The 113643-nt window shown below is 39.0% G+C and overlaps 1 protein-coding gene across 2 annotated transcripts; it reads left to right on the top strand.

Moving 5' to 3' along the window:
- The first annotated feature begins 5572 nt into the window (after positions 1 to 5572).
- Positions 5573 to 112281, top strand: CFAP95 (cilia and flagella associated protein 95). Of its 2 annotated transcripts, XM_042243363.2 has the most exons (6): positions 5573 to 5760; positions 32605 to 32713; positions 46924 to 47042; positions 47610 to 47678; positions 79949 to 80006; positions 110138 to 112281. In XM_042243363.2, exons 1-6 carry the CDS (start codon positions 5609 to 5611, stop codon positions 110321 to 110323), a joined length of 693 nt encoding a protein of 230 aa, XP_042099297.1. In that variant the 5' UTR covers positions 5573 to 5608; the 3' UTR covers positions 110324 to 112281. The 2 variants fall into 2 exon arrangements, with proteins under 2 accessions (XP_042099297.1, XP_042099298.1); XM_042243364.2 differs by lacking the exon at positions 47610 to 47678.
- Positions 112282 to 113643: the final 1362 nt, after the last annotated feature.

Raw genomic sequence — 113643 nt, 5'->3', positions numbered from 1 at the left:
TAGTACTTCCAGCTTCCTGTGAAAAGAAACATTTCAACTCTTCCCCAACCTGAGCCATGCTCCAAATTTTAAGAAGTATACTAATTAGTCATAGAATAGCGGCAAAAAAGTAAACAAACCCTCTGTCTTGAAGATCCTTATGCATAAGTCCTTATTTTCTTTATTATTATCTTTTAATGTTATCTTACTTGATTTTAGCCCCCTTCTGGCAAACAGTCAGACAGGACTGAGTAAGGAACACTTTCACTTTTTGACTGTTTAGAAAATGATCCTTCTGAAATAGCCTGAGCCTCCCTACTTAAAGCAATCTAAACATCATGGTATAGAAAGAGATTTAATTAACAGAGGAAAGAGTGTCATAAGCCTGACATAAGCCAACTGAACACTGGAAACTCGAAATCATGCAACCCTGGGAAAGACCCTGCAGATTCAGAAAGTTTTTCAGTTTCTGCCCTAAGCTCCCCTTCTTTTCCCCAGACTGATGACTCAGAACCATCAGCTATGTGCTTGGCTTACTCAACATCTAGAAACTTTCTGCGTAGACTTGACCCTCTGGGAGAAGCCTTTTTGCAAGTTTCTTATCAGCCTGCTCATCGTGCAGCTGGAGGTGGGACTTATGAGGAACACAGGAAAATGTTTACCACCACCAGGAGCAGAAAGGAGCCCAAATCCGATTTCTTTCCTCTGAGCTTCTTCCCTGGGAGAAAATGTTCCTTCATCTAGATTAAAGACCACAGGGAACAAAGAAAGTCACAAAGATATTGAACTTAATTTCCAGTGCCACTTTTACATAAGAACTAGTAACTGGTAGCTAAATTATCTCATTCTTGCTGCTAATAAACAGTGAAGGTGCCAACACACCAAAGCAGCACAGAAGAAATGTGGAAGAAACTAAGGGTTTCGATCATTTGTGAAAATGGGTATTCAGTCTTTGAATAATTAAGGATATCCAACTTGTAGGATATTAAAGAAATCCCTAATCTACATTTATGTTAGAGTATGTCATTACTAACCCAGATTAAAGTTTTAACATGATATCTATGAGCAACTCTACTGAAGAATTTTACTTATTGGCTGGATTACATATCAAAATAAGGGAAATGCTGAATTACAGACTTTATTTTTTGAGGCTCCAAAATCACTGCAGATGGTGACTGCAGCCATGAAATTAAAAGATGCTCACTCCTTGGAAGAAAAGTTATGACCAACCTAGATAGCATATTCAAAAGCAGAGACATTACTTTGCCAACTAAGGTCCGTCTAGTTAAGGCTATGGTTTTTCCAGTAGTCATGTATGGATGTGAGAGTTGGACTGTGAAGAAGGCTGAGCACTGAAGAATTGATGCGTTTGAACTGTGGTGTTGGAGAAGACTCTTGAGAGTCCCTTGGACTGCAAGGAGATCCAATCAGTCCATTCTAAAGGAGATCAGCCCTGGGATTTCTTTGGAAGGAATGATGCTAAAGCTGAAACTCCAGTACTTTGGCCACCTCATGTGAAGAGTTGACTCATTGGAAAAGACTCTGATGCTGGGGAGGGATTGGGGGCAGGAGGAGAAGGGGATGACAGAGGATGAGATGGCTGGATGGCATCACTGACTCGATGGACGTGAGTCTGAGTGAACTCCGGGAGTTGGTGATGGACAGGGAGGCCTGGCGCGCTGCGATTCCTGGGGTCGCAAAGAGTCGGACACGGCTGAGTGACTGAACTGAACTGAACTGATACATTGAATATTTAATAAATTAATCCCCATGTTGACAGTAGGAGTTCCAGAAATAATGTCTGCTGTATGACAGGACTTAATCAATACTAGTTAATAATGACTTGAGAGCAGGTCAATGCCTGATATGTTTGCAATCCAAATTAGAAGCACTGAAGAATCATATTCAAGGTTAAATTCCTCTAAAAAGACTGCTGGTGGTTATGAATAGCTAAAGGAAAGGCAAGAAGATTGAAGCTTTCATTAGCATTACTCCTTTAAATATGAACTTATTCAAATAAATTTTGGCCCTGATTTCCAGGTCATACTATTTTCCTTTTATATTTTTCATGTAATTGAATTGTACCAGATTGTCTTGAGGGCTCAGCAGTAGTTTTTGACTCTAAAATCCATACCACTTCTCAGAGGAGGAGGAAGAAGAGGAGGAAACAGGGAGGGGAAGGTAGGAAGAGAGAAAGAAGAGGAAAGAAGGAAAGAAAATAAAGAGTGGTAATGGAAGAGGAAGAGATAAGGGGAGAAAAAGTGGGGAAAATGAAACGAAGGAGAGAAGGGAGAGAGAACAGGAGATACATAGGGGGGACAGCAGGAGCAGAGGGGACAGCAGGAACAGGGAGGACCAGGCACCCCTCATTCATTTTGATCCTAAATTTTTTATGCAAAATATTTGAAAGAGAGCCCCTAGATATGTATATGGTGGGTGACGGGAGTTCCTCATTTCTGGAGAACTAAAGAAATTCTATGCAATCCTTAATTAGGACATAAATACTTGTTTCAAACTTTTAAGTATTATACAATTTCAGTACAAGTTTTTTAATAGATTTAAACTAGACTCATCATGAAGATAGGAGAAGGCGATGGCAACCCACTCCAGTACTCTTGCCCGGAAAATCCCATGGACAGAGGAGCCTGGTGGGCTGCAGTCCATGCGGTCTCGAAGAGTCGGACACGACTGAGCGACTTCACTTTCACTTTTCACTTTCATGCATTGGAGAAGGAAATGGCAACCCACTCCAGTGTTGTTGCCTGGAGAATCCCAGGGACAGGGGAGCCTGGTGGGCTGCCATCTAGGGGGTCGCACAGAGTCAGACACAACTGAAGCGACTTCAGCAGCAGCAGCATGAAGATAGTACAAACTAATGTTCTTATGTAATTAATTTTTTTTTCTCTCAAATAATTGCATGACACTTGGTAGAAGAATTTTAATGATAGGAGAGGATAAGTTGATCATGACTTTGGAAGGTCCTGAGCAGGGGCTTTTCCAAGAATAGAGCAGACTGTTAAGACAGGAAAGGAGATGGTAAGGAGCTTAACCACCATGGTTATTTACATCTGGCTGGATTACATCTGTTTTAGGTTTGCTGTCCTGGTTGGGTCTCCTTGGGAACCTCTTTATTGATCTGATAAAGCTAATAAAGAAATACACTGGAGTAGGTTCAGATGAAGGGATTCCCACTTTGCAAGTTGGTCTGCCTGTATGTATCTTACAGAGAAGTACTGATTCAGCCACCTGAGCTGTAATTTTCTCACTCCAAGGATATTATGTTGAAAAGAGATTACTATATGAGAAGGCCTTCCATTAAGCCCTACACGTCATTGGTTTGATGAAGACTGAGGAAAACAAGAATAACTCAAGTATGCTGAAGATCAGTGATTTCATAGTTATAAAAAATAAAGCTTATTAATTATCTTGAAAAGATTCCATATGAACACAAACATACATTGGTAACAATATATAAAAATATCTGCCAACATTCTTCTGACTCAGGCTATTAAATTTCATATTAAAATATGATAAAAAGATATTTATTAAATAGACCTTATAGACAAAGCTTGAAAAATAGTGAAGTATACTTAGGAAACTCTACACAAAGAACAAGCAGTTTAGAGTATTTTTTCTAAAATGATAAGAACAAAGTTAGTATGTAGTTATAACATTAGTAATTTGAAATTTAATTGAGGACTGAGCATGTGTTAGGCACCGTTCCTTCTGCTTTCAATATATTTACCATCTTATGTAATTCACACAAAACCCCTCTGCAATAAATACTGTTCTATTACTGTAACTATTATTCTGTTTTGTAAGGATGGAATTAGCAACAGAAAATTCTATGGAATGTACTGCTGTATACAAAGAGAATAGATTATGCCTGAACTTGAGGGTATCAGAGAGTCAATCTCATACATCTCAACTTGGGATATTGAAAAGTATTTAGTAGACACAAGACAATAAAGTTTATAAAGTTGGTATAAAGGGAAAGAGTATAACAAAAAAGCAAATTCTTAGGCTTCAAAATGCTGTCTGTTTGGCTTAAAGAACTCTAAATGAATTATGTTTGTTTTGTTTGTTTTTGTAATATATTGCTAGTTGGTGTGTTAAAGAGCTTTTAAATCTCAGCAGCACAAGAAAAGAGACTTGGCTCTGGGCAGCTTCCATCTCTCAGTCAGATTGGCTAGAGAGACCTGACATCTTGGATATACTTATATTATGTTGCCACCACTTAAAACAAATACACTTTAAACAGAAGTAAAATAAAATAAACCAAATGATAATATGATTAGTATTTTTGGAGCAACAGCAATGTGCTGTGCTTTGATTGGACAGAATTGAGCTTAGCATGGATCTTGTTTACACTTCTGATTTTCTTTTCATTCCTTCAAGAAGTAAAGAGCTAAAATACCAATCAATGCTCTACTCTAGCACTAGGCAGGTGACAGTGGGCTATTTATTTGGTTCTAAGAAATGTGGTTTAACTGTGACTGTCAGTAAAATAGGGGCCTACACATACCACAGGTGCCCACACTGGGCACTGCAGGCCACAGAAAAGCACTTAGTAGTTGTGTGTATTCAAATTTGTGGAATCTAATCCAGAACACTATTAGGCATACCATGATAAATCTTTTGAGAACTAGAGAATCTATTTGTAATGTGAAATAGCTCTTGTGTTTTTAAGCTTGTGTAATGTGGTCTTACACAAGAAACTTCTGGAATGTATTGAAGCCTAAGGCTTTCTCAGAAAAGTTGTGCGGAAAAGACATATTTTATGGTTTGAGGGGTGTTCTCTAGCTCCTTTTAGTCAAATTTATGTAACTTGTAAGCAGAAGGTGTGGTGGCAACAGATGATGAATGGTAAAGAGAAACTTCCCCAAGGACAGCCAGAACAGACCGGCCTGGGGCTCAGGTCCACTTAGGCCTTAAGTGACCCAGCGCTCTTGCTTAACTCTGTGCGCTCAAAGGCGTAGGCTGTTAGGAGGGTGAAACTACATATCCCAGGATGCAGTTGTCCCTCCCAAGCTGTGGGTAGCCTGCTCACTCCTCTCACTGCACTCTGGGGAGTGCAGTTTATTCCTAATCAGTAATTGTGCACATTGTCTTGGAAACCAGGGCTGTTAAGTTAGAGGGATCGGCCTCTCGCAAAGAGTCGGACACGACTGAGCGACTTTCTTTTTGAGTGGAGAAGGCAATGGCACCCCACTCCAGTACTCTTGCCTGGAAAATCCCATGGACAGAGGAGCCTGGTGGGCTGCAGGCTGCAGTCCATGGGGTCGCGAAGAGTCGGACACGACTGAGCGACTTCACTTTCACTTTTCACTTTCATGCATTAGAGAAGGGAATGGCAACCCACTCCAGTGTTGTTGCCTGGAGAATCCCAGGGACGGGGGAGCCTGGTGGGCGGCCGTCTATGGGGTCGCACAGACCCGGACACGACTGACGAGACTTAGCAGCTGCAGCAGCCTCTCTATTGGCCCCGCCCTTCCATTGACCCCGCCCCTCCATTGACCCCGGCTCCAGGTTGCTTAGGAGATGAGAGACGCCGAATCTTGGACTGTGTCAGCTTACGGAACAGGATAGGTACAGAGAGAAATCCTTCGAGGTCTGTGTCAGGGCCGCCATGGATAGCTCTGACAGTTCCTGCCAGGAATGGTGCAGCCATGGACAATACTTGTTGGAACTCGGACCCACGGACTTAATGGAGCGCAAGGGCTCCCTAACCCTCCGCTCCCATCACAAGAAATACTCGAAGCCAGTATTGGTGCATTCCTGGTGAGCGAGCTCTCTTCGGGTTCCTAGGTGCTGGGAGATGGAGAAGAAGGGAAGGGATGGGGGACGGAGGAGGAAAGGAGAGTAAGAGACAGAGGACGAGGGTGAAGAGCATGAAATAAACAGGAAAGAATAAGAAAAGAGGAAAAGAAGAGCAGATAAAGAAAAACATCATTCAAGAGAGAGAAATCAGAAGAGAGAAAAGAAAGGGAAACAGATTTTCAAAGGAGAAATGGAGAGTGTAGGATTGAGAGTTTGGGCAGGGCAGACGAGAGGTAGAAGAGGCCTCCAAGAGCAGCTCCCTAGCACACACGGAGACCTGCTGCCACCAGACCCTGTCTGCCAGAGGTCACAAATCACCCACACAGAGAGTGGAGGTGGAGGGTATCTGCAGAGGCCAGGGAATCATGACAGAGTCTGTTAGGAGACCAAGGCACGGGAGGAGATGTCTGTTCAGAGGATGGCCTCAGGACTGCCATTTCTTGGGGGCAGTGAAACACAATGAATGATTTGAAAGAGGTCCCTAAAATATTCCCTGTGTCCCCCACTGGGTAAACCAGCAAACAGACTTTATTTGACATGCACTGTGTTTACATTTTTTCTTTTAAATTAATTCACCACATTTAAAACCAGAAGATTTCACATGGAAATAGAGGATTGTGTCTTCTTTTGAAAAGATGAAAGCCTTGGCAACAAAGAATTTTATTCTTTCTGGCAGCTATGAAGGTACTGGGGAGTTGAACACTGGCTACTGTTTAAGATGAGTCTACTCCTTTCTTTGGTAATTTTGACTTCTTGCCTGATCTCAGGAAACATTTACTTCCCTGCATTAAGTTTTGGGCTTGGAATTCATTTAGAGATTCTGCTGTTTATTAACTATGACAGTGCCCAGTAGCAAAACATGACACATATAATTGGGAGGAAAAAATGAGGCCTTTTAGAGCATTTAGAATTCTGTCCTTTGGGTCAATTTTCCTGGCTGTATTGTTGAGAATTATTGTTTCTGGATTATTTGGAATATTCTGGTAAAGAGGAAGATCTGAAGTGAAATTTCATATCTTGTCCTCTTTATACTTTCACTTTTGAAAGAAAATAATTTTGGCTCTAGCCCAGGGCTAAACTTTCCCTGATCCCTTCATTCATGTAATGTATGTGACTCCTGTTGTTTCTGTTTTGCAAATTTTTACAGCCTACTCCCTTTCCCATGAGCTTTCTCCCTTACTTTTACTTCTTATCCCTAAAACCAACTCTTTGCCTACTTTGAACTCACTATGACAGGTTATATTAATTTGAAATCAAAACCTACACTGGGAAGTAGAAAAATCCTCTTTAGCCTCATAGAAGTGTTACCCCACAGGCCTCAGGCAAAACACTTAACTCTTCCATGATTTTGTTACTCCATAAGGATTTAGGTCATAAAGTAAATCACTGCCAGAAATTGTTGTTAAGGAGAAAGGCATTTTTCAAGTGGACAGTGCTTCTGCTCCCTTCTGTACCTCTTTTGCTTTGAAGATTTTGCTTGTGGTCATCACAGACATCAGTAACAAAACACAGAAAAATATGTATGAGAAAGAGGATGAGGATCTTGGTGGGAGAAAAGGGTGGTGTAACTGAAAGTCATTCTGATCACTGCTGGAACTGTAGAGAGTTCTCATGTTGTTGGTTTTAGAAAGAAGGTTTGGGAGCAGGAAGAAATAAATTCAACCCAACAAATATTTTTATGTCATGGACTTTGCTATGTGTTGGAGATACAGAGATGGATAAAGTGGTTCAATGAGATAATTTATATAAAGCATTTAATACCATGCCTGTGCATATAAGGAGTCAATCATACATAGTAACTAATATTTATTTAGTATAATATAATGATTAAAAGCTTGGATTTTAGGTTTCAATACCAGTTCTGCACCTTGTGATATGGTAAGTGATATGACTGTTCTAGGCCTCTGTAAAATGGGGTTGATAGTATTATTATAAGATTAAACAAGGTATTATATGTGAAGCATCTTTTGACAGATAGCCTAGCAGGTAAACACAGTAAAGATTATACACATGTATTAGGACATGATCATTGACCTCAATGAATTTCATTGGCCAATAAAGTAGAATGTCAATAAATTCAGTATAATTTGATTTGTGCAAAATAGAGATGAGTGTAAGAGGCAAATGTAATAGGAGGGGGTGGTTAGTGTGCATATGGTTTTCTGAGCAAGGTTTAGAGGAAGAATAGGGGTTCTATAGGTACACAAAAGAGAATAGACAAGAGCAATGTAATAGGAAGAAGCAGTGTCAGAGGGAAATAGAAGAGGTTCTCTCTAGTTGGCAAATGCAGTTGATCTCATTCCTTGTAGATTCTGTATTTGCAAATTCCTTGCAAAAATTTATATGTAACCCCAGTCATTACTTGCAGTGCTTTCATGGTCATTTATGGACATGTGCTGAGAGGCAAAAAATTTGAATCATCCCACACACATAGTCTCAGTTGATGTCAGACACTCTGCCTTCTTGTTTTAGCTCCTCTTCCTGTAAACAAGTATTTTTTTCACAGTCTACTTAGTGCCATGTTTTTTGCATTTTTGTAAATTTTGTTGGTGATATTATTGTTCAGGTGGCCCCCAAACATAGTGCTGAAGTGCTGTCTAATGTTCCTAAGTGCAAGAAGGCTGTTATGTGCCTCATGAAGAGAGTATGTGTGTTATATAAACTTCATTCGGACTTGAGTTACAATGCTATTGGCTGTAATTTCAGTGTTAGTGAGTCAACAATATATATTAAACAAGATGTGTTTAAACCAGGGACACACATAAAACTGGGTCATGTATTGATTAGTTGATGAAAATGTGACCTGAGGCTCATGGGAACCTAATCCTCTGTTTCCCCTAGGAACAATGATTCAGTATATTCTAATTGTTTGTGACTTTTTAGAACATAACAGCCTCAAATAATGAGAATCAGTTGTCAAATCTGAGAAACATTCGCATTTCTCTGAGCTGGCTGTGCTGCTGGCATCCTTGTTTTCCTTCCATATCCATTCACCAAGATCTTTCCTAAAAAAAAATTATATAAAGTTCAAATTGTATAAATTTCTAGATGAATAAATGTCATTGACCATTTTGTTTTTATGTATTCTGGTCATCACTGTTTGCTTTCTTTTGACTTATTTTGTTATATATTAAAACTTTTATTGAATTTTTAAAAGACTTTTATTGAATTTTAACCTTATGTTAGTGATTAATTGATGAACACCTACTATCTAAAATACACCATTTGAGGGTACATCAATAGTGGTTCAGTGGTTAAGACTCCATGCTTCCGCTGCAGGGGCCACAGGTTTAATCCCTGGTCAGGGAGCTAAGATTCTTCATGTTTCATGGTGTGGCATAAAATAAAACGTAAAATAAAATAATCATTTGGTGGCCTCTCAGTTGAGTAGTTGATCAACTAAGGGACTGTGCCTATAGGTTTGCAAAATATAATCTAACTGGGAGAAATTCTGAGGTACCTCTCAATAAACATTTAAGTGATTCCTGTGTTCCTTTTTATGCAGAATGTAATGCAAGTCTGTTTGACTTCACTACACATTAAAAACAGTTGTGTATAATAGACATGATAAGCTGAAATACCCAGAATGGTTGTTAAAAGTGTTTCTGGTCCATTACTGGATAAGAAATTGTATAGGAGCCTTGTCTTCTTGCAGTTGGAGTGGTGAATAGAGAGGCATATCACTTGCATTATACCTTGATGCTTCTGAAGAGAAAGATTTTTTCTAGAAATTATCTTTATTCATTCCTGTAGCATTTATGGACCTATATCATCAGATGTTTCCATTGGAAATTATGAGTTGAGGGGAAGTTTCCTCTTGGGATATCTTCCCACTCATTGGAATAATTAAATACTAAGAACCAGGACAACTAGATTTGCCCTTAATAAATTCTCTAGTGCGAGGCTATTTCTTATTTATTTATTTATTATACTTATCTCTTTTTCCTTGGCCAAATTGACATATGGTAGTAAGTGATAGGAGAAGGCAATGGCAACCCACTCCAGTACTCTTGCCTGGGGAATTCCATGGCCAGAGGAGCCTGGTGGGCTACATTCCATGGGGTCCTGAAGAGTCAGTCGCGACTGAGCGACTTTGCTTTCACTTTTCACTTTCATGCATTAGAGAAGGAAATGGCAACCCACTCCAGTGTTCTTGCCTGGAGAATCCCGGGGACGGAGGAGCCTGGTGGGCTGCCATCTATGGGGTCGCATGGAGTTGGACAGGACTGACGCAATTTAGCAGCAGCAGCAGCAGTAAGTGATGAGCCAAAAAAATTCACTCAAGTCTCCATGGAGACAGTTCATGCTCTGGTCTCCATGGTGACATTTAAAGAGTTTTAAGGACTCACTCAGGTTAATTTTATATATTTGTAATTTCAATTGCTTCTCTCTCCTGCCTGAGTCCTAAATTAAAGGGTATTTTACTCTCCTGCCCCACCACCCCCATTATAGAAAGAAAACAGAAAGAGAAAGGGGAGAAAGTAAGAAAAATTAAAATGTGGTGATAATTGTAGGGTAGGGAATTTTATAGTTTTAAAATTTTTTACAGAAAACCATTTGGGCAGGGGAAAGAAATTAAAGAACTTTCTATGATGCTCTTCAGACTTATATTCTATTGTGCTGTTTGAACAAGGAGTTCATATGAATTCAAGGTACTTCACATTGAGAGGAGAATCTAGTTTCAAGGCACTAGGATGTCATTACTATGATAATTAGAAAATAGAGATAAATTTTCTAATGTGCTGTATGTTCGTCTTACATTTAATCAGCAGTTTTCTCGTGGACTAACTTGGAAGTCTTTAGAGTCCTTCGCACTGCTAAGGACCAAGCTAGAGTTAAACAGATCTTCTCTATCCATCAATCCCATCTTCTCACATCTCCAACACACACTCAGGATAAAAAGGCAAAGAAAATAAAGAAAGTTCTTTAGTAACCACATATTGCAGCCTGCCTCTGTTGAAATCCATAAATGCTTCCTCTTCCAGCAAGCCTCCATTCTTTTACTTTAACAACTTAGACCCTCAGTCAAAAGCTTTTAACTCTTCTTTTGTGCATTTTAAATGTTTGGTTATATGGAGAGGAAAGAGTTTTTTTGGTCAGTAATGAGAAGTGAGAAGAGCAAGCCTCAGGGTAAATTATAAGAACACAGTTGGTGCTCAAATAATGTTTATCAAAGAAATGAACAAATGAGCAGATAGAAAGGACACACACACAAACACAAAAGGCATTGCAAGCTGGGGGCCTCTATTTTATATTTTAAAAAGGCCCTAAGGTGAAGGACTATAGGATAATCCAAATCCATAATAAATCCAGAGCTGATTTTCACAATCTTGACCCTTAAAATTTTTTTAAATTAAATTATACATAGTTGATTTACAATATTGTGTTAATTTCTGCTGTACAGAAAAGTGACTCAGTTTTACATATATATTTTTTTCAAATTCTTTTCCATTATGATTTATTACATGATATTGAATATAGTTCCCTGTGCTATACAGTAGGACCTTGTTGGTAGTCTATCTTGTATATAATAGTTTGTATTTAGCTAATCCCAAGTTCCCAATCCTTCTTTCCCCCCAGCACCCTCCCCCTTGGCAACCACAAGTCTGTACTCTGTGAGTCTGTTTCATAGAAATGTTCATTTGTGTCCTATTTTAGATTCCATATACAAGTGATAGTATGTGGTTTTAATCTTTGTCTTCCTGACTTAATTGGTTTGGCATAATAAATCTCTAAGTCCATCTGTGTTTCTGCACGTGCACAGCTGTGATCCTGATACAGCAGGATGACACTGAAGCATGTTTGGTCACTTCTGTAGAGGTAAGATTAGAGGATTATAAAACATTAGGCTTTGATTAGAATGGTAAAGAATTTAAAAATGGGAGCTAAACATGTACTCTTCCTAGATGTAGTACACGAATTACCAGGAATGTATTATTAATGACAGGTACATGAATAACGGGTACTTAGGAAATTTTTAGTTAGTATAGGGACAAATGATAGTCACATTTTAAAGAGGCATTCTAATTTCTTAACTCATACTTAAAAAAGAATTTGGCTGCGCTGGGTCTTCATTGCAGGGTGCAGGCCTTCTCTTGTGGTGGTGCAAGGACATCTCTAGTTGCAATACATGGGCTTCTCTTGTAGGGCACAGATTCTAGAGTGCACAAGCTCAGTAGTTGTGCCTTAACTCGGGCTTTAAAAAACATTTCAAGTTATAATAGTGTGTGACTGTTTAAGATGATGTGATAGTATAGATGGGGAAACAGTGTCAGACTTTATTTTTTGGGGCTCCAAAATCACTGCAGATGGTGACTGCAGCCATGAAATTAAAAGACACTTACTCCTTGGAAGGAAAGTTATGACCAACCTAGATAGCATATTCAAAAGCAGAGATATTACTTTGCCAACAAAGGTCCATCTAGTCAAGGCTATGGTTTTTCCTGTGGTCATGTATGGATGTGAGAGTTGGACTATGAAGAAAGCCGAGTGCCGAAGAATTGATGCTTTTGAACTGTGGTGTTGGAGGAGCCTCTTGAGAGTCCCTTGGACTGCAAGGAGAGCCAACCAGTCCATTCTAAAGGAGATCAGTCCTGGGTGTTCTTTGGAAGGAATGATGCTAAAGCTGAAACTCCAATACTCTGGCCAACTCATGCAAAGAGTTAACTCATTGGAAAAGACTCTGATGCTGGGAGGGATTGGGGGCAGGAGGAGGAGGGGATGACAGAGGATGAGATGGCTGGATGGCATCACTGACTCGATGGACATGAGTCTGGGTGAACTCTGGGATTTGGTGATGGACAGGGAGGCCTGGCATGCTGCGATTCCTGGGGTCGCAAAGAGTCGGACACGACTGAACGACTGAACTGAACTGAACTGATAGTAGATCAATGACGTGGAAATATATTTACTATCTAGTCGGTAGCAGAATTAGAAATTTTCATGTAAACAGATACATATATAAAATTTGTTTTCTAAAACTGATCCTCAAGGTTTTTCAACTGTTGGTTACTAGTTGTTTTAGATTAAAATAGTCTCTTTCAGAACAGTGCCCAATCTTCTGAGTCCTACCTCCTCCACCCTCTCCTTTTCCTGGTGTGATCTGTGTGTGCATGAGGGACTGAAGTTATATGGTATTTTGGTGATGGGGTAGTGAGTCTCCCAGATCTACATGTGGGTCCTTGTTCTTGCTCACTTCATCCTTAATCCAACTTCTGTCCTAGCTATTGGTAAATTTTTGACTAATCCACTTGGTTCGTTGAAGACCGGAAGGGTCTGCTTACAGACTCATTTCCATTTTGGCTCTCCTTAGCACTATAGATCCCCATGTCAGCTCATCCTCCCCTGTCCCCTGACTTAGGTTGGCAGTAGCACTGTGGTAGGGGTACCTCATCCCAGAACATAGTGGTCCTGTAGCTGGCCCACTGACTCTCAAAGTTTAAGAAATTTAGCCCTTTTATTTCTTAACAGCTCCTCACTTTCAATAAAACCATCTGACCCAGGACTAAAGAGGGCTTCCCAGGTGGCTCAGTGGTAAAGAATCTGCCTGTCAAACAGGAGATGCAGGTTCGATCCCTGGGCTTGGAAAGTCCTCTGGAGAAGGGAATGGCAACCCACTCCAGTGTTCTTGCCTGGGAAAACCCATGTACAGAGGAGCCTGGCGGGCTATAGTCCATGGAGTCACAAAGAGCTGGACACAATTTTGTGACTAAACAGCTGCAGCAGCAGGACTAAAGGAATTTATTGTTATTCAGAAGTTAATCATCAACACTTTATTTTTCTTAATATCCGGAACAGTCGTAGATCTTCCCAGTGCAAATGTGGATGCCTCTGATTTATTAGAATAAAGACTAAAGAGTTAAGCAAAGAAAAATGTAAAGGGTAATATTTGAAAATATGATCTCATTTTAAGTAAAAAAAAGAAACAGCATGTAATAAATTCTTTTGTTAAAAATATATGTCTATATGCATTGGAAAGAGGCTGAAAGATATTTACTATGCAACACAAGATATTTTCTTACTGGATGGTGGATTTATGGATTATTTGTCCTTTTCTTTTTTCCTATTTGCCACTTTTACATTTTCCATAATGAATGTGTATTATTTTCATAGTAAGAATAAAGTAAAAGTACTTTAAAAAATTTGATATTGCTTTCTACAGCTTTTCCCTTGGAGCAAACATTCTCTAAATGATCAGAATTTAAACACAATACTTCATCTCTTTCATAGTCTGAGTCATTCTTCGTGGTTTATTATGGATCTTTTTAAAATATCTTTTTAATTGCCAGTTTATGTTGGATAAAAAGGATGATGCTATTCACATTCATTTAGTTTAACCACCCTTTCATTCTTGTCTGTGTTCTATAATGGTCGGTCCTACACGATGGTTATTTTTAATCTTAGTGCTACATTCTTATTCCTCAACATACGCACATGCCCACAAATGCTTTTGAATGTAGTAGTTTTGGGGAGGGAAACATCTTATTTTCTATTTTTCAGAATGATGCAGGGCATTGTGCATCTTTTTGTCCTGACTGTATTTTTCTTTCAGTGCTATTTTTCTCTTTGTGAAATCCCAACCAAATTCATTTTCTGAAAACCAGTGGTTATAAAATTGTACCTTGACCTTTGTGTGAGGTTTTGCTTAATTTACCTGATGGCCAAAATAAATCAGTTTTACTTGCAAGATGAACCCTTGACCTGTAGGGCAGATATTATAGGACAGGCATTTCCTCATATGGGTGTACTTGGATTAGAAAAGATCATTGCTGTATACAAGTACCTCTGCCGGAGCCAACTCCCTCCTGTTCTTGGGACCATCTCTCTCCTGGGCTACAGGAGTCACCAGAGCCTTGCATAATGCTACTGCACTCTTCTTCACAGAGAGTCACATGTGCTTTTTCACCAGCTTTCTTTCCCGTAATGATGGTCCTTTTCTAGGTAAGGATGTGTAGGGTGTGAGGGAGGAGGTAAGAAGAAGCTGGGGCTTAGTGATATTTTGATAAGGAGAGGTTCAATCTTATGGACCCCAGGATACCCAGGCTCAGGGCTCAAGGTTTTCAATAGGACTAGAATGAGTACTGTTTGATAAACTTCTCTAAGTTGGCCTGAGAAGCCACCTCATCAGTACTATTTTCTGTGTGTACTGATCAGACTGCAGTTGACAAATACTCAGCTTGCACTAGCGTAAGGAAGGAAAGAAATGAATTAGGTCATGGTATTCATAGAATGATTGATCACTAGATAAGAAGTGCAGGGATGCAGCTCAACCTCAGGAAAAACAGGTGGAAGGGATGCTACTGCCTCCAGGTCTTGCTTCACTTCTCCTCTCTCCTCCTCTTTGTTTACCCTCAGTTTATCACTGAAGACTATGGGAAACATGGCCGCTATGGTTCTGTAATTTATAACTTAGATCTTCAACCAACAAAAAAGTTGGTTTTAAGATAATTTAAGTTCTGAATTTTAAAATTTCAGGTCAGATGTCCATTACTGGGCCAAGTATCTATTTGGGGTCATCTGACTGGTCAAGGTTAGGTAGAAAATGGCAGCTCACCAATAGCCATAGGGCACAATGGACATTCCCAGGAGAAAGGAGTGCTAGGCTAACCCCATGGACTGTGGCCTACCAAGCTCCTCCGTCCCTGGTTTTCTCCAGAGAAAAATACTGAAGTAGGTAGCCATTCCCCTCTCCAGAGGATCTTCCCCCACACATCTGAGTTAAACCTGAGTCTCCTGCATTGCAAGCAGATTCTTTACTATCTGAGCCACCAGGGAAGCCCAATAATCCCATAGATATCTGCTATGTCCCATCCTATTTTGTAGATATTTATATGATATAATACTATATCCTATAGAAAGTTACTGTAGTGGAGAATGAATTCTAAATTCCAAATACCCAAATTTATAACACAGGTTTAAAATATAATCCATTAATATATTGATGTTAATGGAAGTGACGGGATTTCAGTTGAGCTATTTCAAATCCTAAAAAATGATGCTGTGGAAGTGCTGCACTCAATATGCCAACAACTTTGGAAAACTCAGCAGTGGCCACAGGACTGAAAAAGGTCAGTTTTCATTCAAATCCCAAAGAAAGGCAATGCCAAAGAATGTTCAAACTACCCCACAGTTGCACTCACACACTCTAGCAAAGAAACGCTAAAAAATTCTCCAAGCCAGGCTTCAACAGTACATGAATCATGAACTTCCAGATGTTCAAGCTGGATTTAGAGATGGCAGAGGAACCAGAGATCAAATTGCCAACATCCACTGGATCATCAAAAAAGCAAGAGAGTCCCAGAAAAGCACCTACTTCTGCTTTATTGACTATGCCAAAGCCTTTGACTGTGTGGATCACAACAAACTGTGGAAAATTCTTCAAGAGATGGGAATACCAGACCACCTGACCTTCCTCCTGAGAAATCTGTATGCAGGTCAAGAAGCATCAGTTAGAACTGGACATGGAACAACAGACTGGTTCCAGACTGGGAAAGGAATACAACAAGGCTGTATATTGTCACCCTGCTTATTTAACTTCTATGCAGAATACATCATGTGAAATGCTGGGCTGGATGAAGCACAAGCTGGAATCAAGATTGCTGGGAGAAATATCAATAACCTCAAATACACAGATGACACCATCCTTATGGCAGAAAGTGAAGAGGAACTAAAGAGCCTCTTGATGCAAGTGAAAGAGGAGAGTGAAAAAGTTGGCTGAAAGCTCAACATTCAGAAAACTAAGAGCATGGCATCCGGTCCTGTCGCTTTGTGGCAAATAGATGGAGAAACAATGGAAACAGTGACAGACTGTTCTTAGGGGCTGCAAAATCACTGCTGATGGTGACTGCAGCCATGAAATTAAAAGTGATTAATTAGTCAAAGCTATGGTTTTTCCAGTAGTCATGTATGGATGTGAAAGTTGGACAATAAAGCTGAGCGCTGAAGAATTGATGCTTTTGAACTACAGTGTTGGAGAAGACTCTTGAGAGTCCCTTGAAATACAAGGAGATCCAACCAGTCCATCCTAAAGGAAATCAGTCCTGAATATTCATTGGAAGGACTGATGCTGAAGCTGAAACTCCAATACTTTGGCCACGTGATCCGAAGAACTGACTCATTTGAAAAGACCCTGATGCTGGAAAATATTGAAGGCAGGAGGAGAAGGGGATGACAGAGAATGAGATGGTTGGATGGCATCACCGACTCAGTGGGCATGAGTGAGCAAGCTCTGGGTGTTGGTAATGGACAGGGAAGCCTGGCATGCTGCAGTCCATGGGGTCGCAGAGTTGGACGCAACTGATCAACTGAAATTAACTGATATACAAATGTACACATATTTTCAAATACTATAGGGGAAGGACAAGTAATTCCTTCACTTTGAAAACTAAAACTAATGGGCTATCTTTAGTTATCCATGTGAATCCTAGGAGTTAGGACAACCTGCTCTAGAAAACTTTCCCTGGTCCAATAGGCCTAAGTGCTCCTCTTAGATGTCTCCAGAGCACTCTGCTTACTCTAGTCCTAGCAAGTATTACAGTACATATTAATTGCCCAGCAAGACTCCTCTGAGGGTAATGTGATTTATTATAAGTCTTATTACTGTCTCACAGTAATCTTGACCTCCTAAGGGCAGGGAGAATGTCTTATTCAGTCAAATCTGAAACCCAGTTGATGCCATTCTTAAAAGATCTCTTTATTTGCTACTAAGTCACTTCAGTTGTGTCTAACTCTGTGCGACCCCCTAGATGGCAGCCCACCAGGCTCCTCCCTCCATGGGATTTTCCAGGCAAGAGTACTGGAGTGGGGTGCCATTGCTTTATTTAGAAAAAAACATTTTTTTTGAGGGGGTAGGGGTTATTTGGTATTTTGCTTTTTGTTTTCAAAAGCTCATTTCATGCTTCTGGGTCCTGGCTGAACAGCTCAGTGTTTTCCCAAGTGTTCTAAAAATTGTGACAAATGATTCATAAATTTTAAATTAAAAATATTCTTCCTACCACTCTCTATAAAAGGAAGATAAATTCTTTGCAATAAATAAATGAAATTATATTAATTCTTCCATTTGGTTGAATCTGGAACTATCTGATTGAGGATTTAACGTCTCAACAAATAAACATCATTTTTCTGTGAATAATTACCTTCGTTAATGCATCAAAACTTAGTGTGATCAAAATAAAATACTTAGTGTGACTAATATCACTTAAAATGTAATTGTATTTCAAAATTAAATATTATAAACAGTAATAGAAGATGTATCTATTAAAAGCAGCAATACTCAAATTTATTCAGAAATTTTTCAAAACACCACAAAATCTTTTGTTCACCAAATCGCTACACAAGATTTTTATTTTCTATCTGTGATACCTAAAGTCAATTTTTTAAAATAATTTTTTAAAGATTCAGTTTTTTTAAAATTTATCTTTGGCTCTGCTGGGTCTTTATTGCTTTATTGCTATGTGCAGGCTTACTCTACTCTTTGTTGAGATTCTCAAGCTTCTCATTGTACTGGTTCCTCTTGTTGTGAAGCATGGGCTTTAGGCACATGGGCTTCAGTAGTTGCAGCTCCTGGGCTCTAGTGAGCTGGCTCAGTAGTAGTGGCACACTGGCTTAGTTGCTTCACAGTGTGTGTGATCTTCCTGGACCACAGATCAAATCCATGTCACTTGCATTGGCAGGCAGATTCTTAACCACTGGACCACCAGGGAAGTCCCTAAGGTCAATTTTTGAAAACTGCATGTGTGGGTGCCAGTTGGGTGGGTGAGTGGGGAAGTTTCAAGTCAAAATAATAGCTAATGTAGGAAATCATTAATATATTCAGTTCTCTTCAGTTGCTCAGTCATGTCAGACTCTTTGCGACCCCATGGACTGCAGCACGCCAGGCCTCCCTGTCCATCACCAACTCCCGAGGCTTACCCAAACTCATGTGGATTGAGTCAGTGATGCCATCCAACCATCTCATCGTCTCTCGTCCCCTTCTCCTCCTGCCCTCAATCTCTCCCAGCATCAGGGTCTTTTCAAATGAGCCAGCTGTTCACATCAGGTGGCCAAAGTATTGGAATTTCAGCTTCAGCATCAGTCCTTCCAATGAATATTCAGGACTGATTTCCTTTAAGATGGACTGGTTGGATCTCCTTGTATTTCAAGGGGCTCTCAAGAGTCTTCTCTAACACCATAGTTCAAAAGCATCAATTCTTCAGTGCTCAGCTTTGTTGTCCAACTTTCACATCCATACATGACTACTGGAAAAACCATAGCTTTGACTAGACAGACCTTTGTTGGCAAAGTAATGTCTCTGCTTTTTAATATGCTGTCTATGTTGGTCATAGCTTTTCTTCCAAGGACCAAGCATCTTTTAACTTCATGGCTGCTGTCACCATCAGCAGTGATTTTGCAGCCCCTAAAAACAGTCTGTCACTGTTTCCATTGTTTCTCCATCTATTTGCCACGAAGTGACAGGACCGGATGCCAACTTTTTCACTCTCCTCTTTCACTTGCATCAAGAGGCTCTTTAGTTCCTCTTCACTTTCTGCCATAAGGGTGGTGTCATCTGTGTATTTGAGGTTATTGATATTTCTCCCAGCAATCTTGATTCCAGCTTGTGCTTCATCCAGCCCAGCATTTCACATGATGTATTCTGCATAGAAGTTAAATAAGCAGGGTGACAATATACAGCCTTGTTGTATTCCTTTCCCAGTCTGGAACCAGTCTGTTGTTCCATGTCCAGTTCTAACTGATGCTTCTTGACCTGCATACAGATTTCTCAGGAGGAAGGTCAGGTGGTCTGGTATTCCCATCTCTTGAAGAATTTTCCACAGTTTGTTGTGATCCACACAGTCAAAGGCTTTGGCATAGTCAATAAAGCAGAAGTAGGTGCTTTTCTGGGACTCTCTTGCTTTTTTGATGATCCAGTGGATGTTGGCAATTTGATCTCTGGTTCCTCTGCCATCTCTAAATCCAGCTTGAACATCTGGAAGTTCATGATTCATGTACTGTTGAAGCCTGGCTTGGAGAATTTTTGAGCGTTTCTTTGCTAGAGTGTGAGATGAGTGCAACTGTGTGGTAGTTTGAGCATTCTTTGGCATTGCCTTTCTTTGGGATTTGAATGAAAACTGAACTTTTTCAGTCCTGTGGCCACTGCTGAGTTTTCCAAAGTTGCTGGCATATTGACTGCAACACTTTAACATCATTATCTTTCATGATTTGAAGCAGTTAAATTGGAATTCCATCACCTCCACTAGCTGTGTTTGTAGCGATGCATCCTCAGGCCTGCTTGGCTTTGCCTTCCAGCATGTGTGGGTCTACATGAGTGACCACACCTTCATGGTTATCTGGGTCATGAAGATCTTTTTGTATAGTTCTTCTGTGTATTCTTGCCACCTCTTCTTAATATCTTCTGCTTCTGTTAGGTCCATACCATTTCTGTCCTTTATTGAGCCCATCTTTGCATGAAATGTTCCCTTGGTATCTCTAATTTTCTTGAAGAGATCTCTAGACTTTCCCATTCTGTTGTTTTCCTCTGTTTCTTTGCATTGGTTACTGAGGAAGGCTTTCTTATTTCTCCTTGCTATTCTTTGGACCTCTTCATTCAAATGGGTATATCTTTCCTTTTCTCCTTTGCTTTTCATGTCCCTTCTTTTCACAGCTATTTGTAAGGCCTCCTCAGACAGCTATTTTGCCTTTTGCATTTCTTTTTCTTGGGGATGGTCTTAATCCCTGCCTCCTGTACAATGTCAGGAACCTCTGTCCATAATTCTTCAGGCACTCTATCAAATCTAATCCTTTAAATCTATTTGTCACTTCCACTATATAATCATAAGGGATTTGATTTAGGTCATATGTGAATGATCTAGTGGTTTTCCCTACTTTCTTCTATTTAAGTCTGAACTTGAAAACAAGGAGTTCATGATCTGGGCCACAGTCAGCTCCCGGTCTTGTTTTTGCTGACTGTATAGAGCTTCTCCATCTTTCGCTGCAAAGAATATAATCAAGCTGATTTCAGCGTTGACCATCTGGTGATGTCCATGGGTAGAGTCTTCTCTTGTGTTGTTGGAAGAGGGTGTTTGCTATGACCAGTGTGTTCTCTTGGCAAATCTCTTTTAGCCTTTGCCCTGCTTCATTCTGTACTCCAAGTCCAAATTTGCCTGTGACTCCAGGTGTTTCTTGACTTCCTAGTTTTACATTCCAGTGATAACATACAGCTCCTAAAATCTCAGTGGTTTGACACATAAAGGTGTATTTCCTACTCACACAAAAGTTTCTTTAGGTTTCTGGTGAAGTTTCGGCATTCCTCCACAGAGATCCTCTGGGATTCAGGCTGACTGAGGTGCCATCATCTAGAAAGTCTTTTGCTTTGGCAGGGAAAAAAAGATTTGACAATTCTACGGGAGAAATTAAATGTATCAGTTCTGCTCATTTTTTTTTCAATTGGCCAGAGCTAGTCAAATGAACCTCACCAACTGCAAAGGAGCTGGGAATTTTAATTGCTTATACTTACAGTAAAAAGGAGAAATTGTATTGGCAGGCATAATATCTGTCACATATGGAAGACTTCCTTGTAAAACTCCCATCCTAGGTGGGCTCCAGGGCTAGACTTTAGTACCTCCAGCCCTGAAGCCATTGCCCCTGTGCATATAAGCAAATGCCCCAAGGGCATCAGCAGGTTTGGTGTTTTAAAATTCTATTTATCCCTTTGGTTACAGGCTTTCATCCAAAAATTGGCCTTTAAATTCCCCACTCTATTATCAGCTCTTACATACTTTCAATGTCTTGGAATTTAAAATACACACACACACACACACACACACACACACACACGTATATATATATTGATCTAGCATTTTCCATTGTTTTTGGTGAAAGAGTTTATCTGCAAAACTATGAGAATGTAGTCTGGCTGGTGCTCTGAGAGTTCTTGCTTCTCTGCAATCTCTCTACTGAGATTATCAGCTCTATCTCTGCTTCTTCTACTTGTCTTCAACTGGATCTTGGGCTGCTTAAAGTAGCCCTTATACATGATGTAATCTAGGGATTATAACTTTGCCATAAATTAGTTTTCTTTTAATTTTTCATTTCCTTTGCTGCTTTTGAATGATTTTTAGGAAGAAATGGAAAAAGTGTTCATTTGTGTAGCTAATGATGCTGTGAAAGTGCTGCAGTCAGTATGTCAGCAATTTTGGAAAACTCAGCAGTGGCCACAGGACGGGAAAAGGTCAGTTTTCATTCCAATCCCTAAGAAAGGCAATGCCAAAGAATGCTCAAACTACCACACAATTGCACTCATCTCACACGCTAGTAAAGTAATGCTCAAAATTCTCCAAGCCAAGCTTCAGCAATACGTGAACTGTGAACTTCCAGATGTTCAAGCTGGTTTTAGAAAAGGCAGAAGAACCAGAAATCAAATTGCCAACATTTGCTGGATCATGGAAAAGGCAAGAGAGTTCCAGAAAAACATCTATTTCTGCTTTATTGACTATGCCAAAGCTTTTGACTGTGTGGATCACAATAAACTGTGGAAAATTCTGAAAGAGATGGGAATACCAGACCACCTGACCTGCCTCTTGAGTAACGTGTATACAGGTCAGGAAGCAACAGTTAGAACTGGACATGAAACAACAGACTGGTTCCAAAATAGGAAAAGGAGTACGTCAAGGCTGTATATTGTCACCCTGCTTATTTAACTTCTATGCAGAGTACATCATGAGAAACGCTGGGCTGGAGGAAGCACAAGCTGGACTCAAGATTGCAGGGAGAAAGATCAATAACCTCAGATATGCAGATGACACCACCCTTATGGCAGAAAGTGAAGAAGAACTAAAGAGCCTCTTGATGAAAGTGAAAGAGGAGAGTGAAAAAGTTGGCTTAAAGCTCAACATTCAGAAAACGAAGATCATGGCATCTGGTCCCATCATTTCATGGGAAATAGATGGGGAAACAGTGGAAACAGTGGCTGACTTTATTTTTCTGGGCTCCAAAATCACTGCAGATGGTGACTGCAGCCATGAAATTAAAAGACGCTTACTTCTTGGAAGGAAAGTCATGATCAACCTAGACAGCATATTAAAAAGCAGAAACATTACTTTGCCAACAAAGGTCTGTCTAGTCAAAGCTATGGTTTTTCCAGTAGTCATGTATGGATGTGACAATTGGGCTATAAAGAAAGCTGAGTGCCAAAGAATTGATGCTTTTGAACTGTGAAGTTGGAGAAGACTCTTGAGAGTCCCTTGGACTACAAGGAGATCCAACCAGTCCATTCTAAAGAAGATCAGTCCTGGTGTTCATTGGAGGGACTGATGTTGAAGCTGAAACTCCAATACTTTGGCCACCTGATGCAGAGAGCTGACTCATTTGAAAAGACCTTGATGCTGGGAGAGATTGAGGGCAGGAGGAGAAGGGGATGACAGAAGATGAGATGGTTGGATGGCATCATCGACTCAATGGACATGGGTTTGAGTGGACTCCGGGAGTTGTTGATGGACAGGGAGATCTGGCGTGCTGTGGTTCATGGTGTTGCAAAGAGTTGGACATGACTGAGCGACTGAACTGAACTGTGTAGCTATGTTCATAATGAAAGACTGTTTTAGCTATAAATACTGTTTATGAAGAAAGGCTTTTTCATTTGTTTCAATATTAACAGAATGAATTGCTTTGAAATGAAAGAACCTTGTATTATCTACTCAATATACTTTGCTCATGGATTCGTAGAAAAATGCGTTAAAATGGTCCTTAAGCTCACATAATATAATCATTTCATGTTGCATGTTCATGCTCAGTCACTTCAGTTGTGTCAGACTTTGTGACCTTATGGACTGTAGCCCGCCAGTCTCCTCTATCCAAGGGATTCTCCCTGCCAGAATTATGGAGAGGGTTTCACGCTTGCCTCCACGGGCTCTTCCAAACCCAGATATTGAGCCATGTCTCTTGTGTCTCCTGCACTGGCGGGCAGATTCTTTACCACCAGCGTCATCTGGGAAATTCCATTTTATCCTACTATACAGTAATTAATTCAAGTTATCTAAGCCAGTAATTTTAAGACTGTAGGGATAGGAGTTTATGCAGGTAATCAAGCATTTGTTTCTAGTTTGCAGGGGCCAAATTAGTCTTCATGCCATTCATGCCAGTATACTATCAAAGTGTTCTTTGGATAACAGTAATTACCAATATATAACACACCTTATAGACTCGGTCTCTTTTTAGTCTTACTATTCTACCACCCTAAGTGTCTTTGGCCAGACAACATAAGCTGTTTCTGGAGGGGAGATGAAAGGAACCGTAAGAAGTATCTTTGAATCTGAAGATAATTGGGATTCAGTAGTCAAAAAACATTGGTTAACAAAATGTCCCAATCCTGATTTGACCAGGACAATGCTGGTTTTCACCACTCCCAGTGTACTTAGTACCTGATTTCCCTCTAACAGTGTCCCAGGTGGGATAATCAATTATAGTGTCACTCCATTTAATCCATGTTCCTCCAGCTCTTTTCAAAGTCATATTGAAGGAGGAAACAGAACAAGCTCCATCTTGAAAGCAGGACTCCATCTTGGGCTGGACTGTGGACTTTGAGCTATATGCTCAGTATCTATGGAAACAACATACCTACTGGAAAACCAGACCCCCTGAATGGAGGAGCTCTAGGGCTTGTACCTAGACTCTCCCTCGCCTAAAAGAATACCCTAATTATCTGTGTAACTGAATAGAATCATGAATTCTATTATGCTTATTGGGGTATGACCACAGGCCTGTTGATAATTGTCCACTGTTAACTACCTAGGCTTAAGACATATGAATCACAGGTTTAAGGCATACGAATCATAAATTAACTTTGATTGTATCTTTCTTTTCCCTTGTTTAGCCTAGTTTCAGAGAATTTGGGGAGGTGATTTTGAGCACCTTATATACACTTAGGGTATATAAGATTTTCACAAAAACTGTTCGGGATCCTTGGCTAAGTGGAGACTCTGTCTTGGGCCCGTCAGTGTAATAAACTTCACTCCACTATCTGCATTGTCCTTCTGAGTGAGTTTGTTTCCCAGAACGCGTGGCTACAAAAAATATGTTTGGCAGTTAATTATACTGACAACATTTAACATTTCAACTGTTAAGATAGACAGTCTCCCATGCTGTATTCCTTTTGTTTACTTCCTATCTTCTCCATGGGGCTTCCTGTTTCTAAAATTTCTTATAAAAATTTCACATTAATGATGGGTCTTATTTACATGCCATTCAATATACGCTGAGTGAGGAAAATGACCTCACTTATCTGTCTCCATCAAATATTTTTCTTTTTGGTGCAGTTTTTAGGTTTCAAATTCTGTGGCTTCATAGTTATAAATACACAAATCACACAGAGTATGAGACACATTGAAAAACAAAGTCTCTCTTCATAAGTCCTAAATGTCACCATTTCTCCCAAGGACATAAAATTTTCTTTATGACTCTTGCAAATATATCTAAAAGTCTTCATTTGTCAGTTTGAGAAATGTGTCACAACATAGCACTACCTTGGCATATAAATCACTTGCCTCTGAAATCTTTGAAGAGGATTGGCAAACATTTCTTTGTAGTCTGTGATTCTACTAGTTTTAATGCTTCTAATGTGCCAGGAAATATAGCTGAGTCTCTAGGGTAATTTTCTTGTAAAGTCCTAGATAGCAGTTGATTATAAAACCTAATAGAAAAGGTTGGCTCAGATTTACATCAGAAATACAATAGCTGACAGAGTAGTTGTGAACTACATTAATAGTTCTAAAATGTAAAATTAATATATTCTCCCATCTGGAGTCAACATTTTTAACATCTTTGAAATTCACGAAGAAAATGTGTTTCTTGTCAAGTAACCAGGAACCAGAATTCAGCTCGGATTTTCATTGTCAGATATTGTTCAGGTTCACACCCCCTTTGCAATCAGTGTTATGCATATGTATGCTGAGACTTTTCCCATTCAGCATGCAGATTTATAATTCCTCTGGAGACAAGTTTTTGTTGAAAAGAACTAGCATCTCTATATGCATAATCACTCCTTTTTTATGTGCATTTTTGTTGAGTGAGCTGGGATGCTCTTTATTTTTATGGACATGTTTGAAAGCCTTTGCATTCAGCATTTATATTAAGGTGACAGGAACAAAATGTAAGAAATTCAATTAATCAATCATTTAAGATTTAATGAGCATTTACAACATGTAAGTCTTCAGGCACTGAGATCACAAAAATGAGTTTAAAAAAAAAAAAAAGATCCCTGTGTCTAAGATGTTCTTAGTCTAATGAAAAGAAAGATTCATTAATGGATAATTGTTTCAAAACGTGAAAGGTGGAGAAGTGATAAAGATAATGGTCTGTTTGAAAAACCCCACTGCACTTCCCTCAGTTAGTCTTGAGACCACAGAAAGAAACCTTAGGGAGTAACTTGGTCTCCTCTCCTGCAAGAAGAATCCTGTGATCTAACCCAACCTTGTCCTTTTCTGAGAGCTGGACCACTATGGCTTAGGGCAGCCTGAGAGAATCTTCAGATCCTTGCCCCAAGTATGTTCTGGAGTTGAGTTTGTTTAGTCCTGTAACTCAGTTGGGAATTTATATGTGTTCAGTCGACTGGGGCTTACAGATTTGATTTGATGTGAAATCATCCAGCTCTTATGGTAGGAAATCCAAGCTCCCAAAGGACCCCCGAAACAAATCCAGAAAGTGTTTTTCTCAAAGTTTTACTTGGGACTATGTTAGACTGGAGGAGACAGGAAATACAGGATCTAGAGCATTCAGGTAATTGTAGAATTGGTAGTGGAATATTTTCTACAATGGAACCTACTTGTGCTATCTTTGCCTTACTAGATTCAATTGACCTTAATCCTCTCTGAATCAGTCCAAGTGGCATTTTTGACATTAGGGTCATCATTCCAAGCAAGCTCCTTTTTATACAGTTGGCAGCTCTGATCCTGTCTTGTCAGCCCTTTCCTCATTTGTGATTCTGTTCATATTCATACTGTTTCTCCCACAGTAGGGTAGAGAAAGCAAATTTCCTTTTCTGTAAATAAGGATGTCTTACATAAAGATTTCTCATATAAAAAAATAGCCACAGCTTAGCTTTGGGCTTGACAGAGCAGAAGCAAGGCTGACTGTCAAAGAGTATTCTGGCCCTGCTGGCAGGAGGTCAGGAGGTCCTAGAAGCGCTCCTCCCAGCAAGAATGTTAGTCTGTATCTGCACACCTGACATCAAAAGCGCAGCTCTTCCTTCAGTGAACAACACAGAATACCTGTATCAAGCTGCTTTAGCCTTGAACTGACTTCTGCTGTCAAATTCATGTCTGGAGAAAACTAACATCTGCAGATCCAGTCTGTAGACTATACCAGGGCTGGTCAATAATGACCTTTATACTAATCCAAGGTGATGTGCAAACTATAAAGACAATGTAGCAAGTTTTTCACATAGCTAAATTTATTCAATTTAAAGGATTTTAAGATTGATTTTATTTATCTTTGCTGTTGGAAGCCTTCTTATTAAAGGTGATGGATAGTTATTTTATTTTTAATGTTCCTGTTAAGAGAAAGTGTTGGCAATTTTTGTTGGTTTTACAAATTTGGGGGTAAAGATTTTCTGCTCCATGAAATGCTGAGGTTTGGGGACCACTGACCTTATGGCAGAAAGTGAAGAAGAACTAAAGAGCCTCTTGATGAAAGTGAAAGAGGAGAGTGAAAAGTTGACTTAAAACTCAACATTCAGAAAACTAAGATCATGGCATCTGGTCCCATCACTTCATGGCAAATAGATGGGGAAACAGTGGAAACAGTGACAGACTTTATTTTGGGAAGGGGGGTGCTCCAAAATCACTGCAGTTAGTGACTGCAGCCATGAAATTAAAAGACGCTTGCTCCTTGGAAGAAAAGCTATGACCAACATAGACAGCATATTAAAAAGCAGAGACATTACTTTGCCCACAAAGGTCTGTCTAGTCAAGGCTATGGTTTTCCAGTAGGCATGTATGGATGTAAGAGCTGGATTATAAAGAAGGCTGTGTACCAGAGAATTAACGCTTTTGAACTGTGGTATTAGAAAAGACTCTTGAGAGTCCCTTGGACTACAAGGAGATCCAACCAGTCCATCCTGAAGGAGATCATTCCTGGGTGTTCATTGGAGGGACTGATGTTGAAGCTGAAACTCCAATTAGCCGCCTGATGTGAAGAGCTGACTCATTTGAAAAGATCCTGATGCTGGGAAAGATTGAGGGCAGGAGGAGAGGGGATGACAGAGGATGAAATGGTTGGATGGCATCACCAACTCAATGGACATGAGTTTGAGTAAACTCTAGGAGTTGACTACAGATAGGGAGACCTGGCATTCTGCAGTCCATGGGGTTGCAAAGAGTTGGACATGACTGAGCAACTGAACTGACTGACCTAAGAATCTGGTATACAGTCATTCTCTAGCTCTTTCTCAACCTTGGTACTTTGACACTTTGGATCAGATAGTACTTTATTGTGTGGGTTGTCCTGTGCACCATAGGATATTTAGCGGAGCATTGCTAGCCTCTTTCCACTAAATGCCAATAGCAAACCACTCCACCCAGATGCAACAATTAAAAATGTCTCAGGTAGGTTTTAATGGTATAGGTGGGGACTATGATCAAAAAGTTTGAAAGTTACTGCTCTACAGACATTGTAAATTTTATTTCACTATATTCATTATTTTCTCATAAAGAATTTTTATTGCAATAAATGAGAAGTCATGGCAACCATAAATAAATTCAGGTAGCGGGTGAAATAAGGCTATATAAAATATATGTATACGTATAGACATATATATGTCTATGTATATAATACTTTGATTATGCATATTTATATGTATTACAAAGATGCTATAAAGCTTAATTGATATTGACAAAGTATTTAAAAATCCCCAACAAAGCATATTGTAGATAGATATAATGTTATTACCCATAATAACATTTGCATTTTTATGTCACTTTTCACTTGAGACTCTCATTCAATTGATTTGTGTCCTTAATGTATGATTCCCAGTTCATCTTGGGGAAACTGAGGTGCAAGTCAATGTTCAACTGACATGATAAAATCAGGAATAATTAGGCCTCCCTTATCCTTCATAATACCCTAATCATTTTTACTGTTATTATATGTGGCAAATAAGCCCCCATGTGTACATTTAGTATTATAATAAGTTTATTTTTATTGTTAATTTTACATTTTGCATATTTTATATTTTACATTTTTGAACACATATGTTTATTTTTGCTGGGTTGGCAGCATCTAGGAAATAGGGGCAGGTCTTCAGCTGTGCATCTCTCAGAACCTGCTGGCTCTGAGCACATCATTTGTGGGCAGCCAGAAGACTTTATGGAATGCCAATTGCATTCGCTTAGTTCTCCAAAGTTTCACTATAGATTGATGTTTTAATGCTGGGCTTTTGATTGTTGTCTGAGATTGTGGTAAGAAAAGGAATGTTTCTGTAATTTGGGTAATAATCTAGTTATAGTACAACTTAAAATACATGGTGGGATAATCAAGGCTGCATTCTGACTTTCATGGACACCATCTTTGCCTTCATGGGTCCCTTCCTCCATTAAAAAAGTTTTAAATGATAGTTTATGATTGCTTTGGTATAAAGATGTATAATTGTTCAAGCTTGATTATATTCTTTTTTACTGATTTAAAAGTGATTAAAACACTTTCCTCGGCCCCTAAAAGTTTCCCAGGCCCTGGACACTGGCCTGTGTGTGTGTGCTCAGTCACTCATTCATGTCCAACTCTCTGTAGCCCCATGGATTGTAGCCTGCCAGGCTTCTCTGTCTGTGGGGTTTTCCAGGCAAGAATATTGGAGTGGGTGGCCATTCCATACTCCAGAGGATCTTCCCAACCCAGGGATCCAATATTGCCTAAGATAGAGATGGACCCTGGAAATAATACATTGAAATATTACTTGGTGTTTTGGCCTTTCATTCCTGTGTTCCTAGGGAGGTATTCTGGTTTTATTGCCTCAGGGAAGAATGACCCAGCAGGCAACAAAAGAGCCAAATTCTTGGCTTTGAGGTTCAAAACCTTAGGTCTTGGGATAGCACTGTAGATTTGGAAGAATAAATGAAGATCTGAGCTATTCTGTCCCTTAGTAGATGAAGAGTTCATGCACCGAAGATGAAAGAGGCCAGAGAAATTGAGAATATGTGGATTTGTCTGGGATCCCAAACTTGGATTAAAACTTTGGAAATCCTAGAGTAGATGGGACCTATCACTACCTAATATTTTACTCCCAGAGTAATGTTTCCAGACCTGTTGATGTGTGGGGCTCTGATGTGTCTCCCAAGCCCAGTGTGGTGGAGACATTAAACAAGCGCCTTCTTGGTGGGCCAGGCAAACAACTCAGGGATGGCATCTGGGTTTTTTAGTTAGAGAAGGACACAAAAAGGTTTTTGGTGGTTTGGATAGTGGCAGGCTTCCCTGGTGGCTCAGATGGGAAATGTCTGCTTGCAATGCAGGAGACCTGAGTTCACTCCGTGAGTTGGGAAGATCCCCTGGAGTAGGAAATGGCAACCCACTCCAGTACTCTTGCCTGGAAAATCCCATGTACAGAGGAGCCTGGTAGGCTACATTCCATGGGGTCGCAAAGGGTTGGACACGACTGAGCTACTTCACTTTCACCCTTCTGGCAAAGTGCCAGTCTGCGTAGACTGTGTGGCAGGACGAGGTAGGCAGAGCAGAGCTCTGCATGGATCCATAATGGAAGAACACTGGAGAATGAGGATGTTTCCATGGGTTCTAACGATGCCAACAAAGATGGATTCTTGGTATTGTGGTACCACACGAACTCTTTAGAGTTGGATGAGAACCAGAATCGACTGAGATTAGTTTTTTTTCACCTGAAATTATGAGCACTTGGGAAAGAAATTAAGTACAATAATGGAAAAATTAAGTTACAAATTTTGTACCTTAGAATTTTTTGAAGCCAGATTAGTATTCACTATATGTAGGTTTATATGGGTTCTTTACATTATTTGCAGGACCTTCCACCTTTATTTTTTTTCCTTTAACTCTTCTAAAAATCTTAAAATGTATTGGTATAATTTCTATCCTCATTTTACACATAGGAAAAAAGGGCACAGAAAAGTTACGTGACTTTCCCAAGGTCACACAGCTAGCATTTTGCTGAGCAGTGACTCAAGCCCATGATCCCATTCACTCTACCATTCCTGTTTTGTGGGGTTTATTTTTGGGAGGGGGATTAATTATTTTTATCTATGCTGGGTCTTCACTGCTGTGTGCAGACTTTCTCTAGTTGCAGTGAGCTAGGACTATTCTCCAACTGTGGTGCACAAGCTTCTCATTACATGGGCTTCTCTTGTGCAGCATGAGCTCTAGAGTGCTCGGGCTTCAATAGTTATGGTGCACAGGCTCAGCTGCCCTGCAGCATGTGGTATCCTAGTTCTTAGACCTGGGATCGAACCCATGTCCCCTGTGTTGGCAGGCAGATTCTTAACCACTGGACCACCAGGGAAGCCCCCTACTCCTGGTTCCTAATGTCCAAAATTCACCTAAAGAACTTCAGTGAGAGCTTTCTCTCAGGCTCTCAAAAATGGTATTGGTACTAAAATGCTGTTAGTGTTTTGCAGTTAATGCTGAGATGTGAGGAGGGCTGAGGGCTCATCTGCTGGAGCTCTGCTAACATGCCCTGGGCTCCCTCTCTGCTGTGTTCTATGCAGAGCTCTGCTTCCATGAGTGATGGTGGGGAGGTAAGGGTATAATCTGAATACAGTACAGGGCCCCAGCACCAATGCAGTGGGATGAGATGGGGTGGTCAGGTCCTAGGCTGGGTGCCCCACCCAGGTTAGTCAATGCTGTTCTGCTTCTACAGTCCTGTGCCCACACTAAACAACATTGTAGATTTTTTCTTGTTTAATTGCCCACCCCCTTCCAGACTATGAGCAACTGAAGGCAGTAATTACACCACATTTTCTCCCCATTTGTATCTCCTGCACCTAACAGAATGCCTGGCATGTAATAGGTATTTAAAATATTTGCTGAATGAATGAGCAGATTAGGTGGATGGATGGATAATAAGTTCCTGGGTACCTCAGTGTCCCTCACATAGTCCTAGTTCCATATCTCTTGATAGAAAAGCAAGCCTCTTTTGATGGGTGTTTGGGTTCAGTTTCCTTTATCTCACTTGAGAAAGCTTTGTGAAAATAGCTCCTTCTGTTGTGGGCCACTTCACCTCCTCTTTCCTTCCTTATTCCCAAACCTTTCTTTTATTATTATTTTCCACCACTGTTTTAGTCAAAATGTTCAGAATACTTTTCCTCTTTCATCTACATGTTTTAAGAACTGTTATGTTTAACTGTTAACTTCCTTTAAACCCTCTTTAGAAGCAGAGACCACATGTTATAAATCCATATGAGTAAATATTTTACTGTCTCTTGTTTTGAGAAGAATTGTAATTAAATTTCATGGTAGAACAATTTCTAAAGTGGTAAGCTGCCTTTCTAAGATATTACCTTGTCTTGTTTTAATTCTTACTTTCAGTAACTAATTTACATTATTAAATAAGATTCACTTCACTGGAGTCACTGAATAATCACTGTGTTGGATAAGTGTTGTTTTATGACATTAGTTTTATTACATATGCTAAATTGTTTTTAGGAAGTAGTCTCAGTATTACCTGAAAAGAGACAGGCAATATATGTCCCAAGTCCAGTAAATTTATCATTAGAACAATATCACAAATATGGTAAACTTTTACTGCATTATTTTTAAAATATTTAAATGCAATACATGATAAATAAGCTTTGTCCTTTAACAGATTCTATTTTTTCTCTTAAGGCACCGTGACAGAGAAACTTATCCCAAAGATTATGATATAGAGGGTCCTGAAGAAGTGAAAAAACTATGTAATTCAACATATCGTCGACTTGGAACCAGTGAACCCCTAGTAAGTAGTAACCACTAATTTCTCTAAGTTTAAATCTTCCTCCTAGTGAAACATGAAAAAGTAGAGGGAGGAACACTTTCTCAGGGCTCCTCTTAGTTGTGTTAGTTACTTAGGCAGGTGGCTTAGCCACTGTTTGCCTCAGTGACCTTACCTATAAGATGGGAACTCTTCATAAGTTTACTGGGTAAATAAAGCAAATAAAGTGCTTAACTCAGTGCCTGGCACATAGCAAGTGCTCAGGAAATTATTACTGCTATTGTGATACCTTGCTAGATGTCTCCTCTAACCTTCATCATCACCCTATGAAGTAGGTATTATTATCTCTATTTTATAAATGCAGAGAAACTCCTAGACATTAAATGACTTACTCAAAGTCACCCAGCCAGGGACTGAAAGAGTGAGAGTTTGAACCCATTTCTTTGATTTTATATCTTTTGTATTTAAGATGACAGAGTTGTAAGTAATTTAAACATGCTATTATTTCTTATAACATCTGTATAATCAAGTTACTAAAGGAGGATTCATTGTATAAGTACTTTCTGTTTGAATTGTTGCGGATGGATTACTCCATTGTTATTTGGGTGTTTTTTTGTTTGTTTGTTTCTTTCTTTCTTTAAAAGATAATTTTGTTTATTTATTTATTAGCTGTACTGGGTTTTTTTTCCTATTTTATTTTATTTATAATTTATTTTTTAATTGAAGGATAATTGCTTTATAGAATTTTGCTGTTTTCTGTCAAACCTCAACATGAATCAGCCATAGGTATACATATATCCCCTCAGTTTTGAACCTCCCTCCCACCTGGCTCCCCATCCCATCCCTCTAGGTTGATACAGAGCCCTGTTTGAGTTTCCTGAGCCATACAGCAAATTTCCGTTGGCTATTTATTTTACATGTGGTAATGTAAGTTTTCATGTTACTCTTTCCATACATCTCACCCTCTCTTCCCCTCTCCCCATGTCCATCAGTCTATTCTCTATGTCTGTTTCTCCATTCCTGCCCTGTAAATAAATTCTTCAGAACCACTTTTCTAGATTCCGTAAACGTGTGTTAGAATATGATATTTATCTTCCTCTTTCTGACTCACTTCACTCTGTATAATAGGTTCTAGGTTCATCGACCTCATCAGAACTGACTCAAATGAGTTCCTTTTTATGGCTGAGTAATATTCCATTGTGTATATGTACAACAATTTTTTTATCCATTCATCTGTTGATGGGCATCTAGGTTGCTTCCAAGTTCTAGCTATTGTAAATAGTGCTGCAATGAACAGTGGGATACATGTGTCTTTTACAATCCTGGTTTCCTCAAGTATATGCCTAGGAGTGGGTTTGCTAGGTCATATGCTGGTTTTATTCCTAGTTTTTTAAGGAATCTCCATACTGTCTTCCATAGTGGCTGTATCAATTTACATTCCCACCAACAAACAGTGCAAGAGCATTCCCTTTTCTCCACCCCCTCTCCAGCATTTATTGTTTGTAGACTTTTTGATGATGGCCATTCTGACTGGTGTGAGGTAATATCTCATTGTGGTTTTGATTTGCATTTCTCTAGTAATGAGTGATGTTGAGCATCTTTTCATGTGTTTGTTAGCCATCTGTATGTCTTCTTTGGAGAAATGTCTGTTTAGGTCTTTTTCCCACTTTTTGACTGGATTGTTTGTTTTTCTGGTATTGAGTTGTATGAGCTGCTGTGTGTTTTGGAAATTAATCCTTTGTCAGTTTTTTCATTTGCCATTATTTTCTCCCATTCCAAGGGTTGTCTTTTCACCTTGATTATAGTTTCCTCTGCTGTGCAAAAGCTTTTAAGTTTAATCAGGTCTCACTGTTTACTTTTGTTTTTATTTACGTTATTCTAAGTGGGTCATAGAGGATCTTGCTTTGATTTATGTCATCGAGTGTTCTGCCTATGTTTTCCTCTTAGAGTTTTATAGTTTCTGGTCTTACATTTAGGTCCTTAATCTATTTTGAGTTTATCTTTGTGTATGGTGTTAGGAAGTGTTCTAATTTCATTCTTTTACATGTAGCTGTCCAGTTTTCCCAGCACCATTTATTAAAGAGGCTGTCTTTGCCCCATTGTATATTCGTGCCTCCTTTGTCAAAAATAAGGTACCCATAAGTGCATGGGTTTATTTCTGGGCTTTCTATCTTATTCCATTGGTCTATATTTCTGTTTTTGTGCTAGTACCATACTGTCTTGATGACTGTAGCTTTGCAGTATAATCTGATGTTAGGAAATTTGATTCCTCCAGCTCCATTCTTCTTTCTCAAACTATTTAGGTGTTTGCTCAATCAGTGTGAGGCAGGAGCCTCCCAAATTCTGTCCTACAGTGTCAAGAGATTTGGGACTAGCTGACGGCTCAGTTCAACTTCTTAGTTTGGCCTTGGGGCCTGAAGAGTTGGTAATTTCACAGACATCTGGGTTTGGATCACATTCTTCCCCTCAAAGGCTGGGCTACTTTAAAAAACAGTAAGCCTAGAAAGATCCATAATTCTACCATTGAGAATGGCTCTAGAAAATTCTCTGTTCTGCAAGATGATGGGAGTAAATTAGCTTAGCAGAACCTATGCTGTTCCCCATTCCTTTTATAGTTATCATAGGCAGAGAATAATAAACATAGCCTGAAAATGGGAATTTATTATAAAGATGCAGCTGCCTGGATATGGAACAAGGACACTTGTTGGAACCAAGACAGCTCTAAAGTAAGTCATCTCTCTCCCTCCCTCTCTCTTCCTCTCCCCCTCTCTGTTTTCTCTCTATCTGATACACACACACTCTCTCAGTGTCTCTATTTCTCTCTGCTTTGTCCTCCTTTAGTCCCACAGCTTAAATCTCAGGGGCATTCTGTCAGTTTCCCCAGTTTCTACCCTGCCCTCTTGCCTTTGCATAAGGCTGCCTAATTGGTCATTAGCCAGCACATGGATGGAGCTCTTGAGTATAATGCCCAACTCAGAAAATAACCACCCCTTCCCACTTCTCCAAACCCAGCTTACCCTTGCTTTCTTAAGCATGGTGAGGATGAAAACAAGGCGGACAATGCAGGCATTGTCTGGCATGCACTTAGCATCTTTGACCCTTAAAAGCATTTATTTTTGATTCCTAAATGAAAATGCTCTTGGTCTCTAGATTGTGGGAGGGAGTGAGATGAAGTGAAATATAAGGAGTAGGAACCTCAAACATTCATTCCTTATATTCCATGCATTGTAGCAGTTAAATCTCAGGTTTAATAGAGAATGTATAAATGAAATAATATTTACCCTCTTTATGACTTTCATTCATAGTCATTGAAACCTTGTCCTACCAGGTTTCCAGTGTGTGTTAGATAGGAATGTTACTGAAATGAACTTGGATCCACTTCCCAACCTGCAGCAAAGCCAAAATTCAGTTTAAAAATAGAGACAGGATTTTGTAAAAGGTGTGCTATAAGTCTCATCTGCAAAACTAAGGTACAAATGTGAGGCTCTGGTAATCTATCTAAAGTAGCAGAGCAGCAAGAAGGGAATTAGCTACATATTCATCAGTGGTGGGACAAAGATAAGTGAATAATCAGGCCCAGATTTGGCTTTGGGAGATGAGATATGGGCCATGTAGAAGAGAAAGATGACAGAGAGCCATTTTAGTGCCTGCCCAAGAGCACCTCATGTAGGAATGGGAGAGGGATTGACTGTATTCCCATGAGCTGAGCCAGGAGATCGAAGTGCAGAGATTGGCATCTTGTATCATGAAACGCACCACTGAATGTTCCCAGAAGGGTTCTCAGCTTCTATTAGAACACCTCAAGAAAGTCAGTTTTGAACATCCTTCAGTGCCAGAGAGGGTCAGACACCGGCAAACCCAGAGAAAGCCAAAACAAGAGTGCATGTCCACTTTTCCTGAGCTTGCTTCTCCTTCCTCATGTCTTCTCACACTCAAACCCTCAAGGAGCCAGAAGGAGTTGGGGTGTAGGGAAGAATTCCAAGGGGACAATTGGGAAGAAGCCAGCTGAAGTAGACCAGACTGGCACACATGCTTCTTGAGAACCTTTCATTTTAAGTGAAATTTTGGCTGGTACATGGGACTGGCGTTTTACTCACTCAGTAAAACTGTTCTTGGAACAGAAGTAGTCAAAAGGTTTTTATAATATCTGAGTGACTGGAAAAGTCCTGAAGCCTGTCCTATATTTCAGCTAAGAGCATAAAAGGAATTATCCCTTCCAAGTAACTATGGATGGACAGCAATGAAAGAAGAATAGATTTGTTTTCTGGTTGTACCTACTTACAAGACCTACTTGTTCAATGAGCCAGTTGCCCATTTGTATATAAAATAGAAGTCTATTCACATCATCCCTCTCCATCCCCTTCCCTTACTTTAATTTTCTTCATGGCGCTTCAATGACTGGACATATTTAAGACTTGTTAGCTATTAATTGTCTGTCTCTCCCTACTAGAATACAAGCTTTATGGGAGAACAGATGTTGGTCTTTTTGTTCTCTGCTATATCTCCATTTCCTCTAATGGTGTCTGGCACATAGTGTGTGTGTGTGTGTGTGTTTGTGTGTGTGTGTTAGTCACTCAGTCATGTCTGAATCTTTGTGACCCATAGACTGTAGCCTGCCAGGCCATGGGATTCTCCAGGCAAGAATACTGGAGTGGGTTGCCATTCCCTTCTCCAGGGCTGGCACATAGTAGGTACACAATAAATATTTATGGAAGGAGGATAGAAAGGAAGACTGTATTCCACAAACATATATTAAGTTCCTATTATTTTGTTAAGTGCCAGGATAAGAAATGTTGTGCCAAGTTATCATGAAGAGTGCTAGGGTAAGAAACATAATTCAAAGCAAGGTCACTCTACATTAGGAACTCACAGGCTTTTGGTGGGTAATGGGTGCATGCAACCAGAGTGGTGGTATGTATGATGGATAATATGACAAGAAGGTCAGGATGCTGTGCAGGGCACTTGAACTGAGGTAAGTTAAGGAGAGGGTCAAGGATGGCTTCCTAGGGAATTCCCTAGTGGTCCAGTGGTCAGGACTCAGTGCTTTCACTGCCGAGAAACCTGGGTTCACTCCCTGATTGGACACTAAGATCTCGCAAGCTGTGTGGTGGTGTGGCCAAAGAAAAGTATGGCTTCCCAGTAGAGGTGACCACCTGAAGCTCCTGGGCTGAATATTTAAAGGAACTATCTGTCGGTGGAATCTGGAAAAATACTACCCAAGTTTCAGTGGTAGCATAGTTGAATTCCTACCCCAGTGACCCCTCTGGCTTCAGGAAGCTGAGTGGAGCCATGGATTCATAGGGGAGCAGTCATTCAAACCACTGGAATTTCTGGTTGTGTTAATAGTAGTCTAAGTGATTATGGGAAGTAGTATTTTATTTTAATTATAATAGTTTGTGTTATTTTATTTGGACTTCATTGAGGTATTACTTAGCTATAACAGAGTGAGTTCCATGCAAAGTAAATGATCAAGAGTACATCTATCATTGTTTCTTCATTTGTTAAATCCCTCACCCAAGGACTTCATGGCAGATTATGACCCCCTGTTATAATCACTTATGTAAGACCACTTCTAAGGAACTCACAGGAAGTTGCACATTGAATCCCATAAACTCAGAGGGATTAAATACAGAGTAAATTTGATGTTGTGTCACAGAAGATAAGAAATGTCAGATAGAAAGGAACAAAGAGAAACTTGAGTAATTTTATTAAGCAGATTTTTCTTATACAGCTAATGGATCAATGCCAAGGCATTTTTGGAACAGGATAAAACTGATGAGCAAATTAGGCTAATATTAGATTAGTATTAACAACATCACAGTCATTTTGGGCTTAAAATGGCAAATAAATGAATAGGACAAAAGTGTGCTAACATTCATTTTATGAACAGATGAATACTAAGTAGGTCTCAAATACGAGCTGTTTTGGTAGATGAAAATACAACATTTAAAAATTAAAGACTCTAAAAGGGATATAATTATAATGGATTTGAGGAATTAAATTGTCATTTACTTATTGGTTCAGGTATTTTCTTTTATTGACATAGTAGAATAGTATTTTGAGCACTACAATCTGACAGATGCTTCCTGCATTCAGATCTAAGTACTACCTGAAAAACGCATATGGATCAAATCTTTTATAAATGGAATAATTTTAAATGTCAGTGAAAGAGATCCACTTAAACCAGGGAGAAGGAAGATGTTTGGAAGGTAGTGGACTGTTTAGTCAGGGCCCTCTCTTGCTTTCTATCTCCATCATCTCTGAATTTGAAGTTGATGCCACAGGTTCCAGCATGCTCTCCTGGATTTTGGCTTTTCCTATGTCAGTACAATTGCATCTGACTTTCCTGTTTCAGGAATTCTGTATAAGTTTTGGCCAACTCGACCGTACTTTCCTTGTCTTATGCTTCAGCTATGGGCTTGGGAATTCTGTCAAGTATCATTTCTTGGCACTTGGAATGTGAATGAAAGGAGGTATCTGCTACTTTGATCCAGTTACTCTCCTTTGTGACTCTTTTTCTGTGTCAATAGTCATGTCACATATCTTCCCAGGTGGCTCAGAGGTAAAGAATCTGCCTGCCAGTGCAGGCAGCCCAAGAGATGTGGGTTTGATCCTTGGATAGGGAAGATCCCCCTGGAGTAGGAAATGGCAACCCGCTCCAGTATTCTTACCTAAAAAATTCCATGGACAGAGGAGCCTTGTGGACTGCAGCCTATGGGGCCTGCAAAGAGTCAGACACGACTGAGCGATTGAGCACAGTCGTGCCCTAATTTAACTTCTAGAGAAACTAGCTTTTAATATTTCATATGTGTCAATTTGCTTGCGTGCATGCGTGTGTTCTAAGTTGATTCAGTCCTTCAGTATGAGTTAGAGGAGCATGCTTTCAGGGAACCCTATAAGGAACCCAAAAAGAAATGCCTGTTGGGCATCATTTAAAATGAATCTTGCTGAGAGAGATTCTTCCAGGGGGTAAGTCTTCCTCAGCACAAATAGGCTGGTTACACTCAAATGTGAAACTTGAGGGGAAGTCCTAAGTGACCTACTCATTTCCTGTAGCCATTACCCAGATTATACACCTACTGGCTTTTCTTAAATGTAGCCATACTGGAAGAGTTCATTTTGGAAGATTAGAAATAGAGACTTAAAAAATTGATACTCAGGAAAATGGGGAATAATAATGATATTATGACGTGTACTTCCTGTATACATATTAGATATTTTTTATATTAATATTTTACTCAAGCTAGATTTTATTATGCAAATTAAATGGAAATTTTAATGATTATCCTGTAAGCTTGTGCTATGATAACTGCACATACCAAATTGCCGATCTCCAGTTTGTGATACATATATATAAAGCCCCAAAGACTTTTAAACATATGAAGTGTTTTTATAAATTATCCACCTTTATGTCAGGTTATGAACATTTCTAGACCACAGTGATTTTTCACATTAAGATGGTGTAGGATTAGGTTTGCCTACACACAACAGAAACCAAAAATCAACAGTGGCTGTTCACATAAGGTTTTATTCTTTTATATAAAAGATCGATGGCACCAAGCAGCCCCCGGTGTTGAGCCGTGGGTATAAGGGCTTGGGGTTGGGTGTGCTGTGCCCCACCTTCAGTACAGAGCAGAGACAGCAGGTGTTTCTGTGGGGTCACGTTGGTGGGTGGCAGAGGAACTTAAATATCTGGCCTTGGTTCAGAAACCTAATAGATTGTCAGACAAAAGGAAGCACTTGAAGTAAGAAGCTTCCTGTAAAGCTTCATAGGTAGAGTTTATATTTAAGCACCAATGTACATTTTGAAACCTTCTTTCAGGGGTGGGAGTAAAAGGGGAAGAAAGGGGTGGGGATGGGTGAAGAGGTAGATGAAAGCTTTAATTTAAAAAGAAAGTTCAATGAAAGGAAATTCTTTTGATTAAATATATTTTATTTAGGTGTTTTTGGACCATATTATTAAATTAATTGTTAAGCTGCAGTCGAGTTGTGGAAGTGAGAGTTTTGATAAGCCTTGTATGGACCGCATTGTGAATCACTCGCCAGTTGTATTTTATGGAGCTTATTTTATGATTTAAAAGACTGTACTATATAAAGGAGGTATGTTACCTTCTCCTTATTTGTATGTTTACCATATACTTTGATATTTGAAATGTTCTGTACTGGAAAGGCCACTTATATTTCTAGAAAAGATAGGATTTTATGCAACCTTTTTTCTTTGAATTAACAGCAATAAAAAAAATGAAAAATGAAAAAAAAAGTCTAGAGGATAACAGGCCAGGAGTGATATGAAAGTTTGATAAATTGTCAGACACCTACTTCTTCTTGCTTTCTGCTCTGCCATCCCTTACAAAAGGCCCAATATGGCTGCTGGAAATCTGCCATTATGTCCACATTCCATGCCATAAAAAGAGAAATAGAAGCTGGAGGTTGTATATATTAATTCCATTATGCCTTATTGTCCAGAACCAGTCACTGGTCATTTCTAAGTATAAGGGAAGCTAGAAATGTAGTCTGAAACCTCATGGGCCCAACTAAAATTTGAGGATTTTATTATTGATGAATAACAGAATGGGAAGTCTAATATTGGAGGATACTATTTACCTCTGATATGGGAGACACAGAGGGTAAGTGTGGGCTCTGCTGACAGATTGCTTCTCATCGATTCTTGGCTCCAGCACCTACTAGGTAGTAACTTTGGTCAAGAGTTTACAATTTTCTGTTTCTTTATTTCCTTGGGTAAAAAGTGGGAATAGAGTTTTCATGAGCATTTAATGTGAAGACATTTAGAATGGTGTCTGGTCAATGTGATATTGTTATTGCCATTATTCCATGGTTGATTGCAATTCACTAAGCTACATCCATGAATCAAGGCAAATTGCAAGTGGTCAAACAAGAGATAGCAAGAGTGAACGTCGACATTCTAGGAATCAGCAAACTAAAATGGATGGGAATGGGTGAATTTAACTCAGATGACCATTATATCTACTACTGCAGGCAGGAATCCCTCAGAAGAAATGGAGTAGCCATCATGATCAAAAAAAGAGGCCAAAATGCAGTATTTGGATGCAATCTCAAAAATGACAGAATGATCTCTGTTTGTCTCCAAGGCAAACCATTCAGTATCACAGTAATCCAAGTCTATGTCCCAACCAGTAATGCTGAAGAAGCTGAAGTTGAACGGTTCTATGAAGACCTACAAGACCTTTTAGAACTAACACTCAAAAGAGATGTCCTTTTCATTATAGGGGACTGGAATGCAAAAGTACGAAGTCAAGAAACACCTGGAGTAACAGGCAAATTTGGCCTTGGAATGCAGAATGAAGCAGGGCAAAGATAATAGAGTTTTGCCAAGAAAATGCACTGGTCATAGCAAACACTCTCTTCCAACAACACAAGAGAAGACTCTACACATGGACATCACCAGATGGTCAACACCGAAATCAGATTGATTATATTCTTTGCAGCCAAAGATGGAGAAGCTCTATACAGTCAACAAAAACAAGACCAGGAGCTGACTGTGACTCAGATCATGAATTCCTTATTGCCAAATTCAGACTTAAATTGAAGAAAGTAGGGAAAACCGTAAGGCCATTCAGGTATGACCTAAATCAAATCCCTTATGATTATACAGTGGAAGTGACAAATAGATTTAAGGGACTAGATCTGATAGATAGAGTGCTGGATGAACTTTGGAATGAGGTTTGTGACATTGTACAGCAGACAGGGATCAAGACCATCCCCATGGAAAAGAAATCCAAAAAAGCAAAATGGCTGTCTGGGAGGCCTTACAAATAGCTGTGAAAAGAAGAGAAGTGAAAAGCAAAGGAGAAAAGGAAAGATTTAAGCATCTGAATGCAGAGTTCCAAAGAATAGGAAGAAGAGATAAGAAAGCCTTCCTCAGCAATCAATGCAAAGAAATAGAGGAAAAGAACAGAATGGGAAAGACTAGAGATCTCTTCAAGAAAATTAGAGATACCAAGGGAACATTTCATGCCAAGATGGGCTTGATAAAGGACAGAAATGGTATAGACCTAACAGAAGCAGAAGATATTAAGAAGAGGTGGCAAGAATACACAGAAGAACTATACAAAAACGATCTTCAAGACCAAGATAATCATGATGGTGTGATCACTCATCTAGAGCCAGACATCCTGGAATGTGAACTCAAGTGGGCCTTAGAAAGCATCACTATGAACAAACCTAGTGGAGGTGATGGAATTCCAGTTGAACTATTTCAAATCCTGAAAGATGATGCTGTGAAAGTGTTGCACTCAATATGCCAGCAAATTTGGAAAATTCAGCAGTGGCCACAGGACTGGAAAAGGTCAGTTTTCATTCCAATCTCAAGGAAAGGCAATGCCAAAGAATGCTCAAACTACCACACAATTGCACTCATCTCACATTCTAGTAAAGTAATGCTCAAAATTCTCCAAGTCAGGCTTCAGCAATACGTGAGCTGTGAACTTCCAGATGTTTTTAGAAAGGCAGAAGAACCAGAGATCAAATTGCCAACAGCCATTGGATCATGGGAAAAGCAAGAGAGTTCCAGAAAAACATCTATTTCTGCTTTATTGACTATGCCAAAGCCTTTGACTGTGTGGATCACAATAAAATGTGGAAAATTCTGAGATGGGAATACCAGACCACCTGACCTGCATCTTGAGAAATCTGTATGCAGGTCAGGAAGAAACAATTAGAACTGGACATGGAACAACAGACTGGTTCCAAACAGGAAAAGGAGTACGTCAAGGCTGTATATTGTCACCCTGCTTATTTAACTTCTATGCAGAGTACATCATGGGAAACGCTGGGCTGGAAGAAGCACAAGCTGGAATCAAGATTGCTGGGAGAAATATCAATAACCTCAGATATGCAGATGACGACACCCTTATGGCAGAAAGTGAAGAGAAACTAAAAAGCCTCTTCATGAAAGTGAAAGAGGAGAGTGAAAAAGTTGGCTTAAGCTCAACATTCAGAAAACTAAGATCATGGCATCTGGTCCCATCACTTCATGGCAAATAGATGGGAAACAGTGGAAACAATGTCAGACTTTATTTTTGCGGGCTCCAAAATCACTGCTGATGGTGACTGCAGCCATAAAATTAAAAGACGCTTACTCTTTGGAAGAAAAGTTAGGACCAACCTAGAGAGCATATTCAAAAGCAGAGACATTACTTTGCCAACAAAGGTCTGTCTAGTCAAGGCTATGGTTTTTCCAGTGGTCATGTATGGATGTGAGAGTTGGACTGTGAAGAAAGCTGAGCGCCTAAGAATTGATGCTTTGAACTGTAGTGTTGGAGAAGACTCTTGAGAGTCCCTTGGACAGCAATGGAGATCCAACCAGTCCATTCTGAAGGAGATCAACCCTGGGATTTCTCTGGAAGGAATGATGCTAAAGCTGAAACTCCATTACTTTGGCCACCTCATGCGACGAGTTGACTCATTGGAAAAGACTCTGATGCTGGGAGGGATTGGGGGCAGGAGAAGAAGGGGACGACAGAGGATGAGATGGCTGGATGGCATCACTGACTCGATGGACGTGAGTCTGACTAAACTCTGAGAGTTGGTGATGGACAGGGAGGCCTGGCGTGCTGCGATTCATGGGGTCGTAAAGAGTTGGACACGACTGAGCGACTGAACTCAACTGAACTGAAGCTATAGCCAGTATAGTCTCTGGGTTCACTTTCACTTTTCACTTTCATGCATTGGAGAAGGAAATGGCAACCCACTCCCATGTTCTTGCCTGGAGAATCCCAGGGACCTCGGAGCCTGGTGGGCTGCTGTTTATGGGGTCGCACAGAGCCGGATACGACTGAAGTGACTTAGCTTATAGCTCTAGAACTTAGTAGGATTCCTGGCATTTCACAGATATAGACGGATGGATGAATGACTGAATGAGTCAGACTGCTTGTTTTATATTGTGGAACTTCTTTTCTCTCTGGTTTATCTGAGCATTAGTTAATCCCTTTCAACCTCAGTTTTCCCCTCCTTCAAATGAAGATTAAAATAAACCAAGAGTCCTTCCTTTCTCCCTCCAGATCTACGCCCCACCCTTCTCAATCCTGCTGTGTGTACCAAGGAGGCTGACCTTTATGGATTATGTCAGTGAGATCTTTTGCCCTCTGGCTTTCTGTGAATTGCCAGGAACTGTCCTGTGGAAGGCACTGACAGGTGATCAGCAATGGGAGGACAGCTGGCTTGGGCATTTCTTTGCTTTCCTTCTGAGAGACCATTTTGGCAGTGGCTGTCTTCTATGGATTAAATGATTGTGTCCCTCTCAAACTCAAATTTTGAAATTCTAACTCCTAGTGTGATGCAATTAAGAGATAGGGCATATGGGAGGTGTTTAGTTCATGAAAGTGGAGTCCTCATGAATGAGATTAATACCCTTATAATAGAGACACCAAAGAGCTCTTCCCCACTTCTGCCATTGTGAAGACATTGTGAAAAGACGGCTGTTTGTCAGCTAGAAAGTAGACTCTCATCAGTCACTGCTGGTGCCTGGATCTTGGCCTTCTAAGCCTTCAGAATTCTAAGAAATAATTTCCTATTGTGTATAAGTCACTCAGTCTATGATATTTGTAACAACAGCCTGAGCAGACTAAAACACTGTTTCTGTTCTGAAAGCCTCAACTACCAAGTGACCCTCTCTTTACAGCTGTAGATCTGGGTTCCATAACTGCCCTACCCTGTGACTCACCAGTATTGCTGTGGTCAGGGTGCTTCATCATTGTTTGCTGGTTTTCTGAATTCTGGCCACACTTTTATAAGTAGATTCTCTATTAAACTTTCTTCATTTCCCCCATATGATTTTTCTTTTCCTTCTGCCACCATAATTAATACATAACACTCAGTGTTGAAGTATTTAGAGGGATAATGTATATAAAATGCTTAATATGGTGCCTGATACAGAATAAGGAGTCAATAAACTTAAGAGCCACTAATGCTATTATCTGTTTCCTTTTACTATTCATTATTTCAATTTGGCAGTACCTTTGTTTTATATAAGTGTCAATGGTGTTGATTTATTGAAATATTTACTGTCAAAAATGATTAGAGCATATCTAAGATTAACTGTTGGGCCAATTTACACCTTAAAAACAAAATTATACCTAGTAATTTTTTCTCTAAAAGATAGTGCTTTATTTTTCATTAGAGTGTAAAATATGGAGCCCGATACAGAGTCCTCTGCTGTTGATTTGTGAAACTTGGAATCTCTGAGGAAGAGTAGTTGAGTTACAAGTATAAGAGTCAGAGCTGGGAAATTAGGCTGGGAGGCTGATAATTCAGGAGGTTGAGGTCTTAGGGGACAGAAATCATAGAAGCCATGGAGTAGACCAAGGAATTAGGATCAGAGACTATAGTTAAAATTGCTTTGAATAGGATGGGTTCTTAGCTTTACAGAGCCTCTTTATTCTCCACAAAAATGGACCAAAGGAATTTGACTCTAGCTATTGGATACTGATGCAGTTAAGGTCTTCAGTTTTCTAAACAGTATTTTCTCTCTCTCTCTCTCTCTTTTTTTTTTTTTTTTTGAACAAAATCTAGTGGAATTGATGTGATCTGGGGCTTCGTTGGATATCTTAGGGAAACTTGTCTTCAGGTTTGTAGCAAGTAATTGATTCTCTTGGTGGTAGTGAGTTCTGAATCTCTGCTGTGAACCTCCATATTTGTGATCTTCTAGAGTTTGTATGGGACAAATATTGAATCCTCAGCATACATTTTTATTCCTAGGATCCTCTAGCCATTACCCATGATGCTTCTGCAATTGACTTGAGTATACACTATAATTATCAGGTTTTTCTCATGTAATAATTGTTTGATAATTCATTGAATTATCTTCTGTGATAGAGAATGGATAACAATGATAATGATGGTATCTAAAGTTGTGTGTGATTTACAAAGTGATTGTTACATTTTCTTACTTAGGGAAGTTAAAATATACTACCTTGAGAAAGAAATAGAAAGCAAACAAGAGTTAGTATTTAGTTGAATGAAGTACTTTCCATTTCACAGAAACAACCAATCTGATTTTTGTTCCAACAAAACATTGTAAGAAATTGCCATTTTCACATATTTATGATGAAATCATTGACTGCTATGGGACATTTATTTTTTTATATGAATAGAGTCAACAATTAAAATCAGAATGTACTTCAGCAGAAATATATTTTAGTAAGTGAGAATTTTTAACTTTATTTTCTTTATATGTGATTTTTTATTTTTTTCAGACTTGGATATCAGAAACACGTGAAAAAATGGCACAAGTTTGTTTAAACACAAAACTGGCCAAAATAACGAGTAAGGCTTTATTGAATGAGGAAACGATGAACTCTGGAATTATTGAAAGGTATGCTTAATATAGCCCTTTGCTTAGAACTGGCATCTATAGGAAAGGGCTAATAAATAAGCAGTGAAGGAGGTAGGTTGGCCCCAGCTACACATTATTGGACTACAGCAAGCATGGACACTGCATCTCAAGCTGCCATGCTTTCTGTTCGTGCTGCTCCCTCTGTCTGGAATTCTCTTTCCCTTGGTTGTTTGCCAGTCAGCTCTGCGCATTATAGGTCCAATTAAAGTGTCTTTTTCCCTTTACGTGTTTTTTTCTGGTCATCATTCTGACAACCTAGGTTTGAACCCCATCTCTACAATTTATTGCTAAAAGTTAGTGCGTTTCTGTGGAAATGCATGACATAGACTTCCTCTTGTATTGTAGTTATTGGACAGAATGCTGAAATTTTCCATTTACTTATTGAGACATTTTATTAATGTTTGCAAAGTGCATTAAACTTGCAATCATGGAAATCCTTTAAAAATTTATAATAAAAATTCAGCTCCCAAATTTGTTTTATATGGCTTTGAAAGTTTGTAAATGTCAGTTTGACATGTTTTCTAAAAATTGTTATCTTGTTTCCAGGGACACTGGATTGCCTGCCACAGGTTTTGGAGCTCTCTTTACTAGACACCCACCAGATTGGCGCAAAATGTTCGTAGTCCCTAAACTGCTGCAGATTGCAAAAAATGTTTCTTAATAGTTCAGAAGGTTTGATTGCAGGGGTGAAGGAATTAGTGGTGGACCAAAGTCAACAAACTGCCCTTTATGTGGTATCTTACAGGTTACCTTCCTTTCTTAAAAAAATGGTGTTTTTTTTTTCCAATTTATAAACACCATCAGACTGTTAGAAGAAAAGTAGATTATCATTTAAAAAATATGAACAGTGATATATGTGTTTGTATGTATGTGTATACACAAAAATTAGCATGAGACTTCTTTCCTTTAACAAGCTTTTCCCATCAATATGCAAGCAATAATAATAATAATACAGTAGTTAATACTCAATATTTGTAGATTCTATATTTGTAAATTCTCTTACTGCTAAAACTGATTTGTAACCCCCAAGTCAATACTAAGGGTGCTGTTGCAGACAATAATGGATATGCATAACAACATTAATGGTGGCAAAATATTTGAGCCACCCAAAGCACACATTCCCAGCTGAGGTGGAACAAAGTGAGACTACCTTCTTATTTCAGTTTTCAGAGTGTATGCAAGTGTCCTTTTCACAATTATGTATTTTTTGCATTTTTTCGGTGATTTTTTAGTGATTTTGCTGTTTGAAATGGTTTCTAAGTGTAGTGCTGAAATGTTGTTTAGTGTTCCTAGGGCAAGAAGGCTGTGATATGATTTATGCAGAAAATAGATAAACTTCCTTCAGGTATGAGTTACAGTTCTGCTGGCCATACTCAAAGTTAATGCATAAACTATATATTGAATAGAATGTCTTTAAACAGAAACACACATGAAACCAAAATATGTATTGATTTGCTGATGAAAATGTTGTAACCAGAGCTTGAAGGAACCTACCCCTGTATTTCTTCTAATACATTCAAGATTTTCTAATTCAGTGTTCACAATGACTTTTCAGAACATTACTGTGACTATTGAGAACTGACTGTATAGGAAGAAACTACTATTTTTTTTAACTAATAAAAGAAATTACTTTTGGAGACAACATGGTTTGTCACTATAGAAAAAATATTTCTTTTCTACTCATCTTTGTAAAGAAGACAAACTTTCATAATTGCTATAATGATATATATATATATATATATATATGTGATGAAATATAGGTAATTATAAGCATGAAATGGAGAAGGCAGTGGCACCCCACTCTAGTACTCTTGCCTGGAAAATCCCATGGATGGAGGAGCCTGATATGCTGTGGTCCATGGGGTCGCTAAGAGTCAGACACGACTGAACGACTTCACTTTGACTTTTCACTTTCATGCACTGGAGAAGGAAATGGCAACTCACTCCAGTGTTCTTGCCTGGAGAATCCCAGGGACGGGGGAGCCTGGTGGGCTTCCGTCTACAGGGTCACACAGAGTTGGACACAACTGAAGTGACTTAGCAGCAGCAGCATAAGCATGAAAAAATTCGAAGTGTTGGATCATGTACTATGAAGATATGAGTATATGTATCATCACTGGCAATTTAGTTGTTTTTGCTTCCTTTGAGAACTGTCTGGCTTTAAAGCTAACCTATTTTGCAGAGTGTGTGTAGGATGGTAGTGGAAAGTGCTGTAAGCTGACCCTGAGTTGTCTCCTACAACTCCAAGTAGAGAAAATATTCTCGGATATAGAGGACCTGGGCAGTATATCTTGAGGAGAAAGAAATGCCAGGGAAAATAAGTGCAGTTAAGCCCAGAGAAGAACAGCAGAGGCACTCAACTCATATCTCTTATACTCACAGTGAAGACACCAGCTGAGCCTCCCTTTTCAGTGGACCATTTATAGAGTCATCACAAGCAGAGGCAACTGATCATCTTATTAATAATGCAGCTGAATTCCTGGTCTTAAAAATATCATGACACATCTAAAGAACAAAAGCATCATGAAGAATGAAAAGACATAGATAACTTCTAACAGATGAAATAGACCTGATGGAACAAATGTAACAGGAATTCAAAACCAATGGAACAAAAATAGAAAGCTTAATTACTTAGGGAAATAAAGAAAATGGTTGCAAATATAAGGCAAAATAATAAAAATCAGGTTGACATTAGTTTCCCAACAGCAACATTGGATGCAAGGGCATAATATTAAAGTATTGAAGGAGAAGAATTTTGAACCCATCATTATTTAAATGTGCAAGTCAAATAAAGATACTTTTAGGTATACAAGGACTAGTTTCAGACTTACTGTCCTGACACGGATAATGATAGAACTGCATAAAATGTTATGCAACTGTTGTCAAGGATTGAATAGCAACCAGTGGGGTTCTGTGCTCCTGAAGATGAGAACTGAGGATCACTTACTCACTGAGGTCACTTTTCCTGGCTACAGGGCAGGGAGGTGAGCCCAAGAGTAGAGCAGTGTTATTGTTGAGCTGGGGGTGGGGAATAGGAATTTAGAGCTTCTGATGTAATTGGAATTTGTAGGACAGACTATTGCACAGAAGGATGTTGTGTTTGGAGGTAGGAACAGAAGTCTGCATGCAATTTCCCTCAGGTTGTTAGTCAATTGCTCGGCTCTGCATACACTATCAAAATAGAACATACTCCTGCTTTTAAAAAATCAAATGAAACTGTCTATAGTGTTTTCTGAAATTTCACAGTGCTGCCCCTTCCTGCATGGTAGTATTGTGTAGTGAACTTCAGGGCTACATTACCTACTTTCAAATCCTGGCTCTGACACTTACTAGCTATGTGAACTTGGGCTATTAATAGTTGCTTAACCATTTTGTACCTTGGTTTCTTCATCTGTAAAATGAGGATTGAGTTATAGAGTTGGGATAACCAAGTAAGTTAATACATGTGAAACAGAACAGTAATTCGTGCATGTATGTTAAATGCTAAGCAGATCTGCTGGTCCAGCCACTTGGCAAACACTTTTGGTTAAGAAACTCCTATCTTTCGGTTCAGGAAAATATTCTTCATTTATTTCACTGATTGATGATTTATACCTTCTGTTTTCTCTGGTCTCACTTTTGGAAATACTTTATTTAAATGTTGGTTTGTCTGGCCTGGTCTTCTAATTTTCTTGTCTTCTCTCTCATATTTATCTTTACTGTCTACTTTACTCTCTGTGTCTTCAACCCTACTATTGAGTTCTCTTTTTGTTTTCTGAATCCTTTGGTTTTTGTAGAATTCTTTGTTTGTTTCATGAAACAAACAAATATCTATTTGAGGATGTTAGTAATAGTTTTACTAAATTTTTATCCATGCATAGTATCTATTTCCTCCAAGATGCTTTTTATTAGTTTGCCTTTTGTTTGTTTGGTGTCTATCTTCAATACTAGAAGCTTTCCTTAGATGTTTGGTAATTACTTCTTGGTTCTTTGCTCATGGGCTTCCCCGGTGGTTCATCTGGTAAAGAATGCGCCTGCAATGTGGGAGACCTGGGTTCGATTCCTGAGTTGGGAAGATCCCCTGGAGGAGAACATGGTAACCCACTCCAATATTCTTGCCTGGAGAATCCCCATGGACAGAGGAGCCTGGTGGGCTACAGTCCATGGTGTTGCAAAGAGTTGGACATGACTGAGCAACTAAGCATTCCTGCTCATAATTAAGAGATGAGGCTCAGAGCCTGTGTGTGAGGCTTATTTATTTGGAGCTTCACTGGAGGGATCTAAGCATGTCTTTTTTTTTTTTTTTTTTTTTTTTGCAGAAGCCCTGGTATCAGTATTTTAGTCTTTCCTTATGGGCTGGTCACATTCCCCAGAGGAAGTTCCCCAAATTGCCCATCTGTGCTAGTACCTGTGGTGTTGGAGTAAACAGGGCAATTAGCTTGGACATCCATGTTGATCCTTCACTTTGTATGGTCGCTGAACTATGTTGTTGGTCAAGGACTTTCTCTTTTATCATTTCAAGTGAATAAATTTCTAGCTTCCTCCTGAAGTAAGGGAGTAAGGGAGGGGCGGTTATTCAGTAATGGGGTGTGGAGGAAGATCCTGCCTGGAGTTTATGTGCTTCTCAAAAAGCTCTGCCCCAATCTTCCTTTGCTACCTTAGGATTTGGTCAGCTTTCTGTTAAGTCAGAGACCACGTGTCCATCTTCTCTTGAGCTTTGAATGTTCATTTTTCATGTTCCTTTTTCTGTTCTCCTTGTTCTTGTGGGTTTATTTTTATTTTTAAATCTCTTTAATTTGATTTTAGTGAAGCTTTTTGAGGAAGCAAGATTCAGAGTGTACATTCAATCTTAACCTTGAGGTCATTCAGTCTCATCTGAAATTTCACCTCTTCTGAAGGACCTTCCCTTTCTACTGCCACTCCCAGCCCTCATGGTAGGTCTCTTGTGGGTGTTCATAGTACCATGTACTTCTTTTATCCTTATCCAGTTAGGTTGCTGTTACTTACATTCTTATTTGTCTTTCTTACTGAAATCAGTGCTCTGAAGAAAAGGCTGTTGCAGCTCTCCCCAGTCCTAATAAAGAGCCTGACCCACTGTAGATATAATTAATGTCTTGAACAAACTATTTCTGATGTTGAACAGCAAATTATACTGGAAAAGGTGTATAACTAATTCCTATTTTGCTTGATTTTACAACTTTAAGTCCTGAAGAACTAAAGTTCTCAATGTTAGTTTGGTAAATATATTAAAACGCAAGGTCTTTTAGAAAATCAGCTCTTATTAGTTTGAATTACTAGAATTACTTGTTTTATTTGATTCACAAGTATTAGCAAGGAAATGAATACATGAGTACCTTCAACCATCCCCCACTAATTCCATATGTAATTCTTTCTCTCAGTTAATGTACACTAATTATAGGGCATTGTATACAATAGAATGCTCTGGTGTTGTAGAATCTGCTGTCTTGAATATTAAATATTCTTTTGCTTCTTGCCAACTGTACAGCTGTAGAAGTTAAATGTCAACTCTAAAAGGCAATGAATAAAAATGGGTTTGCTCAATGGACCAAAATAATGTGCCTTTAACTTATAAAATAAAAGCTATAATCATAATATAAATTTAAACTTCAGGTTACCCTGATGGAAAAAAATCAGAATGCAGATGTAGCTTTGTTATTCAGGAGACATTAGTTAGATGCATTTATCTTAATTTTAGATAACATTCATTATGTTGTGATAGCATTTGACAGTCTGTTTCTTTTCTTGCAACTCAAAAGCAGTAGCCCACCTACTTTATTTTGAGCCAATGTGAAGAAGACACAACACCTCTCTTCCTTAAACTGGCAGCAAACATCTCAGTGGAACATTTCGAAAATCAGAACAACCAGAATGTTTGACATCACTGGATTTATCAGTCCTGACCTTAACTAGAGAAAAGGGCTTGGTGAATAATTCCTCCCACACATCCAGATGGAGATATGTTTTTGACAACTGCAATATATAGAGTGGTCAGGTTGAGACCAAAAGTGATATTGATAACTTACACTTTAAAAATGAGATTGATATGCCTTGAGGCTGGAGTGAGCTTGTCCAGAACTAGAGTTATTGCTTCTCTTGAGAGTTGATTGCATTTCCATCAGTGAATAACCAAGGAATTGGCATTAGCCAGTGATGGAAGGGGTGAGAGTCAAGAAGGCTCAAAGATGTCAGCAGTGCTCTTATGGTCTCAAATGGATACAATTGCATGTTTAGGAGTCTCTAACATACATTACTTTTACTACATGGATAGAGAGACTAAAGGTCTAGAAAAATAATGAGGCACATTTCTTTTAAGGCATATAGGAAAAGGGGATAGAAACATGAAGCTGTAAAAAATTAAAGGTCTTTCTTTGCCCTTCTACCTGATTCTTAAGACTCCTCAAGGAGCTTTCACTTAATTTGAAAGTACTTTTTGTGAGGGATGAAAAACTCACTGTCAAAAGGCTCCTGGATATCTATTATCTAATACAAAATCATTTTATGATTTGTCCATAGAACCAGACAGTTGTAGCTGATTTGTTCTAAGAAGTAAGGTTTTTCATGTGCAATATAATGTCTTGACTGTGTCTATGACCATTAAACAAACAAAAAAGCAGAAACCAAACTAACAGAACAAACAACCGCAAAAACTGTATAAAGCAAATCCAATTTTGAGAGATGTGGTATAAATATAATTTTAAGATCTTATTTCTCAGAAGCCCTTATTTAAACATATGTACATAACCATATATGGTCCTGGAATAATGGTTCACAGGAGAAGTTTTTCTTTTTTTAATAGGAAAAAGCCAATTCTAATATAACATATTTGCTGGGTGAAAAGCAGATCCATGGGCTTCTGGGCCAGTTTGAGGGCAGCCCAGAAGTATTAATCACCTACTAGAGGGTGGAGAAAAAGCAAGGTAGATCTCTTACAAGGTCAGCTCTAACTAATGTGTCCTGTCATTTTTGCCAAATTTCATTGCCTTCTTGTGGTAGTGATTAGTGTTTATTGTTTAAATTTTATGATAAATGTGTCTTGTTTCCAGAATTGTCCAAACATTTATGTGATCCACCTGACTGGAGAAGAAAGAAATCAGTAGTGTTTTAGATCACTGGATAGCTTTTTGGCCATAGTGTAGTTTTTAAGAAAGGGGATGGTATAGGAAAATAGGAGACATGGATTCTATTTTCAGACATGTGTTAAACCTACTATGTGACCTTGTGCTGGCTAATAACCCTCTCTGGGCTCCAGTTGTTTCCATCTGGAAAATGAAAGGATTGAACCAAACGATCTGTAAAGTCCTTTCCTGCTCTAAAATTTTATGCTTCTAAAGGAGAAAGGCATCTGTAGCTGCATAAATGGACAAGTTAAATGAGGCCAAAAAGTAGTTCAGACAGTTAAGCTTTCATTGTTGGCACAGAGCACTTATCCATATATGTGTGCAATGATCACCTCACAGTCGCAGTAGCAAGCTTAGGGCATGGTTTAAACTTCCAATTCACTCTTCTCCCTGGAGCATATAACATCTGTAAAACCTTTGGCACTCTTCAGAGGAAAGGGACTGAATATGAAGAGCAGGAGGGTCTTTTTCCCCCCTCAGTGTGTAAGGCATTTACTGTCTTTTCCTACTCAGGCACTTGGATTGTGGCTTGTTTCTTGGTAAAATAACACCAAGTTGTTGAACATTTTCCTACAAGAAAAAAGTTTAAAATTGCCTGATGGTGAACATTTTCCTACAAGAAAAAAGTTTAAAATTGTCTGATGAGGATAACAACAGAGAAACTGTGGAGAGGAGAGTTGTTTGGTGAAATGATTATGGAATGAGAGGGAGACAGATCTGAACTGAATTCTTTTATTTTTTAAATAAAAAAATTATTTTAAATTGGAGGATAATTGCTTACAGTGTTGTGTTGCTTTCTGCCGTACAATAATGTGAATCAGCCATAAGTATATATATGCACCCTCCCTTCTGAACCTTCCTCCCACCTCCCACCCCATCCCAGCACTCTGTGTTGTCACAGAGCACAGAGTTGAGCTCCCTATGTTATATAGCAACTTCCCATTAGCTGTCTACTTTGTATATGGCAATTTATATGTTTCAATGTTACTCTCTCAGTTTGTCCCACCCTCTCCTTACCTTTGTCCATAGTTCATCAGGCACTCTATCAGATATAGTCCCTTAAATCTATTTCTCACTTCCACTGTATAATCGTAAGGGATTTGATTAGGTCAGATCTGAATTAAGGTCAAATAACTTAATAGTCTAGTGGTTTTTCCTACTTTCTTCAATTTAAGTCTGAATTTGGCAATAAGGAGTTCATGATCTGAGCCACAGTCAGCTCCTGGTCTTGTTTTTGCTGACTGTATAGAGCTTCTCCATCTTTGGCTGCAAAGAATATAATCAATCTGATTTCGGTGTTGACCATCTGGTGATGTCCATGTGTAGAGTCTTCTCTTGTGTTGTTGGAAGAGGGTGTTTGCTATGGGCAGTGCATTGTCTTGGCAAAACTCTATTAGCCTTTGCCCTGCTTTATTCTGTACTCCAAGGCCAAATTTGCCTGTGACTCCAGGTGTTTCTTGACTTCCTACTTTTGCATTCCAGTGATAACAAACAGTAATATTCTGTGTCTTGATGGTCTGGATAACCACAGTGGTGTGGTCACTCACATAGAGACAGATATCCTGGAGGGTGAAGTCAAGTGACCTCAGAAAGCCTTACTACCAATGACACTAGTAGAGGTGATGGAATCCCAGCTGAACTATTTAAAATACTAAAAGATGATGGTGTTAAAGTGTTGCATTCAATATGTCAGCAAGTTTGAAAAACCCAGCAGTGGCCACAGGACTGGAAAATGTCAATGTTTTCATCCCAGTTCCAAAGAAGGGAAGTGCTAAAGAATGTTCAAACTACTGGACAATAGCAGCCACTTCCTATGCTAGTGAAGTTATGCTCAGAATCCTTCAAGCTAGGCTTCAGCAGTACATAAACCAAGAACTTCCAGATGTACAAGCTGGGTTTAGAAAATGCAGAGTAACTAGAGAGCAAATTGCCAACATTCACTGGATCTTAGAGAAAGCAAGCGAATTACAGAAAAAAAAAACATCTACACCTGTTTCATTCACTACATGAGAGCCTTTGACTGTGTGGATCACAACAAACTGTGGAAAATTCTGAAAGAGATGGAAATACTAGACGATCTTACCTGTCTCCTAAGAAACCTGTATACTGGTCAGGGAGCAAGTTAGAACCTCACATGGAACAACTGACTGATTCAAAATTGGGAAAGGAGTACAACAAGGTTGTATATTGTCACCCTGTTTGTTTAACATATATGCAGAGTACATTATGTGAAATGCTGGGATAGATGAGTTATAAGCTGGAATCAAGATTGATGGGAGAAATATATATATATATATATATATATATATATGATACCACTCTAATGGCAGAAAACAAAGAGAAACTAAAGAGCTTCTTGATGAGAATGAAGGAGGAGAGCAAAAATGTTGGCCTAAAACTCAACATTCAAAACGCTAAGATCATGGCATCTGGTCACATCACTTCATGGCAAATAGAAAAGGAAAAACTGGAAACAGTCATAGATTTTCACTTCCTGTTCTCCAAAATCACTGCGGATTGCCTGCAGCCATGAAATTCGAAGACTCTTGCTTCTTGGAAGGAAGGCTATGACAAACCTAGACAGAGTATTAAAAAGCAGAGACCACTTTGCTGACAAAGGTCCATATAGTCAAAGCTATGCTTTTTCGAGTAGTCATGTACAGATGTGAGAGTTGGACCACAAAGAAGGCTGAACGCCAAAGAATTGATGCTTTTGAGCTGTGGAGAAGACTCTTGAGAGCCCCTTGGACAGCAAGGAGATCAAACAAGTCAATCCTAAGGGAAATCAACCCTGATTACTCATTGGAAGGACTGTTGCTGAAGATGAAGCTCTAATACTTTGGCCACCTGATGTGAAGAGCCCAGAAAAGACTCATTAGAAAAGACCCTGATGCTGGAAAAGGTTGAAGGCAAAAGGAGAAAAAGGTGGCAGAGGTGAGATGGTTGGATAGCATCACCAATTCAGTGGACATGAACTTGGGTGAACTCCAGCAGATGATGAGGGACAGGAAGGCCTGGCATGCTTCAGGCTATGGGGTTGCAAAGAATTGGACACAACTTAATGACTGAACAAAAACAACAAATATTCCATTTATATATATCTCATTTCTTCAAGTAGGCTTATATTGTTATAAACTTCCCTCTTAGAACTGCTTTTGCTGTATCCCATAGGTTTTTGGAAGATCAGTGATATATATTGAAAACTTTTGGAGAACTTTACATAGAAGTCATCTACAAAAAGATATGGGTTTCCTCAGTGGTGCCGGTTCAATTCTTGGGTTGAGAAGATTCCCCGGAGGAGGAAATGGCAAGCCACTCTAGTATCCTTGCCTGGAGAATCCCATGGACAGAGGAGCTTGGCAAGCTACAGCCCGTAGGGTCACAAAGAATCAGACATGACTGAAGGGACCTGGCATGCACACATGGGTTTTGGGTCATTGTGTTTTCATTGTCTTTTGTTTCTAGATATTTTTAACTTTCTTTTTTTGATATTTTCAGTGACATCTCGGTTATTTAGAAGCGTGCTGTTCAGCCTCCATGTGTTTGTTTGTTTTTTTTTTTAACTGATTTTTTTTTTCCTGTAATTGATATCTAGTCTCATTCCCCAATGACTCAGAAAGGAGACACAGGTTTGATCCCTAGGTCAGAAAGATCCCCAGGAGAAGGAAAATGGCACACCACTCTAGTATTCTTCCCTGAAAAATCCCATAGACAGAGGAGCCTGGTGTGCTACAGTCCAAAGAGTTGCAAATAGTCAAGACACAACCAAGGGACTAACCACAGCGGCAAGCACACAGAGTTGTGGTTAGAAAGTGTGCTTGATATGATTTTAATTTTCTTAAGTTTACTGAGGTTTGATTTGTGACCCAAGTAAAGAGCCTCTTGATGAAGGTGAAAGAGGAGAGTGAAAAAGCTGGCTTAAAACGCAGCATTCAAAAAACGAAGATCATGGCATCTGGTCACATCACTTCATGGCAAATAGATGGAGAAAAAATGGAAACAGTTATAGACTTTTTTCCTTGGGCTCCAAATCACTGTGGACAGTGACTTCAGCCATGAAATTAAAAGCCTCTTGTTCCTTGGAAGGAAATCTATGACAAACCTAGATAGTGTATTAAAAAGCAGAGATATCATTTTGCCAACAAAGGTCTGTATAGTCAAAATGATGGGTTTTCCATTAGTCATGTACGGACGTGAGAGTTGGATCATAAAGAAGCCTGAGGACCAAAGAATTGATGCCTTCCAATTGTGGTGTTCGAGAAGACTCTTGAGAATCTCTTGGACAGCAAGGAGATCAAACCAGTCAATCCTAAAGGAAATCAACCCTGAATATTCATTGGAAGAACTGTTGCTGAAATTGAAGCTCCAATACTTTGGCCACCTGATGCGAGGAGCTGAAATTGGAAAAGACCTCGATGATGGGAAAGACTGAGGGCAGGAGGAGAAGAGGGCAATAGAGGATGAGGTGATTGGATGGCATCATTAACTCAATGGACATGAGTTTGGGCAAACTCCAGAAGATGGTAAGGGACAGGGAAGCCTTGTGTGCTGTAGTTCATGGGGTCACAAAGAGTCAGACATGCTGAGTGACTGAACAACAACTAATGTGATTTGGAGAATGTCTCATGTGCACTTGAGAAAAAAGTGTATTCTGATGTTTTGGAATGAAATATCCTGAAGATATCAATTAAGCCATCTGGTTTAAGGCTTGTGTTTCCTTATTAATTTCCTGTGTGGATGATCTATTCACTGGCAAAAGTGGGGTGTTAAAGTCCCCTGCTATTATTGTGTTACTGTTGATTTCCCCTTTTATGTTTGTTAGCATCTGAATTCAATTATTGACTTCCTTTCTTTCGTTAAAAAATTATTTTACCAAAATATAGTTACCTTACAATGTTGTGTTAATTTTCACAGTAGAGCAAAGTGATTCAGGTATATATATTCAGATGTATATGTGTGTATTTATATACACACATATGTTCTTTCTCATATTCTTTTGTTATTGAATATAGTTCCCTGTGTTATATTACATTAAGATTTTGTCTTTTAATCCATTCTGTACATAACAGTCTGCATCTGCTAATCCCAAACTCCAAATCCATCCTTCTCTCTTAGCAAACCACAAATCTGTTTCTCTCTGTCTGTGAGTCTGTTTCTGTTTTGTAAATAGAAAGTTCACTGTGTGATATTTTAGACCCCAAGTGTAAGTGATGTATAGTATTGAGTTGGCCAAAAAGTTTGTTCTGGTTTTTCCATACCATCTTGTGGAAAAATCCAACAAACCTTTTGGCCAACCTGGTATTTGTCTCTTTCTAAGTTACTTCACTTAGTATGATAATCTCTGTGTCCATTCATGTTGCTGCAAATGGCATTTTTTTCTTTATTTTTTATGGCTGAGTAATGTTCCATTGTATACATGTACCACATCTTCTTGATGGACATTTAGGTTATTGTGAACAGTGCTGCTATGAATGGGCAGGTATATATCTTTTTTTCATTCTTCTTATTTGTTGTAGGACCTTTTGTTTCTGTGTCCAACTTTCTTCTTTTGGATAACATTCTCTCTCCCATTCAGTGCAATCCAATTAGACTGTGTGATGAATGGGATGATTCTCTTCTCCACTCTCACCTCCTCACAAACCCACAAACACCTGGCCATATGACCCAGGCCAGGCCAATCAGAATGCACGCTAGTATAGTAATCAGAGTTTTGGGCAAAGTGCCCTCTAGTGTTCCAGGTAACAAGTTATAGAGGGCATCTTGCTGCTAGTGGAGCATGTCTGTGAATGAAACTGAACAGAGGTGTGGGAAAAGAGTTTGATTATATTCTTTTTACCTGTGCTGGTATTTTTCTTTTTTCCCTCTTCATGGAGTTTAAATAATTTATAACTTAAGAGTAACACTACTAATAGCAAATATTTATATGATGTTTATTACGTACCAGGCACCATTTTAAGGGTTTTATATATACCGACTCATTTACTCACTATGAGTTGATTCCGTCATCATCCACATTCTATGAAGGGGAAAAATAAGAGGTATAGAGAAGTTGAGTAACATGTTCAAGCTGGTAAGTAATAATGAGCCAGAATTTGAACTGAGAAGTTCTTACATCAAAGTTCATGGTCTTAGCTACTCTACTAAGCTGCTTCTCTGAATGATAGATCAACTAGGTGATATCTGAATATCACTTTCTTTTGCTAACTCAGAGATGATAATTGCTACATTTAGCCTTGAGCACTAAGCTCTTGAAGGAAGTACTGGTGAAAGTGTGGTCACTAGTCTCCAGAGATGGCTGCCGGCAGTTCCTTCTCTCTCTGTATATGCATGCTCCCATCAAGAGGCAGAGGTTATCTCTCTTGTCTGGCCTTATGACTAGCTTTGATCAGTAGAATGTAGCAAAACTGATGTCCTAAGACTTCTGAGTGCAGACTTTAAAGGGACTGGTAGTTGCTGCTTTCTGATTCTTGGACTCTAGCTGACATGCTGTAAGTAACCAAGACACATGGAAGAGAACAAAGGCACTGTATTTGACAGCTCCAGCTGAGCTTCCCAGACAACAGACAAAACCAGCTGCCAGCCGTGTGAGTGAACTATTCAGTGTAGTCAGATACCTAATGACTTTAGCTCTCACTGACATCACATGGGGCAGAAAAACCACCCAGTGGAGCCCACCATCCCACATAATAATCAGAGATGATAGCACGATTGTTATTTTAAGCCAGGAACATTTAAGCCACAGCAATAGGTAATTGAAAACAACCTTCATGTCTCTAACTACCATGATTATATGGCTACTTCTACCATTATTTGGCCTATAGGTATAGTTTTGTCATAGCTAATCCATAAGGCATGCAAGCAGTTCAAACTTTTGAGACTGATGAGCTAATAAAACAAATGAGTGGTAAAGATTTTTAAAATGTCAATATTGTGTAATTTGTACTTAATCCTGTTTCCTTCCTATGCCCATTAATGATGAGCTTGTATTAATCTTTATAATATTGGAAGTTTATGTAATTGTCATAAATTTATTGTTATTTATAATTACTTAAAGTAAGTCTTCAGTGGGTCCCAGTGGATAGTACAATACTATGCATCTTTGAGCCACAGAGGTGATTTCACAAGAATATGAACTTTCCAGAATTACAGAAATCTTTGCTACTATCCATATTTAATTTGGTCCCATATTTACTGCTCACATAGTTAACTTATTACCCTAACATGTAAGAACAATATATTGCTTTCAAATAGCTTCCAAAAATTATTAGGCCTAAACAAATTTTATTTGTTCCATATATCTGAGTTTATTCTTTCAACATAAACAACAGAAAAATAACTAGTCGTTTCTTGTGTATTAGTAGGAGATACACTTTGCTGAAAGTGATAGAAAACCTAACTAGAAGCAACTTAAATAATTAAGGAATTTGGTCATTTGGCATGAAATATAAGGAAGCTCAAGACTGATGTGGCACCTAAACAATGCCATCAAGGATACAGGGTCTTTTTGTCTTTCTTCTCTACCAGTTTTGCTAATTAGCTTTCATCCTCATAGTCTCAAGATGGTTACTATGTCTCCCAACAGCAATCTGTTCTAGAAAGGAGGATGTTGGAAAATGAAGAGGATCTTCATTTTATATCTATTGGATAAATCATGACATGGCCACCCTTGGCTACAAGAGTCTTCAAAGTAGAGAAAGACAAGGGAAGTTGGAATAGAGGTTGAGCCAATCTATTGGACATGAAACAATAGACTGGTTCAAAATTGGGAAAGGAATACATCAAGCCTGTATATTGTCCCCCTGCTTATTTAACTTATATGCAGAGTACATCATGTGAAATGCTGGGCTGGATGAAGCACAAGCTAGAATGAAGATTGCCAGGAGAATATATCAGTAACCTCAGATATACAGGTGACACCACCCTTATGTCAAAAAGCGAAGAGGATTTGAAGAGCCTCTTGATGAAAGTGAAAGAGGAGAGTGAAAAAGCTGGCTTTAAACTCAAAATTCAAAAAATGAAGATCGTGGCATCTGGTCCCATCATTTCATGGCAATTAGGTGGGGAAACAATAGAAACAGTGACAGACTATATTTTCCTGGGCTCCAAAATCGCTGCAGATGGTGACTACAGCCATGAAATTAAAATACACTTGCCCCTTGGAAGAAATGCTGTGACCAACCTAGACAGCATATTAAAAAGCAGAGACATTACTTTGCTGACCAAGTCTGTATAGTCTATGGATTTTCCCAGTAGTCATGCATGGATGTGAGATTTGGACTATAAAGAAAGCTGAGCACCAAAGAATTGATGCTTTTGAACTGTGGTGTTGGAGAAGACTCTTGAGAGTCCCTTGAACTGCGAGGAGATCCAACCAGTCAGTCCTAAAGGAAATCAACCCTGAATGTTCATCGGAAGGACTGATGCTGAAGCTGAAGCTCCAATACTCTGGCTACCTGATGCGAAGAATTGACTCACTGGTAAAGACCCTGATGCTGGGAAAGATTGAAGGCAGGAGGAGAAAGGGATGGCAGAGATGGAGATGGTTGGATAGCATCACTGACTCAATGGGCATGAGGTTGAGCAAACTTTGGGAGTTGGTGATGGACAGGGAAGCCTGGCATGCTGCAATCCATGGGTTTTCAAAGAGCTGGAAACAACTGAGTGACTGAACTGAACTAAAGCCACTCTATACCCTACAACATGCTAGGGTGAACATAGTGAAACCTGAGTTGAATCATGAAATAGGAGTTGGAATTAGCTAGACCAACAGGAGCACTCATTTCACACGCTAGTAAAGTAACGCTCAAAATTCTCCAAGCCAGGCTTCAGCAATACATGGACCATGAACTTCCAGATGTTCAAGCTGGTTTTAGAAAAGGCAGAGGAACCAGAGATCAAATTGCCAATATCCACTGGATCATCGAAAAAGCAAGAAAGTTTCAGAAAAACATCTATTTCTGCTTTATTGATTATGCCAAAACCTTTGACTGTGTGGATCACAATAAACCGTGGAAAATACTGAAAGAGGTGGGAATACCAGACCACCTGACCTGCCTCTTGAGAAACCTGTATGCAGGTCAGGAAGCGACAGTTAGAAAAGGACATGGAACAACAGACTGGTTCCAAATAGGAAAAGAAGTACGTCAAGGCTGTATATTGTCACCCTGCTTATTTAACTTCTATGCAGAGTACATCATGAGAAATGCTGGGCTGGAGGAAGCACAAGCTGGAATCAAGATTGCCGGGAGAAGTATCAATAACCTCAGATATGCAGATGACACTAAAAGGAAAGTGAAAGAGGAGAGTGAAAAAGTTGGCTTAAAGCTCAACGTTCAGAAAACTAAGATCATGGCATCTGGTCCCATCACTTTATGGGAAATAGATGGAGAAACAGTGGAAACAGTGGCTGACTATTTTGGGGGCTCCAAAATCACTGCACATGGTAATTGCGGCCATGAAATTAAAAGACACTCCTTGGAAGGAGAGTTATGACCAACCTAGACAGCATATTAAAAAGCAGAGGTATTACTTTGTCCACAAAGGTCCCTCTGGTCAAAGCTATGGTTTTTCCAGTAGTCATGTATGGATGTGAGAGTTGGACTGTGAAGAAAGCTGAGCACCGAAGAATTGATGCTTTTGAACTGTGGTGTTGGAGAAGACTCTTGAGAGTCCCTTGGACAGCAAGAAGATCCAACCAGTCCATCCTAAAGGAGATCGGTCCGGGGTGTTCATTGGAAGGACTGATGTTGAAGCTGAAACTCCAATACTTTGGCCATGATACTGTAACTCCAATACTTTGATGCAAAGAGCTGACTCATTTGAAAAGACCCTGATGCTGGGAAAGATTGGGGTCAGGAGGAGAAGGGGACGACAGAAGATGAGGTGGTTGGATGGCATCACCTACTCAATGGACATGAGTTTGGGTAGACTCTGGCAGTTGGTGATGGACAAGGAGGACTGGTGTGCTGCAGTTCATGGGGTCGCAGAGTTGGATACAACTGAGCGACTGAACTGAACTGAGATCAACAGGAGAGAAGGGCAGCGCAGGCAGAGAATATTGGCCATACAGAAATGGGACCTATGATGATCATGCCTGGCTCAGAGTACACATTTGCCCTGGTGATAGCCAAAGTTGGAGAGAGATGCTGGGGACAAAGCAAGGCCTGAAAGCTATGTTAAGGAATATGGTCTTTATCATGCAGGCAGGAATGAAAAGTTTTCACCTGAGGGGTAGGAAAGATCAGATTTGCGTTCAGAAAGCAGAAAACAGATTGGTAGGTACCTGAGACTACAGTCAAAAGACTGCTGAACTCATCAAGGCAAGACACAATAAAGGCTTGAGCTTTTCCAGTAGTCATGGAGGGAAAGAAGGGCTCAGATTTTAGACATCTTAAAAGAGAGTAATAAACATTTACTTGATGATTGGTTAGTTATGAAGGTAGAGAAGATTCAAAGTTGAATACCAGGCTTCTGGCTTAGGCAGCAAGGGCTTAATGGGGCCATTCATTGAGGCAGTGACGATGGGAGGAAAAGTAAATGTTAGATAGCAAGTGGATATTTGAGACTGGAGGATGAGAAGAGTCAGTGACCCAGACCCTGTTGCTAATACAAATATCTTAACTGGTTCCTCTGCTTCCAGTCTTGTCCCTTTCAGTTTGTTCTCCATTAAGCAGCTTGAATAATACAATTAAAATGAAAAGTAAATCATGTTCTTCTGTTTACTTAGTATCATTACAGTATTTTTTTTCGTTTAGTGTTAATGAGCACATACTCTGGCACTGAGCTAAGGGCTTTCATACCTTATTTCATTTAATCCTCATTCTTTGAGATGGATGTTGCTACTATCTCCATTACAAAGGGGCTCAGAGAAGTAAAGTAACTTTCCAGGATTTCCTCTGGTCCTTACTTAATAAGCACCAGGGCTGGGTTTTAACTTCGTGTCTGGTCTATCTGACTGCAGGGTCTGTTCTTAACCCTTCTAGTACATTGTCTTTCATGCTTAAATGGATAAGAGCACTCCATATCCTTCAAAGTATGCATGATCCTCTATCATTTTCCTCCTCACATCATTACAAGGCCATTTGGATAGACATTTTATTAATTGTATAGATGAATAAATCAAAGCACAGAGGTAATAAAGGACTCCAATTCCTCATTAATTAATCCATCCATTCTATAAATACATATGGGTCAGATACTAATAAAGGAAATTAAGATGCAGAAGGCTTAAGTTACTTGCCGAAAGTCCCATGACCACTTGCTTGTAAAAAGCAGAGATTAGAATTTTGGGGTTCAGTTCTGTGTTCCTCATGAGAGGGGAATACTGCTTCTAAGCTGCTATGGAACTAAACCACGGCTTGGGTCGGATCAGGAGTAAAAGCAGATTCAAATTATCCTCCACTTTCTCTTTCTTCCCCACCTCTTGCTCACTAGCTTTTTCAAGGTTGGTTTCTGAAAATAGTCTTGGCATTCAGCAGTTGTGGAAGAACTATCAGATTTGTCTTCACAGCTTCCTCAGTAAATAGGAGGAGGAAATGACAGGGATATCCATTTTAGCTTGATAGGAGATTTTTAAAATGATGGTTGCTTGTTGAGGGTGAGACAGATTTCCCAGAGCGGCTATAAGATCTCCCCTCCCTTGTATCACAGAATGTCAAGTAGAATTCAAGGCCCTCTGTGGCTATTCTCGTTCTAAAAATGGATGCTGCTTCTACTGCTGTCAGTGATTGGATTGATTCCAAATTAATTCATTAATTGAGTTGGTAACTTAGATTCAGGTTCTTAGGTGGGACCATCTGATTAGTTGAATAGATGTCACATGTCACTTTTCTGGCTGTTGGGAAGTGGGGTGAGAAAAAATCTGTCCCTCTTCTTGACAAAAAAGAAAAGAAGTAGTTAACCTTTAAAATTTTTCCAGATTTAAGAAGCTGTGATTCCATGGTACATCATCTTATCCTAGATTTTGGTGCATCGTCTTATAGAGTCATACATGTTATCACTGATGTTACTGGGTGTTGGTATTTTAAATAATACACGGCTTTAATGATAACTGCCATAACAGACTCCTTTTCCTTTCTCATCTTGCAAAACACTCTTAGCTGTTCTCTACGTTTCAACTGTTAAAGGTTGAAGAGGGCATGAGTGGCAAACTGTGGGTGGTGCTGGATTAAAGCCAGCTGGTGAACTTCCGAGTGTCCTTTCAGCATGGCATGTCTTGGTGAATTTACCAGCATCTGGTCTTCAGTTTTACATTTCCAGAAAGACAATTTTATCTAGGCTTCAGAATTTATCTGACTCATGGAAATTGAGTTGTACGCAATAAACTTACAAGAAAAGCCAGAATTCTAATTAGTTAATTTATAATGGGAAATAAAATCTTCAAGCATACCAGTCATGTCAGCCTAATAAAAGCATTCTCTCTCATTAAAAAAAAAAAACTGTATAAAAAGCCAAACTCTAATCAGAAGGTTGCCAATCTGTTTGGAATCAGAGTGAAGGGGATTAGCTATATGATTGCAGTGATCAGTGGCCTCAGGCTTTGAATGCCTGACTGTAATAGGACTCTTTTGGCTGTATGTAAGAGAAGGCACAATTAAAATTACCTTGGGCCCAAAAGGGAGTTCATTGAAAACAGCACTCAAGTACCTCATGGAACTCTGGGAAAGTGCACTGAAGAGTTGAGCTTCAGAGACTGCTGAAATTAGGACTAGAAAACCTCCAGGATTCTCTTCCTGTCGGCTTCATTTGCTCCCTCTTAGGACAGGGACATTATAGCCCATGATTCTCATCACAGGAGAGTGACCCTTTCCCATTAGTGTTTCTTAAGATATTTCAGGGGAAAGCTCTGACAGACATGGGCTGGAGGCTGATGTTTGGCCCTCTCGGCTATGGATGGTGATGGAGTGGTAGAGGAGGCATAGCATAGGCTTGCTCCTGTGACTCCAGACGTGAATTAAAGTCAAAGTTGTCTGCCATAAGTTGGACTGGAGCCCTGACATTGATATGTTCCAGCTCTGTTCTATTCATGAGCCAGAATACCCCTTCCCCAGGATATGCCAAGAACCAATGCTTCCTTTATCTCTCTCACCTTTTGCTTTCCTGAGTTTCTCTGAAGGCCATTTCTCTTCTATGGACTTTTTCTTTCCTTCCTTATATTCTTTATTTGGGTACAGCTTTAAGCTGATATCTGAGAGGAAGATTCATGTTGGTCTTTCATATTTTTATCCTCAAACAATAATTTGATTAAATACATCACTTAAAGATTGTTACTCTCTTCTTCAGATTTATAGAAAAGAAAAGGAGAATCACTAAGAGTCTATAAGTAGCCATAACTGACTGAAACTCATTATTCAGTACTGTAAAAGTTTCCATGTTGTCTAGCTATATCATTGCCTTTTCAGTTAATCTTCTACCTCTGTTTACTTTGAATTCTCATTGAATTGAATTCTCTATATTTCTTTATGTTTTAATTTATTTTATTGCTTTATTCATTTAGTAAATACTTTCCAGTGTCTACCTTGTATCAGACTCTATGCCTGGAGGTGATAAAAAAGGGAAAAGGGCCTGATCTTCATGACCCAGATAACCACAATGGGGTGATTACTCACCTAGAGCCAGACATCCTGGAATACGAAGTCAAATGGACCTTAGAAAGCATCACTATAAACAAAGCTAGTCCAGTTGAGCTATTTCAAATCCTAAAATATGATGCTGTGAAAGTGCTGCACTCAAAATGCTAGCAAATTTGGAAAACTCAGCAGTGGCCATGGGACTGGAAAAGGTCAGTTTTCATTCCAATCCCAAAGAATGTTCAAACTACCGCACAATTGCACTCATCTCACATGTTAGCAAGGTAATACTCAAAATTCTCCAAGCGAGGCTTTAGCAATACATGAACCATGAACTTCCAGATGTTCAAGCTGGTTTTAGAAAAGGCAGAGGAACCAGAGATCAAATTGCCAATATCCACTGGATCATCAAAAGAGCAAGAGAGTTCCAGAAAAACATCTACTTTGCTTTATTGACTACACTACAGCCTTTGAGTGTATAGATCACAACAAACTGTGGACAATTCTTCAAGAGATAGGAATACCAGACTGCCTAACTTGCCTCTTGAGAAATCTGTATGCAGGTCAAAAAGCAACAGTTAGAACTGGACATGGAACAACAGACTGGTTCCAAATCACAAAAGGCGTATGTCAAGGCTGTACATTGTCATGCTGCTTATTTAACTACTATGCAGAGTACATCATGAGAAATGCTGGGCTGGAGGAAGCATAAGCTGGAATCAAGATTGCTAGGAGAAATATCAGTAACCTCGGATATGCAGATGACACCACCCTTATGGCAGAAAGTGAAGAAGAACTAAAGAGCCTCTTGATGAAAGTGAAAGAGGAGAGTGAAAAAGTTGGCTTAAAGCTCAACATTCAGGAAACTAAGATTATGGTATCCGGTCCATCACTTCATGGCAAATAGATGGGGAAACAATGGAAACAGTGATTGACTTTGTTTTCTTGGGCTCCAAAATCACTGCAGACGGTGATTGCAGCCATGAAATTAAAAGACACTTGCTCCTTGGAATAAAAGCTATGACCAACCCAGACAGCATATTAAAAAGCAGACACATTACTTTGCCAAAAAAGGTCTGTCTAGTCAAAGCTATGGTTTTTCTAGTAGTCATGTATGGATGTAAGAGTTGGACTATAAAGAAAGCTGAGCACCAAAGCACTGATGCTTTTGAACTGTGGTGTTGGAGAAGACTCTTGAGAGTCCTTTGGACTGCAAGGAGATCCAACCAGTCCACCTTAAAGGAAATCAGTCTTGAATATTCATTGGATGGACTGATGCTTAAGCTGAAGCTCCACTACTTTGGCCACCTGATGTGAAGAACTGACTCACTGGAAAAAACCCTGATGCTGGGAAAGATTGAAGGCAGGAGGAGAAGGGGACAACAGAGGATGAGATGGTTGAATGGCATCACTGACCCAATGGACATGAGTTTGAGCAGACCCCGGGAGTTGGTGATTGACAAGGAAGCCTGGAGTGCTACAGTCCATGGGGTCACAAAGAGTTGGACACAATTGAGCAACTGAACTGAACTGAAAAGGGCCTGAACTCGGGGGATGGGTTTCTGCCTGCTTTAAGTGAGTTGAAAAATGCCCAGTGCTAGCTTTCAAGGTCGACCTGCCCAAAGCAAACTTTGAATGATAATCATATTTGAGTCGTAACATCAGGTGAGAATAAAACAGGAGAATAAGTTTATTCATAGTCATCTATTCACACTTAAATTTTTTAAGATGGAATATTTCCAAATAAAATACTTTCAAACACTCATCAACTCATTATCTGGTTACAATGTAAGTTAATATTTTTAATCACATATGCTTTATAATTGTTTTTGAAAAATGACTTATCTAGTTATCCAATATATCACCCTGTCAATGGACCCATTGGATAGTTTCCAAATTTTTATTATTGCAAATAAGTCTTCACTGAATATGTTTACATGTACATATGTCTCCTTCAATATATATGCAAGGGTTTCTTTATACTCAGAATTCCTGAGTATTAAGAGGTGTGCATCTTCAATTTTGTAAAAATATTGCCACCAATAGTGTATGAATCTTTCATTCTTTCATATTTTTATCAACATTTAGAAAAATTTTAGTTTTTACCAATCTAATGGATATAACATGGTATATCATTGTAGTTTTACTTTGCATTTCACTAATCACTAAATTTGTCTGAATTTTAAGCTTTAATTAATTTTAAAATTTTATTAGTCATTCTGATTTTTCTACTATGAATTGACTGGTTATTTAAAAACCCCATTTTTATGAGATGTTGTCTTTTATTGATTTGTAAGAATTTTAAAAATCTGGGCTAATCTTGCTTTAGTTAATTTTATATTATAATAACTCCTTCTAGTCTTATAACTCTGTTTATACTGTCTTTTGAGCAATAGAATTTTTAAATTAAAATTTAATCAAGACCTATATATAAAATATCAGACATTAAACCTTTTAGAAATTATATATATACACATACACATATGTAACATATGTTGAGTCATCCATTATAAATAAAGCAGTTCTTTTATGTCCTTTTGATTCTTTTATACATTTTCTTCATAAATGTCAATCTTCCATTGTATTCCTATAGTAAGCTCAGAGATTTTATTGCAGTTGTAAGTGGGATTTTACCACTTTTACCACACTTACTAATTTCTTGTTATTGGTGTATGGCTATTATATTTCTGTGTATTGATCTCATATCTAACAACCTCCCTGAAAGTTGCCTGTTTTTATGATTTGTAGATTCTTTTGGGTAGTCTAACATACAACCTTATCATCTGTTGGAAAATGAGAATACTGTTCTTCCATTCACATTAGTATATTTGTGCTTCTTTTTCTTGTTTTACTGTATCTGCCAGAATCTTTAGTACTTCATTGAATAGAAATGTTGATGGAGAACTTCTGTGACCATTTGGGAAAATATTTCTTGGGAGGATTTTCATCAGTTTAGTTTTGATTTTCACTTATTGTTTTCTTCTCATAGTAATGTTGCCTTTTGTTGTTTAAGTATGTTGAGTTTTCTTGGAATAGTAGCAACCATGTAATTGTACAAAGAGGGAGTGAAAGTTGGGCAGTTTCCTCAATATCTTGGTTCAGGAGTGCCCTCTTCTGTTGAATCAGTGAAATTAGCTTTATTTCGTTAATGGCATCTTTTATGAAAGAATGGTGGTTCTAGGACGCTTAACTTGTGGGCTTAATTTCTTATTTTTCTTTACCTTGTTAGTTTACTAGAGGCAGTGCCTTCCCAAGACTGTTATTGTGGTCTTTCATACTTTCCAAGTCTTTTTCTTGGAAAGAGTGAGTGAAGTCGCTCAGTTGTGTCCGACTCTTTGAGACCCCATGGACTGTAGCCCACCAGGTTCCTCCGTCCATGGGATTCTCCAGGCAAGAATACTGGAGTGGGTTGCCATTTCCTTCTCCAGGGGATCTTCCCAACCCAGGGATCGAACCCAGGTCTCCCGCATTGCGGGCGGGACGCTTTAACCTCTGAGCCACCAGGAAAGCCCAGCTTTCTTGGAAAGCCGTTGTTCAAATTCTCTAGTCTCAGGCTTGTTTTCAGCATTTTCCCAACTTGTTTTCAGTATTTCTCTTTCTCCTCTTCCATGTAATCCTTGCATGATTTTGCTCCTAAAGGGCTCTGGATCTGGTTCTGCTGATTCTGGATTGTTTTCCCACCTATGTGTAAACAGAAGTTTGTAGTCTTTTCTAGCCTCTGTTACACTCTATGCATCAACACTTACATGATTTTGTTTGCTGTTAATCTATATGGTATTGGAAGCTGTATGTAGATTTAGGTTTAAGAAACCCAAGTTCTAGGCATGTGGTACATTCTTCCTCTATAACTGTGAATTAGTCATTTTATCCTAGTGATTCTGTCATTTTTTGTCTTACATATTCTGTGTGTTGTTATGTTTATTGATTTGGGATTATTATGTCTTCTTTAGTGACTTATTCCTTTAATCAGAAGGTAATGATCTTTATAATTAATAATTTTGATTCAATATCAATTACATATGATATTAATAAGAACACTTGCTTTTGGTTAATATTTGCTGGATATATATTTTTATATCCTTTTATTTTCAAGCATTTTTTGGAAAATAATTTTATTTTAGGTGTAAAAAGCATAGAGTTGGGAGGAGATCAACCAAGATGTAGAGTAGGAGGACATGGAACTCTCCTCCCCCCATGAACACATTAAAAAATACATCTACACATAGAAAAATTCTCACTGTAAGCTAGCTGGAAACTGGCAGAAAGACCTCTGTACAACCAAGACTATAACAAAAATCCACATGTAATCAAGTAGAGAGGAAAGAAAAGCAGTCAGCCTGGCATCTGTGCCCCTGGGAGGGGACCCAGAAGAAAAGATTGCATGAGTGGAGACATGTCCCAGAGACTGAATGGTTCAAGTCACACATTGGGTACCCCAGTCCTAGGGCTCAGAAAAGGAGAGATGAGCCCCCTTGGCTGGCTGGAGGACCGCTGAGACTAATAGAAGGGTTATGTGAAGCCTGGATTCTGAGGCAGATCGGAGGTCAACTGACAGCCCAGAACAGTACTGTGACCGTGGCTAGTCTACCACAGCTCATGCCCCAATATATGCCAAGAGTCTGGAACAAGACAAGGATGCCCAGTCTCACCACTTCTATTTACACGGTATTGGAAGTCCTTCAAAAACTCAGCTCTAGTGGTTGCTGAGTTTCCTGCAAACACTTTGGCATGTGCCCCAGCCTGAGCTGAGCAAATGCTCTAGCCTCACTTACTTCACATCACAGAGATCTAGGACTGCCAAGACCAGGGAAAAAGCTTGGCCATGGGATACAAAAGTGACTTGGTTCTCAGTGGAGGCACAGTGGCCGTTGTTAATGCTTACTCAAGCAATGCCTCAGAGATAGCCCAGAACAGTACTGTGACCGTGGCTAGTCTACCACAGCTCATGCCCCAATATATGCCGAGTCTGGAACAAGACAAGGATGCCCAGTCTTGCCACTTCTATTTACATGGTATTGGAAGTCCTAGCCACAGTAGTCACATAAGAAAAGGGAATAAAAGGCATCCAAGGTGGAAGGGAAGAAGTCAAATTGTTACTATTGGCAGATGACATGATACTGTGTATCCAGTGAACCAGTGAAGTTGCTCAGTCATGTCCAACTCTTTGCGATCCCATGGACTGTAGCCTACCAGGCTCCTCCATGCACAGGATTTTCCAGGCAAGGGTACTGGAGTGGGCTGCCATTTCCTTCTCCGGGGCATCTTCCCAACCCAGTGATCGAATCCATGTATCCTGCATTGCAGGCAGATGCTTTACCATCTGAGCTAATGGGGAAGCCCTGATACTGTGTATATAAAACCCTAAAATCTCTAACAAAAAAACCAATAGAACTAATAAATAAATTCAGTAAAGTTGTAAGATACAAAATTAATATACAGAAATTTGTATATTATTAATCACTAATAGTGAGCTTTCAGAAAGAGAAAGCAAAAAAGGGGGGCACTCATTTAAAATTGAATAAAAAATTATAAAATACCTAGGAATGAACTTAACCAAGGAGGTGAAATACCTATACTCTGAAAACTATAAAACATTGATTTATATTTTTATAAATTTAAATTGAAGATGATATTTAAAATACATAAAGGAAATTAGAGATGATATTTTAAAATGGAAAGATATCCCATGTTCATGGATTAGAAAATTAATATTGTTAAAATGGCCATACTATCCAAAGCAAGCAATTAATGCAATCCCTGTTAAAATACTCATGACAGTTTTCATGGAACTAGAACAAATAGTCCTAAAATTTATATGGAACCACAAAAGACTAATGTGTGTTAATGTGTGGCAAAAATTGCCAATATGATCTTCAGAAAAAATAACAAGGCTGAAGGTATCATTCTTGCTGACTTCAGAATCTACTAAAATGCCACAGTAATCAAAAGAGCATGGTACTGGCATAAAACCAGATACATAGATTAGTGAGACAAACTAGAGAGTCTAGAAATAAACCCATGCATCTATCATCCAATAATCTATGACAAAGTAGGCAAGAATATACAGTGGAGAAAAGACACTCCCTTCAATAAGTAGTGCTGGACATAAAAATTGGACAGCTCCATGTAAAAGAATGAAATTAAAACATTCTCAAACACCATATTCAGAAAATAAATTATATGGATTAAAGACCTGAATGTAAGACCAGATACCATAAGACTCCTAGAGGAAAACATAAGCAGAACAGTCTTTGACATAAATCATAGCAGTGCTTTTTGGAGTCTGTCTCCTAAAGCAAAATAAATAAAAGCAAAAATAAACAAATAGGATAACAAATAAAACTTGAAGGCTTTTGCATGTTGAATGAAACCATTGACAAAATGAAAAGATAACTTATTGAATAGGAGAAAATATTTTCAAATGCTGTGATCAACAGGGGGTTAATATCCAAAACATATAAATAGCTCATACAACTCAATATCAAAAAACAAACAACCCAATTAAAAAATGGGCAAAAGACCTGAATAGACATTTTTCTGAGGAAGACACACAGATGGCTAAGAGGCACATGAAAAGTTGCTCAGCATTGTTAATTATCTGAGAAATGCAAATCTAAGTTTCTGTGGTCCACTGGAGAAGGGAATGGCAAACCACTTCAGTATTCTTGCCTTGAGAACCCCATGAACAGTATGAAAAGGCAAAAGGATAGGATACTGAAAGATGAACTTCCCAGGTTGGTAGGTGCCCAATATGCTACTGGAGATCGGTGGAGAAATAACTCCAGAAAGAATGAAGGGATGGAGCCAAAGCAAAAACAATACACAGTTGTGAATGGGACTGGTGATGGAAGCAGGGTTCGATGCTGTAAAGAGCAATATTGCATAGGAACCTGGAATGTTAGGTCCATGAATCAAGGCAAATTGGAAGTGGTCAAACAAGAGATGGCAAGAGTGAACATTGACATTCTAGGAATCAGTGAACTAAGATGGACTGGAATGGGTGAATTTAACTCAGATGACCATTATATCTACTACTGCGGGCAGGAATCCCTCAGAAGAAATGAAGTAGCCATTATGGTCAACAAAAGAGGCCAAAATGCAGTAGTTGGATGCAATCTCAAAAATGACAAAATGACCTCTGTTCGTCTCCAAGGCAAACCACTCAGTATCACAGTAATCCAAGTCTATGCCTCAACCAGTAACGCTGAAGAAGCTGAAGTTGAACGGTTCTATGAAGACCTACAAGACCTTTTAGAATTAACACCCAAAAAAGATGTCCTTTTCATTATAAGGGACTGGAATGCAAAAGTAGGAAGTCAAGAAACACCTGGAGTCATAGGCAAATTTGGCCTTGGAGTACAGAATGAAGCAGGGCAGAGGCTAATAGAGTTCTGCTAAGAGAACGCACTGGTCATAGCAAACACCCTCTTCCAACAACACAAGAGAAGACTCTACACATGGACATCACCAGATGGTCAACACTGAAATCAGATTGATTATATTCTTTGTAGCCAAAGATGGAGAAGCTCTATACAGTCAGCAAGAACAAGACCAGGAGCTGACTGTGGCTCAGATCATGAACTCCTTATTGCCAAATTCAGACTGAAATTGAAGAAAGTGGAGAAAAGCACTAGACCAATTCAGGTATGACCTAAAGCAAATCCTTATGACTATACAATGGAAGTGAGAAATAGATTTAAGGAACTAGATCTGATAGACAGAGTGTCTGATGAACTGTGGATGGAGGTATGTGACATTGTACAGGAGACAGGTCAAGACCATCCCCATGGAAAAGAAATGCAAAAAAGCAAAATGGCTGTCTGAGGAGGGCTTACAAATATCTGTGAAAAGAAAGGAAGTGAAAAGCAAAGGAGAAAAGGAAAAATATACCCATTTGAATGCAGAGTTCCAAAGAATAGCAAGGAGAGATAAGAAATCCTTCCTCAGTGATCAATGCAAAGAAATAGAGAAAAACAATAGAATGGGAAAGTCTAGAGATCTCTTCAAGAGAATTAGAGATACCAAGGGAATGAAATGTCACGCAAATGAAATATCATGCAAAGATGGGCTCAATAAAGGACAGAAAAGGTATGGACCTAACAGAAGCAGAAGATATTAAGAAGAGGTGGCAAGAATACACAGAAGAGCTGTCCAAAAAAGATCTTCATGACTCAGATAATCATGATGGTGTGATCACTCACCTCAAGCCAGACATCTTGGAATGTGAAGTCAATAGGCCTGAGAAAGCATCACTACGAACAAAGCTAGTGGAGGTGATGGAATTCCAGTTGAGCTATTTCAAATCCTGGTAGATGATGCTGTGGAAGTGCTGCACTCAAAATGCCAGCAAATTTGGAAAACTCAGCAGTGGCCACAGGATGGGAAAAGGTCAGTTTTCATTCCAATCCCAAAGAAAGGCAATGCCAAAGAATGCTCAAACTACTACACAATCGCACTCATCTCACACGCTAGTAAAGTAATGCTCAAAATTCTCCAAGCCAGGCTTCAGCAATACATGAACCGTGAACTTCCAGAATATCAAGCTGGTTTTAGAAAAGGCAGAGGAACCAGACATCAAATAGCCAACATCTGCTGGATCATGGAAAAAGCAAGAGAATTCCAGAAAAATATCTGTTTCTGCTTTATTGACTATGCCAAAGCCTTTGACTGTGTGGATCACAATAAACTGTGGAAAATTCTGAGAGAGATGGGAATACCAGACCACCTGACCTGCCTCTAGAGAAACCTGTATGCAGGTCAGGAAGCAACAGTTAGAACTGGACGTGGAACAACAGACTGGTTTGAAATAGGAAAAGGAGTACGTCAAGGCTGTATATTGTCACCCTGCTTATTTAACTTCTATGCAGAGTACATCATGAGAAATGCTGGGCTGGAGGAAGCATAAGCTGGAATCAAGATAGCCAGGAGAAATATCAATAACCTCAGATATGCAGATGACACCACCCTTACGGCACGAAGTGAAGAGGAACTAAAGAGCCTCTTGATGCAAGTGAAAGAGGAGAGTGAAAAAGTGGCTTAAAGCTCAACATTCAGAAAACTAAGATTATGGCATCTGGTCCCATCACTTCATGGGAAGTAGATGGAGAAACAGTGGAAACAGTGGCTATTTTGGGGGACTCCAAAATCACTGCAGATGGTGATTGCAGCCATGAAATTAAAAGACGCTTACTCCTTGGAAGGAAAGTTATGACCAACCTAGACAGCATATTAAAAAGCAGAGACATTACTTTGCCAACAAAGGTCCGTCTAGTCAAGGCAATGGTTTTTCCAGTAATCATGTTTGGTTGTGAAATTTGGACTATAAGAAAGCTGAGAACTGAAGAACTGATGCTTTTGAGCTGTGGTGTTGGAGAAGACTCTTGAGAGTCCCTTGGACTGCAAGGAGATCCAACCAGTCCATCCTAAAGGAGATCAGTCCTGGGTGTTCTTTGAAAGGACTGATGCTGAAGCTGAAACTCCAATACTTTGACCACGTGATGTGAAGAGCTGACTCATTTGAAAAGACCCTGATGCTGGGAAAGATTGAGGACAGGAGGAGAAGGGGACGACAGAGGATGAGACGGTTGGACGGCATCACCGACTCGAGGGACATGGTTTTGGGTAGACTCCGGGAATTGGTGATATGCAGGGAGGTCTGTTGTGCTGCAGTTCATGGGGTTGCAAAGAGTCGGACATGAGTGAGTGACTGAACTGAACTGAACTGACTGAATCAAAACAAAAATGAGATATCACCTTACACCTATCAGAACAGGTATCATTAAAAAATAACACAAAAAACAAACGTGGGTGAGAATGTGGGAAAAATGGAACCCCTGCACACTCTTGGGAATGTAAATTGGTACAGACTCTGTGGAAAACAGTATGAAGTTTTCTCAAAAAATCAGAAATAAAACTACCTTATGATCCAGCAATTACACTCATGAGTTTATTTCCAGAAAAAAACAGGAACCTTAATTTGAAAAGATACATATACTGTAAAGTTCAGAGCAGCACTGTTTACACTTGCTAGGATATGGAAGCAACCAAAATGTCTGTCAACACATGAATAAAGATATGGTATATATATACAATGGTATGTTTTACTCAGCCATAAAAAGAATGTCATCCTGCCATTTGCAGCATCATGGGTGGACCTAGAGAATATTAGGCTTAGTGAGAAAAGTCAGAAAAAGACATACTGTATGTTATCACTTATATGTGTAATGTAAAAAAAAACAAATGTATATAGCAAAGCAGAAACAGACCCATAGAAAACAAGCTAGTGGGTTACCAATGGGGAGAAGGAAAAGAGGAGGAGGAAGATAGGAGTATGATATATAAAACCTCTATGTATAAAATAAACAAGCAACAAGTATAGACTGTACAACACAGGGAATTATAGCCATTATTTTGTTAAAACTGTTAATGAAGTATAATCTATAAGAATACTGAATCACTATTCTGTACCTAAAACTAAGATAATATTATAGATAACTATACTTGAAAACCAAAACCAAAAACAAAAACAAAAAAACACCCCATAGAGTTGGGCTATATAATACAACTTGATTTTCAATTTAAGTCTGAGAAAATATTTTCACTGACGGGTTTAATTCCTTTACTTTCTTTGTGATTACCAAGGTGTTAATTTTTTATGATTTTAATTTGTCTTCTGAGCAGAAAAAATTTTGACATTTTTTTATCTTTTCCTGCTTTCTATTAGACTGTTCTTTAAAAATATTAAAGAATATCCTATTTGTTGGTCTGAAAGTTACACTTCTAATTTTTGTTCTTTTCATTGCCAATACTTATATATTTAGAATCACCTAGAGCAGGGGTCCCCAACATCCAGGATCTAATGCCTGATGGTCTCCAGTGGAGCAGATGTAATAATAATAAAAATGAAATGCACGATAAATGTAATGTGCTTGAATCATCCCCAAACCACGTCCCCCCATTCCCAGTCTAGTAGGTCCCTATTACCAAAAAGGTTGGGGACCACTGACCTAAAGGGCTTGTTAAAGCAAGATTGTGGGGCCTGCTTCTAGAATTTCTAATTCAGTGGACTTGGTGTGACATCCAAGTATTTGCATTTCTTACAAGTCCCCAGATAATGCTAATGTTGTGCCTCTGGAAATCACATCTTGAAAGTCTGACAGTAATTAGTTGGTGGTTACCACCAGATAAATATTAGCATCTGTACCCAGTAACCATTCTTAGTTGACATCCTAGTTATTTTTGAATTCTTCTACTTGTTCTCTACCCTTCCATCAGCTCAGTCATATGTTAAAATGTTTAAATGTCCTTTTTCCTGGTATTTTTAGGTTTGCAATTCTCAGATGAATTTCTTTGACCATCTAATCCCATAATATTGCCAGGAGCAGAATCAGGACAGTAATTTCTCATAGGAGAAAAAAATTTTCCCCTATTCTGAGTACCAGATGAGAGAAACTTTCTTGCAAGTTTCCCTAGTCTGATGGCTAGAGTTTCTTTGGTCTCTTTTATATGTAGGTACATTTACAGACTCTTGACTGGAAGCAGTAGTTTAGCTCTGGTGGGATACAGTCTATAGGGTCACAAAGAGTTGGACACTTAGCACGCACACATATGGAGGTACAGCCTTCACAGACTCCTTTGTATAAGTAGCAATTTAGCTCTGTACCTTCTGTGAACCCAAGGTCATGTCTCCTGCCCTTGATAGGCAGTTCAAACTCTAGCTTTGAGTCTTAGGCTGTGTTTGTAGACTTGGGGGAGAAGGATGTATTTCACTCAGCATTTCTATGTATTTCATGGAGTGGAGGTTGGGGAAACTATGTAATCTCAGACTACCTGGTTGTGTATTATTTTTCAGTTGCCATCTAGCAGAGAACATGGGGTATAGGGTCAAAAAGTTTGGAAAGCAGAAAGTGAGTGGAAAAGAGAATCCTTGTCTGGAATGCACCTGAGCTTTGGGACTTGATAGCATATCATTAGTACAGAAGAATAGTAGGTGGTATTGGAAGTAATTGAAGGAAGGTACCTTGCTGGTGATAGTTAACACTATAAATGAGGCCTGGGAATTTAAAAAAATTAAAAATTTTTATTAGGGCTAATCTTCCTTGAAATATTTTTATTTTGTTTAAAGCACATACTACTAAAAAATTAAGATATTTTTCTTTTGAAGTAATGCTTTTCTCAGATATTTACTTATCTTTCTTAGGTGTACATTGACAACATATGCTGAAGAATATGCTCCACCATATGAATATCAGCCACTTGTGAGTATAAGAGAGCTGAAAAGCCATATTCTAATATTTCTGTGCTTAATATGATTCTTTACATCTAGTATAAATAGTCAAGCTTGAGAAGAAGGGACAAATTGTTGAGATTTATGATGTTTTATATTTATCTAGAGATATTAGCTATTTGTGGGAGTTAACGGAATATTTTATGGTTATGATTTATTTTGGGAACAAGTTTATAGATTTCAGGGAGAAAATATTGCAGTGTCTAAAATATATTAGTTACTTCCTTCTTCATCTTTGTTTTATTGTCCTGCTCCATAAATTCAATTTATCTAGAATAAGAATCTACCTTTCTCTTCATTTGTATTATATTAGCATATGAAAATAAGTGGTTTAATTTAGCCCTGGGAAACATGTATGCTGATAAAATATGTCCAGTTTACAACTTCAGTATACTTGTACTTAAAACATTACACAACAAAAGCAAAACAAGGCTCCTTCCTATTAGTCTTGTTCTAGAAGTCCTAACTGGTGCAATAGGTAAGAGACTTAGCTACTGAAAAAGAGGAAAAAAAAATCTTTTTTTTCAGATAGTATGATTTCTTCTCAGGAGAACCAGGATGTTAAAATAATAAGTAATTAGAATCAGTTTAGACCACGTAGTAAGGTGATTGAATATAAAATAAATATGTCAAAGATAATATCTTTCTTTCATATTAGCAATAACTGCTTAGGAAGCAAGCCATAAAAGAAAAAAACATACAAATTGCTATAGCAACACAAATTTTAAGTACTTTTATGAAGAAAATTCTCAGATAAAGATCAATAAAGAAAATGTGGAAGCGCCTCTCCAAAGATGGTAGACAGGCTACTTACCCACCAAGAGTTAAACGTTCCTCCATCTTTTGCACCACGGTTGTCAGGTGACAGATTTGATCAATAGAACATGACAAAAGTAACCCTATGCCAAATCTAGGCTAGCTTTAATAAGACTGCTTCCAATTCCTGGAGCCCTGAGCCCACCGAGGCTAGGAAATCTAGGCTACTCTGCTGAAGGGAAAGGCCATGAGGAGGGATAATGATGAGATTAACTAATGAACAATGAAACCATCTTGGACATCCAGCCTAGTGGGCATAGACTGAAGCTTCAGTTGTCATCTGACTACACACCACAAGAGATTGCAAGAAAATAATAATAAACTGTTATTTGAAGGCATTACGTTTTGGGTGTTTTTTTTTTTTAAATAAATACACACCAAAAGTAACTGAAACAGAAATCTCAAGTACAAGGGAATAACTACTGTTTAGGGGACTGGAAAACTAAATTAATTATAAGTTAAATTTATAAATTTAATATAATTACATTAAAAAATCCCAATGGACTTTGTTTACTATCTGAGAACTCTAAGATTCTGAAAGTTATTTGAGAGTATAAACAGATGAGAATCAAAAGTTTTTTGAAACAGTGGCATAACCATTTATGGAAATAAAAGATTCCTGATACTACTAATGTTATAATATTATTTATTTTTGCTTATTAAAAAATAGAAATTAAGCTGTTAGAAAAGCAATTATGGCTTATGGATTAATATGCTTAATACATAAAGAATTCAGATTTATTGGTGGGAAAACTGTTAAAACCATAGGGAAATGAGCCAAGGGCATATAAAGACAATTCACAAATTAGGAAATAATTATTATTAGTTAACTGACAAATACAGGGCAAATCCCAGTCTACAAATAACAGAATGTGTGAATTAAAACAGTACATTTTTTTGCTAGTAAAATTGGTGATTTTTTATTTTTTTACTTTACAATATTGTGTTGGTTTTGCCATACATCAACATGAATCTGCCACAGGTGTGCACGTGTTCCCAATCCTGAACCCCCCTCCCACCTCCCTCCCCATACCATCTCTCTGGGTCATCCCAGTGCACCAGCTCTAAGCATCCTGTATCCTGCATCGACCCTAGACTGGTGATTCGTTTCTTATATGATATTATACATGTTTCAATGATATTTTTAAAAATAATAATAGTCTGTTGAATGACACTGGGGTGAGATGGCTACTTTTTTTTTCTATTACCAGACATATTGTAAATTGCTTGTCTTTCTGGAAAGGAATTTTGCAATATGAATTGATATACTATTTGATCTAATAATTCTAAGGATTTCCCCAAGAAAAATAATTCAATCCAGGGATAAAGTTTATATCCAATGATATTCATCACTGAATTATTTATTATGGCAAACTTGGAAATTACCTAATGTTTTAGAATTGGGTACAGTACTCTAGGGATTCAGAATGAGTCGCCAAAAAATGTATCACTCCTGCATGAGGATTTTTTTGAGCCAAAGACCCTGTGGGTTAAGATAACCTACTCTCCTCCTTTAACTACCTAGAAGAGTTAAAATTGGGAATTTTTCTCAGGGGAAAAAAAAGTTATTACTGGAGATAAATTTTAGCTAAGTAGCTGCATCTATATTGCAGGGCAAATGTCTAATGGCCAAACATCTGCTCTTATTGTCTTGAAATAAGACAATTCCTATTCTTGGAAGCCCCAGGCCTCTATCCCATTCCTTAGCTCAGGATGACATGTATACCTCATTTTATCTTTCTGTCTTTAAACCTTCTCATGTATGTCAGATTCCTGTATGTATGAAATTAAATTAGACTTTTTCTGGCTAATCTGTCTTATGTCAGTTTAATTCTTAGACTAATCAGAAGAATCTATAAGTGTAAAGGAAAGTTTTGTTTTCCTTTCTGACAGTACTAATTAAATAGGTTGTAATCATATAATGAGATATTTTATGTACTTATATATTCCACACTTTAGAAAGTCCATGGATAGTTCTTAGTGTCTTGATAAATCTTCTTATTTAAGGACAAGAAAAATCATTAAGATACAAAATTGTATGTATATTTTTCCTCCATAATTTTGGAGGGAAAAAGCCTGAAGAAACTGTTAAATGCTAGAAAAGCTGGCTAGTGAATGGTGAAATTCTAGGTGATTTCCTTCATCATTATACTTTTCAGTATTTTTCAGTGTAGCAAGCATGGTGGTTTATAATCAGAACCACAAGGAAACGTGTATTATTTAAAAATGAATTTCAGGCTAATTTCCTTATTTGCATGGGATTTGGCCCCATCTCTAAAAAAAGGAAGTTGCAAGACACATAATTAAAAACTTACAAAATTCAAAGGACTAATTTTCCCATAAGCATAAATATAAAGCATGTGGGATGTATTTTTTGGGTGGATAACTCTTTAGCAGTCAATGTGTTATGTATTTGTGCTTTTAATTTTTTCAGCATTATGTCTAGTATTTCTCATGTTGCTTATTTCCACGTTAACAGCACAGCTTGCAGCATGTGATGGCAGTTGTTTGGCTTTATTTAGAGTTTTGTTCATTTACTTCTAAGTCTCTTGTCAAAGTAATTGACTTTGAGGCATGTTTTCAGTACTGCTTCTAGCACTCCCATTTAATAATGCTTGCATTACATTGTTATAGAATATAAAAACTATTTTAAATTATAATGACAGTGAATGGTTAAGTAATAGCAGAATAGTGACTGAACTCAGAAGATACCATTCACATAAAAAAGTATGATTCATAAAATACTGACAAAATAAAGAGAATATTTTTTACTTGCTAGAGACCTTACCATGTGGCCTTTGCATAAATACAACTCACCATTCACTTAGCCTATCACTTTTGCAATTATGCAGTTTCTGAAGAAATCTTAAAATATTTTGATTTGTGTTATCTCAAATTTTGTGCATGAATTGAGGCTTTATAAATTTTTATATTGTGGTCTCTTACATTTGTTTAATTCATATTTGCATAAAGTAGGATATAATTATAAGAAGTCTTAAGGGAATGCAAATTATCTCCCCATATGAATGAATAAATCCAAAATATTAGGAAGCTATGAAATTATTTCTAAGGAGGGAAATGAAAGAGAATTGCAAGTTACTTCTTCAGAATTCCACTTCCTAAAAGGGGTTTTTAATTTCAATGAAAGATACCTTCTTTTAAAATCTTCCCTATCCTTCTCCCAAAGAACCAAAATAAAGGAAAAGTCACAGAGATATTACATCAGAAGATTGGTCTAAGACTGGATGTTTGTAGGGTACATGAATCTTTTAGACAAAGGACAAGTGAGGAGAGGGTAATGGTGGAGAGTCAAATGAACACACTCAGTATTAGTAAGGAAAATCATTATTTCAGGCATGGACTAGCAAACTCAGGAAGTTGAGGAGTCTGGGGAATTAAAAAAAGAACAAGCATGGCAATAGTGAAGGAGTGAGAGAGCTAAAAGAATTAGAGGTAGTGAGTGAAGGGGATGTACTGGAATTTATTGATATTTCTGATTTAGAACAATTTGGGGGAATGATAGATCCCAAGATGTGGTCATGGGAATGAGGTGTTATAATGGAATCTAAGCCATTGACTTGAGAAGGTGAAAAAATGGTAAGTGAGAGTGTTGGCTAGATTCTAAATATGAGTGTTGATGTCAGCCTATAAGATAGTAGGAAAGAAAGGTAGGACCAAAGACTGAGTCAAATGACCAGTCCCTCGGTGGGAGCATTTTGGAGATTCATGGCTCCTCCCAGCTGTGCAGCTGCCATTTGAGTACATCTGATTGGACGGGGGAGCCTGGTGGGCAGCCATCTATGGGGTCACAGAGTCGGACAAAACTGAGGCGACTTAGAAGAAGATTGGTCTTTACTGTGTGAATTACCATCCTTTTTCCTAAATAGAGCTGTCTATTGAATTATCTTTCCAGGCATATGTGTAGCTTTAAGCCAGAAAATGTTGCATATCTCAGTTCTTTCAGAGATAAAAAACTGAGGAACTTTTAGAGAGTTACGTATTAAAGCTGGCATGCATTCCAAATTGATTACAAGGAACCTAAGCAGTGTTGGCCAGTAGGTAAGAAAGAGGCTGTATCTGTTTAAAATATTCCTAACAATGGTAGGATTGACCTATCCTGTCACCGGGATTCTATGCCCTGGTACAGATACAGCATTGTTAAAATATTGATATTTCTGTGCTGTTTAGAAATTTGCTGTGGCCTTGTGTTCTGGGGAAACAGTGGAAACAGTGTCAGACTTTATTTTTTTGGGCTCCAAAATCACTGCAGATGGTGACTGTAGCCATGAAATTAAAAGACGCTTACTCCTTGGAAGAAAAGTTATGACCAACCTAGATAGCATATTCAAAAGCAGAGACGTTACTTTGTCGACTAAGGTCCGTCTAGTCAAGGCTATGGTTTTTCCTGTGGTCATGTATGGATGTGAGAGTTGGACTGTGAAGAAGGCTGAGCGCCGAAGAATTGATGCATTTGAACTGTGGTGTTGGAGAAGAGTCTTGAGAGTCCCTTGGACTGCAAGGAGATCCAACCAGTCCATTCTGAAGGAGATCAACCCTGGGATTTCTTTGGAAGGAATGATGCTAAAGCTGAAGCTTCAGTACTTTGGCCACCTCATGTGAAGAGTTGACTCATTGGAAAAGACTCTGATGCTGGGAGGGATTGGGGGCAGGAGGAGAAGGGGACGACCGAGGATGAGATGGCTGGATGGCATCACAGACTCGATGGACATGAGTCTGAGTTAACTCCAGGAGATGGTGATGGACAGGGAGGCCTGGCATGCTGCGATTCATGTGGTCGCAAAGAGTCGGACACGACTGAACGACTGAACTGAACTGAACTGTGTTCTCCAGAACCCTGCTGCCTCAGTAGCCCAGGATTCTGGACTCCTAGGACCCAGGGGTGCATTATGACTTACCTGGGCCCTAAGGACTTGCATGGGCTCCTTCTTCCACTGAAAGAAAAAAAATTAATTTATTTTACAACTGTATTGCCATAAAGGCAAATATAATCCAGGTTGGATTATATTCATTTTTGTTAATTTGAAGGCTTATTGAAGAGATGTATTTTTAGGCTGCATTTCTCATTGGTATTTTGTAAAGATTACCTATCTTTTTCTTTTATATATATTTTTTTTAAATTTTAAAATCTTTAATTCTTACATGCATTCCCAAACATGAACCCCCCTCCCACCTCCCTCCCCATAACATCTTTCTGGGTCATCCCCATGCACCAGCCCCAAGCATGCTGCATCCTGCGTCAGACATAGACTGGCGATTCAACTCACATGATAGTATACATGTTAGAATGTCATTCTCCCAAATCATCCCACCCTCTCCCTCTCCCTCTGAGTCCAAAAGTCCGTTATACACATCTGTGTCTCTTTCCCTGTCTTGCATACAGGGTCGTCATTGCCATCTTCCTAAATTCCATATATATGTGTTAGTATACTGTATTGGTGTTTTTCTTTCTGGCTTACTTCACTCTGTATAATCGGCTCCAGTTTCATCCATCTCATCAGAACTGATTCAAATGAATTCTTTTTAACTGCTGAGTAATACTCCATTGTGTATATGTACCACAGCTTTCTTATCCATTCATCTGCTGATGGACATCTAGGTTGTTTCCATGTCCTGGCTATTATAAACAGTGCTGCGATGAACATTGGGGTACATGTGTCTCTTTCAATTCTGGTTTCCTCGGTGTGTATGCCCAGAAGTGGGATTGCTGGGTCATAAGGTAGTTCTATTTGCAATTTTTAAGGAATCTCCACACTGTTCTCCATAGTGGCTGTACTAGTTTGCATTCCCACCAACAGTGTAGGAGGGTTCCTTTTCTCCACACCCCCTCCAGCATTTATTGCTTGCAGATTTTTGGATCGCAGCCATTCTGACTGGTGTGAAGTGGTACCTCATTGTGGTTTTGATTTGCATTTCTCTAATAATGAGTGATGTTGAGCATCTTTTCATGTGTTTGTTAGCCATCCGTATGTCTTCTTTGGAGAAATGTCTATTTAGTTCTTTGGCCCATTTTTTGATTGGGTCGTTTATTTTTCTGGAATTGAGCTGCATAAGTTGCTTGTATATTTTTGAGATTAGTTGTTTGTCAGTTGCTTCATTTGCTATTATTTTCTCCCATTCAGAAGGCTGTCTTTTCACCTTGCTTATATTTTCCTTTGTTGTGCAGAAGCTTTTAATTTTAATTAGATCCCATTTGTTTATTTTTGCTTTTATTTCCAGAATTCTGGGAGGTGGATCATAGAGGATCCTGCTGTGATTTATGTCTGAGAGTGTTTTGCCTATGTTCTCCTCTAGGAGTTTCATAGTTTCTGATCTTACATTTAGATCTTTAATCCATTTTGAGTTTATTTTTGTGTACGGTGTTAGAAAGTGATCTAGTTTCATTCTTTTACAAGTGGTTGACCAGTTTTCCCAGCACCACTTGTTAAAGAGGTTGTCTTTACTCCATTGTATATTCTTGCCTCCTTTGTCAAAGATAAGGTGTCCATAGGTGTGTGGATTTATCTCTGGGCTTTCTATTTTGTTCCATTGATCTATATGTCTGTCTTTGTGCCAGTACCATACTGTCTTGATGACTGTGGCTTTGTAATAGAGCCTGAAGTCAGGCAAGTTGATTCCTCCAGTTCCATTCTTCTTTCTCAAGATTGCTTTGGCTATTCGAGGTTTTTGTATTTCCATACAAATCTTGAAATTATTTGTTCTAGTTCTGTGAAAATGTGGCTGGTAGCTTGATAGGGATTGCATTGAATTTGTAAATTGCTTTGGGTAGTATACTCATTTTCACTATATTGATTCTTCCAATCCATGAACATGGTATATTTCTCCATCTATTAGTGTCCTCTTTGATTTCTTTCATCAGTGTTTTATAGTTTTCTATATATAGGTCTTTATTTTCTTTAGGTAGATATATTCCTAAGTATTTTATTCTTTTCGTTGCAATGGTGAATGGAATTGTTTCCTTAATTTCTTTTTCTACTTTCTCATTATTCGTGTATAGGAATGCAAGGGATTTCTGTGTGTTGATTTTATATCCTGCAACTTTACTATATTCATTGATTAGCTCTAGTAATTTTCTGGTGGAGTCTTTAGGGTTTTCCATGTAGAGGATCATGTCATCTGCAAACAGTGAGAGTTTTACTTCTTCTTTTCCAATTTGGATTCCTTTTATTTCTTTTTCTGCTCTGATTGCTGTGGCCAAAACTTCCAGAACTATGTTGAATAGTAGCGGTGAAAGTGGACACCCTTGTCTTGTTCCTGACTTTAGGGGAAATGCTTTCAATTTTTCACCATTGAGGATAATGTTTGCTGTGGGTTTGTCATAGATAGCTTTTATTATGTTGAGGTATGTTCCTTCTATTCCTGCTTTCTGGAGGGTTTTTATCATAAATGGATGTTGAATTTTGTCAAAGGCCTTCTCTGCATCTATTGAGATAATCATATGGTTTTTATTTTCAATTTGTTAATGTGGTGAATTACATTGATTGATTTGCGGATATTGAAGAATCCTTGCATCCCTGGGATAAAGCCCACTTGGTCATGGTGTATGATCTTTTAATGTGTTGTTGGATTCTGATTGCTAGAATTTTGTTGAGGATTTTTGCATCTATGTTCATCAGAGATATTGGCCTGTAGTTTTCTTTTTTTGTGGCGTCTTTGTCAGGTTTTGGTATTAGGGTGATGGTGGCCTCATAGAATGAGTTTGGAAGTTTACCTTCCTCTGCAATTTTCTGGAAGAGTTTGAGGAGGATAGGTGTTAGCTCTTCTCGAAATTTTTGGTAGAATTCAGCTGTGAAGCCATCTGGACCTGGGCTTTTGTTTGCTGGAAGATTTCTGATTACAGTATCAACTTCCGTGCTTGTGATGGGTCTGTTAAGATTTTCTATTTCTTCCTGGTTCAGTTTTGGAAAATTGTACTTTTCTAAGAATTTGTCCATTTCTTCCACGTTGTCCATTTTATTGGCATACAACTGCTGATAGTAGTCTCTTATGATCCTTTGTATTTCTGTGTTGTCTGTTGTGATCTCTCCATTTTCATTTCTAATTTTATTGATTTGATTTTTCTCTCTTTGCTTCTTGATGAGTCTGGCTAATGGTTTGTCAATTTTATTTATCCTTTCAAAGAACCAGCTTTTGGCTTTGTTGATTTTTGCTATGGTCTCTTTTGTTTCTTTTGCATTTATTTCTGCCCTAATTTTTAAGATTTCTTTCCTTCTACTCACTCTGGGGTTCTCCAACTCTTCCTTTTCTAGTTGCTTTAGTTGTAGAGTTAGGTTATTTATTTGACTTTTTCTTGTTTCTTGAGGTATGCCTGTATTGCTATGAACTTTCCTCTTAGCATTGCTTTTATAGTGTCCCACAGGTTTTGGGTTGTTGTGTTTTCATTTTCATTAGTTTCTATGCATATTTTGATTTCTTTTTGATTTCTTCTGTGATTTGTTGGTTATTCAGAAGTGTGTTGTTCAACCTCCATATGTTGGAATTTTTAATAGTTTTTCTCCTGTAATTGAGATCTAATCTTAATGCATTATGGTCAGAAAAGATGCTTGGAATGATTTCGATTTTCTTGAATTTATCAAGTTTAGATTTATGGCCCAGGATGTGATCTATCCTGGAGAAGGTTCCATGAGCACTTGAAAAAAGGTGAAATTCGTTGTTTTGGGGTGAAATGTCCTATAGATATCAATTAGGTCTAACTGATCTAATGTATCATTTAAAGTTTGCGTTTCTTTGTTAATTTTCTGTTTAGTTGATCTGTCCATAGGTGTGAGTGGGGTATTAAAGTCTCCCACTATTATTGTGTTATTGTTGATTTCCCCTTTCATACTTGTTAGCATTTGTCTTACATATTGTGGTGCTCCTATATTGGGTGCATATATATTTATAATTGTTATATCTTCTTCTTGGATTGTTCCTTTGATCATTATGTAGTGGCCTTCTTTGTCTCTTTTCACAGCCTTTGTTTTAAAGTCTATTTTATCGGATATGAGTATTGCCACTCCTGCTTTCTTTTGGTCTCTATTCGCGTGGTATATCTTTTTCCAGCCCTTCACTTTCAGTCTGTATGTGTCCCTTGTTTTGAGGTGGGTCTCTTGTAAGCAGCATATAGAGGGGTCTTGTTTTTGTATCCATTCGGCCAGTCTTTGTCTTTTGGTTGGGGCGTTCAACCCATTTACGTTTAAGGTAATTATTGATAAGTATGATCCCGTTGCCATTTACTTTATTGTTTTGGGTTCGGGTTTATACACCCTTTCGTGTTTCCTGTCTAGAGGATATCCTTTAGAATTTGTTGGAGAGCTGGTTTGGTGGTGCTGAATTCTCTCAGCTCTTGCTTGTCTGTAAAGCTTTTGATTTCTCCTTCGTATTTGAATGAGATCCTTGCTGGGTACAGTAATCTGGGCTGTAGGTTATTGTCTTTCATCACTTTAAGTATGTCTTGCCATTCCCTCCTGGCCTGAAGAGTTTCTATTGACAGATCAGCTGTTATCCTTATGGGAATCCCCTTGTGTGTTATTTGTTGTTTTTCCCTTGCTGCTTTTAATATTTGTTCTTTGTGTTTGATCTTTGTTAATTTGATTAATATGTGTCTTGGGGTGTTTCGCCTTGGGTTTATCCATTTGGGACTCTCTGTGTTTCTTGGACTTGGGTGATTATTTCCTTCCCCATTTTAGGGAAGTTTTCAACTATTATCTCCTCAAGGATTTTCTCATGATCTTTCTTTCTGTCTTCTTCTTCTGGGACTCCTATAATTCGAATGTTGGAGCGTTTCATATTGTCCTGGAGGTCTCTGAGATTGTCCTCATTTCTTTTAATTCGTTTTTCTTGTTTCCTCTCTGATTCATTTATTTCTACCATTCTATCTTCTATTTCACTAATCCTATCTTCTGCCTCCGTTATTCTACTATTTGTTGCCTCCAGAGAGTTTCTGATCTCATTTATTGTGTTATTCATTATATTTTGACTCTTTTTATTTCTTCTAGGTCCTTGTTAAACCTTTCTTGCATCTTCTCAATCCTTGTCTCTAGGCTATTTATCTGTGTTTCCATTTTGATTTCAAGATTTTGGATCATTTTCACTATCAATATTCGGAATTCCTTCTCCGGTAGATTCCCTACTTCTTCCTCTTTTGTTTGGTTTGGTGGGCAACTCTCCTGTTCCTTTACCTGCTGAGTATTCCTCTGTCTCTTCATCTTGGTTATATTGCTGCGTTTGGGGTGGCCTTTTTATATTCTGATAATTTGTGGAGTTCTCTTTATTATGGAGCTTCCTCACTTTGGGTGGGGTTCTATCAGTGGCTTGTCAAGGTTTCCTGGTTAGGGAGGCTTGTGTTGGAGTTTTGGTGGGTGGAGCTGGGTTTCTTCTCTCTGGAGTGCAGTGGAGTGACCCGTAATGGGTTATGAGACATCAAAGGTTTTGGGATAATTTTGAGCTGCCTGTATATTGAGGCTCAGGGAGTGTTCCTGTGTTGCTGGAGAATTTGAGTGGTATGTCTTGTTTTGGAACTTGTTGGCCCTTGGGTGGAGCTTGGTTTCGGTGTAGGTATGAAGGCATTTGATGAGCTCCTATTGCTTAATGTTCCCTGAATTCAAGAGTTCTCTAATGTTTTCAGGCTTTGGATTTAAGCCTCCTCCTTCTGGTTTTCAGTTTTATTTTTACAGTAGCCTCTAGACTTCTCCATCTATACAGCACCGATGATAAAACATCTAGGTTAAAGATGAAAAGTTTCTCCACATTGAGGGACACTCAGAGAGGTTCACTGAGTTACAAGGAGAAGAGAAGATGGAGGGGGTAGTTAGAGGTAACTGGAATGAGATGCGGTGAGATCAAGAGAGGAGAGAGCAAGCTAGCCAGTAGTCACTTCCTTATGTGCGCTCTATAGTCTGGACCACTCAGAGGTATTTACAGAGTTATACGGGGAAGAGGAGAGGGAGGAAGTAGACAGAGGTGACCAGGAGGATAAGAGAGAGGAATGAGAAGGAGAGAGACAAATCCTGCCAGTAACCAGTTCCTTAGGTGTTCTCCACCGTCTGGAACACACAGCGATTCGCAGAGTTGGATAGAGAAGAGATGGGGGAGAAAAGAGACAGAGGCCACCTGGTGGAGAAAAAGGAGAGTCCAGAGGAGGAGAGAGTGGTCAAGCCAGTAATCTCGCTCTCAGGTAAACTTGGGTAGTGAAGTTTGGGTTTTTAAATGTACAAAATTGACAACAAAAACCTAAGAGCAAAGATTAAAAATCTGGAGTAGAGGTTGGATTTTCAAAGATACAATATTAAAGAAAAGCAGAAGGAAAAAGGAAGAAAGAAAAAAAAAGAATTATTAAAAACAAACAAACAAACAAAGAAAAAAAAAACAAAACAAAACACCAAGAACCATCCAAAGAGTATATATGGTGTTTGCCTTAAAAAAAAAAAGTCTTTTTTTTAAAAAATAGTAATACTAGGTTATAGAAATAAAAATTAGAGGAGAAATAGAAGACTTAACAATTTAAAAAAAAGCTCGGAAAAAAAAGGAAAAAAAAAGCAAAAAGCAAAAAAAAAAAAAAGAATGATTTTAAAAATATTAAAAAATTAAAAATATATCTGGCTCTTCTCTGATGTTATGGGCCGTGTGGGCTCACTTCCAAGGTGGTTCCCTCTGTTTAACTTCTTCTGTTTGCTGGTTTTTAGGCTCACTAGTTCAGTCACGCTGTGGGAAGGGGGGATGCTGCAAACAAATAGCACTGTCGTGTGTGCACAGTATCTCTGCCCTGCTTGACCTGTCCTTTCTCGCGGCGCACAAACCGCTCCGGCTCTACGATGCTCAGCCGGGAACTGTCTGGGGCCGGCCCTAGGCTGCGTGCACTTCCCCGGTCCAAGCCGCTCAGGTTCGGCCCTCAGGCAGCCCTCAGAGGCACAAATGCGGCTGGGACTGCGCTTTGTGCCCTTCCCAGGTCCGAGTAGCTCAGGAGTTTGGCGAGCACGATCGCCGCGGCTTGTCACCTTTTCTGCCGCTGCCGCTCAGCTCTCTGGGTGGACCGCTGGCGCACCCCGTGAGGCAGACTGTGACTGTCCAGCACCCCCAGAAGTCTTAGCAAAGGAGCCTGCTTGCAGTTAGGTAAGTAAAGTCTCTCCGGGTCTGCAATTGCCCCTTTCCAGTCCTTACAGCTCTGGCTGCCTGTCCCCGGCGGGGAATGGTCTGCAGCCGGCTTTTTCCGCTCCGTCCTTTGTTCTGTGCTCGGTCCTGGCGGTGTCTTATGTTCGAGCTTTTCGCGTGGTAGCTATCCCACAGTCTGGTTTGCTAGCCCAAGTTAGATCGTTCTGGTTGCGCGTGGGGCGCTCCTGCCCGATTCTTGCAAAGCTCTGCAGCCCGCGCCTCCCGCGCGTCCCTGCCCTGCCCCCACTTCCCAATGGCAGATGCAGGCGTCTGTGCTGCTCTTCTGCTGGGGGAGTTACTGGTGGGCTTGTAATCTGTTGGTTTTAATTATTTATCTATTTTTCCTTCCTGTTATGTTGCCCTCTGTGTTTCCAAGGCTCGCCACAGACTCGGCAGGGAGAGTGTTTCCTGGTGTTTGGAAACCTCTCTTCTTAAAATTCCCTTCCCGGGACGGGCTTCCCTTCTCGGGACGGAGCTCCCTCCCCACCTCCTTTGTCTCCTTTTTCGTCTTTTATATTTTTTCCTACCTGTTTTTGAAGACAATGGTCTGCTTTTCTGGTTGCCTGATGTCCTCTGCCAGCCTACAGAAGTTGTTTTGTGGAGTTTGCTCGGCGTTGAAATGTTCTTTTGAGGAATTTGTGAGGGAGAACGTGATCTTCCCGTCCTATTCCTCCGCCATCTTTCTCTACCTCCTCCTTTTATATTTTTATACTGTTTTGCCTGCTTGCCTATTTTTGACTATTTGTGATTATATTATTGTATTTTATAGCCATGTTATGTGATCATGTTATTGTTAACCCTCCTGAAATTGTCAGTATACTATGGGTGTTATTTTTGTCGTTGTTTAGATGCTAAGTCATATCCAACTCTTTTGTGATCCCATGGACTATAGTCTGCCAGGCTTCTCTGGCCATGGGATTTCCCAGGAAGAGTACTGGAGTGAATTGCCATTTCCTTCTCTCAGGGATCTTCCTGACCCAGGAACTGAACCTGCGTCTCCTGCATTGCAGGCAGATTCTTTACTGCTGAGCCACTAGGGAAGTCCAGTGGGTGTTATTACATAAAACTAAATCATACAACACTCATTTTTTGCTGAGAAATACTTTTGGACTTTGGTACTCTATTTTAAGCAAAATTTTCTGTATAATAGCTGCCATTGCTTACTGCCTTGAGATGTTTATGGGTATTAAATTACTGGCATCATTTCCTGGCTTCAATATGAGTTTCTATCATTTAATAGAGTTAGTTTTTCAAAATGGCATTTACATTTTTCATTATGGTAAAATATATATAGAATATAAAAGTATCATTTTAACCTTTTTTTAGTTTACCATTTAGTGGCACCAAGTACATTCACATTATTGTTATAGTCACTTTGAAAATTCTGATTTGAAAATAAATTAAAACACTTTTGTGGGAACTTTAAAATACGATGGGCCTTAGACACTGGGCTTTCTGTGCCTCATGGCCGAGCCTGGATTTTCTTTCTGGTAGCTTAACACCTGCCTGATAGGGGCATCTAAAACTTGCCCATACTGCTTGGTGTGTATTGATTTATAAACACTTCGAATATCATCCCAAACCAAGATTCACCTCAGCTAGAAATCACCTTGAGCACCATCAAGAGCCTTTTATTGTTCGATCAGGCTCAGAAACATGAAATAAACTCCTTAAAGGCTGGAATTACCCTTAGTTTCCTGCTTCCCAGGAAGGGATGTCTAACAGGGGCTTTAAAAAGAAGATAAGGTAAAGAGTGGCTTACCGAAAACCACCAATAGCTGGGTCAGAAAGTGAGTCTAGAACAGGTTGGGGTTTCTATAGGAAACATTACCTGTCTGAACTAAATTAGCTTTCATTACCACTTCTTTTTAAGTCCTTCTCTTTGTATCTTTGCTCCATTCTGTCTCCCTGTGATCTTCCATAATTCCAGTGTAGATAGTCTTTTTATTTTTTTCTTGTTCTTTTGTTGTTATTATTATTGTTTTAAAAATGTAATAGCATGAAAATTTGTTCATTGTAAATCTGGTCACATTGAATAATCATGTGTAAGCCTTGTAGTCTAGAACAGACTGTAGTTTTGCCAAGCTTTCATCCAAAAAATTAAGGTTGAACTTTAATTAGGTAATGTTTCAGAGTCCATAATGTGTCTTCATGATTTTTATTTTAGTACTACTTCACTTTGTACTGCATCTTAATATATCAACTATTTAATTTTCTCTTTTTTCTTCTGTTAAGGTTCTGACTCACTGTCTACTAAGAGAATAATCATGGCCATTCGCTGAATACTCTTGTTTGTCTTATTATGTACTATTGACTGAAATGAAATGAGAGAGAAGTTTACATTCTGCAAAAGAGGTGTAGTGGTGAGGGAGTGGAATTGGAGAAGAAGGAAGAGAGGTCACATGATTGTACTAGTATTTTTTGATTGACATCAAGGTGTTTCAAAATCCTGCTTCTAGTTAACCACAGAAACAGCCTTCTCTTACTTGGGTTCAGAAGGAGATGGTGGCTTTCCTTGATGTGTATTCATACCTGAAAGATCTCAATGTGTGTTGTACATATGTGTGCTGACCTGAAACATGTACATATGGCCAAGATTTTGTAGCTTATAGGCAAATAATTCTGAATCTGAGTCTCATGGCATTCTCCCAGTTCTAAGAGACCACATTTCCTAAAATGGACAGGAATGGGTGAATTTAATTCAGATGACCATTATATCTACCACTATGGGAAAGAGTCCTTTAGAAGAAATGAAGTAGCCCTCAGAGTCAACAAAAGAGTCTGAAATGTAGTTCTTGGGTACAATCCAGAAAATGACAGAATGATCTCAGTTCATTTCTAAGACAAACCATTCAACATTACAGTAATAATCCAAGTCTATGCCCCAACTACAAATGCCACAGAAGGTAAAGTTGAATGGTTCTATGAAGAGCTATAAGATATTCTAGAACTAATGCCAAAAAGAGATGTCCTTTTCATCATAGGGAACTGGAATGCAAAAGTAGGAAGTCCAGATACCTGCAATAACAGGCAAGTTTGGTCTTAAGGTACAAAAGAAGCAGGACAAAGGCAAACAGAGTTTTGTCAAGAGACCACACTGGTCATAGCAAAAGCACCCTCTTCCAATGACACAAGAAATGACTCTACATATGGACATCACCAGATGGTCAACACTCAAATTAGACTGATTATATTCCTTGCAGTCAAAGATGGAGAAACTCTATAAATCAGCAAAAACAAAACTTGGAGCTGACTATGGCTCAGATCATGAGCTACTTATTGCAAAATTCAGGCTTGAATTGAAGAAAGTAGGGAAAATCACTAGGCCATTTGGGTATGACCTAAATCAAGTCCCCTATGACTATACAGTGGAGGTGATGAATAGATTCAAGGGATTAGATCTGGTAGACAGAGTGCCTGAAGAACTATGGACAGAGGTTTGTAACATTGTACAGTAGGCTGTGACTGAAACCATCCCAAAGAAAAAATGCAAGAAGGTAAAGTGGTTGTCTGAGAAGGCTTTCTAAATAGCTGAGAAAAGAAGAGAGCTGAAAGGCAAGACAGAAAGGAAAAGATATATGCAACTGAATGCAGAGTTCCATAGAGTAGCAAAGAGAGATAAGAAAGCCTTCTTAAGTGAACAATGCAAATAAATAGAGGAAAACAATAGAATGGGAAAGACCAGAGATCTCTTCTAGAAAATTAGATATATCAAAGGAACATTTCATGCAAAGATGGGCACAATAAAGGACAGAAATGTTATGGACTTAACAGAAGCAGAAGAGATCAAGAAGAGGTGGCAAGAATACACAGAGTGAAGTTGTTCAATCGTGTCTGACTCTTTGCGACCCCATGGACTGTAGCCTACCAGGCTCCTTGGTCCATGGGATTTTCCAGGCATGAATACTGGAGTGGGTTGCCATCGCCTTCTGAAGAGCTATACAAAAAAGATCATGACCCAGATAACCATGAAGGTGTGGTCACTCATCTAGACACACACATCCTGGAATGCGAAGCCAAGTGGGCCTGAGGATGCATCGCTACGAAACACAGCTAGTGGAGGTGAAGGAATTCCAGTTGAACTGTTTCAAATCCTGAAAGATGATCCTGTGAAAGTGTTGCACTCAATATGCCAGTAAATTTGGAAACTCAGCAGTGACCACAGGACTGGAAAAGGTCAGTTTTCATTCCAATCCCAAAGAAGGGCAATGCCAAAGAGTGTTCAAACTACCACACAATTGCACTCATTTCACACGCTAGCAAGGTAATGCTCAAAATCCTCCAAGCTAGGCTTCAATAGAACCGAGAATTTCCAGACGTACAAGCTGTATTTAGAAAAGGCAAAGGAACCAGAGATCAAATTTCCAGCATTCATTGGCTCATAGAAAAAGCAAGAGAATTCCAGGAAAACATCTACTTTTGCTTCACTGACTATGCTATAAAGGCTTTGACTGTGTGGATCACAACAAACTGTGGAAAATTCTTAAAGAGATGGGAATACCAGATCACCTTACCTGTCTCCTGAGAAACCTGTATATAGGTTAAGAAGCAACAGTTAGAACCAGACAGGGAACAATGGACTGGTTCAAAATTGGGGAAGGAGTATATTAAGGCTGTGTATTTTGTAACCCTGCTTATTTAACTTCTATGCAGAGTACATCATGTGAAATGGCAAGTTGGATGAATCACAAGTTGGAATCACCATTGCTGGGAAAAATATCAATAACCTCAGGTATGCAGATGATACCACTCTAATGGCAGAAAGTGAAGAGGAACTAACAAGAGCTTCTTGATGAGGTTGAAAGAAGAGAGTGAAAAAGCTGGCTTAAAATTCAGCATTCAAAAAAACTAAGATTATGGCATCTGGCCCCATCACTTCATGGCAAATATGTGTGTGTTGAGTCATGTCTGACTCTGTAACCCCATGGACTATAGCCCTCCAGGCTCCTCTGTCCATGGGATTTCCCAGGAAAGAATGCTGGACTGCTGTTTCCTACGCTATGGGATCTTTCTGACCCAAGGATTGAACCCGTGTCTCTTACATACTCTGCATTGACAGGTGGATTCTTTACCAACTGGGCTACCTGGGAAGCCAAATAGATGGGGGGAAAGTGAAATATTTTATTTTCTTGGGTTCCAAAATCACTGCAGTGATTACTGCAGTCATGAATTAAAGGACACTTGCTCCTTGGAAGGAAAGTTTTGACAAAAATCTTCCCTTGTAGCTCAGTTGGTAAAGACTCTTCCTGCAATTCAGGAGACCTGGATTCAATTCCTGGGTCAGGAAGATCCCCTGGAGAAGGAAATGGCAACCCACTCCAGTACTGTTGCCTGTAGAATACCATGGACAGAGGAGCCTGGCAGGCTACAGTCCATGGGGTTGCAGGAGTTGGACACGACTTAGTGACTAAACCACCACCACCAGACTACCTATTACAAAGCGGAGACATTACTTTGCTGACAAAAGTCCATATAGTCAAAGCTATTGTTTTTCCGTAGTCATGCATGGATGTGAGAGTTGGGCTATAAAGAAGTCTGAGGGCCTAAGAATTGATGCTTTCTAATTGGGGTGTTGGAGAACACTCTTGAGAGCCCCTTGGATTGCAAGGAGACCAAACCAGTCAATCAACCCTTAAGGAAATCAACCCTGAATTGGAAAGACTGATGCTGAACAGTGAAGCTCCAATACTTTGGCCACCTGATGTGACGAGCTGACTAATTGGAAAAGACTCTGATGCTGGGAAAGACTGAAAGCAAAAGGAAAAGAGGGCTACAGAAGATGAGATGGTTAGACGGCATCACTGACCCAATGGACATGAGTTTGAGCAAACTCCAGGAAGTAGTCAAGGACAGGGAAGTCTGGCATGCTGTTGTCCATGTGGTCGAAAAGAGGTGGACATGATTGCGACTGAGCAACAAAGATAAGCTTTAACCTAGGATCATTTGGCAGTTGCTCATATAGGCTTCCCCAGCCTCTCTCATTGATCTTTATTTAGATATAGAGATGGATAGACACATAGATAAGATGGAGAGATAGATAAGATATATAGATAATCTATTTATCATATCTATCCTCTCTATCTCAACATTCAGAAAACTAAGATCATGGCATCTGATCCCATCACCTCATGGTAAATAGATGTGGAAAAAATGGAAACAATGGCATACTTTAGTTTTTTGGGCTCCAAAATCACTGCAGATGGTGACTGCAGCCATAAAATTAAAACAATTGATGGTTTTGAACTGTGATGTTGGAGAAGACTCTTGAGAGTCCCTTGGATTGCAAGGAGATCCAACCATTCAATCCTAAAAGAAATCAGTCCTGAATATTCATTGGAAGAACTGATGCTGAAGCTGAAACTCCAATACTTTGGCCACCTGATGCAAAGAACTGACTCATTAGAAAAGACCCTGATGCTGGGAAGGATTGAAGGTGGGAGGAGAAGGGGATGACAGAGGATGAGATGGTTGGATGGCATCACCGACTCAATGGACATGAGTTTGGTTTAACTCCAGGAGTTGGTGATGGACAGGGAAGCCTGGCATGCTGCAGTCCATGGGGTCACAAAGAGTTGAACACGACTGAGCGACTGAACTGCACTGAAAAGTCTGGTTATTTTTTGATGTGACTATTCATATAGACCTCCATATTTTTCTTTGGGTTGACTCTAACCCTAACTCATTAATAACATAGATGTTTATACTTATATTCACAGTCTATACTTCCTTGAACTTCCCATGACTATTTTTCTTTAGTTGAATACCTTTATTTGTTACAAATGTTTCTCCTTTGTAAAATTTTACCAAATAAAAAGATATACTAAAGGTTTCTTAAATAGATATTAAAAATATTTCCAACTATTTGCATGTTCTTTACAGCTGCATTTGCCAGTTACTCTTATTCAATCATTGAGGAAAAAATATCCAATAGAAATGAAATCAATTTAAAAGTAATGTAGGGAAATGAACAAAGGAATCTGTCTAAAATGTCTATGCCCTGTGATTCTCAGAGTCAGTAAAGTAATTTTGGCCGTAGGGGAATTGTTCTTTTCTTCCCACATCACTCTGTGTGTATATTTAGAAGACAGCCTTATTAGGGGAAGACAGGTCTTCAGTCAAGTGCATGTAAGTAGGGAAGAATTTTATATGTGATATATACTGAAATTAAACAAAATATCACAGCAATCTACTGTAATATCTCTTTTAATTCCATCCAGTGTGACATTTGGATAAATAAGCTTGTTGCCTCCATACATTTTAAAGAGTAAATGGGGTACACCAAAAGAGGATGCTTAAAGGCATGCTAGGGAAGAATGATCTTTGCTGTATAAATGCCAGGTGGCTAATAGCTATCTGTAATGGTGGACACAAGGTTAGTTCGCAGTGACTGATTTGGGCAGGAAACATAACCCATTATGTATTTTTATGGATGAGCTCTCTAGATGAAGGAACTGAGACTGCCCTCAAATTATCTAGTGATATTAAATTAGGTAGAGTTATTGATATTCCGGAAGGCAGACCTAAATCTGAAAATGACCTTGAGAAATAAAACTATGAAAAATAAAAAGTCCTAAAAAAACAGGATGAAATCAAATAAGAATAAGTGAAACCACAGAAATGGGTAAGGACTGGGTATATGGTTGACTAAGAAACAGCAATGTCATTTTATCCTGAGAAAATGGTTTGTAAGATAAATGATGCTTAGAGGTTATGGGAATCAGGTGGGAAAGGGATGGGACTCTAAGAATTGAATACCCATCACTTACTGATACATTTTACTGATGTAAGTGGTAAAGCCATGTCTTATTTGTCTTTCACAATGAGGGAAGGTTGACTGGGCACTCAAGAGGACCCTTCTGTAATATCCTAACCTGTTTTTCTATTATCTGTTAAAAAGAAGAAGGAAGAAAAAGAGAAGGAAAGGAAAAAGAAAACTTTATTAGCCTTAATGCAGATTTTCTGTACAGGGATTCTCTTGCTTGGTCTTTAGTAGTTCCTGTTGCTAGAGCACCTGTTTGCCCTCTGTGTTCCTTTCTCTGACACTTTTTTCCCATCTTCTGTCAGGATGTTTCAGTTTCCCCAACCATTCCCTGAAACAGCACACTCAAAGATGACAAGAGATTGATTCTTACAATTGGTTGTGTTTTATCAGGTCGTGCCCTCTATGATGCCTCTTTGGAAGTGAGTAGTCATTGGCTCCCACTCCATTCTTTGTGCCCTGCCTTTCCTCAGAATCTCTGGCTTTGCAATGCTCTCTCCATGGCTTTTTGTCTCTGTCTTTCATGGCTTCTTTATGAAGCCAGCCTTAAGTATTCCCAACAATTGGGTCCCAGAACCCTGCTCCTCTCATTTTACATAATCTCAGAAAATTAATCCACTCCCACGGCTCTGTAACCATGACTTTTGAGGGGTAACTTATTTTTATATAATTTCAAACTTACAGGAAATTTATAAGACCAGCGCAAGGAGCTCCCATATAATCTTTACCTAGAGTCACCAATTATTTACCATTTGAGAGTAGATTGGAAACTTTGTGCCTCTTTACCTATAAATAATTCAACGTGCATTTCTTAATAACAGACACATAGCCATGGTAAAGTTTTCAGCCTCACAGAAAATTGATACAGGATAATTTTGAAACCCAGAGTTCATATTCAAATATAATCCATGGTCCTAGTGATATTCTTTATCACTATTTTACCCAATCAATTAGCACTGCTGTGCATAGGGCACTGACTTCTCTCTAGGACATCTGTCCAACAGAATTACCTTTCAAATAAGCATTTTGTACTGATATCATCCCTAATTAAAAATGTCTGAGAAGTGACTCATCATTTGCCCCCTTAAACAAGTCCTTCTCATCTCCGTGTCTTTTTAATTCTTTTTAATGGTGTTAGAACTCTCCCAGTCATCCAGATTTGAAGGTATGAGCATCTTCTATTCTTTATCCCCAGTTAGGCTGGTACATCCTCTAAATTCTTCCTGTGAAATGTCTCCTCTAGTACAGCTCAGCTTAAGCTGCTGTGCTCTGTTGCCCACCCAATTCCACACTTCAGACGAATTCTGTTACCCTTATGTATCCAGAAGACTCAGACAATTCAGTGATAGTCCTATCTTAAGAGTACTTTGTCAGAACTCAGGGTCTGTGTGGCGCCAGAATAGTGGGTCAGCCAATAATGTGAGATAATTCACAAGTCTCTTTCTACATACAATTTCTAAACACTTCTTCCCAACCCAATTAACGGATGTTGAGTAATCCTTTAAATATTATGTTAGGGTGTTGAAACTCCATTTGTCTGCAGTTCACATATGCAGAGGAAGTATGTCTAACTGATCATTGGCCCTCTTCCTAAGCCCATCACCAGTGGGAAAATACTAATTCTTAATCAACATAAAGCGTAGTCTGATTCCATGATTTAAATAGCTCCTGTAAGAAAACTGAATCTTTCTTGAAAAAAAACCTCACTTTCTCAGGGATCCTCTCCCACTTTCAATGTGTAGAAAAGAACTGAGACTGTTATCTGTTAAAAGGTCTGCTTACAAGGTTGGCCTTTGGTTGGCATGTGGAGATAAGAATTCCCTAATAAAAGTAGCTCACAGTGTCTAAACTGTTGGCACAAATAATGTGCCTTATGTTCCTTCTAGGAGTCTGGAATTTTGGTATATGCTAGGCAGAGGGTGCTTATGTGACCAGCTCCTAAGAAAAATCCTGGCCTTGGAGTCTCTAATGAGCTTCCCCAGTAGATAGCATCTCATACCTCATGGCTGGAGGGAATCAAGTGCATCCCATGTGACTCACTGGGAGAAGGTTTTTGATCTCAGAATTTCATACCTGTTTTTTTTTTTTTGTTTGTTTGTTTTTTACTTTAGCCTTTGTGCCTTTTCCCTTTGCTCACTTTGCTTTGAATCAACTTGCTGTAATCAAGCATAGCCAAGTGCGTGCGTGCATTTGCTCAGTCATGTCCGACTCTGCGACCCACAGACTGTAGCCTGCCAGGCTCCTCTGTCCATGAGATTTTCCAGGCAAGAACACTGGAGTGGGTTGCCATTTCCTACTGCAGGACATCTTCCCTGACCCAGGGATCGAACCCATGTCTCTTGTGTCTCCTTCATCTGCAGGGTGATTCTTTACAACTAGTGCTACCTGGGAAACCCTAATCATAGTTACAAGTACAATTATATGTTGAGTTTCATGAGCCCTCTGAGCAGGTCACTGAATCTAGTGGTGGTATTGGGAATCCCAACACACCCTACTTTTCTCCCTCTGGCAAATTGCTATTTTCCCAAAATGCTTGCCACATGTGCTGCTATGGCGTGTGCTCTTATAATGTGATTTGGACACTCTTCACTTTGCGGGGTAGAGTCCATGTTACCTCCCCCCAAATCTGGGTGAACTCTGTGATGAAAATGATGCTATATGATTTCTGGAGTAGCTGTTTAAAAGCAATGTGGCTTCCTCCTGTTCTCTTTGCACCAACCTTATTCTTAGAACCCAGTCACCATGCTGTGAGGAAGCCCAGGCAGGCACAAAGAGTTGTGTAGCTGTTCCATCAACATCTAGTCTCTGGGATGATATCCCAAGTCTACCTGGCTGCTCTTTTTCTTACTGGGATAAGTGGCTATAGTCTGTGAGTCTTTCAGTCTTTTTCTATTTCCCACTCTTTTTCTCCGGGCTTGGTTGGAGCCCCCATGGCTTGTCTGAGATGACTCAACTTCATTTCCACTTCCATAGATACTGCTGACCCCACAGAAGCCTTCTGTGATTCCCATTCAATACCTATTCCCATTCAGTGCTCAGCTCTGCAGCTAACAGTTGAACCCTCTCTCCAGACTTGCAGCTACTTTCAGGGTCTTGTTTGTGCCACAGAATACCAAACATGCCTCAGGACTGATAATTCTCAGGCCTCCCTCTGCCTGACCAGGCTGCTTCACTGGTCTGTGTTTGGCTGTGCCCCAGTCAAATGAAAGAACAGCGTGAGAGGTGGTCTGTTTAAAGATCTCATGAGAAATGAGGGCCAGGAGACCCCTATGCCTTTCTGCCATTATTCTCATGTATCTAATGTACTTCTCTCTGTCCATATCAAGGAGACCCTATCTGGTTCAAATCTGTGCTGCAAGCTCAGCTGTGTCTGACTCCTTTGCGACCCCATAGACTATAGCCCACCAGGCTCTTCTGTCCATGGGATTTTCCAGGCAAGAATGCTGGAGTGGGTTGCCATTTCCTCCTCCAAGGGATCTTCCTGACCCAGGGATCGAAGCCACGTCTCCTGCATCTCCTGCATTGGCAGGTGGATTCTTTACCACTGAGCCACCGGGGAAGCTTATGAAACTGTGTGAAAAGTGTTAGTTGCTCAGTCATGTCAAACTCTTTGTGATCCCATGGGCTGTAGCCTGCCAGGCTTCTCTGTCCATGGAATTCTCCAGGCAAGAATACTAGAGTGGGTTGCCATTTCTTTCTCCAGGGAATCTTCTCAACCCAGGGATTGAACCCGGGTCTCCTTCATTGCAGACAGATTCTTTACTGTCTGAGCCACTAGGGAAGCCCTGATTTAAGTCTAGGGATGGGAAAACTGGGAAATGCATCAACTATTTCTCCTGTCCTTCTTTGCTTTCCCCTTATTTTCATCTTTCTACAATGCCCCAAACTTCTGTGTTTTCCTACTCTCTATTCCAACTCTTGTTTAGGGCTTCATGGCAAAGAATGTTTTCTCTCCATGCTTGGAGAAATCTATGATTTGAATCTTCCAGGTATGGTCATTGATGGTCTAAAATCCTCAAGAGTGTGCATTGGATTGCAAGGCTGTTGTCTTTAGGAAAAACTGCATTTTGCATTAGAAGGTGATATTACTTTGCTCCTTGTCATTTTTTTCTAAAACAAATTTTGATCACCCGTTGGGAAAATGGGTGATTACATACAATGAAAAGAGAAAACTACTAACAATTTTGAAATGATTACTACCTCCCTATATATTTAGTTTCAGAGGTAGACCAAATTACTTGCTCGTCCAAAACTTCCAGCATCTCAATTTGGCCTTGGGTATGAGCTGCAGTCAATGTAAAAGGTCCTTTGATGTAGGATCATCTTGGTTGATGAAGCTGCTTTTTTCTATTCTATTTGGTGCCTTTTGTACTAAACTTTGAAAAACATACTTTATTCTTCTTCCTTATAGTAATTATACCCTCATGGTTCCTAATAGTTTGTTCTTATTTTTGAAAACCTTCTTTTTTTCACCTATTTCATGTTTGCATCATTCTAATTCCTGAGTGTATGCTTAGGCAGAAATTTACTGCTTGCCTTTACTCCTACTTTTTTATATAATTCCATCTCCCTTGTTTTTGACCCATTTGCTTGCTCTACATCTCAGTACCTCAGTGTTCCAATATTGCAGATTATTCAGGTATATATTAGATAGGATGCTTTTAGTAGGTTGTACAAAAACCAACTCAAACTAGATTAGGCAGTAAAAGTAATTTATTGGCCCATATATTTTTGAAAAGTCTGGCTTCAGGAAAGGATTGATACAGCAATGTCATCATACTTTTTACTGACTCTCATATCTGCTTTTTTATGGTATTGGTTCCATGCTATACTGATTGTAGGCAGGCTGCCAACAGCAGCCTGAGCTAGATGCTCCCTTATTTATATCCAGTAGTGAAAAAAGAATGTTTTCTTCCCCAAACCCTTGAACAGAAGTCTCAGGCTTTAAGCTGTTTGGACAAACTGAAGTCACATGTCTAACACTGAACTAATCACTGTCGTTGAGAGTGGAGTGAGATTAACCTGATTGTCTTAGGCCAGTTAGATTTTGCCGCTAGACCGAGAGGGGGCTTAATCTACACATTGCATGGCTGCTGCTTAATGGGAAATGAGAAACTTGGATTGAGGGTGAGCTGGAGTCACCTCTTAAAGTTTGGATGAAATGAGTATGTTCATGTCTTCCCAACTCAGTGTTCACTACTGACTTCACTTGAAATCAACCATGGTAGGAGTATAGACAATGAAGAAATTGTCAAATACTACAGATCAGTTGTGTGGGGATTTTTTGGGTGGGGAGGTTGGTTTACCATCTCTGATCATGGGAGGCATTCAGTTTTATGTGTGTTAACAGGCAGCAAACATTCTCTTAATTAGTTTTCCTAACTTCAGCATTGTTTACCCCTTCTTATCCACTTGTAAAAAATAATGGCCTTACTGAGATATAATTTACTGAGATTTAATTCACATGCCATAAGATTCACCCTTTTAAAATGTACAATTCAGTGATTTTTAAAAATATATCTCCAGTGTCATACAGTCATCACCTCAGTCAATTTCAAAACATTTTCATCATCCCCCAAAGAAACCACGTATCCAGTGTACCAGTCAGGTTTCTTTACAGAAACAAACCAAAGCTGAAATCTTAGGAAAGCCAGTGCTTGAGAACCAGAAGCACCAAAGAGCAGGATAAGATCAACATCTCAGCTCAAGCAGTCAAGCAAAACGAGCCAATCCTTACTATTTCTGCCTTTCTCTTCTATCCAGGCCCTCAACAGATTGGATGATGCCTACCCACATTGGGGAAGGCAAACTACCTTACCAAGTCCATCGATTTAAATGCTACTTTTATCTGGATCGGAGAAGGCAATGGCACCCCACTCCAGTACTTTTGCCTGGAAAATCCCATGGACAGAGGAGCCTGGTGGGCTGCAGTCCATGGGGACAACCCACAAATAATGTTTAGCCACATATCTTGGTGCCTTTTGATCCAATCACACTCATTAACAGTCACTCCTCATTCCTTCCCCTCCACCATCCTCTGGCAAAGCAACTTTCTCTCTTTGTGGACTCGCCTATTTTGTCATTTCATATAAGGAATCATACAATCTGGGTTTGGCTTAGTTTCAGGCAATTAGCATAATATTTCCAAAGATCATCTATGCTGTAGAACTACCAGTATTTTATTCCTTTTTTGGCCAAATAAATTATTTCATTGTGTGAATAGACCACATTTTGTTTATACATCTGTGAGTTAATGACATGTAAGTTGTTGAGATCCATTTCTAATCATAGCTCTGGGATCCAGTCTTTTTCATCTTCAGTCTTTAGCACCTTCTGCTGCCAGAGTACTTCTCCTAAAACATCACATTTATTCTTATCATTCATCTCATCAAAACATATCATCCTCTGCCCAGGAGATGCTAAAGGAAGGTGTTGACTTACATGCGAAACTCTCCTCAGTTCCACTGCAACAGGGGTAGGAGTGAGGAGATCCTGCTTCCTACTTAGAGGGCAGTTTGGCAAGTGATGCTCCAATCTCATTTAAAGGATCTCTGCCTGACCCAAAACAAACAAACAAACCTCAAAGAAATAGAACCCCAACAACACAAAGCAAAAGCCCCAAACTATATAGAAAGTGACATGGATATTATGTAGCTTTCAGGTTTTATTGTTTATATATTTTATCTTTGAATTATTAAGAATTTCATGAAGGTGCTAGTGCACTGATGTGTCTTACAAGCAGACAGCTTGAAGCCCTGGCTGAATCACTGGCATTACTTAGATTCTCACCTGAGATTTTAAGCTAATGATATTTTCTTCATGTAAAGTGGGAGTAATAATTCCTACTTCAAAGCCAGTTGTGGATTAAAAGTTATACTCAACTACCATGTTCAGACCATAATAGGCACTCAGTAAATAAATAGACACCATAGTTATTATGAGATTAGAATTTTCAATTGTTTTCAACAAAGCCTATCTAAGATTAGAACTATTTTGGTGTTCTTTCATTGTTTTATAGTTTTGGTGATTTAATTTCAATTTTGTCCTAGTGCTTTAAAATTAGTATCAATTTAAAGCAGAAATTAGGTAATCATAACAGGGGCTTTATGTTTCTTGTCTGCCATTATCCTTGATGTAATCTGAGTGAATCAGTATTTCCTTTGGGAAGTGGAAGTGATAGTGTCTTGTTTTATTACGATAGAGGTTTTTATGATGTACTCTAAGGATGCGTGTGTGCTTAGTCACTTCTGTTGTGTCTGACTCTTTGTGACCCTGTGAACTGTAGCCAGCCAGGTTCCTCAGTCCATGGGATTCTCCAGGGAAGCATACCAGGGTGGGTTGCCATGCTGTCCTCCAGGGTATATTCCCAACCCAGGGATCGAACCTGTGTCTCTTATGTCTCGTGCATTAGCAGGCAGGTCTTCTACCACTAGCACCAACTGGGAAGCCCACTCTAAGGATAAATACCTTAAATATTATACTGGGTTATACTGAGGTAAATTTCTTATAGGATGAAACTTCCAGCTTGGCATTTACTTGCAAGTATGACCTGATAGCAGTTATTAAAAATATAACCCACACAACAAAGGAAACTATAAGCAGGGTGAAAAGACAGCCTTCAGATGGGAGAGAATAATAGCAAACTAAGCAACTGACAACTAATCTCAGAAATATACAGGCAACTCCTGCAGCTCAATTCCAGAAAAATAAACAACCCAATCAAAAAGTGGGCCAAAGAACTAAATAGACATTTCTCCAAAGAAGACATATAGATGACTAACAAACACATGAAAAGATGCTCAACATCACTCATAATCAGAGAAATGCAAATCAAAACCGCAATGAGGTACCATTTCATGCCAGTCAGAATGGCTACTATCCAAAAGTCTACAAGCAATAAATGCTGGAGAGGGTGTGGAGAAAAGGGAACCCTCTTACACTGTTAGTGGGAATGCAAACTAGTACAGCCACTATGGAGAACAGTGTGGAGATTCCTTAAAAACTGCAAATAGAACTGCCTTATGACACAGCAATCCCACTGCTGGGCATACACACCAAGGAAACCAGAATTGAAAGAGACACGTGTACCCCAATGTTCATCGCAGCACTGTTTATAATAGCCAGGATATGGAAGCAACCTAGATGTCCGTCAGCAGATGAATGGATAAGAGAGCAGTGGTACATATACACAATGGAGTATTACTCAGCCATTAAAAAGAATACATTTGATCAGTTCTAATGAGGTGGATGAAACTGGAGCCTATTATACAGAGTGAAGTGAGCCAGAAAGAAAAACACCAATACAGTATGCTGCTGCTGCTAAGTCACTTCAGTCGTGTCCGACTCTGTGTGACCCCATAGACGGCAGCCCACCAGGCTCCCCCGTCCCTGGGGTTCTCCAGGCAAGAACACTGGAGTGGGTTGCCATTTCCTTCTCCAATGCATGAAAGTGAAAAGTGAAAGGGAAGTCACTCAGTCGTGTCCGACTCTTCGCGACCCCATGGACTGCACCCTACCAGGCTCCTCTGTCCATGGGATTTTCCAGGCAAGAGTACTGGAGTGGGATGCCATTGCCTTCTCCACCAATACAGTATACTAACGCATATATATGGAATTTAGAAAGATGGTAACGGTAACTTTATATGCAAGACAGCAATAGAGACACAGATGTATAGAACAGTCTTTTGGACTGTGGGAGAGGGCAAGGTGGGATGATTTGGGAGAATGGCATTTAAACATGTATATTATCATATGTGAAACGAATTGCCAGTCAAGGTTCGATGCATGAGACAGGGTGCTCGGGGCTGGTGCACTGGGATGACCCAGAGGGATGGGATGGGGTGGGAGGTGGGAGGAGGGTTCAGGATGGGGAACACATGTACAACTGTGGCAGATTCATGTCAATGTATGGCAAAATCACTACAATATTGTAAAGTAATTAGCTTCCAATTAAAATAAATAAATTTATATTAAAAAAGATAAAAAAATAAAAATATAATCCAAGATATTAGTTTTGGAAAAATTATATTAATATAAAAGGTGTTAAATGGTAGTTAAATTGTAATTGTTTTTGTCTTATGTAGAAATATTTCTTTATGCTGTATATTTATGGTTTAGAAATTTTTGCACATATAATAATTTATAATTTTATAATTAAGACAATCATTAATTAGACTTATCATTCATAATTAGAAATGCTTATAAGTACAATAGCCAAATACAAGAAGTGATTAGTAATTTGAGAGATTATATTAATCAATTGTTTGAAAATTAAACTTTGATCATAATAAGACTAACACATTAAAGATCAACTTTTGGAAATCATTCCTTTATACATATTTCAGTCATTTAATATTAAAATTGTCTTTTTCCCCCCATAGGGTGATCCTTGTCAAGATGATGATTATTCAATTGTCCACAGAAAATGCCGTTCTCAGTTCACAGATCTAGATGGTTCCAAAAGATGTGGCATCAACACTTGGCATGACGAGAGTGGGATTTATGCCAATTCATATGTAAAACGAAAACTCTACCCATTAACAGGTGGCCCTATTGCTCCCTTTTGAAAATAATGTGTGGAGTCAGATTCTATAACTAATGAAAGGTAGTGGATGTAACAGTTGATGATTTTCTATCCTAATAAATACAGTGGAAACTTTACAATACATTCCTTTAACACAAAATCTTAAATTCTACACCAGTGTGTATATCCTTTTTTTTCATAAGCTACTCTGGTATTTCCAAAGTTTAGCATGTTTATCATTGAAGATATGTAACAAATTCTAGATAGTACTTGGAGGAATTTTATTTAATTGTACTTTATTTTATTGACAACATTTATTTTATTGAATACATTTTATTAGGAAAAATACATAAAGCTAACATAGTCAAGCTCTTGATTGCTTAGGGTGTGTCTGATTTTAAAAAATGAGGTAACTTCCACTTTTAAGTGAATAAAACTTTAGGTGGTTCCCAAATTCCACACGAAACTCAAATTGCTGAAATTTGAGCAACACTGGCCCTATGATGGTATTGAATGTGTGTGTATGTGTATTGAGGGGGAGTGTGTCTGTTTACAGACTTTAACATATCTGTGGTGGCTAGCTGCACTATGGATTATCATTTCAGCATGGTATTTTTCCTTATTTAATATTTAAGGATGTTTTTCCCCTATTTAATATTTAAGGAATATTTTCCTTATTTAATATAACACCTCTTGTAACAGTCATGCAGACCGAATCTTAGTGAAACTTTAAGGGTTTAATGGAAAATCCAATCATCTAGTGTTAGATTTAGAAGAAATCTTAGCAGTTGTTTTGACTTACACTTCCATTTTACAGATGAGCAGAGATAAAGTTTCAAAGAGCTTTCTCAGGGTTACATAAATAGCAGATTCTAGTTGAACTTTGAGGTGCATTTGAACTTTCATTTTTTCTGAGGAAGGGTTTATTTATTTGGTCAGCCTAAACTAAATTTACTCTCATTATTTTTCTTTAAAAAAAGAAATTCATGAAATAGTATTTCATGATAAATATTAATGTGATTAGCAAAATACAGGTGAGAACATAAGTCTTGTGAAAAGGGAAATGAAAATAAAGAAAATGTGGAAATGGCAAGGAAGCATTCACCAGCAGCGCTTTACTATATTTTCTTGCTGCTTCAGTGTCTGTACGTATACACAAATATGTATGTATAAATATATATATTATATATGAATATGAAATATTAATTCTTTATGTAGTACCTATTCTAGTGGATTACCTTTCCTTCCAAAAATTATGAATTCAAGTTTAATCACTCTGAACATTCATTAACATATAGGATGGACAGCTGTTTGAAGTATGCAAATCTGTATGTTAAGCTCCTTATAATTTGCTTTTCTTTTTGTAAGGGAAAAGTCTCAATGGCCATACTGACCTTTGAACTTGCCGTTTACTTAGAATAAAAAATTCACCGTCTTTAGCAGGAATTCTATATTGTCACAATGATTAGCATTACATTTTACATAAATAACCTGGGTCTGTCATGAGGGATCAATTTAGAAATCAGTTTTTGTTTGATTAGGAGAATGAAATAAAGGGGGTTGTATTTAAACTAGTTGAATAAAATGATGCATTGGAAAAATTAAAGATTACTTAGATTTTTCAGGAGTAATTATTTTGTGTTGATTTGGATTTCTTTAGGTAACTGCTTTACTGGTTCACTCACCGGTATCAGAGACTGTTTCAAACAATAAAAGCTAAAACTCAGATATTGTTAGAGAATGTCTTCTTTATGAAATGACTGCGCTATCTTCTAATGGTTCCACACGTATACTTCGAAAGAGTCCACCTGAGACACCAAAAGAACACTATATTTTGTATGTTTCTATACAGTTAGCATTCATATTTGTTCAGTATTTTTCTTTTGGCCTTTATATGGTATTATGTCTGAATTGTTGGTGTGAGCTCACCATGGCAGAGAGCAGACTGCTGTGGTGGTCCTTGATTAAATCTGGCCCACAATAAATTTTATTTAATCTTCAGTGGTTTCTTCTTTCATTTTAAAAAATTGAGCCACATTTTATAGACTAGGACATTTTACTTTAAAATTTGAATTCTTATGTCCTTGGCACATTTACAGGTCTGGTAGCACTGGTCTGATTTTGATACAGCATCAATCATCAGGGATGTGATGGGAAGCCCTCTCTGGATGGGGTAAGTGCACCATTTTGCTGCGGTTCTCACCTGGTATGCTTATTTATGGAGGCACCATGACCCGTTACAAGGAGAGGTTGGACAATTATGAAATAAGCTGTAGAGGGAAAGAGGTGGTAGAAAAATGGCAAAATTGGCAGATTCTTGGTGTCTGAGATTAAGATGATAAAGGCAGAGGCCACATCCTCATAGTAGGGACAGCAAATCTGGCTGAGTTCAAGTAAGAATCAAGATCCTGGAGTATATGATGTAGAAAATAGAGATGGACAGTCTTATAACCACAAGGAACTGAATTCCTCCAACAACCCAAATGAGCAGGGAACAGATTCTCTCCAAGAGGCTCTGGAAAGGAGCACAACCTCCTACCACCTTAATTTTATTTCAGTGAGAGCTGTGCCAGACTTCTGACCCAAAAAGCTGTAAGATAATACATTTTTTCAAGCCAAAAAAAGAAAATAGAAATGGAGAGTGGGTGGATGGCTTCACCTTAGAAATACTGAATAGAGAAATCTCAGATCCACTGGTTTATACTGGGAATCCCTTTGTGCTGAGGCAGGAAGTGAGTATTTTTTAAAAATGTTTATTTGTCTATTTATGGCTGTGCTGGGTCTTCATTGCTGCATGGAATACTCTCTAGTTGCGGTGCACAAGCTTCTCATTGCAGTGGCTTCTCTTGTTGCTGCGTATGGGCTCTGGCACGCAGGCTCAGTAGTTGTGGCTCCTAGGTTTTGGAACACATGCTCAGCAGTTGGGGCATGCAAGCTTAGTTGCCCAACAGTATGTGGAATCTTCTCTGATCAGGGATTAAACCCATGTTTCCTGCACTGGCGGGCGGATTCTTTACCACTGAACCACCACGGAAGCCCCTCAGTGGTTTATTTACAGAGGAAAATCACTCCCTGGATTCCAGTGCTCATTTTTCTAAAGGCACAGAAAAACTCCAGATTTACCAAGACCCTAGGCAGAAATGGTAAAAGTCCTTTCTATGGGACATAGAGTACAGGTAGGTGGCAGGGTGGGTGAGCCCATAGAATTGCTGGTATTGCTACCATCAACAACAGAGAGGCAGAAAGATCCTTTCTTAAAGCTGTGCTGGCCCAAAGCTAACTTTATTTCAGAGTGAGCAGGAGGGCAGTTTGCCAATACCCAGTAGTCGTGTCTGACTCTATTGGCCCTCTAAATAGCTGTGG

The sequence above is a fragment of the Ovis aries genome, chromosome 2, assembly GCF_016772045.2.
Source record: "Ovis aries strain OAR_USU_Benz2616 breed Rambouillet chromosome 2, ARS-UI_Ramb_v3.0, whole genome shotgun sequence".
Classification (NCBI taxonomy): Eukaryota; Metazoa; Chordata; class Mammalia; order Artiodactyla; family Bovidae; genus Ovis; species Ovis aries.
The sequence above is the reverse complement of the archived record's forward strand: the minus strand, read 5'-3'. Positions and strand labels throughout refer to the sequence as shown.

Bases quoted from the DNA above. Each gene is read 5' to 3' on its own strand.
- CFAP95 (XM_042243363.2), top strand. From the start codon at position 5,609: ATGGATAGCTCTGACAGTTCCTGCCAGGAATGGTGCAGCCATGGACAA. The intron at 47,043-47,609 runs GTATGCTTAATA...TCTTGTTTCCAG, and splicing joins AACTCTGGAATTATTGAAAG to GGACACTGGATTGCCTGCCA. The intron at 80,007-110,137 runs GTGAGTATAAGA...TTCCCCCCATAG, and splicing joins CATATGAATATCAGCCACTT to GGTGATCCTTGTCAAGATGA.